The 126,218-nt window shown below is 39.3% G+C and overlaps 2 protein-coding genes across 5 annotated transcripts; both read left to right on the plus strand.

The window, feature by feature from the left end:
- Positions 1–9,934: 9,934 nt before the first annotated feature.
- Positions 9,935–18,186, plus strand: ZNF770 (zinc finger protein 770). Of its 3 annotated transcripts, none has more exons than XM_037056123.1 (3): positions 9,935–10,136; positions 11,607–11,776; positions 13,924–18,186. In XM_037056123.1, exon 3 carries the CDS (start codon positions 13,980–13,982, stop codon positions 16,059–16,061), a length of 2,082 nt encoding a protein of 693 aa, XP_036912018.1. In that variant the 5' UTR covers positions 9,935–10,136; positions 11,607–11,776; positions 13,924–13,979; the 3' UTR covers positions 16,062–18,186. The 3 variants fall into 3 exon arrangements, with proteins under 3 accessions (XP_036912018.1, XP_036912019.1, XP_036912020.1); XM_037056124.1 differs by having other exon boundaries at positions 9,935–10,048; XM_037056125.1 differs by lacking the exon at positions 11,607–11,776.
- A 6,338-nt stretch (positions 18,187–24,524) lies between these two features.
- AQR (aquarius intron-binding spliceosomal factor) lies at positions 24,525–116,555 on the plus strand. 2 transcript variants are annotated; one of them, XM_037056127.1, is made up of 36 exons: positions 24,525–24,795; positions 28,816–28,872; positions 32,343–32,383; positions 39,786–39,821; positions 42,385–42,505; positions 43,520–43,660; positions 45,599–45,667; positions 46,914–47,014; positions 49,635–49,711; positions 53,179–53,243; positions 54,313–54,429; positions 56,740–56,853; positions 58,409–58,512; positions 61,801–61,903; positions 64,426–64,546; positions 67,341–67,482; positions 70,291–70,469; positions 73,856–74,023; positions 75,269–75,438; positions 78,688–78,929; positions 80,556–80,702; positions 81,464–81,533; positions 84,104–84,214; positions 85,718–85,827; positions 90,032–90,167; positions 92,448–92,657; positions 94,360–94,497; positions 97,591–97,662; positions 98,735–98,922; positions 99,544–99,715; positions 101,568–101,738; positions 105,634–105,719; positions 109,767–109,941; positions 111,051–111,164; positions 112,204–112,358; positions 112,401–116,555. In XM_037056127.1, the coding sequence occupies exons 1-36, from the start codon at positions 24,721–24,723 to the stop codon at positions 112,555–112,557; spliced, it is 4,455 nt and encodes a 1,484-aa protein (XP_036912022.1). In that variant the 5' UTR covers positions 24,525–24,720; the 3' UTR covers positions 112,558–116,555. The 2 variants fall into 2 exon arrangements, with proteins under 2 accessions (XP_036912022.1, XP_036912021.1); XM_037056126.1 differs by having other exon boundaries at positions 112,204–116,555.
- The last annotated feature ends 9,663 nt before the right edge of the window (positions 116,556–126,218 follow it).

The raw sequence follows: 126,218 nt of genomic DNA on the forward strand, positions 1-126,218 counted from the left end.
GGCTGGATGTTGCCCCAGGACCACAAAGGGAGCCAGGAGAGATCACAATAATGTGAATACACTGCAATGGTGCTTTTCTACCCTGCTTCAGCCTTCCCAGCACAAAAACAATAGAATACTGTTTCCTTTTTGCCTTCTAAATAGAGTACAAAATTCTTCTTGTGAGGCTGGCTAACCCTGAGCCATGCAGAGAAGACAATTCCAGGATGTATAATTCTGGTTTAGCTAAATTGACACCACACAAATCCTCCATACGCCAACATGGAAGCAATAGATATCATTTCAAAATTCGGATCAGACGAGTTTCCTTCTTAAAGCCTCCAAAATGCTTCCACTTGCATCTAGAATAAAACCCAAACTCTTTCCTGTGCTTTACAAGGCTGCACAGGATCTGATCCCACCATTCTCTGAGCTCATTTCATTTTCTACCACTTCCTCCTCAAGTGCCACCCTTGAGCCACTGGCCTTACACGTGATGTGGTCAGTCCTGTCTGAGGACCTTCGTACTAGTTGCAACATTAGCCTGCAAGTCTCTTCCCATTGTTCTATCTTCACATCACTAGCCCTTACTTTTTCATCAGATTTCAGTTCCTACGTCCTCTCCTCAGAGACTTCCCTGACTACTGCATCCAAAGAAGTCCTCACAGGCCTCAATTCTCTCTCCTATCACCCTGCCCCAAAATCCTTATCTCCACTGGAAGTTACCTTACTTATCTTCTCTCTCTCACACCACCCTCATCTTCAGAATGTACCCTCTCTAAGAGCAAAGACGTGGCCTATCTTGTTTCTCTGCCTGGCATGTGGTGGTACTCAACAAACGTTTTGTCGAAGGAATAAGTAAGAATACATGAACTTACACTGTTTTCCGAAGGCTGCTGTGACAAAGGATCAGGACATGCATCATTTGAAACAGCAGGAATTTATTCCTTCACATTCTAGAGACTAAAAGACCAAACCAAGTGGTCGGCAGGGCCGTGCTCCCTCTGAAGGCTGTAAGGAGGAAATCTCTCCTGCCTGCTTCGCTTTCTAGTGGCCCCAGGCATTCCTTGGCTCCCACCTCAGCCTCAGCGTCTTTGCCTGGTCTTCTCCTTCGTGTGTCTGCATGTCTCTATGTCCTCTTCTTACAAGGATATTAGTCATTGGATTTAGTGTCCACCTTAAATCCAGGATGATTTCATATAAAAATCCTTAATTACATCCGAAAAAAGACAAAACAGAAACAAAAACCCTATCCAAACAAAGTCACATTCACCAGTACTTCGGATTAGAACTGGAACATACGTGTTTCAGGGACACAAGGCAACTCATCATAGTGCTGATGAAAAAATCCCTATTAAGCCTGCTTCTTCTACTACTGAGATGGGATCCCTCGCAGGTTCAAACTTTGGACTGCCCATTCCCCTAGTGAACACCATATACCACAAGAAATATTAATATTTTCTGCTAATACGTGAAGGAAGATTTTTACATTCCCCTGACATATTAGAGAGGTGGCAGTCAGATTGTGGACAGTAATTAATTACAAGTTTGCAGGATCCAGAATTAGGAATTTATGTGATCGAAAAGCTGCAAATACATCCCTTGGGTACCTGAATGCATAGCAATACTTGGTAATGTGGTAAATAAATCAGATATTTGACAGTGTAATAGCTGGAAGGAGAAGTGACCTTTGCATTTCTGTTAAAAACCTAAGAGGCTTTAGCAACAAAGCATTCCACACTGCAGTTGGAAAGCAGTTTGGAAAAAACCCAGCTTGTTAGAGCAAGTTGCTGTAGTTCCTCCTACAATTTAAGGCAAAGCATTATAGGAGAGGCTGAGAATTTCCTGTGAAAACTAGAGTTATTCTCTCCACTCCATGCTGTTAAGGAAATTATTCAAGGGAAAGAAGAGAGAAGACTTTGTTCGGGGTGAGAATTTAAGGCACTGGTCCAGCTGCGTGGAGTGTGTAGAACTCAGCTGCCTGAATTCACATATTTAACTGCCGAACCCCCCTGACTAGAGCTGAGTGGCTTCCTTATTTTGAGTCAGGGAGTACACCAGAAAGTGCCTGGGCCTTCTGGCCGGGTGGCTCATTTGGTTAGAACATTGTCCTGTGAGCCGAAATGTTGTGGGTTCAATCCCCAACTGGAAGGGAGACAACTGATTGATGTTTCTCTCTCACATTGATGTCTTTCTTCCTTCCTCTCTCTCTCTAAAATCAAAAAACATATCCTCAAGTGAGAATGTAAAAAAAAAAAAGCCCTGGGCCTTAAACAGGAACCATGACTACTGAACTGAATCCGTCAGGAAGCCAGGCCCTAAACAAGAGATCAGTAATACCTTGCATGTTCTGCTGGAATCTAGCAGCCACTAGAGACAGAGTAAAAACCCACGGTGCTACCGGAGGGCGGGGCTGAGAAGAAAACGCCTCCGTCTGCTCTGGCTCTTCTGAAGATGGGTACTTTCTTGATAGAATGCTCCTGTGAGGAGAACTCTACCTTGTCTGCCAGAAATTAAGATCCAGAAAGGAAGAGAGATCACAGTATCGCGTTCTCCTGACACCATAGACAAAAAGTTTGATTTCCCCACTCCACCCTCCCTCCTTGGTTGACGGAGATGATTATAGTAGTCAGAAGGCCATTTAGTGAGAGTCCAGAAGTCGGCCCTGTACCTAACACTGAACAAATGTAGTCAGAGCCTTCTGTTGGGAATCCTGCCTACCACCTAGATAACTCTGGGACCCTAGTGCTACCCAGGGTGAACCAATATGTGAGGAGTCAGTGGGTGGGGCAGGATGTTGCTATGTAACTAAACTGAGAAATCCAATAGGCATTCTCCCCAGTGGAGCTTTAGAGAAAATGTCCAGCAACCATTAGGAGACTGGGACTAGAGTATGAGTTGGAGATGGTCCAACTGCCTTAAGTAAAATACAGCTGTACTCCGTTCTACTTTCTGATCCCACCCCCCCACTCCCTACCTCCATCCCCTGTCATCCTGCCTTCCAAAGTTGGGTAGCAAAATATACAAGAGGCTGCAAATATTTTTCTGGAGAAGATTTATGATAGCAAGAAGAGGATTTTATTCATCAAAAATCCTCTTAGAAAGGGAGAACTGTTATTTGTGCTGGGAAATTTCTTTAATAATTGCTTAGGGGTAGGAATTGACACCTGAGGAGGTACCGATTTTAGTGAATTATCTGCTAGAGGTTAAATGGATTGTTTTTATTGGTTGCTCCACAGTAGCAGAAAAAAGAGAAAAGAGGAAATACAAGAGGTGGAATAAAAACAGGAAATGTGACCTCTCTCTTATGCTGATCACTTGGGGGCCAGAAAAGGCTTTAACAAGCATTAAAACTTAGTTTTAAATATTCTGCCTTAAAAATGTTCCAAAAGGCACATGAAAGATGCTGAAAGTGTGGATTTCTTTTGAGTGCAATTACCTTACATGCACCCAGTAGTGGCTTAGCTGCTCCCAGGACCCATGTCCTTTAAGCTGAAGCCTTCTTCCCTAGTGACTCCTAAATCTTCAGAGAAGCATTTTTTTAAAACACACACACACACACACCTTAATGTGAATGGATGTTTTTCTAGAAACTGATGAAGAAGCCAAGTTCTATACTCATTTCTATACTCAACGCGTTATTGCTAAAAGAAGATAGCCTAGAGGTCAAGGACAACAGAAGAGAATAGACACACACTAGGAGCGAACTGAGAGACCTCACAGGTATCGTGAAGACCGTCTCAGGCCATGGAATTGGATTTTCATCCAAATCATTTGAGAAGTAGGCAGCCCCCCACCCCCCAGTTGACAGCGTGGTTGTTCTGATTTTGCCTCCTCCGTGTCATTACCTACATTATGTCTGAGTGAGTTTTCTAAGATGCAAATCTAAACATGACTTACCTGTGACCAAAATTCTTCAACGATTTCCAATTCTTATTGAATTAAAAGAAGAAAGACGAAGGGAAAAAACAAATGTTGGGGATTTAAGGCCTTTTCCAGATTCTTGCAGAGAGCCTGGTGAGCAGTCGGGGTTCCAAATGTGGAGCATGAATGAGAAGAGCTGGCTCTCTCAGCACTATTAGGTGTCAACTCAAAAATCACAGAAATTCTCAGTAAGGTAAGCCCTGGCCATCTACTAAAAAGCCAACAAGCCCTCTCCCCCAGATTTTTATAACCTCCTTCTGTGCTTATTTTTCTCCTCAGTTCTTATCAATACTTAATGTACTATATACGACATATTTTACTTTATTGTCTATCTCCCTCAGTAGGCATATAAATATATAAAATATTAACTATGCATATAAACCCTATGAAGACAGAGATTTTTAACTCTTTAATTTGTCCACTACTCTATCTCCAGTACTTAGAACAGGGATTGGCACATAGCAAGTGCTCAGTAAAGTAAATGTAGAATGGCTGAATAGGTAGATGAATCATTAAAGCCTCAGCTCAGAGACCACATTCACCTGAAGCTCCCCAGGCAGATTTAAGTAGTCCCGACGACCACACCTACCCCATACATGTCTTCTTCTATTATACTGTTCTTCTTTGTCTGCCTGTTGTTTTGTGTGGAAAACTGCATTGGAGTGAGGGGCCTCACTCTTTCCTCTTTATACACTTAGAAGTGAATCCCTTGTGCTTGATACATGACATATCATTACATAAATGAATGATTGATTATATTCCCCTTTTTAAAGATGGTGAAACAGAGGTTCAGAAAGGTTAGTGGCTTTTAAGGGCACACACTGACCAGTTGCAGAGATACGGTACTAACCCAAACATATGCCGTGATATCCCTTGACTTTCCTAACCACCACTCCCATCTCTCCCTTTGGTGTCCTGTCCCACCTCCACATAGTCTACTTATCCAAATTGTACCCTTTACTAGGTTCTTGTTCCAGTCTCACCTAATAAAAACTTCCTGATGATTCTGATTCATGGTAGTTTCTCCCCTTTTCCCAGAAGTCTCCTGGGACAGCTGTCAAGGTAAATGTGGAAGGTTATGAGATTGGCTGTGGCCTTGGAAAATAGCTTACCCATGTCCCATCTGTGTTCTACTCTCCATATTCATGTTCTTAGTGCAAAGTCCTATTTATTTTGCAGGTAATGTACCCCTTGTTACCTTCCTGCCTCAGATAATAGTCTCTCATGATCTGCATTTCTCTCCTAAGAATTTATGTGGCTGGTGATGGATGCAATTGTTTGCATGGTTTGGCTGAGCTGAGCTCCCAGGAGAATCTGTAGAACAGAGCAAGTTTTCAAGGGTCATTTGAACAAACAGAATCCCACTGTGGGAATAGCAGCCACAGCACCTAAAGCTTGACTGCTTTTCTCTCCATTTGTGCTTCTGTTGGAAGTTGGGGCTTCAAACATTCCTAAACATGACTCCTTCAGGGTACCTACATGAGAAGGAACAGCTCATTTTCTATTAGTCATTTCTTCATGTTACAACATCCAAAATAGAGATTTACTTATTATTGGTCCAACATCTTCCTTTTTAACTTTAGAAATAAAAACTTTTATTGTCAGTGATCCTTTAAAAGTGATGCAAAAGTTGCAGTAAAAAAAAATGTGCATGTGGAGGACCCAAGATGATAGAAGAGTAAGTGGAAGCCACACTAGCCTCCTCCTAGGACCAATCTGGAATTACAACCAAGTTGTAGAAAAAATTATCCTGAATACACTAGCTGGAGAGAAGCCTTATAACCAAGGAAGACAGAAGAAACCACTGTATCACAATGAGACTGGTAGGGAATGAGGAGGAGACACAAGAGGGCTGGCTGGGCTCCCACAGGTGGCAGCTGAAGCACTAGAGGGATATTTCAGCAGCAGTGGGGGCTATTTCTAGAAGTGTGAGGTTTCAACCCCAAGCTGGGTTCCCCAGCTTACAGCACCAGAGCCAGGAAAAGAACCCAGATAACAATAAGCTGTGAAAAGCAGCAGGGTTTCTGTTTGCCAGGGACAGATGATTGGAAATGCAGAGAGCCTCCTAAAGGGACAACACATAAAAATTTTGTTTGCAGGCACTTAGCCTGGGGTCCAACAAAGGGAAGGAAGAGTAGAGTAGAGATGCTTTCAGAGAGTCTGGGAGTAGACTCTGTGGGTAGAACCGAAGGAGGAGCCACCAGGATCCCTGTGCTGAGTGATTCCCCATACTGCAGAAGCCATCTTTCTCAGGCAGAGCACTGCCCTCCAAGGGGCATCAGCCTGAGAGAAAGCAGTAGCTCCATCCACAGGAATTACTCTGCCCCACCCTATGAGGCTTAAGTCCAGCTACCGAGTACAGCTTGAGGTTATACCAGTGATTAAACAACTAAGATGGGTCTCTGGGTGCTCAGAGACATCAGCTGCCCTTCCCCTAAGCCCGGTGCTGATAAAGGTGGCCTAGGTGTGCCGCTTGGTTCTTTCTGCACACAAACAACCCCAGCAGAGGGAGCCACATGCTGTGGATCACTGACAGCTCCAAACAGGTTGACCAGGGCCAGTCACAAGCAGCATCTGACAAAGGCCTACACCAGAGTCTTTGCAGATCTACATAATACAGAAGCAAATCCAAGGAAGAAACCAAAGTGGAAAGACAAAGAAACAGATCCCAAAAGACAGAATAAGAGAACTCTCTAGAAAAAGAACTAGATGAAATGGAGGCAAGCAATTTATCAGATAGAGAGTTTAGAGTAATGATTATAAGGATACTGAACAACATGAAAAAAAGACATAGAAATTATAAAGAGGACCAGTAAGAAATGAAGAGTGCAATATATGAAATAAATAATACACTGGAAGGAACTGAGGAACACAGTAGGTTAGATGAAGCAGATCATCAAAGCAGTGATTTGGAAGACAGGTAGAAAAAAACATCCAGACAGATCAGCAAAAAGAAAAAAGAATTTTTAAAAATGAGGAGAGTTTAAAAACTTCAATGCAGTTTTCCACACCATTTTTAAAAATACTGTGGACAACATAAAGCATAACAACCTCCACAACATGGGACTAACAGAAGGAGAAGAGAGTGAGCAAGGGATCCAGAACCTATCTGAAGAAATAATGATGGGAAAAGCCTAATCTGGTGAAGGAAAAAGACACACAAGTCCAGGAAGCTCATAGAGTCCCAAACAAATTGGACCCTAAGAGGCCTAACTGAGATTCATTACAATTCAAATGGCAAGGCTTAAAAGCAAAGAGAGAATCCTAAAAGCCACAAGAGAAAAGCAGGTAGTTACATACAAGGTAGCCAACTAGACTGTCATCTGATTTTTCAATACAAACATTTCAGGCTGGAAGGCAGTGGCATGAAACACTCAAGGTGATGAAAAGCAAGAACCTACAACCAAGACTGCTTTTCTCAGCAAAGCTATCATTTCAAATCAAAGGAAAAACAAGGAGGTCCTCAGTAAAAAAAAAAAAAAAAAAAAACACAACAACAACAAAAAAACTAAAGGAGTTTGTTAACATCAAATTATACTGCAACAATTGTTAAAGGGCTTGCTTTAAGAAGCAAGAAAAGAAAAAGAGGGAAAAGCAGAAAAAAGTCTAAAAATAAAATGGCACTAAATACATATCTATCACTATTCATCTTAAATGTAAATGGCTTAAATGCTCAAACCAAAAGACAGAGGGTAGCTCAAGGGATAAGAAAACAACACCCATATATGTGCTATCTCCAAGAGTCCCATTGCAGAACAAAATATAAACACAGATTAAAAGTTAAGGAGTGGGAAAAAATTTCATGCAAATGGAAAGAAAAAAAGCAGGGGTAGCAGTACTTATATTTGGCAAAATAGACTCTTAAACCAAGGCTATAGTGAGAGACAAAGAAGGACACTATAAAATGATAAGGGGAATAAGGCAACAAGAAGATAGAACCCTAGTACACATTTACACACTCAATGGAGGAGCACCTAAATATGTGAAGCAAACTTGGCAGACATAAAGGGAGAGATCAAGAGAAACACTCACTCATAGTGAGGGATTTTAACATTCCATTGACTTCAGTGGATAGATCTTCCAGACAGAAAATCAATAAGGAGACTGTGGCTTTAAATGACACACTGCATCAAATGGATTTGATATCTTCACCCAGTAGCAGAAGAATATACATATTTTTCAAGTGCACATGGAATATTTTCTAGGGTATACCACATTTTAGGACAGAAAGCAAGTCTCAATAAATTTAAGGCAATTGATATCATATCAAGCATGTCCACTGACCACAATACTATGAAACTAGAAATCAATCACAAGAAGAACACTGAAAAACACACAAAGAAGCTAAATACATGTTATTAAATACAAATACAAAGAAGCTAAATACACACATGGAAGCTAAATAACATGTTATTGAACATTGAATAGGACAACTACAAGATAAAGGACTTAATCAAAAGATACCTTTCCCCGGCTGATGTGGTTCAGTGGATTGAGTGATGGCCTGTAAACCAAAGGCTCACTGATTTGATTCCCAGTGAGGGCATATGCCTGGGTTGCGAGCCATGTCCCCAGTAGGGGGAATGCATGATACAACCACAGATTGATGTTTCTCTTTCTCTCTTTCTCCCTCCTTTCTCCTCTCTCTAAAAATAAATAGATAAACTTTTTTAAAAAAAGATACCTGATGCAAATGAAAATGAGGAAAGATCAATCCAAAATCTGTGGGACACTGGGAAAGCAATCCTAAGAGGGAAATTCATAGCATTACACACTTATCTCATAAAACAAGAAGAAGCTCAAATAAACAATTTAACTTCACACTTAAAGAAACACACACAAAACACAACAAACTAAGCCCAAAGTTAGTAGAAGAAAGGTAGTAATAAAAATCAGAGCAGAAATAAACAAAATAAAGTCTTTAAAAAGATACAAAATATCAATGAACCCAAGAGCTAGGTATTTGAAAAGATAAACAAGATTGACAACTGGTTTTTTTTCAATTTATTTTATTTTATTTTTATGTTGTTCAAACACAGTTGTCCCCATTTTTGCATCACCACTTTCTCTGGCCCCACCCACCCCCACTCCCATCCTCAATCCTACCCCCTTTTGTCTTTGTCCATGGGTCCTTTATACTGTAACATACTACACATAAATCCTTAATTGTGACTACATTAAATGCTGATATAATTTGGGAAGAAGTCGTGAATTAAAAGTGCAGATCTGGTATTAGACGTCCTGTGTTCAAATCCAACCTCCATCATTTATCAGATGTGAAATGTTGAGTAAGTTCCTTAATGTCTGGGTCTCCTCATTTTCCTTAACTTAAAATGGGATCCTATCATTTCATAAAGTTATTGTATTTAATACAAACAGTAATTAATAAATGGTAATAACTATTTGAGGCTTACTACACAGTGGGCATTATGTCGAACATTTTACACTCATCTGTCAGAGCAAGCTGAAGAAACTAAAACGCACAGAGATTTGAACATAGCAGACTACCAAATAGGTATATTGAATGAATAGGGCTCAAAGAAGCCAACGTGGTAGAGCCGGGAGAGGAGCCCCATTATGTCTGACCACAAAGTCCATGTCTCTGACCCCTACGCCATATCTGACAATGTGCTGAGCTCAGTGCTAGCATAGAAAGCTCGTAGTGCGTGGCGTTTTGTTTATCACTGGCTTTCTGCGTTAGAGGGGACGAGGCAAATAGGCTTTGAAGGATGGCTCGCCAGTTTCCAGTCTGGCTTTATGTCCAATGGTCAGGGCTACGGTATTTCTCTAGTCGAGACTTAGGGTTGAATTGGGAAATGCACACTTCTTCACTCCTCAGTTCTCTTCCCCCGCGCAATTGAGGTGCGCGGTAAGTGGCGTTCTGTTTGGGGACACAGCAGTCTCTGAGCATCCTCTTCCCCACGAGACTCACGGGTAGCAGCGAAACGAGAGAGGCCCTAGGGTGCGGGGGAGCGTGTTTCCAGTCGGACCGCGTCCCTGGGCGCTCCCTAGTGCTGCGCCTGCGCGCTCAGCCTGTCGCCGCGCCGGCCTTGCAGACCTGCGCTGCTTCTTTGAACTTGAGCTTGTAGCCTTCGTGACTCCTGGGCCCTGAGATGCGCGGCTGCCGGGTCAGTGCCAGCTGCAGGTCCGTGAGGAGCACGCCAGGAACCCAGGAACCCGTGTGAGGTGGAGCGAGCCCCGGGAAGGGTCGGACCTACCTCGATCCCTCCAAGGTGCTAAGGGACCCAGAACGGGGACGCCACGACCTCAGCTCCTTTTCCTTTCCCACTGTTCCACGTCTTGACTGCGTCTCACGGAGAGTGGGAATCGCTGAGAGGAAGGCCCAGAGAGACTGCTTTTCCTTTTCTGTGACGGGTCGTGTCACATAAGGCATGTTTTTCCTGGCTGCGGCCAAAGCGATTTTCACCCTTGCTTGCCCTTCCTTTCCTGTTGTGGGATTTTGCAGTCTCTGGACTCTGCTACACAACTAGGTGCTTATTGGTTATGGATGATTAGGGCAAGGACTAGAGGTCAGGATCCGTTCTCCAGTGCATTTCCCCCTGAGAGGGAGAGGTGAGGGTTCAAGGCCAAGAGAGTGGGTGGGGGTGTGGGGATAGAGAAACTAGAATGTCGCCAGAGATTATTCCCCAACTGAAAGTTGTCTAAGTTTCTCTCAGGTCTTTCGTTTCTATTTCATTGACTTTTGTGATATCCCTACTAAGTTTTCATGTTGTTAGTTAAGGCTAGAAAACCAACAAGTTTTGAGCCTTGAAGCAACCTTGGAGGTTTTTGAGACCAGTTTTTACAGACTTCTAATGATTGTATCTTGCTGTTGACAGAAGTTTTCGGATCAAACCATTGAGGTTTACTATTTTATTTTTATTTTCAGTTAAGGTAGAAGAATTACACAGTTGGGTTGTTTTGTTTTTAAGAATATATATTGTTGACCAAAAGAATCAGTTGAGACTACAGAGAATCAGTTGAAATGGGATTTGGACCTCTATCAAATTAATATGTGTCCTGTATACCAGCATAGAGGACTACACTTGAAGCATTGGGGATCCCTGAGCTGTCACTTATAAATAGGAGATGAGATCACTGCGTGCCACCAATAGCACTAACAATAAAGAGCTCCCAGTGTTTTCCCACGTGGTTTGGAGACCAGTGACAATAGTATCCATTCTTAGTCCTAGTGGTGGTTATCAACCATAGCCCCTTTGGCACAGGAGCTGTAGTCAATTCCTATTATAATCAGAGATGGTCGTTTGTGTGTGGTTCTAGTGTGGGATATTTTTTTTAAGTATTTCAGAGACACTATTAAAGGGAAGGAGAAATATACAAAAGGAATTGAGTAGTTCAGTCCCAGGCCAAAATCCTTTCTATGATCTTTCAGACCCAACCATGAGATAATCGCAAGTCTTTTCCTGGCTGTCTTGGATAGGGGAGCTGGGGAGCAGGGGAGCTCCCCTACCCCCAACACACCCCAGACTTGTGCCTGGTCAGAGCATTGCAGTTTTCTGGAGGGAGTTGCAGTTAGGGACTCCTCCTGTCCTCCCATTAGCCATGCATATACTATACTACATTCCTGTCTCAGGTACCTCAATTTTGAGGACCTTGACTGAGACATTTCCTGGACGCCTCCACCAAGACCTTATTGGGAAGGGAATGCTGTGACTGATGCACTTTTCTCCCTTTTTAACCAGGATCTTTCCACTCGTAACCCCTCCTTCCTCCCTGGCCTGGATGGCCTGTCCACAAAGAGGCCGAAGCCTTTCGTGGGTGCCTCCTCAGCAGTAAGATGATTTGTGTGCACTACGTCCACCTGACCCTCACCTGGTGTCATTCCGTTTAGCCTTTTTCCTGCACTGTCACAGTAAGTGAACAAAAGCTTGATTATTTTTTTCAGTTTGGCTCATTGTCTTAATTGACCACATCGACACCTGATTGCTTGACAGGAATTAAATAAAGTATCAGGTTCTTGGCATTTCACTGGATTCATGACTTAATTTTAAGCCTCATAATTGTTGCAGTGTTAATGTGTATAGAGATATGGAGGTTCTTCACCTGTAATTTCTCTAACTTGGTGTCATGAAAATGGATATTAACAGCACCAACAGCTGATTGTTCCTGACATGGATATCTGGGTATTTTATAAATTAATATCATGGCTTGCAGTCAGATTATTTTGCATAAATTTCTGTGGTGTATTTCATTTGCCTTCTAATTAGATTTTTGATAAATAGTTTGGGATTATATGGGCCAATTGAACAAAACCAGACACTTGTTTTTCTTAGTACTCCTGTCTCATCCTTAGCCACTTTGAATGAAGTGATTGATTTGTTGTGGGTTCCTCTGTCCAATGTTGTATGAAGAAGTATGTCAGGAACAGCCTTCACAAACATTTTTACCTCTTCCTACGGCAGTCTCACAAAACAGTATTTGTTTTTGCTATATGTCATACAGTCTGATAGTTTATACTCTGTTTTAGTAAACAAAAGCGCTGATCATGCTCCACTAAATTGATTTCATAATCCATTAATGGGTAGTGACATGCAGTTTGAAAAAAAATGATAAAGCCACTAGTAGAAGATATTTGCTCAACAAATACGTTGTGATTTTATTTTTGTCTCTGATTTAGATTGCTGAGGAGAACCACACAGTGGTTGTGTTTGTAATTGTGTTTAAGGTGTCTTCTAGGAGAGGACAGTAAATAGCAAATAGTATATATATTGGAGGTGCGCTAAATCAGTGGACAGAAGAACCCCGAGTTCCTGATAAACTCATCAACTGTGATCTCAACTAGAAGATACAAAATCAGAACGAGAGAGCTAGAACAGTGTTGTTTGTTTTGTTTTCTTTTAAATCTCTGACTCCTTTATTCAAGGAGAATGCAGTAATAGAAGAAGGATAAGGGAAGATGGGTTGGGAGGTGGTTGTGGAAGTCCCTTTCTTATGTGTCCTACATAGGTGTATTGGAGGGAGAAGTTTTATCTTTGTATTAACTTTGCAAACAAAATGATCCTTTTATTATATTGCCTAATAAGTGAACCACACACAACTTCCAAGTTAACCATAGACAGATATATCTAGCCAGTTTGTGGACGCTATTGCTTGTCTTTTAGGAATTGAACAACAAAATGGAAAGGAAAAATAAAAGGAACCATAGATTTAGTTAGTGTGTTTGACTCTTAGTCAGAAACCCTAGAAATAATAATAGGTAGAGAAGGTTAAAGTTTTAAAATTTGATTAGTGTTGAGCTAAATAATACCTTAACATTTATATTGTTTCAGTTTCTCAGTAGGCTCAGAGGCATCAGGAGGCATTTTTCTCCACTTTACAGATGAGGAATATGTTTTTCCTTCTTCTTGCCACCAAGATTATATGGTGGAAAATCTAGGGCTAGAACCCAGATTTTCTGGGACATTTTCTCCCAGTTGTCTATGTTGTCTTTCGGTGCAAAGAAGTAATTGAGAGTAAATAGTGCTATTGATGTGGCTAAGAAATCTAACTTTGATAAATAAAATATTCCATTCTCAAATCATGTTTAGAGTATGCTATAATTGAATGCAAATACATCATATTTTTAGTATTATATTTTAATTCTTATACTGTGTACCTTGCAAGCCCAAACTTTAAAAAAAATGAAAAGCAACTATATATTGATAAATCTACTTAATAGTGAACTAGAAAAATTGGAATTAAAAGGTCTACTTAATGTTAAAAAATTCAGTTGAGTTTCATGTTAATATAGCATCTTAATTAGAAATATAGTTTCAAATTATATAGGTTTTTGAATATTTCTTTTAAAGACTCATTATTTATATGTGTGAAATTATTTTTATGATTCTAAAGTATTCATCTAAAATGGATATTCACTTTTAAGCACAAGAAAAGTCCAGATATCTTTCTTATCATTAACATTTTAGCCAAAGAACAATTTAAATTATTTATTTTCATATAAATAAACAACTTTTAATTTTTAAATTAAATTTTAATTTAATTTTTATTTTTAATTTTTAGACATCTGTGGAAATTAAGAATACTATGGAGTTTATCAGAATATACCACTGAAGAATATGATGGCTGAAAACAATTTAAAAATGCTAAAGATTGACCAGTGTATAGTAGCCAACAGACTACCAAGAAACAGGCCATATATTTGCAACATTTGCTTCAAGCACTTTGAAACTCCATCAAAGTTAGCCAGGCATTACCTCATTCATACTGGTCAGAAGCCGTTTGAATGTGATGTGTGTCATAAAACCTTTAGGCAACTAGTGCATCTGGAGAGACATCAGCTAACTCATAATCTGCCTTTTAAATGCAGTATTTGTCAGCGCCACTTTAAAAACCTGAAGACATTTGTGAAGCACCAGCACCTTCACAATGAAACCTACCAGAATGATGTTAAACAGGTCAGAAGATTGCTGGAGGCCAAGCAAGAAAAACCAGTGTATGGAATGTATCATACTTTTACCGCAGAAGAGAGAAGGGTATTACAACCATGTACTGTGTCCGATCCTATCTATAGCCCTTCAAAGAAAAGAAAGAATATTCATGCATGTACAATCTGCAGCAAGATGTTTCCATCACAATCGAAACTTGATAGGCATGCACTTATTCACACTGGTCAGAGGCCTTTTAAATGTGTCCTGTGCAGTAAATCTTTCCGACAGTCAACTCACTTAAAAATCCACCAACTCACACATTCAGAAGAAAGACCTTTTCAATGTTGTTTCTGTCAAAAAGGATTTAAGATTCAAAGCAAACTTCTAAAGCATAAACAAATCCATACCAGGAATAAGACTTTTCAGGCTCTTTCACTAAAGGTGAGGAGCCCAGAATCATGCCCCTTACCTAATAAATTAAACACAAAGCAGGATGGTTTTGAAAATGGTGACGTAGGTGAATCTGAGGAGAGTAATCAACTTGATGTCCACTCTATTTATATCGTTCCTTTTCAATGTCCAGAGTGTGAAGAGTGTTTTGAATCAGAGCAGATTCTCAATGGACACAAGTGTTTTCCTGCCAGAAGTGGCAAGATTCCAAGCAGTTTCAAAAGAAGCCTCAACTATAAAACCATTGTTAAAAAAATCTTGGCCAAGCTGAAACGTGTTGGGGGTAAGAAATTAGATAATTTTCAATCTGAGAAAAAAGTATTTAAAAACGGTTTCTTGAAAAACTGTGATTTTCTTTCTGGTGAGCAGAGCCCTGAACAAACCCAAAGACAATTTATGGGCTCTCTTGGCAAACATGGAACATACAAAAAAGTTGGCAGTAAAAAGAAGAAGACATTGACTTTGCCGTCTTCTTGGCAAAAACACTTTCAGAGCCAAAATATGGGAAAAAACTTGAAGGGTATTCTTACAACAGAAAACATGTTAACAATGGATAATTCAGTGAATAATAAAGAAATATCTATCAGTGTTTCATCAGGTGAAGAATTCTTTGATAACTGTGAAGTGCTTCAGTGTGGTTTTTCAGTTCCAAATGAAAACATGCCTACTGGACATAAGATGTGCCCTTGTGACAAATGTGAGAAAGTATTTCCGTCCATATCCAAACTACAAAGACACTATTTAATTCATACTGGACAGAGGCCTTTTGGCTGTAATGTTTGTGGGAAATCTTTTAGACAGTCAGCTCACTTAAAAAGACATAAATTAACTCATACTGAAAAGATTCCTTATAGAAGATCTCTCTGCCAAGTAGAGTTTGACAAGTTGAGCAAACTTTTCATTCATCCGGGTGATAATGTTAACTATAGTACTTCCCAACAATGCCAGACTCTGGGTTTTCAAAAATGTGAGGCCCCAGAGTCGGATCAAACATCAGAAGTAAAAGTTAAGGCAGAATCAGAGGATATCATTCTTGGTACCCACTACAGGAACAGGCAGCCCCATCTCTCTGGCGCACTTCTGGAATCAGAGCAGAGCCCTCAGAGCCGCTGCTGTAGTTACCCAGGACACACTGAGAAGAATGATGGCCTTCTTTACCAGTGCAGTGTTTGTTCGAAAAGCTTTAGATCTCCATCTAAACTGGAAAGACACTATCTAATTCATGCAGGGCAGAAGCCATTTGAATGCTCAGTTTGTGGTAAAACATTCAGACAGGCTCCTCACTGGAAGAGACATCAACTTACTCACTTTAAGGAATAACCACAAGAAAAAGTAGTTGTCTTAGATTTGGTTATGTAACTGACAGGCACACTAACACGGTTGCGGTCTCTCTGGTGATCTTGTTCTTAAAGCCTGTATCATTCAAAATGTATTTTTATCAAAAGGCCTGCTCTAGGTTGAATGATTTTATAGGCTGTTGCTTGTCTTGCAACATAGGTAAGATACATAGAAAATTAATACAATGTTTTAGGAACAGCCAAATATTTAGAGGGAAGAACATGACTTGATGCCAGAAAGTAAGCATGAATTCTATTGTAATACGTACATTGGCTGTATTGGAAGTGTTAAAAATCCATGATGCGGTACAAAAAATTAGGCCTTGTTCATTTTTTAAAGGAATTAGTCCTTGAGACATGCCATCTCCTGTTAGAGACAGTCAAAACTAAGAGGCAAAAATTGGTTTTTGGCTGCAGCAAATAGCTCTACAAAATTTCATTTATTTTACAGTTCACATGAAAGCACAATTTTGTTCACTGATGGCTCAAATTCCATTGCATAACTTTTTTCTTGTAAGTTTAAAAAATATAAAGGCAATACAAGTGAAATGGATGAGAATATCGGCATTATTTTCACTGGTCTTTTCCAAGCTATTTATTCTTAGGATTCTGTGGTAGCTGCACCTTCTCATTCACAGGTGATTAGAATCAGGTTTTTGCCCAGCCTGCTGTTGTCTTTCCCAAAATAATTGAAAAGTAGGAGAGAGGCTGGATGCGCCTCCGCGCATTTACATGTTTACTTATCAGGAATATTGTCCAAGTGCCATAATCTTTTGATGATATATATGCAGTCTTATACTTTCAGAGGAATAACTGTAGTTTGTCTTATTTGCTTATTAATGATTGACAGCAGTTGATTTTTAAATTCACTTTAGTAGAACTTTCTTTTAATGTCTAAATTGAGTGGTCTTATGATTTAACTAAATCTATTCTGTTAAGTTTGATCAAAATGCAATAACTAGGTCTAGTTGTAGTTTTTATTCCTCTGTCTTTTGCAAGATTCTGATTCTAAAGAATTTTTTTTGATCCTTAGTAAGTTGTTATTTTAACTAGTAAGGTAATTATTCCTGTATAGGAGTAAGATGCTAATAGAATTGAGGGTGTCATTTTTCTAAATAGTATTGTCATGATTTAGGAAGTATTTCACCTTAAACTATAAAAGGTTTATCACAAAATGCCCTTCATATTTGCCATTTTTATAAAAATCTTTAACATTTCCTAGCAGAAAACCCCACAAAACCATGATCTTTCTAAGGTGAAAAGAATAGGTGGGTATTTACCCTGGCACACTTAAATACAGTGATAAGCCCTGTACTAAGAATGGATAAATGAACAATTTTAAGTCTTGCATCATATTGTATGAACTAACTGTGTGTGGTGGTAGGGAGGGGATCTGCTTCCCTGTTTGACAAGTGAAATTTTGAGAAAGGTTTAATTTGCAGAGATGAAACCACACAGTACAGCTAAAATGCCCAGTGATGTACAAATATGCAGGAGAAGCATATTTTAAGGAAGTTCTTTCAGGTTTTCTTGAGATTCGTAACTCCAGTGCAAGTGAAGTAGTTTATAGAATTTGCTTTAGGCAAAACTTTTCAAAAACACATCTGTTACAGTAACACAAGTAATAACAAGTTCATATTATCTAAGAATAAAGGCTCAAGGGATTTTTTTCCCCTTTTTATGTCTGGAATTATGTATTTTGGGATTTTCCTAAGCTACTAATATAATTTTATTTGAAGTAAATATCTTATATATTTCTTTCCCACCCAAACAGGGAGAGTCCTAAACAGTGTTGTGCTTGTAAGATTATTAGATATTTTTTTTGGCCCATGCCTTTTAAAGCTGTTTCATATTGAAAGTGGGAAACTGTACAAATTTTGTCAAAGATGTACTGTAGTGCTATTTGAAGTACCTGTAACTAAATATGTATTTACCTTTACTATCACTGCAAGCTTCTTGTGGAAACTTCATAGGAGTGAAAGTAAACTGTATACATCCATAATAAGATTAAACTTTAGATATTAAATGATGATTTGCTGCATGCCAGAACTATTATGTGGAATCAGTTGCATTCGTTTTTGGAAAGAAAAATAAACATTATAAATATCTTTAAAGAGAATTAGTAGAATTTTTTCTTTGGGTGATTCCAGGTTGTAGCATAATTGTTTAATGAGGTAATTTGATTGGTTGAGTTAGTGGAATTAATGTTTCTTGTTTTGTACTGCATTAGGTTCTACAATTTTAGGACAAAATGTGTACATATTGAAGAAAAGTAGATGGTAGTTAAGGTTCTTGAAAAATTCAAATTTCACAATGTTTCTAAAATAAAGTTTCAGATTATACATTTTGGACTTTTCCTTTTTTTAAGGGAAGACCACGTAGTGCTGGAGCAGGGCACCGGTTACGGAATGCTTTCCGGAGCCATTCCAACCCGCCTTCCACACTGACTTCCTGAGATGGACATTTAGTCTTTTTTGTTTGTGTTACATTTTTTAAAGATTGTATTAACTTATTTTTAGAGAGCAAGGAAGGGGGGGAGAAAGAGAGGTGGAGGGAGGGAAATATCCATGTGTGAAAGAAACATCGATCATGTCCCAACTGGGCATGTGCCCCAACTGGAGACTGGCCCACAGTGCAGTCAGGTACCCTGGCCAGGACTCGAACCAGCGACCTTTGGCTTTGTGGGACGACACCCAGCCCACTGAGCCACACTGGTCAGGGTTCACATTACATTTCTTTGGTAGCTTCTCACCCACAAAAGGATGTATTGCAATTGCCTGCTGCGTGATCCACCTGTCTGCCATTTATCATCCTTGGCCTTCCTCTCCAGAGTTGTACTAAAGAAATGTAGAAGTAGTTTCTCCAGTGCACAGTAGTCTTGTCATTCTTCTTGCCTCCACCTTCTCTACTTCGTATTAATTTAAATTTGATTTAGACTCACACTTTTCAAAGAAATTCAGTGGAGCCAGATTTTATTGTTTTCCTCCATGACTATGAGAGAATACTAAAGTGTTCAAAACTGACTTGTAGGAAACAGATTTCTTTTCCCGTGTTATGTAAGATAACCAATTAGAATTCCAGGCTTTTTAGGAACAAGTTCCTTTTTAGGAACTCTCAAGTCTGGATATCTTACAAGAATCCTTTGTTAGAAGTAACATCTGCAAGGGTCTGTTTCATGGTGCAGAATACTTGCTTTTTAGAAGCCTCAGGGAAAAGGAACATTTAATTCCTATCTCCCTGGGATTTCTCTGATTGGCACTTCGAAGGGCTTAGAATTTCACAGCTAGCTGCAGGAATTCTGTTAGTATTAAGAGAAAAAATAAAACTGGAACAATGGTACAATTAAGTGGAATATGGAACGTGTAGTGTTTTGCATCGACATTAGCACACTTCCACACACTCTTGGACATTCGAGCTCAAATACCTTCCCCTGGAAGCCTTTCTGATACACTGGGCACTCCATCCTCCGTGTTCCCACTGCCTGTTGCTCATAACGCTGTTGTCGCTGTTGACTGTGGCTTTCAAACTTCAGAGCGCACTGGAATCATGTAGAGGGTTAGCCAAAGACAGATTGCTCGCTGCATGCTCAGAGGTTTCCGTTCCGTGTCAGACCGGGCTTGAGAATTCGCATTTCTACAGGTTAGCTGTTGCTGCTGCATTGAGACTGCACTTTGAAAACCACCGAGCTACACTGTGTGCTCCGGAACGCAAGGGGATGCATCTTTTATGTTTTATATACACAGTTTAAAACGCTTTCTGTACATCTTGTTTGTACATGATGATATCCTCAAATATATACTGAATGTACGGAGGAAAAAACAAATGGAGCCATTCTTACAAACTCTTAACATTCTCCATAAGTCTATAACTTCATGTAGAGGTTTTCATTTACTCTTGGAATGAGTTTGCTTTCTAACATGTTGAGATCAAATCCAACCCAATACGTACTCTCAAACCTTTCCCCTTCCTTACCCTACAATGTCCTTTTACCTTTATGCCTTCCTTCTCCCACCATATATCCTGGAATAATAATTTTCCTCCACTTTCTGAAGCTAGGTTTTCCTTATGTCTTTTGGTACAAGGAATATTTTCAATAGTCCCTTCATTGTTGTTGTTGTTGTTGTTTTGTAAGCTTACATTTTCCCTCTCCATTGGTTCCTTCCCCTCTGCCCAGGAAAGAAACAGTGTATCCTATTCTGTTGTGATGATTTTTGGCTGTAACTCACAGAACAATTGACTCAAACTGCTCTAGCAGCAGGCACCTTTATTAGCTTACAGAACTTGAATTCTAGCGCCCAGGCAAGCTCTGGGTTGTTAAATAATACAGTTGAGTTGACTCTGGTTCCTTTCCTCTGCTCTGCCTTTCACAATGACAAGGACATTTCCCTTATGGTTTTTGCATGCTTTGTTCCCAGTCAGGACCATATACTTCCTCTATGAGGGGTAGGGTAGGACACCTTGCGAAAGAGATCCAGAAACTCTCAGGAGAGTAAAGAACAACTTGCCCAGAAGCCTGCAGTAAACACGGCCTCTCAGCTGCCAGAATTGCTTCACAGGCACATTCCTGAGCCAACCACTGATGGGGGAGATAGAATTACCTGGAGCTGGAGCCAGGCTCAGCTGCCTTTCTTTGGGTACATGATTACCTGAAAGTGATACGGACACCGGTCAAATCTGAGGTCGTATTCGGAAAGAAGGGAAGATTTGATAGTCGATGATTCCCACTGCATCTAGCTTAAAAAGAGAAAGCGGTTGGGACAAACAACCTGTTATTCTGGTAATTGTTTTATTTTGTTCTCTTTTATAGACAAAGTTGTTGAAAATTCACTGTGCACCTACTTGCTCATTGCCTCTTACCTCACGAACTGCTTAGCCCTTTGTCACCTAGAGATTTCCCTCGCCACCTCTTGGGAGCTGCTCTGTGGATGATCGTTGTAGCAGGCATTGCTACTTCCAACCACGGCATCTCGCCTTCACTGTGGATCAGCCGAGGAGTCTGGTTAGGACGAACCTCACTTGCAGCTTCAGCAACAGGTCATTATCATTTAAGACTATCAAAATGTCCATATCTCCCTTTTCATCACGACCATTCAGAAATGGGTAAACGAAGTCTAAGCCAGTCAACATCCAGCGTTACCTTGGCTACAGTAGTTAGCTCAGGAGTGAGCACTGACCTAAGTTGATCAGAGTGAAACCTCATGATTGAGGAGAGAAAAGTGGGTGCAGAGAAGCTTTCTCTAATTTTGACAGATGCTGTCTGGTGAGATGATCAAACAGAGCAGGGTGGGGTAGGAGAGACAGGGGCAGCCGAGCAAAAAGAATCATTGAGAAATGGAGCTGGAAGCCCATCAAAATGCCTGAAGCCTAACCTGTCTCGACCAGGGGTGTCCAACCTTTTGCATCTCTGGGACACACCGGAGGAAGAAGGGTTATCTTGGGCCACACGCTAAATACATTGCGACATATAATCACAAAAAAACCCTCATAATGTTTTAAGTAAATTACGATTTTGTGTTGGTTCGCATTCATAGCCATCCTGGGCTGCATGCAGCCCACAGGCCCCAGGTTAGACACCCCCAATGCCTTGATCTTAAAGCCAAATTTGAATCATATTTTTTTCTTACAACAAAAAATCTCAACTAGTAATGGTCACCAATGGTTTCCTAATTGCCAAATCTGTGGAGTTTTTTAAGTTGTCCTTTTAGCTTTCTTTGAAACATTTCACACTATTGATAATCATGGATTTGAATCTCTTCTTGATTACATGCTTCTTTTGCTTTTTCCCTTCCTTATTAAGAAAACAGATTATAGAAGTCTTGTAAAAATAAAAGAAAAAATCATAAAGGACACATTGTATAGTTTTACAATGTCCAAACCCATCAGTCAAAAACTTGGCTGAGAGAAATGATAGGAAAATAAAGGAGTGGGGCGGGGGGACTATCGAAAATGAGAAAGATATTATGATACTGCATTTTGTCATAGGTATTATAAATTAGGACCTCTTAAACAGATCACCAGAAAGCTGCATATGACCTGAAGCTTATTTGCTTAATATTCTCTTGGCTACAAATTATAAGATAAATTATGAATTTAATAAAAAATTGGTTTTTAAAAAAAGAAAGGAAAACCCTGCTCATCACCACCTGGATCGCTTCCTGCTACCTCAGGCTGTTCCTCCGTAGAGAATAAAATCGCCTCCTTTTAAAACCTGCTCTACCCTCCGTCTCTTCTACTGTGCTTTCCGGCCCCACTATTCTTTCAATTACTTAGAATGAAATTCTTTTTGTTCTATCTTTCCAGTGTTTTTCCACGTTTATTCCTTCCCCTTCCTTTTTATTGCCAGAACCCCAATTTAGGCTTTCTGTGCTTTTGTCTTAGGTTTGCAACGGCCTCCCAACTGGTACTCCCATCCCGGGTTACCTACTCTAACCCATCTATATGCTACTGAAAAGGCATCTTCCAAAAGTAGATCTCAGATCAATGGTTTCCCATTGCCTCCCACAGTAAACGCAGTCCCCTTTTCCCAGCTTCCCAGGCCTTTGACAGGTGAAGCCTTATCGATGATTCCTAACCTAACATCCCCAGAGCGTGGCCTGCTTTCTTTATCTGTGCTGTGACTATTCTAGAAAGAGTGTCCCTGCTGTGTTTCCTCATCGAAATGTTGTCTACTTCAAAACTCATCACAAAAGCTACTCATAAAATCTTATTTTATCTCTCTCATATTATAGATACATCTGTAAATAAAATTTCAATTTTCAAAAATTGAAATATTCAAAATCTGTTGCATCTAAAATAGTGATCATGCAAATTTTCATTTCTAGTTCTATCAGACTTTATGTAATAACATGTAGCAAGAAAGAGGACTCCACAATTAATTTCCACATCGACAGACACTTTTTTTCTTTCACATCTTCTTACTTTCAAATAGGCTATAAATGTTGTAACATTCAAAAGTTAAAAATGCTGTAAATGTAAAGTAAGTCTTTCCTCACTCCTCTCCTCCCCTTCTCCAGTCCCTCCTCCCTAGAGGCAGTGCTGCCAGTTTCTTGCCTGTATTTATCCAGGGAAAGTTTACCAGAGATACACGTTAATTTATGTGTGGATTTGAGAACAGTACAGGTGTGTATTCAAACTCAATAACAAAAATCAAAAAAACAAGAAATCCAATGTAAAAATGGGCAAAAAATCTAAACAGGGGTTTTCCCAAAGAGCACTACGGGTGGCAAATAAGCACATAAATAGATTTTCGATGTCATTAGTTACTAGGAAAATACAAATTAAAGCCACAATGAGATAGAGCACATAACTATTAAGATGGCTATCATGTATCCCAGTCAAGGTATATGCCTGGGTTGCAGGCCAGTTCCCAGCAGGGGACACATGAGAGGCAAACATACATTGATATTTCTCTCCCTCACTCCTTCCCATCCCCTTCAAAGATAAATAAATAAAATCTAAAAAAAATGATGGCTATCATGTAAAAGACTGACATACTAAGTGTTGGTGAGGAAGAGGAGTAACTGGAATTCTCATCTGTTACTGGTGTAAATGTAAAATGATACAACTACTTTGGAAAACTGGCAGTTTCTTTAAAAGTCAACCATATACCTACCATATGCTCCAGTCATTTCACTTTTAGGTATTTACTTAAGAAGAAAGAAAGTATATATTTATATTAAGACATATATACACAAATGCTCATAGCAGCTTTATTTATAATAGTCAAAAACTGGAAACAATCCAAATGTTTATCCACAGATGAACAGTTTAACAAACTGTGGTATGTTTGTTAAATAGGATACTCAGCTATAAAAAGGAATAAACTAATAACACATGCATGCACATGGATGAATCTCAAATCATTATGCTGAGTGAAAAAAGAAGAAAAACGGTACCTACTATATTGTTTCATTTATACAAAAATCTATATAAAGTAACTAATCTATACAACTGCAGACACAGAGCAGATCAGTGATTGCCTGAGAATGGGCGGGTAGGACTTGTGATAGGGATGGATTGGAACAGGGCACGAGAAAAGGTTTAGGGACATTAGATATACTTATTATCATTATTTTGGTGATGTTTTCACGGATGAAAACTGATCAAATTTTATTCTAAATATGTGCAGTTCATTGTATGTCCACTTAAATATCCATGAATCTGTTAAAAATAGTTAAAACTAAGCCCCCCATTCTCCGTCTGTTTCCTTCAGGGTTGCAAGAACCTTTACGTCCCCCAACCCCGCCCCGGGCTGCCCCGGGCCGCGCCGCGCCGCCACCGCTCCTAGAGAAACCCTCACCTAACACACCTACAAGACCCCGCACTGGGACTCCGTCGCGTGGCGGGTGTTTTCTCCCAGTCTCCCGCTAGAGGGAGCCTGCTGAGCAGGCGGACGCCCTGGCCTCTCTAGCCCAGCCCCAACGCTTCGCAGGCTTCCGGCCTTGTTCCCGGCGGCTTCCGGGGGAATGTGCGGCTGCTGTACTCGTTCCTTGCGGGACTCGGAAGGCTGAGAAGATCGGGGCCGAGGGTTCTTGTTTTGTGGGGTTAGGTGGACGCGGCCGCCTCTCTGGGAAAGTGCATCGCATTCTCTGTTGCTCGAAGACGCCCTATCTTCAACCCTGGAGCAGAAGGAGAGTGCTGCCATGGCGGCTCCAGCGCAGCCAAAGAAAATCGTGGCCCCCACGGTGTCCCAGATCAACGCGGAGTTCGTGACCCAGGTGCGATTGGGCGAGTCCGGTGTGTGTGAAGGATGAGGAGGTGCCAGGTGCTGTCATGGGGAGAGGGGCCTTCCTGCCCCGAGGAGTTCACGTTCCAGGGAAGGCAGACCTAAAGAGAAAGCTAGGTTGCGGGCTTGCTGTATTAGAGTCGGTCGTGGGAGAGATGGCTTCACCCCAGTCTACCTTAAACTGGCAAGAATGTTTCGTAGCACAGGTGACGCTGAACTGATGGTTGAGAAAGGAATAGGCTTTTTTTCTGAGCCGTAGGGTAACCTAGATTTTTGAGTAGAGTGATGAGAACTTGCGCCTCTGTGAAGAGAGTAGTCCCGTAGTTTGAGAATCTTTATTTAGAATCTGTTTACCTTGTTGCATTGTGAACCGCGCGGTTGGCTTTGAATAGGGAAACACAATTTTGTAGCCCCGGGCAACATTCGTAATTCTTATTTGTTGCTTTGGGTATTGGATGAGATTGCACAGAGCTCAGTGCTGAACTTTGTTAACCTACCTGCTTGCTAGTCCCTGTCTCCTAGGGTTGGCCTGGGCAGAAGCCTTGGAATCATTTGACTTTTCCTCTTCCTTTAACCCCCGCATAACTACTACATTCTTAATAATCTCTTCCATCCGTCTGCATCGCCACACCTCTCCACTCCAAGCCAGGTTGCCCTTGACTGCTACCTGTACCTAGACATCCTAACTTGCCTTCTTTCCTCTTGCCGTGCTCCAGCCCATTCTTCCTGTTGCTGTCAGAGTGGCTTGACACAAATGTAATTCAGTGCCCATAAGTTAATGACCTGAATCTTCAAGACTGTTGTGTGATCCAGCCTGAGTTTGTCTCCCTGTTTGACTCTGTGCTTTAGCCACACTGAACAGCATGTATTTGAATGTACCTTGCTATCTTTAACTTCTGGCCTTTCACCATCATCACCTGTGCTTGAAATCCTCGTCTGCACCCCCTCCATTACTTTGATTCTCTATCTTTCATCTTCATTACTCTGGAGAGGCTCTTTCTGACAATTTAGATTAGATTAGATCTTCCATTTTCCATATACTTGCATTTTTGTGGTGAAAGTTGTTTAGTTTCCTTTTCTCGTGGAGTTTGTATTTCACAGGGATGAGCCAGACAAACAAACAGAATAGTTTTAGACAGCAGTAAGTGCTGTCAGGAAAATGGAACAAGGTGTTGTGACAGGGACTGGGTGATGTCTAAGAAAAGGCAGCCAGGAAAGTCCTCTCTGAGGTCACATTTGAGCTAAGATCTGAATGGGGGGGGGGGGTGGAAACCAGCCAGTTTTGGGAAGAGCAGAAGAGGAATGGGAAGTGCAAATGGTCTTTCTGTGTGAAGGTCCAGAAAGCCAGGATAGCAAAGAGAAGACATGAGAGGGAGAGTGAGGATGAAGGCACAGAGCAAGTGTGTGGGGGCCAGAGTCACAAATAGTTTTGGAGGCTGAGGTTTGAAGTTTGGATTTTATTCTAAATATAGTAGCTTTTGATTGCAATCTAGTGGCAGTTTTTTTTAGGAAGATAGTAAGGTCACTGTGGCTAATGTGCTGAAACTGGGTGAGGGTAGGAGAACAAAAGTAGTAGTAGGGTTACCCCTTAGTCCAGGTAAGAGGTGGTGGCCTCTGTGGTAAAGACTGAAGCTGACCGACACATTGAAACTGGGGCAGTCAGATTTGATGATGAGTGATTGGAGGGATGGAGGAAGAGACACGCTGAGCATAGTTTGAACAATTGGGTGAATAATTTGGACATGTACTGTTATAGGGAAGACTGGGAAAAGGGAGGGTTTAGTGGGAGTGGCAAGATTTCTGTTTTGTCCGTGTTAAGGACGAGGTGCCTGTAGACATTCAGTTGAAAATGTTGAGGAGGCTGTTGAATAAGTGAGTCTAGAGCACGTTGGGAAGATCTGGGTTTGAATATAAATTTGGAAGGTAACCACCCACGATGGTATTTCAAACTGTAGGCCTGACTGGGATGTCCTCCAGAATGTTGTTTGTAAACATGAGATATTTATTGTATTCTGCTTCGACTGTCAGAGCTGAAGCTTGGGACTGTGTCTTTTATTCCCCTGGTAGTGCAGCACCCAGCACTGTGTTAGGACACCTTGTGCGATACATAAGTATTTTGCTGAAAGAATGAGCGAATTAATGAATAAATGTACCGGGACATTGGATATAGTGGAAGGTAAACATTCTCAGAAATCTTTGGCCGTGATAGAAACAGTAATGCTTAAGGTTTCACAGATAACTGTCTTGGGCTCCCTAAACTGCAGAGGTGAATCAGATATGGCCCTTGCCTTCAGGGAGTACTCAGTGTGTGAATGGAGACTTACAGAACTCATCATAGTTCAGTGTGATACATGCCAGGATAACGATGTGAGGGAAGTGCTTTGAGAACAAAGTTGAAAATGATTATATTTGTCTAAGGAAAGAATTTCCAGAGAGAATTTTCTTATTGAGAAAGTTCCGTTTGAGATGAACTTGGAAACATAAATAGGAAGGTGGGGAAATGGGTTTTCTGGGTAGAGAGGACATCAAGCAGCCCTCTTCCTTCTCCTCCTCCCTCCCTCCTCCCCTCCCCTTCCCCCAGGCACACCTGACCAGAGAAGGTGCTTTTTAAGTATTATTGGATAAAGGAGATGTAGGTGTAAGTCTTAGTTTTAAGATTAGATATCTGAACTTTGACCTGATTTTTTTATGCTACTTTGTTTTTCCTTTTTGTCCTTCGGTCGGATTTGTTTTGAACAATTTGTGCCGTCATTGCGGCCCTGAGTGGAGAGTGGAGAGTGGAGAGTTTCTATCTTGCATGAGAGTAGAGTGTGGAAGAGGGCGGTGTATTCCTGGAGGGAGAGGTGTCTGAAAAGTCACAGGCTGGACCCCAAGAGAAAGGAGAAACTCCGAAAAAAAAGACGTGATAGATGCTTAACAAATGTTTGCTATATCTTTAATGAAGTAGAGGTGTGCAGTAAGCAGTGGGATCAGAAGATAGGATTTGCATATTTATTTGGAGGTCCCTGAATCCCAGGAAATAGATCAGATTCAGTTCTCTTCATGGTCTGATGCCCATAGGGAACAGAATGAGGAAGTGAGGATGCCACAGAATAATTGGGGGTGAAGTATATTTTCTTTTCGGTTGGAGGGTGATTGATAATTTGGGTGAGTATCATATGAGTGGGCCATTACTGTGATGTTCTTGAGACTTCCTCAGGGCCGACGTCCTCACTGCTGGCGAGGCCTTTCATGAGTGCTGACCACGGTACGTGTGCAGCTGTAGTAGCAGAGGAGACATTAGGTGGGCAGGGAGGGTAGCTAAGCAATCAAATGACTAAATAGGAAGAACCAATAGATCGCCGTTAGGTGGGGTAGAAGGGCTCATGGGAAGCCTCATAGAAGAGATGACATTTCAGATTTTATTTCATTCGTCTGTTCATCAGCTGCGGTTTGAGTGCCTCCGATGTAACAGACACTTCAGATTAACCTTTTTTCTACCTACCACCTCTCATTCTCTGTAATGATACACTGAGAGACTACAGTTTTTTAAGGTTTTGTTTAGGTGTGTATGAGTGTGCACTGCTCACTTAAAGATTTATTTTACAAATTAACATTCCCAAAGATTTTGATTCTGGTTTTTGAAACTGATTCAGCTGTTAGCAAATTGTAATCTCGGCAGCTCCCCTAATCTGCCCCTATCTGGCTTTCCTTATCTCTGTGCTAAAGGTATTTGGCCATAGTCTTAAACTTTGCTCCGTTGTTCCCATATGGATGGTTAAAAAGTGTGTTAGGTTTTTAAAAATCACAGTGGCAGGTTGCAGGGCAGGGCATTAGTGGCATCCAGTGGGTCGTGGCAAAGGATGTCAACTGAAGTGCAAGCCCGGAGAGTTCTCTGAGAAGGTAGAGGACTCTGGTCCCCCGCGTCCCCAGTGCCCTGTTAAGAAACAGCTTGGCACTGAGTAATCTCAGTCTTTTAGCTCTGTGGTGGCACGACCCTGTTACTTACTGTTTTCACTCTTTACTTTTGCAGTTAGCGTGTAAATACTGGGCTCCCCATATCAAGAAAAAATCACCTTTTGATATAAAGGTAAGTATTTTTGCTTTGCAACCTTCTTTTTCAATAGGTATGCTCTTTGTATCTTTTTAAGAGGTAATTCAACCAAAGCTTTCAGAATTTTTTTAAAAGTTAAAACTATCATTTTCTAATTATCAAACTGATAAGTATTCATGTTAGAAAATTCGGAAAAAATGGAAGGAAGGTATACATAAAGAAAAATAACTACTCGGATAATCTCTAGTATCCTATTGTTGAATTGCCTTGAAGCTTTTAAAATGTGTGTGGATTTTCCTGTGTAAGATTGTTTTTAATTTATTATTATTATAAAAGACAATGTAATGAAAATCTTGGTAAATATAGAGAAATTTTTCTACGATTGTGACAGTTTATTTAGAATGGAATCTGTTGTTTCCTTTTACATTTAGGTTGATGAACCGTGATAACGATCTTTAGTGACGACTGAAGGGGTGGGGGTTGTTGAACGTAGGGACATATGACCGAGGGTCAGCAGTAGTCAGGAGAGGGATGGGTTTGTGGCCCAGGCGATGCAATTGCAAATGAATGAAAGGAAGAAATTCTTAAATGTAGAATTAAGTCTCATTGAAATAAGTTCCTAAAGAGAGGTCTGTAAATGAAAGGAGCTGAACATACTACATGCCATTTCACAAGCAATCAAGACCTGCTTTAAGCTTTGCTGCTGTAAAGTGAATGGAGCTGTTTAGGGAATCCTTAGTCAGACTTAACCCAAAATTTCTTATATTGAGCTTAAAGGTTTTGTCTATAAATGTATTTTGGTTTGTTAGCAATTCCATTTTATTCATCAGGAGGATATTAATAAACATGACATGCATAATCTTAATTATTAACAGGGTTGTTTTCTCTTGTTATATGCTGTTTGTATACGTGTTATGCTTGTAGATCTTGGGTTTGGGGTTCCTAGGAACATTTTTCATTAATAACAAAAAACATCTTGTATTGAATTGAACCTAATTATATTAAGGTTTTTAGAAATTAAATTTTTCTCCAGATTGTTTTACAGAATAAAGTTAACAATAATTCTAGATGAACCTATATGTGCCTGTTTAGAAGAACTGTACTGTTGGTATTGAAGGAAGATTATGTCCTTCATTTTATTATTTAATTTGAATTTTGATAAAAAGAAATGCTGTAACAAAATATTTCATAAATGGAACAAGACTTGTTTGCCTGTTTTCCTCTAACACTCACATTTATTTAACAAGTATACTTTCAGCAGTTAAAAGACATTACAGTTACCATAAAATAATATTGTATCTTACCATGTTAAAGGACTTCATAATTTTATAGTAGCATTTTGTTTTGTTATTTTTCTATTATCACTAGTACTGTTACTTCTGCTGATACCTACTAAAGGCTCACCATGTACCAGGAGTTATACTAAAATTTTTACATGTGTTGTCTTATTTATAGCAATCCCATGGGATATTTTGTATTATTAAATTCTTTTTCTAAGCCCTGGCTGGTATAGCTCAGTGGATTGAGCACGGGCCTGCGAACCAGACGATTGTGGTTCGATTCCCAGTCAAGGCACATGCCTGGGTTGCAGGCCAGTTCCCAGCAGCGGACTCACGAGAGGCAACCATACATTGATGTTTCTCTCCTCTCCTTCCCTTCCCCTCTAAAGATAAATTAAAATAAAATAAAAGAAAAGAAAAGAAAAATTCTTTTTCTAGATTGGGAGCCAGGCTTCCAACTCCAAAGCCTAAATTCTTAAGTATTGGGTTGGCTAAAAAGTTTATTTGTTTTTTTTCCATTTGGTGGCTCTAGTAGTGCTAGTTGCCTTTAACTTCATTCAAAACAATTTTGTAAGATTACATTGTGACAGCTGTCATATCAGCATGCATTTAAAAAAACATCAAAATCACTGAATTTTTGTATAGCCATTTTAATATTGAAGATGGAAGAAAATAAGTGACATTTTCAGCATATTGTGCTTTACGATTTCAGGAAAGGGAAAAACATAACAAATGCAAAAAAAAACATTTGTGCAGTGTACGGAGAAGGTGCTGTGACTGATTGAACATGTCAAAAGTGGTTTGTGAAATTTCATGTTGGAGATTTCTCACTGGACGATGCTCCACGGTCGGGTAGACCAGTTGAAGTTGATAGCGATCAAATGGAGACATTACTGATAACAATCAACATTATACCACAAGGGAAATAGTTGACATACTCAAAATAAATAAATCAATAAAGTTACTGGTAAAAATGAAAAATGTGTCTTGTTTTACAGAAAAAACTAAATGAACTTTTTGGCCAACTCAGCAATCATACCATCCTGTCCACCCTAACCTAAATAAATGGAAATTCTGAGGCCCTCTCATATATATTTGGAAAACTGTTACAAATTAACATTTGCTTCTATTATATCTTTATACTTTTAATTTATTTTCTTTCTAGCTTTTGAAAGCACATTGTTAGGACTCTTAGATGGAGTGTGATAATATTTAAAGTTTTTAAAAATAACTTTAAAATTAAGTTTTTTTAAAATAACCTGATCTTACGAACTTTTGTTTTCCCTAGAAATAATGCAAATGCCTCGTTTTTAAATTAAGTTCATTGGAGTCACATTCATTAATAAAATTATATAAGTTCCAAGTGTACAGTTCTGTAGTATGTGATCTGTGTACTGCTCTGTGCAGAACACCCAAAGCCTAGTCTCCTCCCATCACCAGGTATTGAACCCCCTTTACCCTCGTTGGCCTCGCCCCATGCCCCTCTCCTTCTGGTAACCATCATACTGTTGTCTATATCTATGAGTTTTTTTGTTTGTTGGCTTCTGTTTTATATCCCACAGGGAAGTGAAATCATGTGGTTCTTGTCCTTATCTATCTGACTTATTTACCGTCGTAACATGATACTCTCAAATTAATCCATATTGTCACCAATGGAAGTATTTTATTTCTTCCTATCACTAAGTAGTTTTTCATTGTGTACCACATTTTTAAAAATTTAGTCATCCATCAAAGGACACCTAGGTTCGAACACATCCTTTTAATGATTGTTTCTAGGACTCTTGTATGTAGATATATTTTCTTATTTATGTTTTTCTGCTATTTTGTTTTCTTTTTTTTTAAGATTTTATTTATTTATCTTTAGAGGGGAAGGGAAGGAGAGAGGGAGAGAAACATCAATGTATGGTTCCCTATCGTGGGTCCCCTGCCAGGAACTGGCCTGCAACCCAGGCATGTGCCCTGACTGGGGATCGAACCGCAATTGTCTGGTTCGCAGGCCCGTGCTCAATCCACTGAGCTACACCAGCCAGGGGTTATTTTGTTTTCTTTATTTCCCATTTAGAGGAATATAATGGGATTGTAGAAAATCTCAAGTATTATTTCAGTGGTAGTAATATTTAATAGCTTTCTAAAACCAAATTATGTGTAATCTCAGTAACTGGAAACTATTTAGGGTCTGGAAAAAGTTTTTTGAGATTGTTAACATTTTTGTATTTTTAATACCAGGTCATTGAAGATATATATGAGAAAGAAATTGTCAAATCAAGGTAGGAATGACTTGAACGTTTATATATAAGGGTTAGATTGTACTAACTTGGATCTTATCACAACTTCTTGACTAAATATGATCATAACTTAGAATTTTGTTTTTTCTTTTCTGGCTTGGTCATCAGGAAAATGGTGACTAGAAAAAATTTAAGCTAGGTGCTGAAGAACCATAATGGTTTATTTTATTTTTGAAGGAATGTGACAGAGTAAATATGGACATTTTAAAATTTCATTTCAGTTAATTTTTAAACCATTTGATTAATCTTTTTTAAAAGTTTAAAAGGTAAAACTAGTACAAAATAATAAGTGCATTTATACATAATGTATAAATAAATAATGAAAAATAAAAATTACTTTGCACAATATAGAGAATGAGGAAAGTTTCAATAAAACTTCTTTCCCATTCTTAGCCTTCATTTTATTTATTCGTGTGCATGTGTGTTTATTCCAGTCCACTGCCACTCCAGATTTTTTTAAATAAGGAAGAGTTTATAGTCTATATACCATTTGGTATCATGCCAAAAACAGAGACCCCCAAAAAACCCCAGTGTATCTTGGGTATATTTCTGTGTCTGCATCTATAGACATGTATGCCCAGTAATTATTTTAGAACTATAACTGACTGAAAATGAAATAGAATGACTTATATTATGAATGTCACAAAACTTATACAATCTCAGATTTGATATTTATTATGTGTTTGAGTCTTATGAGGTAAATTTTGCTCAATATTGTAAAGGTAAAACCGTGGCAATACCGAAATAAGAGACTAGTTGTTTCATTGTAATAATTGTTTGGCAAGCCCGTAGGAGAAGAAGGCAGGCCCAAAGACCATGTTACATAATTCTTTTTTTTCCCCTGAAGAGTAAAGGGAAGCCAATGAAGGTGTAAGCACAATGGTAATATTTTTAGAAAATTTGGAGGGGGAAGAGGCAGGAAGTTATTAGGTGAATATTATAGTAGTTAGGTTTGAGATAGTGATGGCTCGGATGAGTGTGGAAAGTTGGGATGGAGAGGAGTCGCCAGTTTGAGAGAGGAGTGAAGAGATGGTTGGTGGTTGGATGTGGTGGGTGAGGAAAAGGGAGGGATCAGTGGCGACTCCAAAGTTTGGGGCTTAGGTTGCTAGGTGATTATTGGTGCCATTACCAACCTTGTTTATTGTTGTTCGGGTGGGATTGGTTGTAGATCATTAGTTCACTTTTGGAAATGTTGAATTTTTGATGCTAACAAGCCGTGCAGGTTGACATGCATAATAAGCAGCTGAGCATCCAGGCGTAGAGTGCAGGAGAGACGACTGGGTTGAGCTCTCTTTGTATCAACCTCCTTTTCTTTAACTTTTACATTAACTTTATTTTTTTTCCAGTAAAACTGAATTTTTTTATTGTTGTTCACATATAGCTGTCTCCATTTCCCCCTTCCACTCACTGGGGTACCCCCACCCCCCGGCTATTCCCGTCCCCACTTGCCACCCTTGATCCTACCCGTGCTTGGCTCTGTCCATGTGTCCTTTATACGTGTTCCTCGATGACCCCTCCTCTCTCCATCCACCCCGTTGTCCACTCCCCCCTCTCTTACTAGGTACTGTCAGTTTTTTGTTTTAGTGTCTCTAGCTGTATTTTGCTCCCTTGTTTGTCTTGTTGTTTAGGTTCCACTTACAGGTGAGATCATATGGTATTTGTCTTTTACCACCTGGTTTGTTTCACTTAGCATAATGCTTTCCAGATCCATCCACGCTGTCTCAAAGGGTAGGAGCTCCTTCCTTCTTTCTGCTGCATAGAATTCCATTGTGTAAATGTACTATAGTTTTTAATCCATTCATTTACTGATGGGCACATAGGTTGATTCCAACACTTGGCTATTGTAAATTGTGCTGCTGTGAACATTGAGTTTTGTAGGTTCTTCCGAGTTGGTGTCTCAGGATTCTTAGGGTATAATCCCAGCAGTGGAATTGCCACCTCTCCTCCCCAAGCAGATCATGTCTTACTAGTGTTACTTTCATCCGTGGCGGACGGGGGGTACTTGTTGGCAAAGTTGCCCCCACAGTAGTATGGACCTTTTGATGATGTTAAATCTTCCAATCCATGTTAAATCTTCCATGAACATGGTACATGCTTACATTTATTTGTGTCTTCTTTAATTTCTTTCTTCAGTGTTGTGTAGTTTTCTGAGTACAGGTCTTTTACCTCCTTGTTTAGGTTTATTCCTAGGTACTTTTTCTTGTTGCTATAGCAAATGGGATTTTCCCCTGACTTCTGTTTCTGATATTTCATTGTTGATATACAAAAATACCTTTGATTCCTGAATATTGACTTTGTATCCCACTATTTTGCTAAATTCACTTATAGGTTGAGTGGTTTTTTTGGTGGAGTCTGTTGGATTTTCTATTTATGCTATCATATCATCTGCAAACAGTGGCATCCGTTCTCCTTTTTAATTTGGATTCCTTTTATCTCTTTTTCCTGTCTGTTCACTTCCAATGCTTGGGTCTCCTTTTCAATGTTAAGAATACAACAATGAATACGGTAAAGTCTCAAGTTAAGGAGATTATCTTCTAATAGTTGTCTAGATACAAAAAATACATAGATATGTAATATCAACAGGTAGTCAATGCTATGAATTAAAATAAAGTGTGGTTAGAACTTAGTGATAAAGGGTGCCCTTTGGATTGAATGATCAGGCAAAAATCTTCTGAAGCTATGACATTTGAGCAGATACATGAGGTATGTCCAGGAGGTATCCAGCCATGTAATATGACAAATAGAGATATTTGTTGAAAAAGATACAAGATAGAAGAAAACTGTACATGGGACAATGCCATCTCAGTCCCCTTCAAAGTAGGCATTTTGGAAGCTCACATAGTTCTCCCAGTTGCCATTAGCTGCCCCGTTGTATTTTTCTGAATCTCATCAGTGGTCTGAAACCTCTCCCTTATCAAAGGTGATTTTGGTTTTGGGAAAAGCCAGGAATCACAGGGCATCAAATATGGGCTGTAGGGGGACTGAGTCACCTGGATGATTTGATGTTTCTCAAAAAAACTGCATGAGATGTGATGCATGAGCGGGCATGTTATGATGAAGCTGCCAGTCACTCATGGCATCATCCCCAAAAGCCTTCAAGCTTGATGCAAAATTTGATGCAGATTCATTGCTCCACTGGCCCAGTCATTTTGAGTGTAAGGGACACACAATACACATGCTCACTCATCGGTGTCTACTGCCCCCACTGACTACTACAGTGAAGTCGTCATTGTTCACACATTCCAGTCCACTCTCCTTGACTGCCAGGTTACATCGATGTCAGGCAAATCATTCTCGTTATATTAGCAATGGCTACACTTTTTCAGGACAGACCCGATATATAATATATGACTTGTTGGTCTGAGGGTGACTATGGATGAAATTGCCTGAGGAAACTTAACTAAAGATGAGCAGGGAGATAAATGCTAGGATCCTTTTTTCTTGTACATTATGGATTTACCCATCTGAAAGTCGTCTTGAACTTTCAGAACTAGTTCTCTGCCTCTTTTTAAAACAGGCTTTCAATCCAGTGGATAGTAATTGCTTGTGTTTTTTGTTTTATTTGAACTTTTGTTCCTCAAAGATAATTTTTGCATAATGAAAAGCTGCCAGCGATTTTTAAATTATGTAACCTTGGGTGCATTATTTCTAAATTGCTGAAAGTACCCATCATTAGGTGGTCTCACTTAGATTTATCAGGGCACTTTAACAGCTACATTCTCATCTTGTACCATTTTAAATATTTGAATACAAGTGAAATGATTGCATTCTACCCTCAAGTCTCAAAGTTCAAAAAGTTAAACGCACCTTTATAACACAAACCGTATAAACACAAACTGTTTATATCTACAAACTATACTGGATGTTAAAAATTTAAATAATTATTTTTAGACCAGTGCCATGTAGAAGCTCTGTGGCTATGTTGTGTGCTGATACCACCTTTAGTATTGGGGAATGGCTAGATGTTAGATTTATTCATTTGTTTCCATCAAAATAGGCAGCCTATAGCCCTAAGGCACTCTTAATATTATAAATTAGGGTTCTTGTAATACTCATTTTTGGAATATCAGCCCTATGTCCCTAAGAGGCATCTGGGAATTAAATCAGTCAGTTCTTAACATTCTTGTGGTACAAATGATCATTTTTAGGATCTCAGAATTAGATCTTAAAATACCATATTGCCTAATGACCCCTCTAACATATGATATATTATACAATTGATTCAGTTTGCCATCCTTGTCATTATCAAATTTGGCAGGCTTGTCTTAATATATTTTTTTATTTTACAGTATTAAAAATAATTGTTACTCCTTGAGTGCTTTTTATCTGCCAGATTCTGTTCTGAGCACCTTGCACATAGTAGCTTATTTATCCTTACCACAACCCTGTGGTAGTCACTGTTGCCTTCATTTTACTGATGTGAGGGAGGAAACATATAGAGGTACACAGAGGTCAAGTAACTAGCCCAGGATGCTTCCTAGTAGTAAGAGGCAGAGCCAGGTATTAAATTTTTATCCCCGACTCTTATTCGGTGCACTGTTCTTAAGTAGGACAGAGTTCTTTGCCCTTGCGGATGCTGAACCAGCACGCTTTGGCATGATTATTAATCCTGTTTCGAGTTCATCCAAGTGGTTTTTATATGAAAAAATGGGTGACGATTGTTATAGAACAGTTTACTTTTGCCAGTGTTTACATGTATTTTTATTCAAAATGTTTAAAACTTTTTACTGTGAAATGTTACAGAAAAGGGCACAAAAAGGCAGCATATAACTTTCTAAATTATTATAGTTAATAACCACCACCAAAGTTAAAAAAAATTGTCAGCATCCCAGAAACCCTTGCATGCCCCTTCTCTTTACCATTCGAATATGTAAGTGTGCAAATATGAACAGTATAATTCAGTTTTGCATGTTGTTTTTAAAGATTTTATTTATTTATCTTTAGAGGGAAAGGGAAGGAGAGGAGGAGAGAAATATCATGTATGGTTGCCTCTCGTGAGTCCCCTGCTGGGAACTGGCCTGCAACCCAGGCATGTGCCCTGACTGGGAATCGAACTGTGATTGTATGGTTCGCAGGCCCGTGCTCAATCCACTGAGCTACACCAGCCAGGGCAGTGTTGCATGTTTTTGAGCTTCAAATAAGTAGAATCACACGGTATATAATCTTTTGTGGCTGGCTTCTTTTGCTCACAATTACTCTTTTGTAATTGTCTCTTTAACAATAAATCTGGAAGTAGGTAGACCAGAAGTTTATAATGTCAGGGCCCTGCTCAGCCGTTTAGCAGGTTTTGTGGTTGTTTTGTTTGTTTGTTGTTTTGTTTTGCGTTTTTGACTTTCCCTGTGTGGTCGCAAGGGGGCTTCCACAGCTTCAGACCTCGTGTTCACACAACCATATCCCAAGGAAGGAACAGGGGAGAGTGACAGCAGCAGCAGAAGTTCCCTTTGCATGGTCCCCTCCACACCTTCCTTCAAACCTAATGAGCCAGTTAACAGTACAGTTAATGGACCTAATTCATTGTACACAAACTACCCCAATTTAGGAGGGTTTCATGAAATTCATGTTAAACCATTGACACAGAGTGAAGCATAAAGCATGCTCTCAGTAAATACTGGTGACTTAAAAAAAATCCCAAAATTCTTTAAATTACTTACATTTGTCATTGTTACTTCTGACTTTTTGTTCTTATCTTTATGTGTCTTCTGGCATGATGTCTAGTCCTAGACCCATTTTAGTATCTTATATGCTCGCCTTTCGTTAAGCTCTTACCTCCATCTCAGAAAGATTGTTGACAGAAGCGTAAAACTAAACTTAATGAAGACCACCAGATTGCTAGAAGAGAAATTGAGTCTTTTCCATTATTATTATTATTATTATTATTATTATTTGCTTTACCTTGACCTGTCAGGACCGATTTTTCATTTCCGCAGTCACCAGGCACTCTACTTCTTTTGTACTGAGGAGACTGAGTCCGTCCTTGAGTGTTTGACGGTAATGCTGAGTTATGACTAGGGTGCGGTGCGAATCTGTCCATCTCATAAGGCAAGGTTTTCTTCCTTTCATCAGTGAGGACCTATTTGTGGCTGCCCATGTGAGGCTGCAGTTATGTGCAAAGTGGGCACTGAGTGAACTCTGGTGTCCAACATGCAGTTAAAGTGAAATGCCCGCAACTGGCGATCTGGAGTGCGTCTCGGACGCGGTGCCTCCCCTCCGTGGACTGGCTGGGTGGAGGAGCCGGGACCGTGGCAGTGTTGTTATCTCTTTCTGCCTTTTTTTGTACAATAAAAACCTTCATTTCTTTCTCACCGAAATTCTGTGATGTTACTTACTTAGTGAAACTATTTAAGAGATTAGAAATCAGTGGAACAAGATTTTTACAGGATAATGGTCTCTTAGGACATTATAAATTCATAAAGCATTTAAGTTTTAGAGCTAGAGGCGATTAAACAGTGGTACTGTTCTGATCTGGCTACTCTCTTTCTAATGTACAAAACGATAAAACTAAGTAAGTAGATGTTTGGACTTGCATTTATAGATGCCCTGTAACTACAGCGTGGTTTATTAGTATGAAATGAAATGCTTCTATTTAAAAAAAGATAATAAAGAGAGATATAGGGAATTCCCTCCACAATTTTGTAATATTTCAGACTTACTGTAAGACTACACAGCATGTGAAAAGTCTGATTTCCGTGTTTGCAACATGTATACATGTGTCTCTTATGCTTATAGAAAGTCATGACTTAGGCAGAATGTGTCCACTTGAATCTTAAATTAAAATATATTGGTCACTTTTAAGAAATTAAGACAAGCTAGCATTTGGAAGTTTCAATCCAATATTATGAATATTAATGAACATTTATGTTTTTTTTATTTTTAAACATTTTTGGATTTTAGAGAAGGGTGAGACAGAGAGAAAGAGAGAGAGTTCTATTTGTTTTTCCAACAACACATGCATTCACTGATTGATTTTTGTGTGTGTCCTGACCGGGGAACAAACCAGCAGCCTTGGTGTATGAGGACAGTGCTCTGACCAGCTGAGCTACCTGGCCGTGGTGAAATGAACATTTGTGTTTTGATTAAAATCATTTGGCTGTGAATCTTTGTATTATGTCTCAGTATGTTGTGTTGCTGATTTTGTTTCTTACGTAAGTAGGTAAGATTTTGCTTGTTATTGTTCTTAGGCAATTTTTAAAAATAAACTACTCTAAAAACAAAATGCAAATTAGGAAGTATAAAAGCAAAATTACCATTCATCAGTGCACATCTAAATATGATTATTCTGATATGTGAGTCGTTAATAAAACAAGATTTGAAAATACATCTGCATTAATAACTCAAATGTTTATATTTTCTATTTAAATACTTTTGTTTATTTTTATATTTTTAGGTTTGCTATCAGAAAAATAATGCTCTTGGAGTTTAGGTGAGTTAAAGCTCTTTACTTTGATGAAGTTAAAGATGACAACATGATATAACTTTTAGCTAAGTTTTCTGTACATTTCTGTAAATGGTTTAAAAATTCTAAATTTCTTAAGATTCATATTTTTGTGATTTGCCTATTTTGGAGCATGTGTATAAAACCTTTGTTTTCGAAGATGATGCCCCCTTGTCAGTATAACTTGTATTTTGATTTGTTTCTCACTAATTAAGATAGTGTGTGCTGAGCAGTTTCTGAACTTAGTTCCCCTGTGATCAGTGTGAATAAATTGGTGTTCATTCTGTATCCCTTTTTTCCTTCCAAGCTAAGTTGTTATTACCAAGGCAGCCTTGTTCTGATCTAGCTACTTATAAATATTTCAGACTAAAGAGAATGTATAACTTTTAGATCATGAAGGTAGATTAGGTTATATTTCAACCAAGTATGGCCCATAGGCTGGCAATAAAAGCCAGGATTGTTGTTGATGATAGTAATATTACAGTTTATTGAATACTTGTCTTTACTAGGTAGGCACAGTGTTAAATATTTTACATACAGAGCTCTCATAGCAATCCTGCAAGGTCAGTATTATGCTCTCCATTTAGTAGAGAAAGAAACTGAGATCAGAGAGATTAAGTTATCTGTGGAAGATGGTGCAGTTAAGAAATTGGCAAAGCTGGGATGCCACAGTCTGACACCAAAACTTGTTGTTCTGCTTTCTGCAATACCTTGAGGTTTAGTCTGCATCAGAGGTCAGAGCCTCTGTATTAGCCTCTGTTCCTCCCTATACACACACAGTGGCATGAAGTAAGTGTTCTTATCCTTTTTACAGAGAGAAATTAAAGTTTGTAGTTGTGAGTTAACTAGTAAGCTGACTGCTGGCTGTATCCTAAGTACTGTGTTGTTATTGAATACTTGATCTCATTTCAGGTCTAAATAACCCCAGTAAGACCTTCCTTATCTTATAGTGGAGAATACCTAGGCTAGAAATCGGACCCATCTGGCTCTTAATTAATATGCCCTTTCCACCATATTATGCCATCTTTTAAGAAGACAGAAAAAATTGAGAGGATGCTGATATACAATTGGGACAAATTCTATGGTTCCGGCAAATGTCAGACACCAGGAGTGTTGCAGGGACTGAAGGAGAAAGCAACAGAACAGATTGAGGCACCAGTGACAGTGAACAGTTTTCGGTAACTGAGACACTGGGTTGTTACCTTTCAGGAACTTGTGTGTAATTTTTATGTGTGGATGCAGATTTTGAACAGAGCAACTGCAGAGCAGCAAAGAGTGAAGAGCTTGAGATTTGCGGAAGGAAAAAAATCTACTCAAAGGGGAAGAAGGCAAATAGATTGAATGTAAAATTCTCAATTGTAGTAATAGAGAAGATAGTAAGTGAGATGAATAATAAAAAACATAACTGTCAGCCTAGAAAGAATTCTGTAGCTAGCTAAACATTCACGGAGTAAAGATACTCCAGACACATTAACATTAATAGGCTGTTGCTAACAGAAGTTCTAAGGGACATAATTCAGGGGAAAAAAATGAAATGGATCTTCATGCATTTTATTTGTGGAAGAGCATGCTAGTCTGTAACTTGGAGGCTTTTGGCCATTATTTTGAGTAAAATATTACTTATCCAATTTCTTAGGTCCTCGCAAGTTAAGCAAGAGGATTGCTAGAGATAGACTCATGGAAATACCACTGTGAGCAGACCTTTGAAGCATAGAAGTAGTGGAAAAATTATAGCACATAGCAGAATCTGAAACACGCCTGTGTTATGCACTTACCACATGTATGTGCACGTGCATGTATAAGTGATTGAAACATTATGCATGTGAATAAAGCAGGAACAAAAATTCCTGCTTTTTAATTTATTAGTGCTCTATAGTGCATTTCAGTACAATAATTAATGCTTACAACTATCCTGAATAATAAGAAATGACTAAGTTATGTTTTGTAAATTAGAAATATGTGATTTGTTTAAGACATATTTTCACCAAGGTCTTAAAATAAGAATTTTGGCATCCTTAAGGGGAAAATGCCAGTTATCTTAAAAACTGACTCCTGTTGAATACCTTATAAATTAAATATTACAAAGACTCTTTGTTATCTTTATTAGTTTCTGGAAGTCACTTGGTTCTAATAGGAGTTAGTGTAACTTTTCTAGTACATTTATCTTTGAAATTGCCCATCTTACCATTTTGTTTATATTTGATATTAAGAGTTGACATTTATTAGTAGGTATTTTTACTTTTTACTCTCAGAGAGGCTTAGATAAGGGAGTATCTAGTGTTCTGATGGTGATAATCACATGTCAGAAACTTTTGATGTCTTTCTGTTTAAAATATAAGACTCTCATTGTCCAAAACTGAATTTGCTATACATAAGTTTGTAGTAGGTAGCAATGACCTAAATTACAGCTAATTTGTGAAGGATTCTCAAAGTATAATTACACGTATTCAGAATGTTTTTAGAGAGTTACAAATAGTTATGCCTTTTCAAGTGGATAGCATTACAAGTGTTACCAACTAATGAAGTATTCTGTGCCTTTCACTCTTCACAGCCAGTATCTTGAAAATTACCTCTGGATGAATTACTCTCCAGAAGTGTCCAGCAAGGCCTATTTAATGTCGATCTGCTGTATGGTGAATGAGAAGTTCAGAGAAAATGTCCCTGCGTGGGAGGTAACAGATTTAAGTGACTTTGTACTGTGCTCACTTAAGTCATTCATTACAAAATAGCAGAACTTTTTACTGGTAATAAATAATGCTTTTAGAACAGAACTTTACCCAATAACAAAGTAGATGTTGAGATAAGGAATAGATATATGAAAAATAATACTAGGTTTTACTTAGTTTCAATACTTTCTCAAAACTAATGTACTATTAATTAAAAAATTATGAATGTGGAGTTATTTTTCTGGTTTGTGCTTGAAACAAAGAATGACATCGATTACACAGACCTTCACGTCAGACGAAGGGAAGTTTATATTAATTGGTGCCAACAGGTGGTGCTCAGATGAGCTAATACTTTGCAGAGCCTTGTTTCCCACCTGGAAGTGCAGGTGCATGTTTGTAGCTCTGCGTGTGTACAATAGTGTTTCCAAAGTCAAGACACATGTTTGTATTAGGATTTCAGTTGTCTCTGCCTCTGACTTGGGATCTGTTTTCCCCTTTGGAATTTCTGACAGACTGGCATTTTCTTTGTGCGTAGTGTCATGGAGACAGGGTCGGTACGGGTTCAAATGTAGAGTTCCTTAGGCACCACAAAATGGTCAGCTCATCCAGAGTTTCTCCCCTTTCAGTCATTCTTTTTTAAATGAAGAAGAGGCAGGGGCACTTGTCATCTCTTTTGAGGGGATGGTTTCTAAGTGGAAAAGTGGTAGACTCTTTAAGATAAAACCATGGTCACTTGTGTCAAACATTCATTAAGTTACTACACTTTATGGCAGGTTAGAGCCCAGACTAATATTCGGGCCTTGTATCTCATTGAGAGATCTTAGGAATTTTTTGGAGTTGCTTCTAACTATTTTATAATGGGAAAGGAGAGGGAAAGTCTTGATTCAGAGAATGGCCTGATCAGTTTGTATATCATAAAGACCATTTTGATGATCTGAAAGTCTACCAGGGCTTGTTTAAGGGAGAAAAAGAGGTGAGCAAGCCACTTCAAAATGAATGTTTTATTTTTTTCTCTTTCAGACTTTCAAGAAGAAGCCGGACCACTTCCCGTTCTTTTTCAAGTGCATCTTGAAAGCCGCGTTGGCCGAAACTGATGGTGCATTTTCACTGCACGAGCAGACCGTCTTACTGCTTTTTCTTGATCATTGCTTCAATAGTTTGGTAATTCTACTTTATCTTTTGGGAGAACTTTCAGGTTTTCTTGTTCTTTTACGTTGAATGTAGATGAAATTACCTCTGTAGCCAACTCTTCATTTCATAGTAGTGGGGAATGAGGATAATGCAAAGAGCCTAATTTCAGCCACTTCTTAATAAACCATTTTATAAGACCTGTTTGCTTTTTAATAGATCTGGACTTGCTCTCTCCTTTTTTCTGTTAGACTCTAAGAAAAATGATAATGAGAACGGAAATTCTCCAAGGTAGAACAGCGGAGAGTCCTGTTAATAGGAACTCTGAGTAATGAGGTCCGTGCTGTGAGCTGCACACCAGAACAGTCTCGTGCCCTTCGGTCACCCGGCGCACCCGGGCTGGCAGGTCGGCGGGAGAGCCGCGTTGAGTTGACAGAACAGGGGCACCTGGGGATGATCTTTGAAAATCTCTTGGGTTGATGTGATACATCTCTAATCCTTCCTAAGATTATCTTCTAAAAAATTAAATATTCACAATAATTAATATTTTATTTGTGCTTCCCTACTGTGGTTATCTGAGTGTATGTACCTATTTATTTAAAGGAAAGTGCTTCTGAATTGGTAGTTCACTTAGGCCCTGCAGGGGCGTGCGCGAGGTGGTTTCTTACCCTGACAACTGAGTGTGTCCATAGAGGGGGTGGCTGTTCCGTGGACTGCCTCACGTGGACCTGTACACGCATAAAAATAGGGTTATGACGCCCTATCGAATGTCACTATTACACTTTAATATTGACTAAACAAAGCAAATATAAATTTAGATAGATGTGATTCCTTATCAAAAATTGAACAGAAACCAGATTTAATTAGTATTAGTTTGGTGCTAGGTTTAATGAACTTAAAAGCTAGCTTACTGAAATCCCCGCCCCCCCTTTTTTTTTTCAGTTTACTGTCAATGCTCTTTAACTGAGGTAGTTCTTTAAAGCTGTGGACACTGACTTAGCCAAAACTCAACCATCGCTCCTAAGGAATAATACAGGATTATTAGGATCAGCAGGCCTTGCTAGTTAACAACATATTCATCAACCAATCAATACATACTCTTTTTTTATATGTATTTCTGTTTAAAGACACTATGTAACATATACAGTTGATTCATTAATGTTGAACCCATGGCAAACGGTGCTACAGTTTACATCTGAACAAACCTTGGGTAATACACGTTTTCATGGTAAGGCACATCACAGCCTCCTTGAGCCTGGGCGCATTAGCCAACACTTCAGCCCTGTGGTTGCAGGACATTTTAAATAACAAAGCCACCAACAGAAAGCACAAAAATGTGAAAAAGTGGCACTAAACAGACCACAGGTGGCAAACACAAGGCCGGCAGGCCAAACCCAGCCTCTCACCTTGTTTTAACCAGCCTGGCACCTCACTTCTAGCAGGCAGCAGCGCCAAGCTCTTGCTTAACTGTTAAGGAGTTAGGACTTAACTGTTCAATGTTAGGACTGTACATTTACACAGTCCTACAATGACATTCGGCCCTTTGAAGGCAACTGCAAGGCTGATGTGGCTGCCGGTGAAAGTGAGTTTGACACCCCTGCAATGGACCATGACACTCCTTTATAGAAGAGCTGAAACAAGAAGGCGAAAATGTGCGTGTTGGGCAGTTCAGTTTTCACTGCTATGAGTTGTGAATGGCTGTGAAAGTGTGAGGAGTATTGAATTTGGGGTTACAAATACGTTTCTGCAAGGAGATGAATTCCTGAATGCAGAATTTGCAAATAATGAGGATTGATTATATCTTTTAAAATATTGAACTTCTTAATATTATAGTATCATTAATTCGGAAGTATTGGTGGCATATTCCACCCCCACACCCCCGTTCCTCCAGAACTTTAAAAGGCATATGTAAAGACTTAGGTTAAAATGCTGGTGCTATTTATAAACTTGTTTTCTTCGTGTTTTAAACAGGAAGTAGATTTGATACGAAGTCAAGTACAGCAGCTTATCTCCCTCCCAATGTGGATGGGCTTACAGCCTGTAAGTACCTAATTTCAGAAACTTGTATTATAAGTGTAATGTGTGGTGTTAGACTATGTAGCTTTAATATAAAATAGTAGCTAAAAATCCTCTATCCTACTTAAAAGAAATTATCTATTTGCTGTGCATTAATTCAATCATAAATGTAGTTTTTTAGGGTTTCTTTTTTTAAGATTTTATTTATTTATTCTTAGAGAGGGGAAAGGAGGGAGAAAGAGAGGAAGAGAAATGTCAATGTGTGGTTGCCTCTCGCATGCCCCCTAGTGGGGACCTGGCCCACAACCCAGGCATGTGCCCTGGACTGCGAGTCAAACTAGTGAACCTTTGGTTTGCAGGCCGGCACTCAATCCACTGAGTCACATCAGCCAGAGCTAGTTTTTTAGTTTTAAATTTTTTATTTGCAAGTTAATATATATATTTTACCTAATTTTAGTATTGTAAGGTGAAATAAGGTAATATCTATTGAGCTTGTATAGGAGGGCCTTAATTTAGCAAAATATGGTTTATTCTTATGTCTTTGGATGAAACTCAGTGCAGAATTGAATTTTTATTTTCCTGAATTGGAATATACAAAAAGCTATAGGAGAAGGTATGGATCTTATTTAACATTGATGACTTCATTTTTTATCAGGTCCTTATTAGAAATACTTACTGGTATCAAAGTCAGATTAACAGATCTTAGTGAGTACAGTTAAAACTATAATATGTTATTCAGTACTCCATTTCCTGCGTGCAAGTGATTTTGCAGACACTTAGATATGCAAGCTCATTCACAGGTACCAGTTGATGGGAGTGAAAGCAGACATATAATAATTAATAGTAAGTTAAAAACTGTAGGTGCCATAAGAAAGAATATGGGGATGTGGACATTATCTTGTTTACTTGTAATATCTGTTTTATGTTCATTGTTTCAGACTCATTTTTCAAACTTCAGTTATTTTTGCTCATAAGTGTTAATGTTCATATTTTTCACAATGAAATTAATTTTAGAAATAAGAAAGGAATTTAAATGGCTATTGAGCTTAAAATCTTGACTAGAAAGGCAGTTTCTTTTGTCTTAGTGTTCCTGTTACCTAGTTTTAGAATTGAACAGTTTTTAAAAATATAGTTGTTAGTTTCTTAGTTTTCAGGTTTTATCCCATTGCTCTGTATGGCCTTCATAGATTAGGAAACCAATTGTTGATCTCATCTTCATGCTTGTCAGCTGTGAGGTCACTGGTGATTTAATATCTTACTGTTCTTTCAGGCACGATTGGAATTAGAATTAAAAAAGACACCTAAGCTAAGAAAATTCTGGAACTTGATTAAAAAGAATGATGAAAAAATGGATCCAGAAGCAAGAGAACAGTATGTTGCCCAAGCTTTGTTCCCTGTTAGTTTATTATGCTGGGTCTTAGGTGACGCCGACTGGTTTGTTACTGCCTTTACAGAGTGCTGAACCAAGTGCATGGTTCGGAAGTGTGTTTACCGCTTTTTTCTTCTTTCTTTTCTCTCTGGTCCAGAGATAAATATATCAGTGATCTTCTCCCTGCCTGTCATTTATAGTCTGTCTGTCCTGGGTGGTTCACAGTTTTCTCTGCAATCTTCAGGCTATTGTCACTCTAACTTTTCTTTGTTTTTCTTACTCCCTCATTCTTCACAATGACTTGTATACATTTCAACCATAATTCATGCATTCCACAAATATTGAGTGTTTATTATTGTGCCCTATGCTATTGCGGGTATAGGAAGCATAGCAAAGCACATAATGGAAAGAAATTCCTGCTCTTGTGGAACTTACATTTTAGTCGGGAAGGATAACAATACACAGATGGATTATGTAGCGTATTAGATGGTGATACATGCAAAGGAGAAAAACAAATAAAGTGTAAAGATTAAAGAAACAGGTCAGGGTTAGGGGTTATTTTAATAGTGATTATTAGCGATTGGATAAAAGTCTGGTAGCAGGTGTTCATCGAGGGGAGTTCTGTTAGTAGGACCCAGGGGAAGGATCTGCATCCCCGGAGAGGTTTCTTTCTGTCTGTCCAAGGCTCAGTGGTCTGATTGTGCTTTTGCCTCATTTATGTTGCATTCACCAACCGCGAGAACAAATGTTGGAGACTTTCGGGGTTCCAAAGATGTTACTTTATTGGCCAAGTTTAACCTGCGCAGGGGCGAACTCTCCAAAGTGTCCGGAGACACGGTGCCCGCAAGGGCTGCAAATGAGAGTCTCGCCAAACGCTTACAGGCTTAGGGTTTTATCGAGACGCGCAAGCAAGCTGGATACAGAAGCAGATGTGGCGGTTAGCGGTTGGCTCAGGGGCACAATAGGGTTACTGATGATTGGTGAGTTAACTCGTGCACTGGCTCGTGCTCCTTTACCTAATTGGTCAGTTGAGCTCGTGCACAGGGGCAAAATCTCCCTCCCTAGTGACTGTCCAGATGGCTGTCTGCCTGACTAACCTTTGCTCTTAAACCACATCCTGGAACACACCCTGCTCTTCCGGCGTGTCCCGGAGCCTCTTTGCCTTAGTTAGTAAAACACCTTTTGCTTCCTTGCAGCTATGTTCTGGCTAGTTCCCCTTGCCCTCAACAATTTACACCATGACTATTTCAGCAATAATCCTTTTTCTTTCTCCACCTTTAACTGCTTTTCTCCATTCCTTTTGGACCAATTACATGATATCTTTGCATCACCTGAGTAATTTTTTTAAAAACACTTTTTCTATTACCTCAATATGATTTACCCTTAAATCTCTATGTCCCTGACGTTTATGCTTTCCTGTCTTTGTGTAACTCTTCGCTCTGTACTTCTGTTTGGATGCATTGCCATGAATTCAGTTTGGCTTAACCAAATACTGCTCCTTGTTTTTTCCTCACAAACTCACCTTTCTGCCCAGTTCCTTTGAATTCTTCCAGCCACTTGGGCTTGGAACACTGATCTCACTGGCTTTTTGTATCCAGTCAGCCAGTCCTATTGAATTCATCCCTTGTCCCTCATCTTTGTTGTCTATTCACACTGCTGTTGTCTCATTGAAGCTTTTACCAGGGGAGGGACCCCAAAAAACCAGGATTATCTTCTGGAGGGTGGGCCCCTTGTAGTACAGGCTTCCCCTACCAGGTGAGTGTTCTAGGAACCCATCTGTATCAATGCACCAGCTGGTGGTGGTGTGAGAGACTCTGTTTGGCTTCAGTGAAAATTTTTTAAAGACTCTTTCAAACATTTGCAATTTCACGATGGGGGATTTACTAGTGCACCTGTCCTCACCACGCTGAGAGGTTCAGCAGTTTTTGAACAAAAATGGCATGACCTCTTTGCCCCACCCTCTCTATTCACCCAATCTAGCCCTGAGCAACTGGTTTTTTGTTTCCCTGGATGAAAAGTGTCCTTGTAGAGAAAAGGTTTGCAGTTGTGGAAGAAGTGAATCAAAAAACAGCAGAAGCACTAAGAGGCATTGAAATCAATGAGTTCAAAACTGTTTTGAGCAGTGGAAAAAGTCTCCATAGGTGCAGCACATCAGATAGAGAGCACTTCGAAGGTGACTGAAGTTTAAACGTGCAAGAATAAATAACCAGTATTTGATAAGTAAATTCCAGGGTTTTGGGGCCCCCCTTTGTATAGCCAGCCTCATGACTAAACCAGTACAATAAATTCCTATTCAGTGTTTCTTCTTGATTTCCTACAATAATGAGCTTGACTGGCCATCCTCATGGAAAACTCTGTGTGTTTTGTCATATTCTTATTCACAAGTGCTTTCTTGTGAATTCAAAACCCACCAATGGTTAGATTAAATGTTACAGTAGTTTAGTGCAATAATTTACAATGGGTTGTGCCACAAGAATTCTTGAAACATGCAGTAACTGCCTATTTATTTTACATAAGAAGGAGAAATGGAATATTTCAACATTGTAAGAAAGGCTTCTTCAGCCTTTTTTTACTTTATTTATTTTTCAAAATAATTGACCGATGCTATATCTTTGATTTTAGAGCCTATCAAGAAAGAAGATTCCTTTCGCAACTCATCCAGAAGTTTATCTCTGTGCTAAAGTCAGTCCCCCTTTCTGGTAACTATCTTTTACCTGGCTTATTTGTGGAGTTATTTAGATGCACCTATAGGGCTTACTAAGTTTTACTCCAAAAACTGCTCTTAGAATAATTTTAAATTGTAATGACAAAGTGTATGTCCTCCCCTTTTCAAATGTATCACCAGTCTGAATGTTAAATTCACATATATTGAAGACATTGGCAGGGTTATTGAAATATTCATTTATTTAGTAAATGTTTTTTCAGTTTCCTGTAAGACCCAGGTCCTGAACAAAGGAGCTAGGACAGAGTAGTAAACGAGATAGTGAGAAACCCTGTCCACATGGCATTTGCAGTGTGGGGCTGACCAGGGTCACCATCACATGCCGTCTGCAGAGGAAGAGAGTTTTTTTCGGGTATAAGGTACAAGACAAAATGGAAAGGATTTCCCTCCTTTGTGGCCCCCATTCATTGATGAAACTGATACAAGTTTATACTATGTAGAATATACACTTTTTTTATGCTCCATCTTTTTTTTTTAAAGTTTTTATTTATTTATCTTTAGAGGGGAAGGGAAGGAGAGAAATATCAATGTATGGTTGCCTCTCCTGAGTCCCCTGTTGGGAACCAGCCTGCAACCCAGGCATGTGCCCTGACTGGGAATCGAACTGCGATCGTGTGGTTTGCAGGCCCACGCTCAATCCACTGAGCTACACCAGCCAGGGCCTATACGCTTTAAAATATATCATGATCATACTCTATAGAGATATATATGTGTGTCTATACTATAGATTGGGGTGCATGTGTGTGTGTTACATGCTTACATGTCAAGCAGGGCCAGTTACTTTATGCTGCTTTTACAAGATCTTTATATATAAACATCTGTGAATGCAAATAAAATATTGTTTACTTTACTTAAAGGTCTACATGTGCTATGTAAGAGATGTCATTGGTTAATAGTGTTTTATTCCTAACTGAAATATAATCTAAGAACAGCTCTATAGATGTAACATAATTCTATTTTTGCATCAAAGATTGTAGCTTTGTTTAAACTAAAAGTACAATAGAATTACTTATAAATGCTGACCTTCCGAATAATATTTTACAACTGAAAATCATGCCTATAATTCAGTGAGGAAGAGTACTAATGTTATAAATAGAGGCATAATATTACTATCAGCATCAGTATAAAGAAAAAATATAATTTGCTTACAATCAAAGTCCCTTAATTACTAGTTTATTTAAATCTTTCAGTTAAGAGGACTCAGATGTGGTTTTCTTGCAGCAATCAGTAATAGTGAGTGCTTAGAACTACAAATACATGCAATAGTTAGGTCATAAAAATTGATGCTTCTAGCTAGAGAATGTTTACCTGTGATCATTTAGAAAGGTTTGATGGTCAAGTAATGACAACATAGGGCCTGCAGTAATTTTATTTACTAATTGTTGCCGTTGTTATTTCTGTATTGTCAGAAAACAAAAAGTATTTTTTATTGATCTTAAGTTTCTATCAAAATTTATTAACTTGCTGCAGAGGAAGAAACAAGATGTTGAAAACTGTGAGTTCAAGAGGGTATAAAGATGGATGGATTATATAGTTGGGAAACAGAAAACTGATTTTTAAAAGAATAAGAAGTGCAGTTCCATTGTGCAGGGTCATTAAAACGACATGTCCCTACCAGTTGTTATAAAGGAAATCCGTGTAGATGATCTGAGATGCCAGGGTTGCTGTCAGAAGGAAGGAAAACAACACAGTACCTGTTAAGCTGATGATAGGATGTACTGACGTCTGAAATTGGAATAACAAGCTTTCAGCTCTAGACAATACGCCCAGTGGGGCCACCTAATTTAAAAACACGCAGCTTTATGTACCAGAGCACAGAAGTTGAGTGCCAAGCATCATATTCAAACTTTAAATAAGCCATTGCCAATAACTTTCTCAACCTATAAATAAAAATACTGAATTGGTTTGCTCACATTTTAAGTATTAGGCAAAAATATTTTCCTTTGTCAGTAGTAAGAACAAAAGATACAACAGAGGACTGGTTTGAACAGATTTAATTTAAAAGTTGCTCCTTTAAATTCTTAAGTTTCAACAGCTGTATGTCTGGTGTCTGGACTGTATCACAGAAAACCTACATTCCAGCTCTGTCCAGCCATGACTTTGTTCCACATTTTTATCGAGTCATTCCCTCTGGCCCTCGGGTCGTTTCTCGCCTAGGAAATGGAGAGCTGAAAAAGATGTTCTGTCAGGTTTCTTCCAGCTGCGAAGTTCTGTGGTTATGTGATTTTAGGGTCTGGATTATGGACATGGAGAAGTTCCAGTTAACATTTCCATATACTAGTCACAAAAGTATCCACCTTTTTTTCATCATATAAAGCCTTCCCTTTTTTTGTAAGCCAGAAATAAATTCAATGAATGGGTTTATTTAAGTATTTGTAGTGTGCCTTCTACTGGTCTGTCAAATGCTGTGTTAGTTGTAGCTGGGAGTCCTTAGACTAAGGAGCAGTAGGGACCCTGAAATTATCTCCCTTTTGGTCGAAACAGTCTTGGCTAGACGGTTTTAGGTGGTAAAATGGTAGACCATTTCCTGGCATGGGGGGTGGAAGATGAGGGACTTGTACTCTGAAAGGATATCATGTTACTACACTGTGATTATTTAAAAATGAAAATGTAAATTTTTAAAACAGTACATTAATGCTCATGAATAATATAGTGATTTGAAAAATATTTGTTGCTCTGTGTCATTGACATTTTAATGTCAAAAGGAATACATGCACAGTGGGGGAAAAAGTCATAAGAAGTATTCCTTTAGTTAGTTTGGTGTATATCTTTCCCACCCATTTTTTAATGCATTCTAAGGTATCTTTGTATGTACTCGTGTACACACATATGTATGTATTTATGCATATAAAGAAGTTTTAGCTCTGACTGGTGTGGCTCAGGGGATTGAGTGCCACCTTGCAAACCAAAGGGTCACTGGATCAATTCCAAGTCATGGCATATGCCCGGGTTGCAGACCAGGTCCCCAGTTGGGGATGCACGAGAGGCAACCACACATTGATGTTTCTTTCCCTCTCTTTCTCTCTCCCTTCAACTCTCTCTTAAAAGCAAATAAATACAGTATTTTTTAAAAGTTCTAGAAGCTTAGTATGTGAAGACAATATGAAAAGTAGGACAAGAATTAATAAAGAACTGCCTTTCTAGCTTTTATATCTCAAGTTTTTAAAAAATCTAATTATTATAGATTTTTAAAAGTTAACACTAAAATGTTTTCGCAAATCTTTTTATAATATTTCTGATCCAAGCTTTCATTTTCTCACATTTGTAGAGCCAGGTATAAGGCCTGCCTTTCTGTGAAATCTGTGGGAGGTCCTTATTCTGATCATAGTTCAATCTTGAATAAGAAACAAGCGATCTTGTGTAAATAACTGCCACTTGTAGAATATAGTGCCGCACACTAACCTAAGTAAGAAAATTCTAACCTGTGTTCTCTGTTATATCTAGAACCTGTCACTATGGACAAAGCTCATTACTGTGAAAGATTCATTGAACTTATGATTGATCTCGAGGTAAAGAATGTGTAGTTACTTTACTGTTACAAACTCATTTTAAGGAAGCTAAGATTAAGCATATAATTATATGTGGAGTATTTTTTTATCCCCTCAAACTGCCCTTTGCATTTATTTCAAGGTGTCTTAGAGAAGCAAGTCAAAAGCAATGGACTCTTGACGCTTTCTGATGGCTGCTGTTTGTAGGAAAAATGGTTCTTGGTGCAGTTATTAAACACAAGCAGTGGCAGTTGACTTCCTGTCACGTTTCGGTGCTCCTCCACAGAGTTTTAAACAGTGGCCAAAGCCATAGCCATCTCTTTAATAATCTCACTCTTTAAAATTTGCCTACTATCGTTGATGAAGAAAGATATAGCTGCTCTGGTCAATTTTTTAAATTAAGATTCTTTAAAAAAGGATTTCAGACTAGTAGGTAAAAGATTTTGATGCAAAGTTCAGATGCAGAGTTGCTGTAGTTCAGATTGAATTTATTTCCTTCCCTCTTTAATGAAGGAAATTGAAAGAAAATCCTTTCTGTTTGTTCCTTATCGGGGAAGGTAGGGTGGTGTCTTGATGTGAGGGTTAGAGTGTTGGACTGGCAGTCATTTATGAGATCTTCATTCCAGTTCGTGCTCTGCCAGTGACTGATTTATAACCACCGAGGAGCTCAGTAACCTCACCGATGGAATGAGGGTGTCTGACTGCATTAGTGTTTTTTCAAACTGAGTGGCACTTGCTGGCTGCTGTGGGGGATGTGGGAAGTGGACGAGAGGTCTCCACTCAGGGTTCCTCACTCCCTTTTTTCTCAGAGCAGCTCCATTTTTAAACCTACACACAGTACACACTGGGATTTCATACAGGGTTTAGTTTGAAAACTACTGGCTGAGACATCTGAGATTTTTTTCAGTGCTGTATTTTTTGAGAAATAACAACACTGATTTTATTTACAACATGGACCTTGCTTTGTGCACGATGTCTTCAGGAGACTGGAGGGTACTTTGGATGTGATTGACATGTTCGTATCAGTGATTTTCACCTCTAGCTGGAGAAAACCCACAAACTTATCCCAGTGGTGTTTATGTTTTTCTAGGCCCTACTCCCCACAAGGCGCTGGTTTAATACCATCCTGGATGACAGCCACCTTTTGGTTCACTGTTCCCTTTCCAATCTTGTTCACAGGGAAGAGGATGGCCATCTTTTTTCCCAGGTGAGCATTTATGTATCTGAACATGACTTACTGTTCTTATTTCTAGATTGATCTTTTCTTCGCCTTGCAACTGAGAGTACCAGGGCATGCTCCAAAGTAATTTTGCCTTATATTGAATTGAATAATGAAAATTCTCAATTGTTCATTTTTAAGTAAAATCAAGTCTTAATGTACAAAATGAATGCATTTTTGCCCTGAGTGGTGTGGCTCAGTTGGTTGGGCTTCATCCCACAAAGCAAAAAGTCGCCAGTCCGATTCCTAGTCGGCATATGCCCGGATTTTGGGTCAGTCCCCCAGTCAGTAGGTGTAATGCAACCAACCAGTGTTTCTTTCTCACAGTGATGTTTCTCTTTCTCTTTTTTTCTGCATCCCTCCTCCTCTCTCTAAAAATAAAGAAATAAAATCTTAAAATCAACAACAAAATGAATGAATGCATTCTTGTATAGGTGGCCTCTAGTACTGATATATTACAACCTTTTGTTAACCTTATGTGAGTTTATTATGATTTTACTAAATTATGTAAAATTTAGTGACGTAGCCCACATAACCGGCGTGGAATGTGAAAGGTAATGAGCATTCATTCCAAGTGAACTATGGCCTAATTCCATGGCTCTCCTTCCATGAGGTGGTGACAGGCAGTTGACGGCGTGGAGATGTTAATGCTTTGTTTGCTAACTTGGGTAGGAAGTGAGGGCTTTGCATTTCCTGTAATGTCATCGAGAAGAAAAGCCTTCTAACAGAGTCCTAACCCTTGCCTTTAAATAAGATCATAGTTAGAGATACAATTTTTATGTGTTTAGATATTACATGGGTTGGTGAGAAAGTCCATTTAGTTTTTTCTGTAAAATAAAAGATAAATTTTTCATTTTCACCAATAACTTTATTGATCTGGATATTTTCAGTATGTTGGCTACCTCCTGCTATTGGCTTTTAGTAAGTAGGTAGAGGCCAGGGGTGCTGCTAAACACCCTCCAATGCACTAGACAGCCCCACAGCAAAGGGTTATTTGGCCGAATTGTCAATGGTACCAGGAAACGTCACAAACCACTTTTGTACTGCACAAATCTTTTTTTGCATTTCAGTTGCTTTTTTACCTTTTTTGAAGTAAGAAAGCATAATATGCAGAAAATGTCACATATTTTCTTCCAACTTCAGTATTAAAATGGCTGCACAAAAATTCACCAGTTTTGATAAGTTTTTTTAAATGCACGCTGATATGACAGCTGTCACAGTGCAGTCTAACAAAATTGTTTCGAATGAAGTTAAAGACAACTAAGCACTACGAGAGCCATCATATGGAAAAAACTGAACTTTTTGGCCAACCCAGTACGTCTTCTTTTATCTTGTATCTGTGAGCATTCCTTTTTTATCTCATTCTCTTATTAAATCCCAGTGATTTTACTCATATATTAAAATATATTAAAATTCTAATATATGATATGCCATAGAGTAGCATTGAGAGTCATAGAGATTTGGGGGAAGGTCGCCAGTGAACTGTGTTGATGCGACCACGGGGACAGCAGGCCTCCATTAGCAGCAGGAAGGACAGTGACCTAGAGAAAGGGCCTGGTGGCCACAGGGCCTGAGGAGAGGAGTCGACCGTTCAGCTCTCCCCACCTCGCTGATTTCCCCCATTGAAGCAGCACGTAGAGAAGAGTATCTCCAATCCTGAATTTCAAAACTCTTAAGTTGCATAAGGAGAAGACCTCGGGGGTTCCCTCTAGTGATATAATTCTAGAAATTAGCAGTAATATAGATAGATTTTTTCATTAAAATGATTGGCTTCCTTTAATTAGATCCTTAATGTCTCCTTATTTTGGGAATTGGAGTTTAAGTTCTTCTCCGAATAAGTAGACCATGTATATGATATAGAATTAATTTATTCACAAGGCACATGCATACCTGTTCCCACATAAGTACAACTGCATTTGGGTATGTTCTGAAATGTTTGTTGAACTGTTCATATTACAGAGTTTTTCAGAACCTCTGAGAAAGTAAATGTATTTGTTTATTTTTTTAAATATTTTATTTATTTATTTTTGGAGAGAGAGGAAGGGAAGGAGAAAGAGTGGGAGAGAAACATCAATGTGTGGTTGCCTCTCATGTGTCCCCTACCGAGGACCTGGCCTGCAACCCAGGCATGTACCCTGACTGAGAATCGAACCGGCGACCCTTTGCTTCACAGGCCCATGCTCAATCCACTCAGCTACACCAGCCAGGGCGTACTTGTTTATTATTTTAAATAAATAGTGTTCATGCTTTCATGCTTTCATGTTTGCACAATTTATTAATTTAAATATTTCCTTTCAGCTACTGGACATGCTTAAGTTCTATACTGGTTTCGAGATTAATGACCAGACGGGAAATGCACTGACAGAGAATGAGATGACTACAATTCACTATGATAGAATCACTTCCCTGCAGGTAATTGGAATGCTTTATAGCCTTTGCTTCTGCTCCATAAAGTCAGGTCATGAATAGTTAGGATTTGTATAGTACAAATAGAAGAGGTATTAATTTAACACTGTTTTCATCTTGAATTTTGAGTTCATGAAAAAATTGCTTTCTTTCATGGGCTTCATTCTGGGAATCAGTATATGAATATTTGATGCTCGGAAATATTAGTTACTGGGCCAGTTTAGTGCACTTAAACATCAGTTTTATTTTATGAAAGAAGCTATATCAACATATGACAAAGTAGCGTGAACATTTTGTGCATTTTAGAGATAAACACAGGTAATGGACTTTACGGGTACAGCTCAGATGAGAGAAAGTGCCTTTGTGTTTGGGATCTCGTCTTCCTCGTGAGCTCCATTTCCTCAGGTGGCAGAGAGAGGCTTTCCTTGTCTGTGTAAAGTGATTCAGTTCTTCCTGTTCTCTGAAGTCGTTTTTTAAGTAGAGACTCAGTCAGGCTTCAGTTCACCATTATTTTGTAATCGCTTCTAACGTCTCCCAAGGAGTCTCTGCTCTTCCTCCTTTTCCCCACGTGGCATTGGGGCACATGGAGACACCAGGATGGCCTCCTGGTTTGGAAGAGGAGTGACCTTCATGCTGTCCAAGCTCAGATGTCATCTCGCTTTTCTCAGAGTGTTGTTCTTTGTGTCCTGCCTCTGCCCTTGAAGGCACCGTGGCTGGTAGGGCATGTGGTCTGTTCTGCTGGCACAGGCAAGGCATGGTGATTGCTCACCAGGGGCTTGGCTGTCTCCCTAGCGAGGAGGCACCGACTTTGATCTTGACAGTGCTAGAACTCTCCTGCGAGCTGACTGTCATTCATTTCCTAGCTTAGCTCGCCCTTCAGTTTGGGTTGCATAGTCATTTTGCCATTGCCTGTAGTAATCTGTGGCTGGCTCATCTGTAACCCTGGCCCCCTTCTGCATGGTGCTCTGTGGGTACATGGAAACTTTTTAATCTTCTCTCTGCCACAAGGGCACCGAGGAAGACTAGGGACGTTACCTCACATTTTCCTATCAAATCAGCATAATGCCGCTGTTTCTGTTTTCTTGGAGCTTAGTCTGTGTTGGTTGGCGTTGGTACCCTGCGAGGTTCTCTTTTCAGAGTTCAACATAAAGCAGGACACGGCACACTGCGTTTTTGACCCCTCTTTTAAGCTATCTCTTTATTGGGAATTTTCCTTGAAAACTAAAACTTTTAGTTTTGTTAGGCCACTTCTTAATAATAAAATGTTTTCTTTTCTCCCTCGTGTCAGTGAAGCTGACTTTTCTGTATATTCACAGTACACGCTTAGAAATGAAAAACCAAGCACTGACTCTTTGTTTCTCCGTTCCTGCCAGAAGAATTCTAGTTTTTCCCCATTGTATTGAATGCTTCTAGCTCAGTAAGGCAGAGGTCACATATGAGGAGCATGTATAAGAGAAGTCTATTAATATTTTTATAATAGAGTATATAAATTGTAGTTGATTGTATTAACAGGTATACATTAATTATTGATTTTTAAAAAAATTTTGCTTTTCTTTTTTAGAGAGCTGCTTTTGCGCATTTCCCTGAACTCTATGATTTTGCCCTCTCAAACGTGGCAGAAGTAGACACTCGGGAGTCCTTGGTCAAGTATTTTGGACCTCTTAGGTAAAGCAACATGAAAGGAAAACTGAATTTCAACTTTCTTTCTTTGAAGCATTTTTGTACCACTTTAGATAAAGTTCCATGTTACCCCGTTTATTGACAACTGGAACTAGTGCTTCTCTCTAGCATTTGGTGTCTTTGGGTTAGTATGTAATGATCCATCTTCTCTTTTTTTTTGGTAAAATTTATATTTCTTGTAACATGCAGTTTTCCTAGATCTTAAATTTTTTTAGAATTGAACATAAAGCTAGTATCCCATCAGTCATCAAATACATACAGCAGAAATAGAAAATGTTCATGCACTAGCTTCCCCTGTAGCCACAGTTTTGCTTTTTGCAGTGTCAGTCATTTGTGGTTGTCTGTGGCCCAAGAATATTAAATGGAAAATCTCAGCTATGAGCAGCCCATCAGTTTTAGATTGCACACTGTCCCACTCCATCCTGCCCGGGACATGAATCACCACTTTGTCCAGCGTCTCTCTGCTGTGTGCACTTCCTGCCCAGTAGCTCCTTAGTTGCCACCTTGGTAACCAGATTCACTGTTAAGTATTGCAGGGCTTGTGTTTAAGTAATCCTTATTTACTTTACTTATTTTACTGATGGCCCCAAAATACAAGAGTAGTGATACTGGCAATGTAGGTGCCACAGAGAAGCCATGAAGTGCTTCCTTGGTTTAATAAGAAAGAAAGTGTGTGCTAAGGTTGCTAAGATCTACAGTAAGAATGAATATTCAACCTTGAAATTGTGAATCTTGAAACTAAAGAAGGAAAAAGAAATTCATAAGCTAGTATTGCTGTCGCATCACAAACTGCAAAACTTATGGCCACAGTGCATGATAAATGCTTAGTCTTAAGATGGAAAAAGCCTTAAGTTTGTGGGTGGAACAGTGCTCACTTCAGCAGCACACACACTAAATTTGTAGGTGGAAGACACAAACAGAAATGTGTTTGGTTGCTGTGCCAGAAAGCAGTGAGCCTCTACAGAGACTTTAGCAATGAATGACACCAAGACATTTATGCAGATGTTACATACATTCAGGAGTAGGTTTGGACTGAAATATAAAAATTACTGGAGAGGCTGCATTGCTGATGAAGAAGCTGCTGCCACATTTCTGATAGAGGTGAAGTTGATTAAGGACAAAAGGTATGTGTGTAGAGGAAAAAATGTAGTACGTACAGGGTTCAGTACTGTTTGAGGTTTCAGATGCTGGCGGGGGGAGGGTGCAACATGACCCCCATGGCTAAGAAGTGGGGACTGCTGCGTGTAACATTAGAGACGTGTCTTGGGAAGATTTTTGCATGTTTAAAATTTATGAAATTAGTAGTACTCTCTGTCACTTTGCCATCTGCTAATATATTTTTAAAAATAGTAATAATAGCATACATTTATTTACTGTATGGTAGGCACTCTGTTAAGTATGTAAATAACTTAATACTGAAAATATCCACTCAAGAGGAGTAGGCATCCTGTTACACAGAACGTCCCTGAGGCACGGAATAGTTAAGTAATTTGTCTAGGTCACACAGCAAGTAAGTGGCAAATACCTAGTCTGCTTTCTGAACCCTAACATAAAAAAAAATTTTATTGAGATATAATTGACATTCAATGTTATTTAGTTTCAAAGTACAACATAATGATTTGATATTTGTATGTATTTCAGAGTGAACACCAAAACAAGTCTAGTTAACATCTGTCGCCATAGTTAATGGAATTTTTTTTCTTATGATAAAACTTTTAACATCTGTTCTCTTAGCAACTTTCTAATGTGCAGTGCAATGTAGTTGCCCATACCGCCATGCTGCACCGTGCATGCCCATGATCCATTTAACTGGGTTTGTGTCTTTTTTTTTTAAGTCTAATCCCTTTATTTATTTATTTTTTAAAAGATTTTATTTATTTACCTTTAGAGGGGAAGGAGAGAAGGAGAGAAATATCAATGTATGGTTACCTCTCCTGAGTCCCCTGCTGGGAACTGGCCTGCAACCCAGGCATTGGCCCTGACTGGGAATCGAACGCGATCGTGTAGTTCGCAGGCCCGTGCTCAACCCACTGAGCTACACCAGCCAGGGCTAAAGAGTCCACATATAAATGAAATCCTACTTTCCTGATGGAAATTCAGAGTGGTAGTGATACTGGAGAAATTTGACAGTTTCTTGTTTCTTGTAAAGTTAAGCATGCACTTGTAGTGTTCTCACAGACATTCCCAAGAGAAATGAAAACTGACTTTCACAGAAAAAAACCTGTACAGAAATGTATATAGTAGCTTTATTTACAGTTCTCCCAAACTGGAATACACAAATATCCTTTAACTGGAGAACGAATAAACATGCTGTGATATATCCCTATAATGGAATATTACTCAGCAATAAAGAAAACCACTAATATTACTCAACAATGAAAAGATGCAACAGTGTGGGTGAATCTCAAAATATGTTATACTAGTGAAAGTGAGCAGTGTCAGAAGGCTGTGCAGTGACTCGCAACCTTCCGGGAGAAGCACAGTTACCGAGATTGCAACAGACAGGCGGTTACCGGGGACTGGGCCAGAGTGAGGGAGCTGGGCTGGGGCTGGCTGCACTGGGCCGATGTAGCAGAAAGCGGTCAAGCTCATAGCAGCAAATGCGTATTTTCCAAAATTCCAATTTTTCACTTGGAAGCTCAAATGTTCTCTTTGGCAACAAATACTGTTAGTTGTTTTTCATGAAAATACAGGTTTATTTTGTTCAAGTTAAAAAAATGTTTGCCATTTATTCAAGTCTGAATAACCGTCATTTGTCAGTTCTGTCAAGTAAACATTGCATACAGAATGTGTGTTTCCCATTCCGCCACACAAGGTTTTTTGAAGACAGGTGCTCAGGTGTCCAAGTTTAATAACTGCTCCACCAAGGACATTCTTAAGCTGGGTTTTTGAGGGGTTTTAAAAACCGCGTGTGGCCTGAAGAATGCGGTGGCTACTTACAGTGCTGGTTGGTGCCCCTGCCTTGATGATTGCTTTTGCACTGTCACCGTGTATGTACCGACAGTGGGAAAAAATAATGTCTTTGTAGTGATATGAAAGGGCTTGTCCTTGCACACTCACTGCAAGGATCTCAGGGACCATGAGAGATTTTTCAAGGAGATACTTCAAGAACTCTGTATTAGAGCTTTAACTTTCATTGCTGATATTTTCTATTTGCTACCCATGTCATTGGATTATATTAGCTAGGTAAAACTTTTTATACAGTCTATAAAATTACATGTTTCAGAAATGAAGTAAAATAATAAAATACTCTCAATATTCTCTACTCTGCAGTTCAAATACACTCCACCAGGTGGCATCATACCTCTGCTTGTTACCAACTCTTCCTAAAACTGAAGACACAACTTTAGATAAAGAATTTCTTCTAGAATTACTGGTAAATATATGTTAATGTTCTTTGAATTTTGCATGTGGTTTTTCCCACTCATCTGAAACATTCTTAAAAATGTCGATTAGTACAGATTTTTTTTCTGGACTAAATATTGGATAGATTATTTCTTCTTTGCAAATTATATTAATTCATTTGGTTTTATCCAGTTTCTTTCCTCATCTCTTGGATATCTTTTCTAAAGTCTTTTTACTTTTACTTTTTACTTTTCTAAAGTCTTAAAACTGCTTTGTGGCATGAATTTATTCTAAGCAAATATGTATGAGAAGCTTCTATGTCAGGCACTAGAGTCAGGCACTGGGGGGACATAGGTGGCTGACACCATTCCTGCCTTTAAGAGGCCATAGTTACACACTGTTATGTAAATACAGCACCTTGAATATTAAGCCAAACCTTTATCACTAGAAAATTTAGGCATGTTTAGAAATAAAGTTATCACTAACTTAGTAGTTAATTCTAAGGGATTTCTCAGTCATTTGAGAAAATGATGGCTTTCTCAAAGTAATACTTTTTGGGGGTCAAGTTTTATTTTTTTCTTTTAGGTTCATAGCAAAATTGAAGGGAAGGGATGTACCTTATTTTTACCTTCAGTAAAATATTTCATGAAATGGATGAGTGTTGAACCATACTGTTATGAAAATTTAGGATGTTCACAGTATCGCTATTAGAAATAACGATGCGTTCCTTGTACCTGTGTTTATTCCCTGTCCTCTTTGTGTTTATTTACAAGATATAAGATGCAGCCATATTATCCTCCAAAAAGTGTGTGCTCCCACCAACAATATATTAAAGTATGTCACCTTAAGCCTTTACCAACATTGGATGTTATGAGTCATCCCAATTTTTGCCACCCTCAAAAAATAATAACTTGTTTTAATTTTGTGTCTCCTGACTTCTCGTGTGTTTCAGACTTCTTCTCTTCCTATACAGACATGCACTGTGGATGTATGCATACACTTTTTACACCTGTGGAACAATTATGGGCACACTGTTTTGTGACTTGTATTCAATAGTAGGATATAGAATATAATCTCCTACTGTAGAAAGAAAGATGATATACTAGTTTGGGGGGTAGTAATTGGAAACTCTTTGTAGCAAGTGTTTGAAGCTGGGCGACAGGTGTGTTAGTGCCATTTGGAGAGAATTTCTTGGGAAGGGTTTTAAACTAATTCACATGTGAAAAATACTGATACATTTATTTGCATAAAATGTGTATCCTGGGTCACCGTCTTTGCCTTCTTTCTTACAAATCATTTTTTATGATGTCTCACCACAAGTGCTTTCTCAAAATCTCTTGTACTGTTTCCTGACATTGTAAAATCTTCTGTAGTAAGTCAGGTTTTGGAGATTTATAGTAATTCCTTAAAATTTAAATTACTATGTTAAAAAAACACAATTTTTAAAGTTTATAGTGTTCCAGCATTACTTTGCCTTTATCCTTTTACTAAAGGATTTCCTCAGGCTTTGGATCCTTCTAAAATTCCCAATCATGATTAAACAGTTGAAATGTGGCCCTGGCCATTGGGGCTCAGCCGGAGTGTCGTCCTGTAAACCTGAAGGTCACGGGTTTGATTCTCAGTCAGGGCACATACCTACCTGGGTGCATGTTGCGTCTCCAGTTGGTGCTCATATAGGAGGCGACCGATAGATATTTCTCTCTCATGTCGGCGTTTTTTTTCTCCCTCTCTCCTTTCCCTCGCTCTAAAATCATAAGCATGTCCTCAAGCAATGATAAAAATAATAACTAACCTTTTAAAAAGTTGAAATATGAATATTATTTAGATAATATCCACTACTTTTTTCCCTAAAACAATACTATCTCTTTTAAAAGAGAATGTGACATGTTTTTCATATATATCATTATTTTAGCATGTGTTAATTAGGCAACAAACTTATTTCAGTATTTGAGAAAATTACTCTAATATTAACAATGCAAGTTTACATAGAGATTACCGAGTCCAACTCTCTCATGAATTAGACTGACATCAGCTTATTAGTAAACTGTCCCACAGTGTGTAGCAAGTTAGTACAAGAGTGAACACTGTAACCTAGGACTTGGGCTCCTGTTTTCTTCTTACACAAACCAGTGCTAGGGGCTGTGGTTTTTAAGGTCTTGGCACGTGCCAGGTGCTTTGATGCTGTTTTATAGTGTTCCATTTTATTGTCATAAGAAACCTGAGAAGTGATGGGCGTTTTATCTTTTTCACGGAAACAGGAAACTAAGATCAGGGAGGCTGAAGTAATTTGCCTGACTTTTACACAGCTCGTAAGTAGAGGCACTGGACGTTGAACTCACATCTCTCTGATTCCAGAGGCCGTCACGATTGGTACTTCCTTCATCTTTGATTTATGGAGGGAAGAATGGGAAAAGGACGTAATATTTCTTGTTAAGTGCTATAGTAACTGCAAGATGTGAAACATCTCATTCCATACTTTTGGTGAATTTCTCCATAAATTATTTTGATTAAAAAAAGACGCTTCTAACTTTTTGCCTGAACCTGTTCTTTTAGGTATCTCGTCATGAACGTCGAATTTCTCAGATTCAGCAGTTGAACCAGATGCCTTTGTATCCAACGGAGAAGATCATTTGGGATGAAAATATTGTCCCAACAGAGTACTACTCAGGGGAAGGTACGATATTGAATTACAGGGTCCAGGTGTGTCGTGAAACTTAGTTTAGAATTTACACGTAACTGAAAGGACTGCTATGTGCTATATACGTTGGGATAATTTTATGGTACCGTCAGGTTCAACTTAAGAAGCCAGAAACTGTTTTGTATTTTGAATGCTTAGCATTAACAATTCTTATTAAATTTAACCGTGTGTGTGTGTGTGTGTGTGTGTCATCCTGTGGAACATGACCGTAGTGCAATCAGTTGTGTTGTAAGGAGACCTGGTAGTGCAGGAAGTACAGCTGTTCACGGTGTCAGCGGAACAGGCTCTGTTTGGCAGTGCTTTGCGTGTCCGGGCCTTTTATAGAGGCCCCTTTTTGGCTTACGGAGCCAGGTAATGACCACCCTCAAAAGACATTGTCAGCTGTTGATAGTAAACCCTTAGTTTTGACTCAAAGTGGTATAGCTTAGTTTGTTCAGCTCTCTGTTTTCACAGATTGTTTCCAAATGCCTTTGCTCATCCTGTAAGGATGCTACACCTGAGTGTATGCCAAAGTGGGTTTGGACGCATTTTGAAGACCTATCTCAAAAAATTTTGTGTAAATCTTTTGAACAACAGTATTAGAAGAAATGTGGCTATTTTATTTAAAAGTAAAACTGTAACTTCAGAGTCACGTCCTGAGCCTTAACTCCACTAAACGCAGTGCACTGAAACTGTACTGGGTTGCTGAATAGGCAGTCTCCATACTTTTTAATGTACTGACAATGGTTAATACATTATTTCCCCACTTTGCTAATGGTTCCTGCTAAAAGCGTTTATGACCATATATGTGGGGCATCTAACTCTCTGACTGATCGGTCCATAAAAGGCACATAACACTTAGGAGTATTTTGTCTTTTTAATAAAAAGCTCATGTGTCCTTAAACATGTAAATAGTCTTATGTCTAGCTGTTGGTTCTATTCAGTGATGCCGGTCTTGGTTTAAAACATCTTGCTTAGTATAAAGTATTACTTTTCTTTCATTCCCATGGTTAATGAATTTAAGTGAAAAAGAATACTTCTCAGAATTTCAGTCTTTACACTTTTCATAGAAGGAAAGTATTTCAGAACACTATTACTTACCAGATGGTTGAATGTAACACAGCTATTTGCAGACTCGGCTCCATCTTGCGTCGTTCCTCATTGGCCGTGGATGGGACTGTGCTGTGAGGATCCGATGCCGTGAGACAGGCAGAGATCAAGCTGTTACTACGTGATTGTGCAAGCTGCTGAGGCTCCCAAGGAGGGAAACTAAGTGTAAAACTGGGACAGATATGCAAAATACAGTGTACGAATTACAGACAAGGCCTTGGTGAAACTTTGCCTTTTTAAAGCCTTTTAATGATCAAATAAACACAGATAGGGAAAGCCACACAATGTAAATGTGGGGCTTCACTAATTATCATAAGGGAAATACCGTGAAACCCTTGAACTACCTTGTCTGCTGTCCCAGAACCCTCCCGTTGCCCCTATCCAGTCCCCGCTGTCTCCCTCTACTTGAATGGGGCCGTTTATTTCTTGGCTTTTATAGCCATCAGTGTCTTGCATTTTAAAATAGCTTTATCGGAGGATGGGGGGTGGGATGGGACGGGAGTAATAGACAGAAAACTGTACTTGAAAAATAATTAAATAAAAAAATTAAAAAAAAAAATAGCTTTATCACCCAAGTGTGTAGCCCTAGACTCTAAGGTCAGTCTTGCACATTTTACAAATGTCTTTTACTTTACAAGTACCCCTGTATCTCTTCCTTGTTTTTCCATTGAAGACCTGCACTGTCTGATCTGTGTAGTTTCTCATAGTCTGATTTTTCTAAGTGACTATGAGCCTGTCCCTCCACCCGTTTTTTTTGTTTGTTCATTTTTTCCTGCAGATTGGCAGTTGGATGCAGAGGCTCAGTCAGGGTGAGGTTCTCTCTCTCTCTCTGGCAAGAATCTTGGTAGTGGTGCATTTTTTTTCCAGCAGGAGACACATAATGCCTGGTCATCTTTTTGTCGTGTTAGTAGTTGTTGCTGCTTAACAGCTAGATTTGTTAATTCAGTGAGCATTGTGAAATGGTGACATTTTAATTATCTTTTTTTACGAAAGTACGCTATTGAAGGAGATGGTTTCTTTCACCTTTTGACCTTAAAGCAATTGAACTAGATTTTTAACTGAGAGTTTACTAACATAAACAGTGTGAAATTCTTATACATTAATGTTTCTTGCTTTTAGGTGTGTTACTGGTTTGGTAAGTACAATAAGGATGATGAAAAGAATATGATTTTCAAGTGAAATATATTTTGGCTTTTTAAAAAACTTTTTGATATCACTGCTGAATGCTCAGTCACTTACTATCCACAGGAAGCGCTGCCAAGTGAGCACAGTGGAAAGAATGCTCTTCATTGATGCAGACAGAGAAGGGGAGCACAGCACAGTCAGGCCGCACCCTTCAGGTCCAGCCAAAGGCAGAGGTTCGGGAGGGCGCGGTAGTTAGTGGTCCTCGGGGACGGCGCTGCGCAGTGTAGTGTGCTCGTGCGGTTTTCTTGGAAAGTTTGTCTTGGGCTAGTTTTGTGCTAGCATTATTGATTTCGAGATTTTCCAAGTACAAGTTAAATGGTAATGAATTTTTGAGTTTCACTTATGTGTGGAGATAGGAATAAGACCTTATTAAATATACGATATTTTAGACGTCATTAAATTGCATTCTTACCAAATTTGTGATGCCTTTTTTGTATAGAGGACAGATATCGGATTTAAAAAATAATTCAAATATGGATGTTATTTTTTTTTTCAGGTTGTCTTGCTCTTCCCAAGTTGAATTTGCAGTTTTTGACTCTTCATGATTACCTCCTAAGGAACTTTAATCTCTTCCGCTTAGAATCGACGTACGAAATTCGGCAGGACATCGAGGACAGTGTCAGCAGAATGAAGCCATGGTTAGTGAGTTGGCCTCACTCGCAGAGTTGGCCTCACTCGCAGTGAAGAGACGCAGACGGTGACAGACACACTTGTGCCAGAAGGCTCCTAAGTGCATTTAGAAATAGTATACCTGGTGTGAAGATACCCTCCAAAATATGAGATACTATGCCTTTGAGAAATTCTTCAGTGTAAATTAGAATATATCAAAAGTGCTAAAATGCAAAAATACAAAGTCTGGGTATTTGCGGGTGGGACTGGTGATGAGGGAAGGTAGGTCCTTGTTCTTGAGGTGAGGGGAGACAGAGAGGACTGGCCTGGGCACTAGGAGACGAGAAAAGGGGGAAGCGTGTGGGCTGGCCGGCAGGGCGGTTGAAGGCCCTGGAGGAGCTTCTGACAAAGGGGTGTCTGCTGCCCTCACGGCTCTGGGAGGGTCACAGCTCAGCTCGGCCCGTCCGAGGAGCCCAGCAGGCGGCGAGGGGCACTTCCGAACGCTGCACTGGGAAGCCTTACTGGGCCTCCACCCTGAGGTGCCTGGAAGAGCCTAAGTCATCAGTGTTTACTTTTAGGGCCGGTTGAGTTGGTCTTGTTACCTGCTTGATATCTGAGGAATTCATCTGCTGGAACTCAGCTTCCCAGCTGCTAGCTCATTTCTTTAGATAATTCCTTTAGCTGAGGAAAAAACCTTTTATTCTGGTTATCGCAGGCAGTTCTGTGATGGACATGTGAAGGTTAGTTTTGCTTTTTAGTCATGATTGATTTGTGATGAGTACCTTGGTCACGATTTCATTCTGAGTATAAAGTTGACACAGATAAATTGTATGTCACAAGTGAAATAAATCTCCAATAATAAATGTAAAGTGAATTTTTGTTACATTATAGTTATACCACATACACGTGTATATATACACAATTACACTATATTCTATATGAAAAGCTTAACATAATTTGAATGTGAGCCGATGCAGGTACCCCAGGCTTCTGCCCTTACTAATTTTAGAGAGCTGCAGGAACACAGTGATTATGATCTATTTTTCCCTTTCACATTTTATTTCATACCCAGTTCTATTTTTTTATTAATTATTATGTGAGTAGTTATTTTGGGTGAGCCTGTGAAACACAAAATAAAGTATTTTTGACTTAATAATCAGTTGAGTCAGTAGCGGGCTAATACTGTGAGATTCGTGCAGCGGCTGGCTGATCGTCCCGCCCACAGCTTTGCTGAAATTGTTGCCCGTTGTTTGGGCCCTTGGGAGTGCTTGATCTGGAAGCTTCCTTAGAATTCGTTGGTACCTTGCATTTATGCGCTCAGATTCTGGGCCTAATTTTGGCCATTTCGCAAAGTATGGATTTATTAACTAACAGTTCATCAAATAGAATTTAGTTATATTTTACCTAAATGCCAAGAAAAGCAATAACACAGTTTTTATGGTCTATTTATAAGGGGTTTTGTTTTTAACTTACAGTTTCTGCTAAGGGGGAAGAAAATGCCACTTTTTGTAGTTAAGTTGTGATACTAAATTTTTCTAAAATGTTACTCCTTATTGCCCATGACTAAAAACTTAAAAAGGAGGACATCTAAAAAGGGGCCGGGCCTCTTTCTGTTCCATGCCTTCTGAAGGTAGGAAAGGAGCGGAGGCGTTTTTCTGACAGTCTTGGGTTCAGACATGACACGGCCGAGCAGGGTCAGAGGGCACGCGCCCGAGAGGCCGAGTCTGTACTCCCCTTGCCGACTGGTGCTGGCCGGAAGGTGGGGACAGGCATTCACTGCAGTTGGACAGGAGGGGTCTTTTTAGGTATGATGGAAGTATTCTCAAATTGGATTGTGGTGGTAGATGCACAGTTCTATAAATTAATAAAAATTACTGAATTGTACATTTACAATGAATGAATTTTATGACATGTAAACTGTAGTGTAGTACAGTTGTAAAATATGAGGGCAGTGATAAAAAGTTATTACAAAGGCTTTAGACACAAGGTAATGCCTTTTAAAAATTGTCCCAGTGTGAACCAAGTTATTGGATTGCAAAATTTTTATTTTTAATTTGTTTTACATTTTGATGTTACGAAGTCCTGCAGTTTTTTATTATGACACAAAGCCTTTACTTGTAGTTATCCTTGTGAGCATGTCATTTTTGGCAATACTTGCAAATTTTGGAGTATTGCTGCAATTTTCTTATTACAGGTTTCCCAAGTATACTATTTAATGTAAAAATTAAAGCACTACTGAGGTTAATATAAGCGGGAAGAATGGGTGTTTGGGTGTTGGTGGGTCTAGTTATTACAATTGACTTAGTTATTTGTCCCCCAGCCCGTGAGAGCACCTTTCAAATGGTTTACATCTTGTACCCTAAGAAGGCATTTGCATAGATATGATCATTTGCTTGTTTTAATTTTTTAAATTCTGGCTTGTTCTAAAGTGTTTTTGAAACACCTTTTCAAAATACTTGGAGCACATAAGATAAAATTAAACAGCTGAGACTATTTTGATAAAGAAGGGAAAAGGATAGGAATATAAAATAAAACTAAATGTGCTAGACTGTTTCATTCTTTGACAGGTGGCTCGGCTCTGATGTGCAGAGTGACCTTGTTCTCGGGGGTGTACAGGACATTCCCCTGTGTCCCCTTCTTTTCTGGACCATGTTTGCCTCTTTCATTCCACCGTATATACTCCCTATAGATTAAACCTTAGATTTTCTTTTCAAGTGTAGAAATAAAGAGATACTAAAGTTAGGGCTTAACCACTAGCTAAACATGTATTCTTACTCGTTTTACTTATCCTAAAGTTATATTTTGTTTGAGTAATCATCCACTTCTTTGGTTTTCAGGCAGTCTGAGTATGGTGGCGTAGTGTTTGGTGGTTGGGCGCGAATGGCTCAGCCCATTGTGGCTTTCACCGTGGTCGAGGTGGCCAAACCCAACATCGGTGAGAACTGGCCAACCCGAGTTCGCGCTGACGTGACCATCAATCTCAATGTCAGAGATCACATCAAAGATGAATGGGAAGGTAATTCTGCATTTCAGAAAGTGGTTACCTTTTAACTTTGTGGTTTGTCATGTAGACTTTCACTTAGAGAATTAGCAGAGCACTTTTACTAAATGTTACCCTTTTAAACTCTTTAAATTTTATCCTTAAAATTTGATTTGAAGAATGCCAGTTGTCTTTATAACTATCATTAGTAAAAAATACTAATGAAGAATGTAGAAGAATGATTCAGTACCTTAATACTTTAATAAAAGCATCAAATAGCATTAGTATCAAAGTGTTTTGAGAATTGCAGTTAGTAGAGCTGAAAGTGTTTTAAATCTTAAATTTAAGAAGGTAATGTTTATGAGTTTGTGGGATCAACACAAAAAAGGTAAAAGTATTCGTGTTCACTAAAGAAAGGGGGAAAACACAACAGAACAAGGAAAATTGGTATTTTTAAAAGATAAAAGCAACCAAAGTTGAAAATAGGGATGCATAGCATTTATGGAAATACAAATACACAATATAAATTAGACTCAAAAGAAATTATAGGGGGATCTAGCGAAACAACTCAAAAAGAAATAGTAATAGTTTATTTACACCAAAGGGAGGAAATCAGAAAATCAGTGAAGTCCTATGTATTCAGGATAAATAATAATTGCAGAAAATTAGGAGTTATTTTTTTTCTATTTTTTTACTAGGCAAGAGTTGAGAGATGGGAGTTCCACAATTACTGTTACTTCGGGGCAAATATGTTCAGAGTCACTAAGTCATACAGAGTTAAAACATTGCTAGCACCTATGTCAGAAATGGCGCGGACTGAGTTTTGATTGGCACTTGTAACTTTTTCTCCCAGCTGTCTGTGAGAGCTCTTGCTGCCTTGTTGTGAGAAACAGTAGCTGGCGGGTTTTATCTCCTTTCACCTTCTTGGCATGCCAGAAGGACAGGGATAGTCCCTTAGTGGTTCAGTTTTCAGAAGTTACTGCTCTCGATGTAGTTGTTTATAACACGCTCTATATGATATATTTATCACATAATTCCAAAGGAATGCTACAGCAAAGCTGGCCAAATGTTTTAACAAATGGCCACTGTAGTGGGTATAGTTTGTGACAGATTTTGTGACTCCAAATTCCTTCAAAAGAGTCCCAGTCTGATGCGTTACACGTCTAGACTAATGTGTACCTTTATTATGTCTGAATTTTGAGAAAGGCATTAAGTTGCTGGTCTTATATTTGTTAACCTAATGCTTAAGGAGGTAATAAACTGAAATAACTTCTTGGCTACCCATAGATGTAATATTAGAAATAAACTTAAGAATATATAAAAGACCCTTCACAGAAATTTATAGATGACAGATGACCAGTCTGCGTTACCGGGTTAAGGGGGAAAGGCTGTTTCTCTAAACCCCATTCCTCCGTCACTTTGCAGACTTCTGTCAGGACATCAGTCTTTGGGGGAGGGTGAGGGGGGTTCTTTTTACTTTTAAATATAGGCCTCTGGTAGAATGAAAAACAGCATGGGTGAATTTTGATGGGCAGGACAGAGAACAATAGGGTATTGTGGGAGAAGCAGTTCCTACTTGAAGGAATGATGGGGAGAAAAGTGTTTTATGAGAGGCCACAGCTAAAATTCAGACCCAGTATTGATCACAAAGAGAATGACCGAGTAGCAAATTGAGGCAAAAAGTAAGAAGGAGGTTGTGTAAATAGTAGTGAACATTGTTTTGTAAAAACAGTATTACCTTGTAAAAACAGAATAGCTTTTGCCCTGGCCAATACAGCTCAGTTGGAGTGTTGTCCAGTAACTGAAAGGTTGCAGGTTTGATTCCCCCTCAGGGCACATCCCTAGGTTTGGGATTTGATTCCCCATCCCCAGTCCAGGCCTGGGCGTGTATGGTACCCAGTCTGGGCACATACAGGAAGCAACCATTCATGTTTCTCTCTTGCACCCGTGTTTCTCTGTTCTCCTCTCAAAACAATGAAAAATGTCCTGGGGTAAGAATAATACATATATACATAAGAAAAGCTTTGAAGAGTTTAAGCTAGATACTATAAAACATTCTTGTCCCTGCCAAGAAGATGTGAAGTTCAGGCCCTCATCTGCTCCATACCTCATTTAAAATTAAGGAAGCAGAATTAAGGAAATTGAAATGCCAGATTCTGTTCCAAAAGGCACATTCCAAAAGGAATGAATGTAGATGGTTGAAAGGAGAGAGGTAGTGGAGTTCATTGTAATGTAGGTATTTTTAATGTCCCACAGTAAAATGATGCCCTGTAGGAGGAAGCAGGCCCTCATCCCTCGGTGATGCCCACAACTGACATCGGTAGGGACTGAATTACTTCTCAGGGCCACTTCTTTGGCTCTGAGACTTAGAAGTTTTAATGAGTCATGCAGATCAGAAGTCACATGGGTAGTACAAGTTACAGTCGAACATGCTCTCAGTTCTCATGCTCTGCTCCTTTGCGTAGCATTTGTTGAGAAATAAACTCATTATTATGTATCATCAGTTAGGATCTCTAGCACACTCGAACTCCATCCACTCCATGTTGAAGCAAGCCAAAATGGTCCCGACACTGTTAGCCACACACTCACATTGCTGATTTGATTTAGTTGTGTGTCCTGTTACTTATCAAGGTTATAAGCACAGTCTTGTCTAAATTTGCATTTATGTCATACACTGGCTAACAAAATCAAATCAGAAAAGAAATAAAGATTAAGTGATATGACAGCATATGCTTTGTAGTCTAATTTTATGTTCCTTGTCTTCACTGTCTACGGTTAATAGAATAGGGAATCCGGTTGCGTTTACTGTTTGACCAGATAGCTGAGAAGGCATGGACTTTGCAGCAGGTCTCCTATATTTTGACATTCACTTAAAAATTTTTTCGGTATTTGCCAACTGAAACTATATTCAGTCTCCTCAACATGATGTCTGCAAACACTGCTGTTGTGCCTTGATGAATTATTTTTGAGTTGACCTTTTTTAGTGAAACACATTTAGACTGTGTTGTTGGAATGACTGATGGACGCTTTAAACTGATGTTAGAAACCTGCCAAATGTAATATAGATGGATTATATGCCAGCCATATTTTTGGTTACTTATTCAGAATGTTAAAAATAAGGACGAAGATGAGCATTCAATATTGGAGCTGTCAACTTGGAGGACTTATTCAGCAATGTATTCGTGGCATAAAATTTTCAAATTTTAATATAAAGAAACTTTCATTTTAATTATTACTACCAAGCACTGAGTATTAGAGGTTATAGGAAAGCCCATGCATGATTATATTACAATGCAAATGTAATCTGGCCATCTCTGATATTTTAAATGTTTTTTTTATATCTCTATTCCTAAGATAAGAGAATGAAAATTTGCTAGAATGATGAAAAACAATGATAAGTAAATGTCTTTATGTTTTCCCAGGTCTCCGTAAGCATGATGTCTGCTTTTTAATTACTGTGCGTCCCACAAAACCGTATGGTACCAAGTTTGACCGCAGGAGACCTTTTATTGAGCAGGTGGGCCTGGTTTATGTCCGAGGCTGTGAAATCCAGGGCATGCTGGATGACAAAGGACGTGTCATTGAAGACGGTATGGGGATCTGTGTTTTTGAAAGCCTGTGTACCTAATGATAAATTTCTCTGCCTTCTTTTCCTTTTGCCTCTCAAGTGCTATTTTTAGTTGCTTTGTGTACTAAGTTGACACAAAAGATTATATGTAAAATATGTATAGCATACCTACCACTCAGTTTTAGAAATAAATAATATGATTTCTAAATATCTATGTTAGATATTAGAAAGGACAGGATCTTTTGAAATTATCTTTATGTAAAACTTTCTTTTATAATACTTTACAATATTGCTTTTACAAAACTGAAAACCTCTTATAGTTGTTCAATGATATATTTGTCTAATTTTTTTCTTCTTAAGTTTTATTGATTTCATTCATTATGGGAGTGGTTCTCAACTGGGAATAGCACTACTCTGCAACTTGAAATGTTTGGTGGTATTTATGTTGGCAGGTGACTGGGGTAGGAGTAGGGGATGGTTAGTTATTGCTGTTTGCTGGTTGGGAACCAGGGATGCCAAGCGTGTAGACAGAACCGACTTGTAGAAGGAATTGTCCTTCCTGGGATGCCCATGCTGGCGTGACCCCATTTAGAAACATTGCTTTTTAGTGTCGCCGTTCCACACTGGAAGAAGAGTTGTTTGGGGCCACATGTTAAATACATTGTGACCTGCAATCACAAAAGAATCTCATAATGTTTTAAGTAAATTTACAATTTTGAACAATTTTGAAAGCAGTGGGTACTGAGTATTAGGCCACTTTTATCACTAGAGTAGAAGTAAAATAGAAGAAGGGAATGGTGGATATTAGAATAAACCTCCAGAGTTGGAGGCCGAAGACAAAAAGAAGCAGCCTCTGAGCTTTCAGCCGTCAGTGGATGAAGTTCCCTTCCCACCAGTGGTATCAGTGTGGAATGTGGAAGGGCGCGCATGGCCAGCCACGTCCAGTAGCCACGAAGGATGACAGGAGTGCGGTGCTGTGACTTCTGAGGCTGCGATTTTAGTCATACAGAAATAAGTGGGGTTCCTGGCATTGCATCATAAACATCACATGACTACTTTAGGGGGAAATAGTAAGAATTTAGAGAAAGAAAATGTTTTTTGCTTTCTCGAATTTAAAGTGGATGAGTGGAAAGCATTTTAGTCAGTGGGGTGGCTGGAATTAAGTCTGGACAGATTACTCACTATTTCTAGAAAAGGAATACTGCTAACTTACTTTGATATTTGGAAAGGACATACTTTGTTTAACAAACTTTTTCAAAATACTCAGGGCCCGAACCCAGACCCAATCTTAGAGGAGAGTCAAGGACATTTAGAGTGTTTTTGGATCCAAACCAGTACCAACAAGATATGACCAACACTATTCAAAATGGAGCAGAAGACGTGTATGAAACTTTCAATGTAATAATGAGGAGAAAACCAAAGGAAAATAACTTCAAGGTAACTTGGAGGCTATATAACTAAAAATACTGGATAATTTGAAAAACTTTTTGAGAGGTATATGTAGATACTAGGTTTAAATGATTTGTTGGCCCTGGCTGGTGTAGCTCAGTGGATTGAGTGCGGGCCTGCGAACCAGAGGATCTCGGTTTGATTCCCAGTCAGGGCACATGCCTGGGTTGCAGGCCAGTTCCCTGCAGGCCAACTCCCAGCAGGGGACACACGAAAGGCAACCATACATTGATGTTTCTCTCCATCTTCTTCCCCTCTAAAGATAAATAAATAAATAAAATCTTTTAAAAAACAAACAAATAAATAAATGATTTGTTAAAAATAATCACTGCTTTTTTATTCTAAAAAGTTCTTTTAGATTATATACAGAAACTTAAGGAATTTCTTTGCTAAATCTATTTTTTTATGAATTTAGAAACATTATGGATTCATTCATGTATTATATTTTTTAAATTTATTTTTTAACTTTTTAATTGATTTTGAGAGAGGGGTAAAGAAAAAGAGAGAGAGAAACATCGATTTATTGTTCCATCTGTTGAAGCACTCATTGGTTGGTTCTCATATGTGCTCTGACCAGGGATCAGACCCACACTCTTTGTGTGTTAGGATTATGCTCTAACCAACTGAGCTACCCAGTCAGGGTATAATTCATGTGTTATTTTAGGTCCTCCTTCCTTGCTTTCTGTATATTAGATGCTCAGTTTGTGCCCAGTAAGAGGTGAAGAAAACTGCTTATTTGTTTACCATGACTTCTTTTATGAATATAAAATAAGTGTACTTCCAGATCACTAAGGATACTGATGTCGGACTTTAGGGCTTTGAATTACTCCATGATGTAATGTATTTATACTTTACTCATTAGTGGGAAGAGGGAGGTTTGGGGGTTGGAGAATTATACTCTCATAATAACTTTGTGTAGAGAGGAGTTTTTTAGTAAAGGAAGATTTTAAAAACTATTATTTGACTCATAGAGAGCAGGATGGCTATACAGAGCAGGGTTAGAGGGTGGAGGGATCGAGCAAAAAGGAAAAAGGACTCATGGACATCAGGGTGGTGATTGCTGGGGGGAGGACATGTAAGGGGGATACACCATAGTGGGAAAATACAATTAAAAATAAATAAGAATTATTGTTTGAAAGTATATTATAAAACTTGAACATTGAGCACTTCTAGCATTTGGTAACACTAGCTTTTGCACAAGTGCCTTTCTTTCCTTTCTCCACCGAACACTGGGCTTCTTAAAACACTCACTTGATTACCTTTAGTTGTTGTAATTGAAAGAGAAAACCTCACACACAAGGGACTTTATTCCCCATCTCACTCTGTTGTCGAAGACAGAACAGTGCAAATACGGTGATGTTTTCTGTCCTCACACCCCACGTCCAGTTCCTCAGTCAGCCTGGTTAGCTTACCAGCTCCACGGATGCTGGGTCCTTCATCTCTGACATCCCTGCCTCCATTGTTGACTGTATTGTGCTAAGTTGTATGGAGCTAATAAGGATGAGTAAGATACAGCTTATATCTTTAGGGAGCTTAGATTACTAACAAAAGGGAAGTTAGAAATATAGGCAACTGCCATGAAAGCTCAGAAAGTGCTGAAGCCATGAGAAGGATGCCAGTAGGAGCCCTGGAGCTTCAAAGAGACATTCAGGTCCTGATGCAAGAAAAACGCAGAATGATTGAATTGCCTGTGTTTGGGAAAGGGAGACTGCTTTTTTGGTGTCTTTGGTGTTTCGTTACATACCTGGGCAGCATCCTCGTTTATTCTTTCTCTCTTCTCCTGTTTGTGCAGCGTGTCCTAATCTGGATATTTTACCTCCTGCCTGAATAGTTTCAAAATAGTCTCCTGTATTTCTGCCCCTGTTCTCTTCATAGTCTGTCACCAGTCACCTGTTTTTCAATATTTCCACTGATCATTTCACTCTGCTTCTCAAAACATTTCTGTGGCTTTACATCAGTGCTGACATGAAGCTTTCTCACAAATCCTTTACTTGAGCTAAATGGAAATGCCACTTTTCCTCCAAGAAACCTGGGCTAATGTCAAGTCTCCCTTATATCCACCTCTCACTTCAAATTGTGTTCCTATCATACTTTGTAGGATTTTGTTGCTCTTTGCATATCCTACTGCTTTGCATCATTGTTAAGGACTTATTTCATCACCCTACTACAGTCATAATTACCTTGGAGAGTGGGCCCTCATCTTACTCGTCATGTGAACATAGATGGCTATTTGTCTATCCATCTGTCCATTTACACCTCCCATATTTAAACTCTATACCCCTGCTCTCACGGAAATTATATTCTAGTAGAGATTAGACAAATGATAAACCAGTAACCAAGGACATGTATAAGAGAATTTCAAGTAGCAGTAAGCACAAGAAAATAAAGCAAGGCAATGTGGTAAGAGTATAGTTTACATACACAAACCTGTTATTTTGTTACCCTGTTGGATTGCATAGTATTTACAATATAAAAGTGGCTGGTTTGGTTATTTTAGTCTTTGAAATTAACAGCCTAGCCTTCTGGTTTACATGTGTAGCATACAACATTTTGTTGAAATAATTATTAGAAAGCGTAAGAATTTGCCTTGGCTTTTAGTAATTACTTTTGATCATGTGTATATTAACTACTATAATGTTCTTTTACTGTAGTCTGGATTCTTTCATCCTGAATTTTATTTGACACTTTATTGTTATCATTTTTACTTTTTTATTTCTCATTTCTAACAGTGCTAGCTTTAATATTTCTAAATTGTGATATGTTTCACAATTGAGGCATACATTAATGTTCTTTTCATTGTGTGTTCTTCCCATTGAGAAATGGTGAATTATAAAGGGGGAAAAACTCCAGTAGTTTCTAAGAGGAAGCATTTTCTTTAAGGGTTTGTTCTACAGGGTTTTGGGGGTGGGGGACGGTTCCATTGCATGGACCTGATTGGAGTTTTACCCTGCCCAACAGAAGTCAAGTGTCAACTCATTTATAACGTTCTATCTAAATGAACTCTTAATGGATAAACTGTTCTTGCTAAGTTTGGTCTTTTGTTTAACTCAGTGTATGGCATCAGCTGAAAATATAGCTGTTGATTCAGTCTAGCCCAGCACCTGTCAGCAGAAAATAGCTTCTTGCCCTGAAACACTCGGGAATTCTGGGTTGGTGCAGCCAGCTCCGCATTCCACTGAAGTGCACGTGTTTGAGATGTCTTCCTGACACGATCCTTTTCTGTTCTTTTACTGACAGGCTGTGCTGGAGACGATTCGCAACCTGATGAACACTGACTGTGTGGTACCTGCCTGGCTGCACGACATCATTTTAGGTTATGGGGATCCAAGTAGTGCACATTATTCAAAAATGCCCAATCAGATTGCCACCCTGGACTTCAATGATACATTTCTCTCCATTGAACATTTGAAAAACAGCTTTCCTGGTCATGATGTTAAAGTAACTGTGGATGACCCAGCTCTGCAGATACCCCCATTCAGGTAAAGTCAGAACTGGCCGTACGCCTTTCAGGCTTTCCGTAGTCAGTCTGAGTTAGGCCGCTAGGACTGTAGCTGAAGTAGGTTTCGAGCATTGTACCTGGATTTTGTTTGGGCAGTCTTTGCTTTCACCGTGTAATCACTGGGGTACATTTATTTTATTTGACTCTTTTTCAAATTATTTGTGCAGCAGTTATTTTGAGGCCACCGTAAAAGTAGCTTATGTCTTATGAGGGATCAGGAAATGTCTGTCTGAAGAGCAGAGTGTGAATGCAGCATTTAACTGAAGAAATGCGTGTGCACATTCTGTGTCTGGTGTGTTTCCTAGTTAGTACACATAGCCGTGGGATTTTTGAACTTTATTTTGTTTTTAAGAAAAAAAATTATTTTTTAACCTCACTTGCTTCCACAAACTTTTAATGTTTACAATAGAGTTATATTTAATGTTAACGGAGCTTTGGCTTTGACATTTGAGTAGAAATAGAACAAAGAACCTGAGGCACTGACTGCCCTGCCCTGGTTTCATGTGAAGGATCAGGGGCGTCGAAGCACTCGGTGCACCTGGGGCGGGTAGGCAAGCGCTTATTTTTCAGTTGGAAATTAGAACATACAATTTTAATCAACTTTTAAATATAAATATAATAATTCTACACATTAAAATTGTGCATCCTTTTAACGCCTAAACCTAGTCTTCCTCCTTACTTTCCGAATCCCATTAATGGCATTATTTTGAATCATTTTATTCCTGTAACTCATGCTATGCCCTGTAGATTCGGCCTTAAGGGTCCTTTTTTATGTGCCGTTCCGGACGGCAGCCTCTCTGGCCCTCAGCACCTCGGTCTCCCGGGAGCGCTGTCTTTCCTGCCCCCATCTCCTCGTTTGCACCTATCACGTGCTTCATTGCTAGAGTCACTCCACTCCCAGCTGAAAAACACTGACTTTGCCTGTTGCTTATCAAAATAGGGGCTGACTTCTTAGCCTCTACGTTTCTTAACCTTTGGGGCGGGGGGTATTATCTGTCCTCTCAGAATGGGGAGAAAGACTGGGAAAAGTGTACACAGAGAATATTGTAGTTTGATTTGAAGGGTGCATTGACTTCCCCCAGCTACCTATGGGGAGTTGCCTGCTGAGGTATCTTGGACCCTGGGCTAAGAACTTCTGCCTTAAAGGCTTTCTCTCTAGCCTTATTGTCCGTGCTGTGTCCTACACGCCAGCAAAACTGGCTACTGACACTTGACCTCCTGTGTTACTTTGTCTTCCTGGAGTGTCTCCCCCCGCCCACATTTATGTGCTTCAAAACTCATCTTCAATTCCACCTCTCCTGTGAGTCCTTTTCTCATTAAATAAAGGACAGTGTGCAAAGCATTTGACAGCACTTGTGACAAAAGTGTACTCGTCATGTAAATGCTTTTATTTTCCCTGAATCGGATGACTTTCTAATCTGAACACCCTTAATACACATTTCAGTGCTTTTAAATCTGCTTTTTTCAAAATTTATGTGTAGTCAGTTCCTTATGTTACAAATGTGTATTACTGATCTGATTATTCTTTCTACAATGTCACACACGAGATAGGTGCTCAATAAATTATTGTTAATTGTAAAACTGAACAAAAGTTTTGGTGTCGTAGGATAACTTTTCCAGTAAGAAGTGGAAAGGGGAAGAAAAGGAAAGATGTGGATGGGGAAGATGAAGACACTGAAGAGGCGAAGACCTTGCTAGTTGAACCTCATGTTATCCCTAATCGAGGTCCTTACCCTTACAACCAGCCAAAGCGGTAATTTTACTCTCTGTTCTAATTGTGATAGTGAAAAATGGTTTCCCATTTGAGCTGGATATGTAATATGTTTTAATTTTCTTATTCTTTAAAAATCTCAGGCAACTTCTGTGCTGTACCCACTTTCCTTCTAGTCTGTCCATTGGCTGAATAGTTCAGACGTTTTTGGCCATTCTGTGGTCATATTACGAAAGAAACATGTTCAGGTACTATAAGAAATAAATATTAGAAGACTGTCTCAACTTGAGCACAGGCTTCTTACATCATAACTGTATGTTTCAGATTACAGCTACTAGTTTGCATGCATCATAACTGGGGCATGACATTTGGTGGTAGATTGTGAACTAGAACTTTGATGGTCCAAATGAGGTCTGGAATAGGCTGAGTGTATTGAAAAGTATCTGTAGTCTTTCCACAAGTTTCATTCCATTTTAATTGATCTGTGGACCGGCAGGTATGAAGAGAGTCATTCAAAAGAGATTGGTTCAATAAACAAGATATGAAAATCTAGAAATCTGCTATACAGCATTGTCCTTAAAAATACTGTACTGTACATTTACATTGTGATGGCAGGGTAGGTTTCATGTCACGTATTTTTACCACACTCACACACAGGGCCAGGGTGAGGCGGGAGAAGAGATTGGGAGGAGAGGGACAGAGGCAGAGCAGATACTTAAAACTCTGGTCATCGCTACCTCAATTTTTACTAAATGTCATTCATCTGTATTTTCAGCCAACTTTTAATCTATTCTCATTTGCAGTAATACAATTCAGTTCACTCATACACAGATAGAGGCCATCCGTGCCGGGATGCAGCCTGGGCTGACTATGGTAAGAGCATTATTATTATATGTGTTTTTACATGGATTCAGACCAGAAGTTAGCACAGATCTTTATAGTGTGTTCTGTCTGAAGCACAAAAGCCCGACTTCATTTAAGTATTTCTGAGTACTGGTGGTGTCCTGTGCATATGGAGATCTTGCTGTTCATTTCAGTACTCATAAATAAAGCTTTATTAGAACATAGCTATGGCCTTTGCACATTCCCTGTGGCTGCTTTTGTGCTACATCAGCAGAGTTTAAATCCACAAAACCTGAAATGTTTCCTTGCCAGCCCTTTACAGAAATGTCTGCTGACAGTTGACTTAGACACCTGTTTAATTTCCAAGTTTTTGGAGGTTTTCCTGTTACCTCTCAGTTACTGATTTCTGGTCTAAGTTCATTTTGGTCTAAGTTCATTCTTTATATGATTTCAATTTTTTTTTAATTTGTTAAGTTTGTTTTATGGCCCACAATATCTGTCTTGGTGAATATTCCATGTGAAAAGAATGTGTATCCTGTTGTTTTGGGTTGGAGAAGTAGCTTCTCTGTCGGTTGGATTCATGCAGTTGGTAGCATTGCCAGCACTTCTCTGTCCCTGCTGGTACTCCACCTAGTGCTTCTGTTGACTGAGGGAGGGGCCTTGAAGTCTCCACCTGTAGCTATGTTTTGTCATTTCTCCTTTAAGTTCTGTCAGTGTCTGCTTTGTGGTATGCATGTACACATTCAGGGTTGTAATGTCGTCTCGGTGAACTGACGCTTTTATCATTATGTAATTTTTCTCTTCGTCACTGGCAGTTTTCCTCGCTCTGAGCAGGGGTATCCAACCTGTGGCCCAGGGTGGCTATGAATACAGCCCAACACAAAATTGTCTATTTACTTAAAACATTATGAGTTTTTTTTGTTTTTGTTAATGTTTATATTTTTAATGTGTGGCCCAAGACAACTCTTCTTCTTCCATTGTGGTCCAGAGATGCCAAAAGGTTAGACACCCCTGCAAGTTTACCTTGGTATTACTGTGTTTGCAGTGTATAATGCACTCCTGTGTAATGCACACCCATGTTTTAGTGCCCATGTATAATGCACGTTATACATGGGAATTAGTACTGTCCATGTATAATACGCATCCTTATTTTTCTCCCAAAATTTTAGGCAAAAAAGTGCACATTATGCATGACAAAAAGATAGTAATACAGCCTTCGTAGCTTTCTTTTGAATAGTGTTTACATGGTATCTTTTCCCATCGTTGCACTTCTGACCTACCTGTAACGTTTGAAGTGGGTTTTTTGTAGACAATATGTAATTTGGGCATGTTGTTTTACACATTCTGGCCATCTCTATCTTTTCATTGTTATGTTTAGACCCTGTGTAATGGGCTTACCAGATGTGTTTGGATTTAGATCCATTATTTTATTATTTATGTTTGTTCCTTTTGTTGTGTGGTCCTGTTTTTCCTTTTCTGCCTTCTTATGAGTTATTTGTTAGTTTTTAGTTCCATTTTTAATTGATCTATTTTGTTTCTTTTATTTTATATCATGATTTTTCTTAGTGGCTACTCTAGAGAATTCGAGTATACCTACTTACCTTTTCACAGTCTGCCCAGAATCAGTATTTTGTTTCTTAAGTTCAAGGGAGGATCCTGGCCTTCATATAAATCCCTTTACCTTCCTCTTTTACGTTGTAATGTAATCTGTATTACATATAAATACATTAAAACCGTCATCAGCAATGTTACAGTTTTTGTTTGCAAACGTCAAACATTTTAAAGAACTCTAGAGGAGAAGAATCATCCTTTATTATGCTTACCATTAATCCTTTATATCGTTTCCTCTGGTATCATTTCCTCTCTGGCTGAAGAGTTTATTTTACCACGCTTAAGAGCAGGCCTGCTAGCAATGAATTCTCTGTGGTTTCTTCATGTGAGAATGTCTCTAGTTCACCTTCATTCTTTAAAGATACTTTCATTGGATACATAAGTTTGCTTTGGCAGATTTTTCCATTCAGCATTTTAAAAATGGTATGCCACATCTTCTGGGCTTCGTGGTTTCTGACAAGAAATACACAGTTTTTTAAAATCCTTTTGCTATGTACTGCATCATTTTTCTCTGGTGCTATTAATAATTTTTCTTTGTCTTCTGGTTTCAAACATTAAATTACAGTGTATCTGGGCATAGATTTCTTTGGGATTATTCTGTTTGGGGTTTGCTGAGGTTGATTCTGTAGTTTTATGTCTTTTTTGCCAGATTTGGGAAATTTTCAGCCATTATTTCTTCACATACTTTTTCTATACTGTATAGTTTTTCCTCTTTTTCTAGGACTTCAGTGACATGAATGTTAGACCTTTTAATATTCTAGATTCACGAGACTCTGTTTATGATTTGTTTTAATCCCCTTTTCCTGCTTGTTATTTAGGTTAGGTGGTTTCTATTGATCTGTTCTGAAATTCAAGGACTCCATCTTGTCTGTTATAGTATTGAACTCATCTGGTGAATTTTTAAACATTTTGTCTTTTCAGTTTTAGAGTTCCCATTTTCTACCAATGTGATAATTCAGTAGTCTGCTATGTGCCCATCTCCTTTTTAGGTTGTGGGCCCTCCTGGTACAGGAAAAACAGATGTGGCGGTTCAAATTATATCCAACATATACCACAACTTTCCGGAGCAGAGGACTCTCATTGTTACTCATTCCAATCAGGTGAGAGAGAGAGAGTGCGTGTACACATCTGTTTACACGTAAACGTGTACACCGGACCTGGGAAGAGGTAGAGAAGGTGTGGAGTCACGGCGGAGATTCCTGTTTGTGTGGTAACCTGGTCACAGGTGCATAGCAGAGGCTGAAGAGTGTAGTGAGTATTGTTGAGTTACTCTTAGATTATTACTAGTCATGACCAGGCTGTATTGAGGAAAATATAAAAACAATGTTCCCTGTCCAATTGGAGGTGTGTGGAGGGGGGGCAACTGCAGAAAATCTAAGAAGAATATTTAGATACATAGTCAAATATTTGGATTAGATTAAATTAAATTGTCTTTCCCTCCCATCTTATGTGCTAAGCTAGAGCTTTTACTGTAAGGTCAAAAGCACTAGTAGCATTTGTTCTGCAAGTAGAACGAATATTCCTGGGAGACTTAAGTCTAAACTGTAATACTACAGGATTGAATTTTACATCTTTTTGAAGTATACAGATGAATATCGATATTACATGGGAGGACTATTTCAGGTTGCAGGTTTACTACATAAGGCTTTATAAACAGCTAAAATAATAAAAACAAACTCCTTCCTTGTAAGTAATGGCTGAAAAATTATCTTTATAACTACTTGTGTGATGCAGTGGTTGTTCTGACGCTGTCACTATATATGACCTGGATATTGATGAGCTTGGATGTCCCACACTCGATGGGCAGTGCCCAACTAACTGTAAATGCACAAAGAGGTTTGAGTGCGGGCTGACTTTTAAATGACATCTTTATTAGTGTACCTTCTCATACTATGAAACTTTTCCTTTTCTGAAAAACCTGGTAATTAGAGCTGCTTCAATAATAAATACTAGGATACCTTCTCATACTATGAAACTTTTCCTTTTCTGAAAAACCTGGTAATTAGAGCTGCTTCAATAATAAATACTAGGATTTGAGGGAACCGTAAATAAGGACATTTCATAGGTAGAAAGGAGTGACTTCTGAATGTCCTTCCTCAGCAGAGTTTGCAGTGAATGAGTGCTCTGCTTATGGTTGCATTTCGATCTTGAGACTTGCAGCCTAAGGTTTTCACTCTTGGTCCTCTCGTGCCACCCACACTCACCACCCGAGTGTAAACCGCACACACTTCAGTTCTCTACAACCCAGGGAAATCTCATGGAGCGAAACGGAACTTGGTGTGGTTATTGATTACTTTAGTAATTGTTAGTACTTGGAGGAAATAGAAACTTTCTCTTTCCATAAATTAGAAGCAGAAATTTAGTTGTTAGATGTTTTGTATCGTTTCCGGTTACTCATCTCGTCAAGCATACATAGGCAGAACTATCAGAATTCATGAAAAACACTACCTTGTTCAAATTCCAAATCAACTAATATGTTTCCTTTGTGTTTTGATTTGATTCATGTCTGACCGAGCAGTTCTTACTCTCTTCAGTTTTTCTGAATGTTAGTTCTTGTTACTTTTGAAGGAGTGCTAGGTGGTCCTTCTTCTCTTGTCCTCCAGGCCCTGAACCAGCTGTTTGAGAAGATCATGGCGTTAGACATTGACGAGCGCCACCTGCTGCGCCTCGGCCACGGAGAGGAAGAGCTGGAGACGGAGAAAGATTTCAGCAGGTGAGCAAGTGGGATGGGTTTTGAAATGGTGGGCAGAGGAAGTTTTAGCCTTCTTTCCTTGACTAAAGAAATGCCAGGAGAAGAGAATAATGAATAATCGAACTTCATTCTGAAAGATTTTAGGGTAACCTACATAAACCATATGTTGCCCCAGAGGTCTAGACGTGATCTCCCTCGTCTCTGACTCTGTCAGTTTGTGCCATTTTTCTCCTCACACATCCAGGTATTTCAGTGAAGAGAGTTACTTTGTTCTTCCTTTTAAAGTTGCAGATTGCCATGTGCTCTCTATTTAGTGAGGCAATTTCTAATGTTACCAAATCCAAATCGTAGAAATGATTCCTTTTCATGTTTCATCCAGACATCAATGTACATATATTTTAGGCACTAATTAGGAAGTTGATTCATTTAGTGAAATGCAGTTGAAGATTAATATCAATGTAAGCTTTGGGATTGTATTATTTCAGGTACTTATGGCCAGTTTAGCTGGACTTTATGTTTAATATTGCATATTGTAAAGTGATTAAAATTTCGCCACTCGGATTTCTTCTGCTATTAGTATTTTGTTTTTTTCAGAGTTGCTTTATGATAGCTCATTTCATTTATATATAAATTCATTTTTAAAGCATAGTTTTAGACAGAAGGCATTATTAACAGCTGCACATTTTTACTATAGCCTTTGGCACTAAATTGATCATAGACTTCAAAAGAGCCAAAATAAAAGTGTTAAATTATTACATTGCATCTACTTTGTGTTCTTGTATTACAGAGCTCACCAAACATTTGTTAGCATCTAAAAAGTCGAGGGGCAAAGAATAGCACACATTAAGTTATTTGGGGCTCTAGGTTTTTAATTTTGTATCAGCCAGCGATACTTCTGAATTTTTTCCCATGGGTAATTTCCTCACATTAGCCCTAACTGATAAGAGGGTCTGAGTCTAAAACCTAATAATCCAGAATTCGGTGAACATACAGGTGCTGATGAGATTCTAAATACTGCCATTATAATTGTATTACAGTGGAATTTATAGTTTTTAAAGAATAGTATAATAGAGCAGAGGTAGGATTTTTAAAATGATTCTTGGTACTACTAAATTGCAAGGGAAAAAGGTCTTTTGCTTTCTGATGCACAGACCAAGGCCCAGGTCTTGTTATGTATGTGCTTGATTCTTGGGCGTATTCTTTCATTTTTCTCCCTTTGTCGTAATTTTTAAGTGACTATTTTGTCACAGTGAAAGTAGTATCATTTTTCATTAAGAAAAAATTCTAAATCAAAAGACATGAGAGAAGCAATGATCATCCATAATTTCACTTATCCAAAACCAATGCTGATGGTCTTTTTTTTTTCATTAATCAGCTATAATCTTACTATTATTTATAATTTTGTACATTGCTTTTTTAAATTAATAGATTTACAGCATAATTGAATAGATGTCACATAGATTTCCATTGTATATTACATTTTATTTATTTTTTTTAAATATATTTTATTGATTATACCATTACAGTTGTTCTATTCCCCCCCTTCAATCCCCTCCACCCACACCCTCCCTCCCCCACCATTCTCCCCCCCTTAGTATATAACCACGTGTCTCAAGTTCTTTGGATTCTATATTTCCCCCACTATTCTCGCCCTCCCCCCTATCTATTTTCTGCCTACCATCTATGCTATTTTCTGTGCCTTCTCCCTTCTTCTCCCCCTCCCACCCCCCTGTTTCTAACCCTCCATGTGTTCTTCATTTCTAAGGTTCCACTCCTGATCTAGCTGTCCTCTTGGTTTGCTTTTGTTTTAGGTGTGGTTGTTAATAACTGTGTGTTTGCTGTCCTTTCACTGTTCATCTTTTTCATCTTCTTTTTCTTATATAAGTCCCTTTAGCATTTCATATAATAAGGGCTTGGTGATGATGAACTCCTTGAACTTGACCTTATCTGAGAAGCACTTTATCTGTCCTTCCATTCTAAATGAAAGTTTTGCTGGATAAAGCAATCTTGGCTGTAGGTCTTTGGATTTCATGACTTGGAATACTTCTTTCCAGCCCCTTCTTGCCTGTAAGGTCTCTTTTGAGAAATCCGCTGACAGTCTGATGGGTACTCCTTTGTAGGTGACTGTCCCCTTATCCCTTGCTGCTTCTAGGATTCTCTCCTTCATTTTGGTCTTGGCTAATGTAATTATGATGTGCCTTGGTGTGTTCCTTCTTGGGTCCAACTTCTTTGGCACTCTCTGAGCTTCCTGGATTTCCTGGAAGTCTATTTCCTTTGCCAGACTGGGGAAGTTCTCCTTTATTATTTGTTCAAATACGTTTTCCACTCGTGGCTGTTTCTTTCCCCCTTCTGGTACCCCTATAATCCGGATGTTGGAACGTTTAAAGATGTCCTGGAGGTTCCTAAGCCTCTCCTCATTTTTTTGAATTCTCATTTCTTCATTCCTTTCTGGTGGGATGTTTTGTTCTTCCTTCTGGTCCATTCCATTGATTTGAGTCCCAGTTTCCTTTCCATCACTATTGGTTTCCTGTGCATCTCCCTTCATTTCAATTAGTTTAGCCTTCATATGTTCCTCTAATTTGTGACTATAATCAACCAGTTCTGTGAGCATCCTGATAAATAGTGTCTTGAATTGTGCTTCTGAGAGGCTGGCAATTTCTCGGTCGCTTAGAGTTATTGGCTCTGGGACTTTGAGTTCTTCTTGCGCCATCTTTTGGGCTGTTCGTGCCTGTTCCATAGCCGGATCAGAGCCCTAAAATGTTCACTAGAACAGGGCAACTAAGTCGCTGGGTTGTGACGTTGTAGGTGGGGGCGGGGTCAAAGAGGGACTATGGCGTCCTGTCCGCCGCCTGCCGCCACGGCCCTCACCGGTGCGGTGCCGCAGTTGCTGCCGTCACCGGGCCCACTCGTTTCGTCCCACTGCACGCGAGTGTGCCACCGCCGTCAGCCCTCGCCCCCTGGGGCCTGCGTGGTCTGTCTCACTGTGCGCGAATATGCGCCCGCTGTCTGCCCCGCACCCCAACTGGTTCTCGTCTGCCTGCGCGCCTGGGTCGGGGGCCCTGTCCTGCCCGACCCTGCTCGCTGCTGGCTCCGCCCCTCTTACCGTCCCCGTTGAACGGTTAGATGTAGTCAGACTTCCGTATAATTCAATTTTCTGTCCTTTGGTTGTGTGTGTGTTTCTCCAAACCTTTGTTGTTGTGGGAGAAGGCACAGTGTTTCCACCTATGCCTCCATCTTGGCGGAAGTCGTATATTACATTTTAAATTTAACATTATATCACAAGATTTTGGCATTTTATTGCAGCTTCTTTATAAGCATTCCCAATTTGTTTCTTATTACCAGAATATTTACCACAGGGCAAGTTTTAAACTATAGATAAGCTAGATGAGCATACAGAAAAAAACTTACTTGCCATAATGTTTATATTCTTCTAAGTTGGAAAATTCTTAAAAACATAGACCATGTCTGAACTCTTTTTTTTTTTCTTGTTCATTGCCCGCTGCCCCAAAGGTGAATGTCTGAACCCTGGAGCAGCCAGAAACATGACTTCTTTGTTTACAGTTTTCATCTGTTTTACTGTTAAAGGGTTGTAGTGGGCACTTCGTTACAGTGGAAAGAGTATGTATAGGCTTTGGGATCCAGTTCTGCTTCCACCACTTTTTTTTCTTAACTGTAGATCTCTGGGCCAGGTACTGTCCAAATTTTGGTTTTCTTACTTGTTCAGTAGATGTTTATTAGCCTACAGGTTCAGGTGCCAAGCCGTGTAGTAGGATGATAGACTAGAAAATACATTACTGTTTAAAAGCCTTTAGAACTAATCTACAGTATAAAACAGTGCTGGTCCAAGCATTCAGTCTGTAAACTGTAGGTTCTTGGTCTGTAATGAGATGAACTGGTACCAGAATGCTCTGTACTGTTTGCTTCTGTGTGAATATATTGTTAGGGGAAAATTGATAGCTAAATGAAATGGTGTATTTAGTGATGTAGTTGATTTTTTCCCTCGCAGACCACTGACACATTTGCAGATTTGCACTGATTCATAGGGTGCACTTTAAGTAGCTTTGGTGTAAAATGACCCAAAAACTTACAGTTAAATATAAACTATATTTTCTGTAATTTGGCCATTTATAGTTTCTAATATGATTTTTCTTGAATATTTTGCTAACAGTTTTCCTGAAAGCTCCTTCATTACGTATTTTCCTTTTTCCTTAATTGTAATTTCTAGGTACGGAAGAGTTAATTATGTCCTTGCTCGAAGAATTGAACTTTTGGAGGAAGTCAAACGATTGCAGAAGAGTCTCGGGGTTCCAGGAGATGCTTCATATACTTGTGAAACTGCAGGTTATTTCTTTTTATATCAGGTAAGAAGCTAAGGGGTTTTAAATCATACTTCACTTACATGGTCTTTAGTTAGAAACCAAGATGGGTTTTTTGAGATATTTCTTGAAAGCTTAATTTTTTTCCCATGAGTAGTTTAAGATATGTGCTATTACCAAAGCAGTATTTGTGAGTGTTAAATGTTTGTGTTTCTTGTGATCTTCAACTTTCTTTGCTAACTTTGCCTGATGACTCATTCAATGAAAGGCTAGTATTGGTACTTTTTAAATTTTTCTTTTTGCTATTGAAAAATTTCTAATCTTTTTTTTATTACTGTAAATTACTAAATATCCTAGCTACCTAGTGGTAACAAAGTGCAGTTTTGTAACTTAATTTTACTCTGCATATTAATCAATTAATAAAGAAAAATATAATCTCCTTTAAAATTTTAAGCAATAAATTGTGTTTTAGAATTAATTTCATTGTAGGAGTTTAAGTTTAAATTCTTTTGACTTCTATTTAGAGATGTCCTCTTTTGCTGTTGTGAAGCTAGTTCTTTGGGTATGAAACCGATGAGAAATAAAGACAAATAAAATGAATACAAATAAACTTTAATAGTCAAGTTGGTTTACTCATAATTTTGAATGGACCAAGTCTTAATCAAATAATGAAGATTTTTGTATAACTTTGTTCTCCTTGTACTAATTTTAGCTATAAATCATACCTTTGAAATTTTAAAACAGAAATGGGTTTGTGCTCATTAAAAGTGAGTACCCAAACCAATTGATTTCATTTAAAATGAGCATATTTCATGGTTTGTTACAAAACAGGGAAGATACACATCATCCTGCAAAGTAGTTTGCATTAAACCCAGACTGAATAATAAAGATCATGCTTACATATTTGGCACAAAATAAAAATCACTAGGCTATCAATAAAAATACCACATTTTGCCGTATATAATGTATAATGTGCACCCACATTTTTGGCCCAAACTTTCAGGAAAAAAGTCTCATTTTAATTTTTTAATTTAAATGTCTATATTTAGACACTTGATTTTTTTGGAATATAAAGGAATTTTTGCATTTATTTTTGGACATATTATAATATAAGAAATTTTATGTAACAATCACAAAACACAAGAGCAGATACAAGATATTTCAGGTACTACCCATGTATAATACACATCCTTATTTTTCCCTCAAAGATCTGGGCAAAATGTGCATTATACACAGAAAATATGAATACTTTCATCTTTTTATTTTTTTAAAGATTTACTTATTTGTTTGTTTGTTTGTTTGTTTTTTAGTGAGGGAGAAAGAGGAGAGAAACATCAATGTGTGGTTGCCTTTTTTTCGTCCCCTACTGGGGATCTGGCCCACAACCTAGGCATGTGCCCTGACCGGGAATTGAACTGGTGACCTTTTGATTCACAGGCTGGCACTCAACCACTGAGCTACATCAGCCAAGGCAAAATATGACTACTTTTAAAAGTAAAAGAAATAATCTATAAAATATGGAGACCTAAGTAATACATTTGGGGACTATGAACTTGAGGCTTCACGGTATAGATCAACAATTTTCAATACATAGGATCACATTGGGAAAAGTTTAAAAGGAAATTCTCAATGTTTGTCCCCAGAAGGTCTCTTGGCAGTAGATTCTGCCTAAGGACCACACTTTGCGAAACACTGAAGCTTTAACAGAAAAGACTTGGGAGAATTACAAAAGTTAAGGTTAATTAAGTAGGAGCTTCATGGTAGTCATGGATAACATTATACCAGGATGTAATTGAACTCTATCACAGAACTCATAAAATTAGCTTTCAGATGTGTACTGAACTTAACCAGAAGTTCTTTAAGTTCTTTATAAATGTACTGAAAAGAATTAGAAAAATTATAAAAGTCTGAGAGAAGGGTTAAGTGCCAAATTGACTAAAAAACTGCTAAAGCTGAACTGACCGTATATGGAGAAAAACTGAGATAATGAAAACGTAGGGAATATCTTCATTTGGGTTAAGCCTTAATAATAAACTGCCTGGCATGAATGGAGAATCTGAAATGTCTGAGATAAAGTCCCACAAGATGGCCCCGACTGAGGTTTTTTCCCCTTTCTGCATTTTTTATTAAAAAGACTTTTTCTATAATGTTAAAGGTTACTTTTATAAAAGCAGGGCAATCCCATTACTGACTTTGATAAGAAATACTTCTTTTGGGTCAAAGATCACTTTTCTTTTCCCTAGCAGATCTTATTTTTACTAATTTTTTTTATTTTACCATTTAAAACAATTAGCTGGCAAATTTAACCTCAAGTTCATTTTCTAGGTAATGTCTCGTTGGGAGGAATATATCAGCAAAGTGAAAAATAAAAGTAACTCATCGCCAGATGTTACTGAAGTCTCCACTTTCTTCCCTTTTCATGAATACTTTGCAAATGCCCCACAACCCATTTTTAAAGGTCGATCTTATGAAGAAGACATGGAAATTGCTGAAGGATGTTTCAGACATATTAAGAAAATTTTTACTCAGCTCGAGGTAAGGTTTCTTAAGTAAATTTTTTCTTTAAAGATTTTAAGTTTAGTTTTCTTTTTTTAAGTGAAGTAAATGAAATATTCAGATCTAACGAACCAGATTGTTACTTTTAAGTGAGCTGATTGCAAATATTTATAGTTCTAGTTCAAAAAAATTAGATATGAATTGAATGCACATTATTCTGGCTTTTCTGGTGTGAAAGTTTTAATATTTAAGAAAAGAATGCCTTCATCAGCAGATTCAACAGTGGTTCTCTGGACTGGAATTTGAGACGGCCACGTGGCCACTCTGAGTCCTTCGTGCCACTTTTTCAGTGAGGTCGCTGGTTAGCCAGGATGGTTGATGCTGATCACTGAGGTGAAGCAAGAATGACCGCTGTGCAAAGGGGACAGAGGAGAATATGTTGGGACCCAGGGGCACCCCCTGGAGTGCTTCCTGGTGTTCTCATTCCTGGTGGGAAATGTCACTGGAGGACGACTATAGCAGTCCTGTAAAGGCAGCACGTTCAGACCCAGGCTCCTCAGTAAGAGGGTTTGGGATTATTCCAGGTGAAAGGGCAGAGACTTTGCCTCTTTTGTCTTTGTACCTTTAAATACATTTATATCCCTACTTCCTAGAATAGTATCAGGCACATAGTACATATTCAGTAGATATTAATATGTGATAAGGGTAGGTGGGTAGATGGCAAATAAAGAATAATAAATGCATAGTGTGATAATAAAAATTTAAGACCTGCAGAACAATATTATACTATGTTTATAATTACATAAACAAAAAGTAAAATGATAAGAACATAATTATTATAGTAGCTATCTGGGGAGGGGGTGTCTCACCTGTACCTATAATGTTTTAATTATTTACAAACCAAAATAAGAATGTTGTTTAAAAAGTCTATGTTAAGTATGATGCAATGTTTAGATTTGACAAAAGTCTGCTTGTTTACGCCTCGCATCCATCTGTTGTCCATCCCCATGCTCTGCTCCATGGGGGATCCTCTGCCATGGTCAGGGGCTGATCCTTGCAGATTTGATTTCCCTGCTTCCCATATCAGCAGTCTTTTACTGGGTTTAGCCAATGAGAATTGTAGAAGAAATAAAAGAAGAAGAAAAGTCAGGATATTTCTCCACCGCTTCTGTTTGCCATGGGCTCCATCTCTTGTGTGGCTCCAGTCTCTGCTGGCCCGGGCACCTGCGGTTCCTTGTCCCTGGGCTCTGACCGCACTGCCTTCTCCCTTTGTCCTTCTTAGCCTAGGAAAGTCGTAACCTCCTGCTGTGGTTACTCTGCCTTACTCTGCCATTCCCTCAGTGGCTTTTCTGCTCCTCGGTCCCCTGTGTAATCAGTCCCCTGCGTTAAATTCCCTTTGTTATGAATACCTGAATTGGTTTCTGTTTTTCTGGAGGGACCCGGAGTAATATAGGTACAGTGGTGATTAGTATTTTATTCAGCATTCTTGTTGATCTTGCACATGTTTTACCTTGTACAAAAAAACAGTCCAAATTGTACCTTGAATATCAATTGTTACTTGGATTCACTTAGTACCTAATTAATAATGAAAAGAATTATGGTTCTTGAGGCCTAGTCTATGATATATTTACATTAACTTACCAGGAATTAAGTTTGATTAACTGGATTGTGTGCATGTATGCATAAACTATGTTTATTTTCCTAAAGTAGTTCCTCACTGCCCCCCTCCCCACTCTTTCAGGAATTCAGGGCCTCTGAACTGCTTCGAAGTGGACTGGACAGATCTAAATACCTTTTGGTGAAAGAAGCCAAAATCATTGCCATGACCTGTACTCATGCTGCCTTAAAACGACATGATTTAGTCAAGTTAGGTTTCAAGGTAAAGATTTCTATTTTAGTTCCTCAGTGTATCATTTGTTCAGCTGTTTGTTTTTTTTTTAAATGTAAGCCGTTTCCCTTGGAGATTGGCTTACCTCTTATTGTAGTTTACATTTATAATTACTTAAAAATGTCTCTAAAACTGATAACTTCTGTCTTTATGTGATTGGTGAACTCTAAATGTAATTTTTCTATGTAATATGTCCACTAAATAACATTATAACCATATGATTATCTAACCAAATTCTAATACTTGTAAAGGTAGATTAATATATTTTCCCTATATGAAAAAAATCTCTGAACAAAACTAAAAGCTTTAAAAATAACACCTGGCGTCCTGGTCAGGTGGTTCAGTTGGTTGGAGCATCAGGCCGCACACCGAAATCTGCAGGTTCGATCTCCAGTCGGGGCACATGCAGGAGGCAAATGTTTCTCTCTCACATCAGTGTTTCTCTCTCTCCTTCCCTTTCTTTCTCTCTAAAACCAATAAACACATCCTGCGGTGAGTTTAAATAAATAAATATCATTTGGCAGTGTTTTTTATCTATATGCTTGCATCGTTCACATTTCAAGCACACATTCAGTCCCAGTTATTTGTTCATTCAATAAATAAAAGCCTTCCATATGAGGATATGGAATACTCTTATTTAGACTATAAAGATGAGATATTAAATGACTTAATTACATGATAAAGACAGAGAGTTAAAGAGTGTAATATAGCCTGTGACTCAGTGGAAGTGGAATGTAATAATTGAGCAGTAAGTGTGAATTTTAGGCTCTGATTTTGCTAATGATACTGACCTAAACTCTAATTTTAATGCAAGTCATTTAACTTTTCTGCAACTGGTGTATCTGTACTTGTTTAAAATAGGGTTAATGTACTATGTTGGATGAAGAGTTGGAAAAGCGTTTGTTGTTGATGAAAGTAACCGACAGTTTTTTTACTGTTACACACTCATGGAAAGATAGGCGCTAAATAAATCCGAGCTGACAGGTTGTTCCCAAATGCAGGGCTCCTCAGCTCTGAGGTAGGACAGGCACGATGCTCTAACGATGCTCTAACGATGCTCTATTAAAGGGTGGTGTGAACTTCCCTCTCGCAAATTACTAGTGAGAATTTTTCACCTAAATATTTTATTTTGGGAGCTGACATAAGATATGCTTTCAATTCGATATGAAATCATATTAGTTCAGTAACAAGGGGAAATGATGCATGTTAAAATTAGCATCTTATACTTTCATACAGCCTTTCGGGTTCGTATTCGAAAAAATACTACTTGTAGCTTGTCACAGTTTTATTAATCATTTTCCTCACATTGTTGTACACATCTAAAGATAGTGTGAGTGCTGATAGTATCTCTTAGATTTTTAATGTTTTTAATTTTAAAGTTTTATTTTTATACAACTTATACATGTATCTGATTTAAGAGTTTAACAACCTTGATCTGCTTAAAATTTTAAAAGGCAGTCCCTACTCCCTGATCCTCCCCAATTATTTCATCTTTCAACTCTTTGTATATCCTTCAATATTTTAATCTATATTAGTAGAGAATATTAAATTTCCATTTTAGTTCTTGTCTTTTGACTCTGTGCTGTACGCAAGGAGACATGCATGCACGTTCGTGGGCTTTCTCCTTCTTAGTATTTCCAGTATGGTGTGGCGTGGTTTTACTTTGTGACTAAAATCTGCTTTTTTAAAAGCTATATATACATACACACACACACACACACACACACACACACACACGGGTATTTATAAGTTAAATTGCATTTTCAGAGTTTTCCAGAAAGCGAGCTCTTTAAGCTGTCTTCTTTGAGCTTCCCCCATTCTCTTGCTTGGTGTATCTATTATCCTGAGAGTCCAGGCAGGGACTTCTGTAAAAGTGCGTATTTTTGGACTCCTCCTCTGAGCTCACACCAGGATGACATAACTGTCCCCCTACCTGTCACTTCCTCAGAAAACAAAATAAGAAGAGAAAACCTTAAAAATAGGAAACAAATGAATTCTAATATGTATTTATGAGATTCTCAAAGAAGGTATTTTACCAGTAAAATAAGGAGTAAGATACACTATGTAGCCATCAGACATAGAGGGGAAAGATAAGACATGTTGAGAAGTGACGAAGAAGAGAATTAGGCAGATAAAAGAGAAATAATCATCAAAGAAAGAATGAGATCTCATGTTGGAGAGAGAGCTTGTTTATTATTTTACAGCTGCGCAGTGCCCAACATTGCTATAAACTGGGCTGGTGAGAGGATGCAGGCATCAACAGGTAAATATACAGAACTGCAAATTGTGATGTGCTGTGAGACAAAGAAAAAGAATATTTGGAAACCCATTTTAGATTGGGAGATCAAAGAAGGCTTAATACAGTGGGGTTCAACCTGATATTTTGAGAATGAGAAAGAGCCAGGCAAGCACAGAGAGAATAGCATGTGCAGAGGGCCAGAGGTGGGAAATGGTTTTGCTGTTTATGAGAAAATGAAATTGGTCAACGTGGCTGAAGCTTAATAAGGAGAAGGCAGATAAAGGAGAGGAGGTCGGGGGCCAGGTTGACTAGAGATAGGCCCTAAGTTAATATATCTGTTGCAGGCCACTTTAAGGGCTTTTTTGTCCTAGGACGATTGGAAGCCAATGACGGCTTGACACCAGGGAGGGGAAGTGATTAGATGGCTGCTGCATCAGTGATTTAGGGGGTGCAAGACAGGAAGGGGGGGCTGGTAAAAGGTGACTTGCAGTAGTCAGAGTAGTGGCTTAAATCAGAGCAATAGCGGTGGTAGAAATGGAGGAAACAAACAGATTCAAGAGGGAGGTTTTGAAGCTAAAGTGATAATTGAGCAGTAAGTGTGAATTTTCAGCCCCTGCCTCTTGCGCACCCCCTTCTGGGGGCCTGGCCCGCAACCCAGGCACGTGCCCTGACTGGGGATGGAACTGGCACCCCTTGGTTTGCAGGCAGGGACTCAGCCCACTGAGCCACCCCAGGCAGGGCTTCTTTTTCGTTTGTTTGTGTATGCACGGTGGTCGTGGTTAGGACAGCAGTTGTTTGGCTTTCACGCTGTCTTTGATCAACTTTCCCGTTTCTCCTTTTTTCAGTATGACAACATTTTAATGGAGGAGGCTGCTCAGATTCTGGAGATCGAAACTTTTATACCTCTTCTTCTACAGGTAAGATACTGAGGTCTGACACAATGTAAAATCTGAAGAATTCCCAGGGGCAGCATTGGAAAGCTAGATCATTTGAGGGTGCTGATTGCCATAAGTATGTATTTTCCCTAACATCATTATGTTTGATATTCTATTTTAAGCTTGTAAACTTCCTTTAATCTATTCACTGGCTATTTAGTAGTTTGTGTTGTTTCTGGGAGTACTATTTAAAAATTCACAGTTCATTTCTAAGTTTTGAAAAGAGTAATTTTAATCAAGAAAATTGCATTTTTATGCAGTTTGGATGGAAGATAAGCTATATTTTCATCTCTTTTAGAGTTGTTTTTAGAATTATTTTTGATGCTTACTGGGTACATTGTTTTTCTTTATTTTATGCCTAAATTTTTTTGAGCTACATGATGATGTTTAAGTAAGTTTCTTATTATACAATAATAGTCTTTACTTTGGAAGCATTAAAAACAAAATGTGGAATTCCCAATTTAAGAATAAAGAGTGCTCTAACTTACAGATACACTGGATTCCAAAAGTAGTTTTACGAGCCAAGTTATTTGGGACTTGAAGTGTATTTTGTCAGCATACGTTTCAAGGAATAAGAAGACACATAGAGTAGGAAATTGAAATAGTGTAAGAAATTTTAAAAGGTGTCATTTTTATTGCTGTTGGGGCTTTAGAACTGGCTCTCTGCAAGGCTGTGACATGGGGTGTTGACTTGGACATCTTTTTGCTTCCCTGCATGTGCGTCTGCTTCCCTCTATGCTCCCCTTGCCAAACTCTGACCTGAGCCTCCCAGACCTCTTTGGATTACCCCACCTGTTGAAATGGGGCAATTCCATGCTTGCCCCCGCAGTCCCCCTTCCTCACACACTGACAGCCAAGAGCAGTGGTGCCCGTACTGGGTTCACAGGTCATTCTGTAATTTGCCAGGTTCCTCTCTCGAGCTGGTGAATATGAAGAATTAGTGAGCTAATGAAGCCGTTTTGTGACTAGCAAGAATCTTGTGCAATAAATTGGAGACTAATAGGGTGGTATATCAGTTAGAATATTTTCCCGGTTTCTCGCTTGTCTTTTCTAGAATCCTCAGGATGGTTTCAGCCGACTGAAACGATGGATTATGATTGGGGATCATCACCAGTTACCTCCAGTCATTAAGAACATGGCCTTTCAAAAGTATTCAAACATGGAGCAGTCTCTCTTCACTCGCTTTGTCCGAATCGGTGTTCCTACTGTGGACCTCGATGCCCAAGGGAGAGCCAGAGCAAGGTAAGCGGGCGGGAGAGGAGAGGGGATTACTCCAATGCAGGGACATCGATTCTGTAATCCAAGTATGTCGTAATGTATTCCATATAAACTCAGCATTCCCATTGTCCAGGAACTGGCCATCTGAATATGTGAAAGCACCTTTATTGCCTTTGGCGTGGGGTGTGAATTAACCAAATTACTTTTTTCACCCGCCCTTCTTTTTATGCCCCCAGGAGATACAGAGTTAGTACCATTTTGAAATACAAAGCAAAAAGCAAAAAGCAAACAAGAAGAGAACACCCAATTCTTACTTCATGAAGTGTACAGGGCCTATCTCATAGTTACCTCAGATTTTCCTCAATTTATAGAAGTTTCCCTGCTTTTTAAATTTCAGTGGAGATAGCGTTTACCTTAGAGAACGCAATGGAGCTGACATTTCTGTAATGTCATCTACGTTCTGATTTGGTTAGTTGCAGTAGGGAGGCAGAGGTTGAACATGCATTACTGCTAGGAAGATAAGCACAGACTGGGTGCCTTGAAAATTAAGAGGAACAGCACAGTCCCTTAGAAATGCTCTTATGTATGTTAAAGGGGATTTCACCTTGCTGACAATTCCTGTTGGGGGGGCTTGTTTTTGGAAAGTTTGTGCAACCTCTACAACTGGCGATACAAGAAACTAGGCAACTTACCCCACGTGCAGCTCTTGCCGGAGTTTAGTACGGCAAATGCTGGCTTGCTGTACGACTTCCAGCTCATCAACGTCGAAGACTTCCAGGGAGTAGGAGAATCAGAGCCTAATCCTTACTTTTATCAGGTAAGAAAAGAACATGAAACTTGTAAGTTTACTTTGCAAATATTGGGCTGAATTACTACCTAGATCAGTTACACAGAACCATTTGACTAGTCTTTGAATGAAGGATATTAGATCCCGTCCATACAGATAACACAAAAAAATTAATTTTAGATGGAGTGATGATACATACTCAAAAGAACCTATAAGCAAATGTTCTAGAAAGCAAATGTTCTAAAATATTGATGAATGTATGATGTTCAGGTGAGAAAGGTCTTATTAACTAAGCTTGTTACCAAAAGCAAAAATCATAAAGAAACATACAAGTTTGAGAAAAATTTATTTTCAGTATTTAACAAATAATAGGTTGAGGTCTGAATGTGTATAGAACTCTTATAAATCACTCTTTTAAAAAAAATCAGCACCCCAACAGAAAAATGCAATAAGGACAAGAATATGCAATTTGTACACACAGGAATGTATAGATTTATAGCAAGCATAAATCATTGAAACGTATTTCCAGCTCCATAGGAGTAGATTTGGGGAATTTTTATACTCATGCAAAACTAGTAGGAAAGTAATTGGGTAGACAGATTGTCAGTGTGTATTAAAAGCACAATGTTCTCACTTCTAGGAATTCATCCTTTAAAAAATTAAATGAATTTTTCCAAAGACTGGTATGCTGAAATGCTTATTTTAGCTTTTTCTTTTACTACAAATTATTTTGGAAATGGGAGATGACCTGAATAATCATATTACTACCTGTGCCATATAATGAAATACTGAATCACCACTAAGAATGATGACATTATCTATAACTTGGTTTACTAACGGGAGAAATGTTTATGCTGTGTTAAATGAAAAAAATCAAATTCAAGTGTATCTATAGTGACCCATTTTATTTTTAAAAAGAAGCAGAAAAGCACGTATAGAAAATATATGCTGATAATCTACACAAAAATATATGCCAGCATATACACCAAAAAATTTCTTTTACCTGTGTTAGAGTTGATGCTTAGATAAATGTAGTTTACTGTTGATAAGAAAATCAATGAGATTTACAGTCATGTGACTTCTTTTCCCTCCTGTCTTCCAAAAAACTAGAAGATTTAAGAGATATCTCAGGCTGTCTAAGTGTCACCAGAATATAAATGATTTTTCTGAAGGTCTTCCTGTAATTTTCCTGTTTCCTTAACATGAAATCCAGCTTTTTGTCTTTCCTTTTAGATTGTCATGTTATGCTTATATTCTCATTTTACTTTCTTCCCTCATCTCATACTTCCAGTTTAGTCTCTACTGAACTGGACTAAATAGGCTTGTGTATGCTTCCTGGCTTTCAAGTTCAGTCAAGCCTTGGTTTTAAACTCCTTCTCACTGATCTATAACCAGTCCCCTCAGGTCACAGTAAGCCAGGCTGACCAGTTTGGAGCCACGTCCTCTTCCTGCCTAAAGTGCTCTCTGGTAGAGGACTTTATATTGCCTTCTAGGCAGTCGCCTCGCCCATTTATGTCAGTTTCTCTCCGTAACCATAGTCCCAGTACACACCATAGCAGGACCTTTCTGATCTGTACTGTGACCGTCGTGGTCCCAGAAATGTTAGTCTTTAGGTTGGTAACTTTTATTTTATGATATTGCATATATTACAATTTATGGCAAATGTCAAGCAGTAATATTTACATTATTCTATGTTTATTATCAGTGTCATTCTAGGATAAGATTATTCATCGGCTTTATATAAGATGTTCACTTGTCCAAATTACTTAACTCTTCACCTCTTCAAGAGTGATAAATGAACAGATGTGCTAGGGAGCCATTTTTTCTATAAAATGGAAACAACAGGACACAAATGCTCAGCCCGGTTATGTCTGCATTGCAGAATCTTGGGGAGGCGGAGTACGTGGTGGCTCTCTTCATGTACATGTGCTTACTTGGCTACCCTGCCGACAAGATTAGTATCCTAACAACCTACAACGGGCAAAAGCATCTCATTCGTGACATTATCAATAGGCGATGTGGGAGCAATCCATTGATTGGAAGACCAAATAAGGTAATTTTATGAATCTAATACAGATGTTCTCTTATTCTTGATTTTGGTAAGACGGAAAGATTTATATTTATTATGAGTTATTTATATTGTTCCACTTTGTCTTTTTGTTATCTCCTTTTAAAATGTGAGAAAATGCAGTAATAGGGACTGTAAGTAATTCTCTGGCAATCCTATCTCACATAGTTTTTGGTTTGCTTTGAACTTTTGTCTCGGCTACCACACTGAAGGTTTTTATGAGCCGTAATCAGAACTAAATGTGTCTAAAATCTTTTGTTGGCAAAATGATGGGTAAAATATGACATTATTCAGGTACCGTTGGAGTAGAAGTAGGAGTTGTATCACTTTCTGTTTTGTTTGCAAGGGTATGGTCTGCACCGCCTCTTAACTATGTGTGTGTAGGGGGGTGTTTTTTCTTGAAGATAAAGGACAATTGTAAACTGAATCCAGATAAAGGATTTTTTATAAAGGTTTTTTAAAAATTATGTGTAATATAGGCACAGTTATTTAAGATTAATAAATTTTTATTTAAGGAATTTCATGTTTTGATTCCACAAAATCACATGTAACTTGTATCATACTATATTGGACAGTGCTGATCTAGGCAATGAACATAAGTAAGGTTAATAAAATGTTCCCAGTAGACTGGATGCTGGCAATGTAGCCAAGAAAACTTAGTGGGAAAAAATGTTTTGTGGTCATGTCCATAGCAAATAAAAAACTGCTAGACCTAGGATTTTTTTATCTTTTTATTTTTTATGTGATTTGATGGAATAATATCACGTAAAAATGGATATGCTGGATTTTATCAATAAAAGGTGGAAGATTTGAAAGAATAACAAAACATATATTAATAATGATGGAATTGGGACTTTGGTAGTGAACATGGCTGTATAAAAACTCTCTTACCTTTTCTTGGAAATAACCCAAAAGTAAGAGGGAAGTGGGAGGAAGAAAGGACAAACCCCGTTTTTAGTGAGATGACACAGTCATATGCGTAAAATCATGAAGGAATTATGGGAAGAAGAGAATTTGGTGGACTAGTTTCTCCAGGCTGGCAAAGTGCACTTCCTGCAGACGAGTGGCTCCGAAGGGTGAGGGCCACATCCCTGCATCAGTAATGGGTGCGGACTGGGGCGAGCAGAAGCCTTCTGGGTCTCAGGTGGATTCAGAGAAGCCTGCAGGTGAGCTACATTTGCAATAGCTTTATTTTCAAATAGCTGTATTTTCTTTTTATATATATATTTTATTTATTTCTTTTTAGAGAGGGGGGAAGGGAAAGAGAAAGAGTGGGAGAGAAACATCAATGTGTGGTTGCCTCTCATGTGTCCCCTACTGGGGACCTGGCCTGCAACCCAGGCATGTGCCCTGACTGGGAATCAAACCGGCAACCCTTTGCTTCACAGGCCTGCGCTCAGTCCACTGAGCTACACCAGCCAGAGCCAAATAGCTGTATTTTCAAATAGACCGTCTCTGTAGTTGCAGAGTAAAAGAGAACCTCCTGTTGTGAAACCATCCAGCCTGTAGAAATCAGCCCTGCTCACCCCAACCTAATATCTTAATCAGTGATGAAATAGTGGCAAAAAAGAAACTAGCACAGCTTGATTATATAGGGGAAAGCAGATAAAGAGCTTCAGAACATACTAATTGACAAGATACATGTTCCAGAAAACATGTTGGCATGGAACATGAAAATTTTGAATACATATTAGCTTTGAATTTTAAGGTACTTAATGAAATATCTATCTCTGTAAGGGAGCTACAAAGAAGAGAAATTGAAGAGGGCAGGAAGAGTCAAAATGTGAACTAGAAGAAAATAAAACGAAGTCATAGAAATGAAGACAAAACCGAGAGCACTGCAGTGAGGAACAGGCACTGTAAAACACTCCCTAAGGGATATAGAGAGTGAAAATGAGGAGCTAGTAACTTTTGAAAGGTAGAAAGTTTAGGAAAGGAAGGTTTTCAATATCGGAGTTCTTTTATTTGTAAGTAACAGAAAAACTTAAATAATAAAGAAAGTTTCTCCGTCCCGTAGCAAGATGAAAGTAGCACGGCCCCAGGGCACGGGGGGCGGTTACCGTGAGCCAGGGCTGTTCTCCAAGTCCAGGGTTCATCTCCTCCGCCACTCTCGGTTTGTGAGCCCAGGTCTCAGACAAGCTCTCTCCATGGGGTCGGGATGACAGCAAAACTTCCTAGTATAACTGCTGCAGGCCAGAGCAAAGGACTTGTGTCCGGAATATAAGGACCTCTATCCATGTAAAAGTCATTGTTAAATGATGAAAACTCAATACTAAATTGGCAAATGTATTGAACAGACATTTCACACAGGAAAACATACAAATGGTCAATAAGTCTGTGAAACTGCTTACCATTGTTTGTTGTCAGGGAAATGCAAGGTGAAGCTATAATGATGTACCACTACACTCCCAAGAGAAAAACTAAAATTAGAAAGATCGACCATAGTAAGTGTTGACAAGGGTGTGGAGCAACTGGAATTCTGGAACTGGAACCTGGCTGGTGAATGTGTAAAGTGATACCACAACTTTGGGAAACACTCTGACAGTTTCGTATGAAGTTACACACGCCCTTTCCATACAGCTCAGCAGTTTCACTTTTAGATTTTATCCACCAGCAGTGAAAACATGACACAAAAATACTTACACAAGTTTTCTCATTGCAGTTGCATCCAAAATAGCCCCAAACTAGAGACAACCCAAATGCCATAAACAAGTGAATGGGTAAACAAATGGTGGTATATGCATTCAGTGGAATACTAATCAGCAGTTTTAAAAAGTATGCATTTTAAAAAATATTTTATTTATTTATCTTTAGAGGGGAAGGGAAGGAGAGAGGGAGAGAAATATCAATGTATGGTTGCCTCTCATGCGTCCCCCACTGGGAACTGGCCTGCAACCCAGGCATGTGCCCTGACTGGGAATTGAACCGTGATTGTGTGGTTCGCAGGCCCATGCTCAATCCACTGAGCTACACCAGCCAGGGCAAAAAGTATGAATTTTTAATGTACACAAACATGGATGAATCTCAGGAACATTACACTGAGTGAAAGAAGTTAGACAAAGGGTACATAATTTATTATTCCGTTTTTGTGGAATTCTAGAATTAGGGGGGAAAATTCTGTAGTGACAGAAAGCAGCAGATCAGTGGCTGAGAGGGGTTGGGGGCATGCAGATTTGATGACAAAGGGCCTGAGGTCTTGGAAACTTTGGTCATGGTGGTGGTTGTAGGAGGGTGTGTGTTGTCAGAATTTACCCAGCTGTGCACTGAGCGTGAGTGTATTTTACTGTATGTAAATTATACCTCTGTGAACCTGGGTTAAAAATAAGGGTTCACTTCCTAACAGTAGGGCCACAATTGCAGTCTGTGCAGGATAAACATTTAAACTTTTTGTTGAATTAATGCAAAGGAGATATGTGCCTGAGTACCGATATTATACCAAAATCTCCCTGAATCTTCTTATTCACGCATGCGTTTTCAAACTGAGCAAAAGTACTGTGAAGACTACTTGTGTGTTTTTAGTCCAAGGAAGGCTATGGATGAGAACTGAAATGTGTTAAATAACTGAGCAAACTAAGTTCTGCAGCTGAGCGTCAAACCAGGAGACTAGGTGATAAGCTAAACACAGTCCCTGCTTTGTGAAGTTGAGTAGTCTAGTAGGGGAAGACCATTAATTCCACACACAGTTACTCGGCCATCAGCACAGGTGTGCCGCAGTGTGAATAACGCAGGGACGTGGCCTAATCGGGTGACCGTGGCTCCAGATTTCAGTTTGTGTTCATTGGCTGGTCCTTTGAATTCCAAGAATATGGTCATGTTTGTTTAGGGATTGTTAGAGTCTCATTGTTCAACACATACCATATTCACCCTTTTTTCTTCCTAGGTGACAACTGTTGACAGATTTCAAGGTCAACAGAATGATTATATTCTTCTTTCTCTAGTACGAACCAGGGCAGTGGGCCATCTGAGGTACGTAAGGAAAGACTGTCATAATTTACAGAACTTTACTATCTGCTTCAATTTTAAACTTCCTTGGCAAAGTAGTTTTACTTTTTTCTGTTAAGTTTAAAGTATAATTAATTGTTAGGGCAGCTTTTGATACTGTATGTTGAATATAACAATATCAGATTCAAGCCATCACGTTGCTTCTGAGTTTTTTTGAATCTTAAATGTTTTAGTAGTTTAAACTTTTTTAGTCTTCAGTAAAACTCAGAAATAGCACTTTATCATAAAATCTTAATATATATTCTATATCTGTTGGAAACTTACTATCAGAAATTAAAGGAAATGAAGTGGTTCAGAAGTCTCTCTGGGGTGGGTTTTTCACTGCACAGGATTTCTGATGTTTCTCCAGTCTCTCAGCTTCAGTGTTACAGGATGAAGGGACCATTTGTTCTCCCGGGATTAAGAATTGTCAAAACAAACAGTAATCTATTTTTGTCATTTGTTGTGAAGTATTTATGTGCTAGAGATTTATAGGAATAATATCTCTTCTTATTACAAAGCAGCCATTTAGTTTTATATAAACCATCTCTCATGACTTAATAGCAAAACTATATGGAGAGTTCATTTTATTATTTTATTCAGTAGATATAAAAAGAAAGTTCTCCAAGCTCTCATAATGTTATCATTAAGGTGAGATGTGTTTGGAGCTTAGCCCAGTTATCAGGTTCCATGAGACTGATAACTTTTATGTAAGAGTAAGCAAAGATGGGATGTTTTAAGAGACTGTTTTAAGATAATGACATTCTACAACAGTTTGTTTTTGCTTATTTTTTTAAATGTCAAGCATGTATTTGGAGACTAACCTTTCTAAAAAGTGGTTCCTTTCTCAGTGAAATTTATAGCTAGGTACTGTCTGAATGGGGCATTACTAGGATTTACATAATTAAAATCTCTCAAAAACTCACAGTACGAGTACATGAAGACTGCTTTTCTCTCCTCCCCACCTTTTTTCTTACCCTGTAGGGCTTTGTCTTTTCCAGATTCCCCTGAGTTTAGTTCTGTGCTTTTCTTGGCCTGAGTTTTCTGGAAACTTATTTAAAAAGATGGCAAAATGCTTATTATGAATGAAGGGTTAAAAAAGAACCTGATTTCATATTGCCATACACATCAAGATTTTCTGGGCAAAAATACTGTTATCCATGTAATCAGTCTTTGTATTCACCAAAGTTTGCTCTTGAGTATCTAGCTTCTTCTTGGCGTGGTGGGGGCGGTGCAGGTGATGGTTCAGGTGTTGCTGAAGATGTAGGGGATATGTCAGTTTAACCATTATTTACGTGTCCAGCTACCCAAATTGCTTAGGTACCTTAGCTAGAACTTTATCAAACTTTTTGTAGAATATTTTGTTTTATAGAGATCATCTTTCATGTCTTTCCTTTTGTAATATTTTGTTTCTAAAGTTTGAAGAGACCAAGGAAACCTACTTTCTTTCACCCCTCTCTTAAATCATAGCTTTATTGAGATACAGCTGATGCACTCTACAGTGCACGTACTGTGAGTGTCTGAGTCGGTGGTCGACCATATACCCATAGCATTGTGCAGCCGTCTTCGCAGCCTTCGAAGCCTCCAACACGTCTTCGTGTTGGAGCATTTCTACCAGCCCAGCGAGAAACCTGCCCTCGCCGCAGTCACCCCCGCCTTCTCTCCTCAAGGCCTTGGCACCACTCTTCCCCTTCCTGTCTTTGTAGATTTGCCTGTTCTAGGCACTCTTATAAATGGGATCACTTGGCATAATAATGGGGTTAGGGTCCTTTCATGTTGTACCATGTATGAATACTTCATTCCTTTTTATTGCCAAATAATGTTCCATTGTGTGGATTTATCACATTGTATTTTGCATTTATCAGTCGTTGGATATTTGGGTTGTTTTTTTTAACTTTGTGGTCATTATGAATGATGCTGCTGTGAACATTCATGTACAAGTTTTTATGTGGACATGTTTTTCATTCTCTTGGGCCTCGTTACCTATGTCATGGGTAACTCTTTTAGTTTTCCAGTGCCTGTCATATTTCTTTTGCTTATGTCTTTTTCATCCAGGGTGATTGTACAGGAGCCAGGCTATTCAGCTTTAGTTCCAGAGACCTGACTTAGGATTCCGAGCACTCTTTAGAAGCCAGAGTAGTGAGACATTTCTACTCCCTTTTCTAGTATTCAATGTTCTTGCCCCCACCTGATTTGAGTAGCCCAAGTACCAACAGAAGTGCCTGGGACTTGTTCCGTGCGAAGCAGTGACGCTGCAGCTTTTTTGTGTCGTGTCCCGGCCAGGGGTTCTATCAGAATGCTGGCTCGTTTAACAGTGCTGTTTCTGTCCAGCCATGTTCTCGGGCCTGTGAAAGGAGGCGGTCATTCTCACTGCCCTGGGTTCAAGATACAGTTCCAAGGAACCCTGTCTACTCATTTCTATTTTTGCCTGGTAGATTGTCATGTTCACGGTGTTTGGTCGTTCATTTAACACTTTGAAATTGATCTATTATTTGGTAGTGCTATATGGGTTCGTGCCATATAGTAGTAATTGTAATGTTTACGGTCTCTGCCTTCATGAAGCTTAGAGTCCACATAGGGAGACACTAAGCATATCCCTGGAAGATACCTGCACTTGAATCTGCAGAAAACTTTAGTCCAACTGCCCTCATGTGCAGTGGGGTCAGTTCAGTATCGCTGCAAGAGCACTGTGTCTGTGCTGTGCCCGGGGCTGCAGAGCCTTCTCCGCAGGAAGGGGAGAACTGAACATTTCCACGGTGTTACCATGGAAGTGTTACCTGCCTCTGCCGCTACCATCCTTTTCTCCCTGACAGCATTGTTTTACCTATACTTTCCTTTATAGTGTTGTGTGAGAAGTCCAAATGCCAGGTATTTCTGGTATTGTACACCTAGTTACCAGTGTTGGAACCACCTCCCTGTAACGTGACCCCTTGGGGGGGTCTAAGGACGTGTGGGGAAAATAAAAAACCGTTGGGTTTGCAGTGACCCAGAAGATAGTATTTCTTCCTGATTCCCGTGTGTCACAACTGTAGAAATTCCTCAAAACATTACTGCAAAGGGATATGTTTTCTTCTGCCTAAATGAACCTCTCGTAGTTTTGTGGGGGTCGGGGTAGGTGTCCCTGGTTATTATATGATCTTCATAATGTTTGATCTCTGTAGCACTCTAATACTTTCATTCACTAAAGTTGTCTTTTTTTGTAGAATACTCACAAATTCAAATAGCCTCCTAAAGCATCTCAAGAAAACAAACTTTTTTGTATTTGGAACCAAAGTGTGTTTTTCTTACTAAAAACCCATAGGAATAGTCACATAAAGTTAGACTTATTAAAATAGCCCTCCTTTTACAAATTTACTTGATTCAAATAAAGTTTTAAAAACATATTCCCCTTAAAAGATAAAGAAAACTGATGTAGTTTATTAGTCACATGTATAGTTCTGTCATTCAATGTAGCCATTTTTATTACTGGTTAGGTGAACATTGAATACTTACTGTAGTCCAGGTATTGAGCCTAGGTACTAGAGTAAATACATGAATAAGGCATGGAATTATGTTATGCTTGTATCATATCATCATACTATGTGTTTATATTGTAATTCTTACAAAAAATATAGAACAATGTGGTGAGAATTATCTGGGAAGTAAAATTTGACTTGGGAAAGTCTGATAATTTGGTAGGTAAAGAGGAAGGGTGGTTCAGACTGATTGAATAGTGGTGACTGACAGCTGAACCATGACACAGATATGGTTACTGAGATCTTTTGAATCATGCATTGGTTATTTTTGATTCCCAACCACACCCTTCCCCCAAAAAATAACCACTGTAGAGATTAGTAATAAAGCATTAACTTTGTACTCAGTTCACTAGTCCCGTAACATTGTTTAACTTAATGTCTGCTCTGTTAAGTTTTGAAAAAAATTAACTTTTATTGACACAGCCTAATAAGAGTATTTCATGAAGTATATAAGAAAAAGCTGCATAAATAACTTTATTAATCTTGATATGTGAATTAACTTTGTTTTTTCCCAAAGGGATGTTCGTCGCTTAGTGGTGGCCATGTCTAGAGCCAGACTTGGACTTTACATCTTTGCCAGAGTATCCCTTTTCCAAAACTGTTTTGAACTAACTCCAGCTTTCAGCCAGCTCACGGCCCGCCCACTTCATTTGCATATAATTCCAACAGAACCTTTCCCAACCACTAGAAAGGTAAGACTTTTTTATTCATCGCATAGAGCTGCATTCTCCTATAGATGACCCCATTAGCTAGAGACATCATCAAAAAGTTCACCAATCACTGGTTTAGAGTGCTGCTTGCATTAAGGAACTAACTTAGATTTTCTATATAAAAATAATATATGCCAGCATTTATTGAGTACTCACAATGTAGCAAGCAATTAGTTCTTTACAGACATGACCTCATTCCATCTCAGAAACAGCCCTGTTCAATGGGTTTTCTTACTAACCTAACTTACATATGCAAAAATGGAGAATTAGAGAAAGTAATAAATGGTGGGACTTTATAAACATTTTATAATTAAGTGTAAATAGCAAAGTTGTTTATCTTTATTTAGTACAGTTTAGGAAGAAGAGCAAATTTTGCATTTTCTTCATTTGCTTTACCCACAATGATAGAGCACTGTTTCTCAGATTGCTGTCAGAAACCGCCCCGTCAGACTCACCTCATTCTGTCTCAGACTTACTCAGTCTGAACCTCTGGGGCCTGGAGCCCACGCCTCCGTGATTGAACCTCCACCTCCACCAAGTTCACACTTTAGACTACTCTTTGCCAGTGTTTTCGACTATGTAGTTTATTAGGAAAAATTCCTTTTGAATCTTCACCTTCATGACCAACAGTCTAGATATTATCTTCTTACTATAAATGTCAGCTTCTTATTTTTTAGAAAAAAATAAATAAGAAGGATTGTTTTAATATTTTCTTTCTGAATAATCTTGAGAATTGCCTTTGGAGCATATGTAGTATTAGCGACTGTTATTTTAGACTGTATTATTTTTCTATTTCAATTGATTGCATATCTCTCTTTCTTCTACATTAGTTAGCAGACCCAAGCTCATACTTACTTACCAGCCTGAAATTGTATTCAAAGCTAATGACTCTTAGCTCCCTCGCAGTCTCTATATTTTCTAAATTTAAATTGAATCACTCTTTTTAATACTTTATTGGAATCTCACATGTCTTTTCTGTCCTCTAAACCCTAGTAGTGTTTATACATAAAGTGGAGACATGGGCTTTTAATGGAATGTTATTTTTTAGTGTTTTTCCCTTTATATTTAACTTTCTTTTTGCCTTCCTCTAGAACGGGGAGAGACCATCTCATGAAGTACAGATAATAAAGAATATGCCCCAGATGGCAAACTTTGTCTACAACATGTACATGCATTTGATACAGACCACACATCATTATCATCAGGTGAGTTTTCTCAGAACCAACTTTGTTTTTCTTGAAGAATCTTTTGTTTCAGAATAAACCTTCTTTTTAAATGTAAGTATAGTTGGTGTACAATATTATATTAGTTATACTAATTTCAGGTGCACAGGGTAGTGATTTGGCATTTTTACACCTTTACACACCCCGCCTTTCCGCGGTGTGTCGGTGCCGTTCCCCCTCACGTCAGAGTAGATCTTTTGATACTTGGCTCCTTGCAGAAAACTAACCAAATCAAAGTGGGCTGTCATTACTCATACAACATCCATACTTTCAAAACATTTTTATGTAGATATGATTTGGCATAAAATAAATTCTACATATTTAAAGTATATAATTTGATATGTTCTGATGTATAGAGATATACAGATACAAGACGAGTAGGTAGGTAGGTAGGTAAATACACAGACCGACCTGTGAAACCATCTTTGCAATCAAGATAATGGACACATTACCCCAAAAGTTTTCTCATGCTCCTTGGAAATTTCTCTCATTTTTCACTGGTCCCTCTCCCACCTTCTCCAGGCTCTGGGCTCAGCACCTAGAAATCTGGAGCTGCCCTGTGCTCAAGGGGACAGAAGCCTGGTACCCTCCTGCCCCCTCCCCGCCGGGGCTTTGTCCCGCAGCCTGGTTCCTCCCCGCCCTCTCAGGGCTCCTTCACTGAAGTTGGCTGTTCTTGAGTGGGTGTCCCAGTCAGTCCTAATCAGCCACTGTTTTTCCAGGTGTGACAGCAAATTCCTTTGCTAAAAAATCGAATAGGTTTTTTTATTATTTTCCTCTCTAAAGACATGCCATATATTTTTATCATTATCTGTGATACCTGTGTTGGCATATTCTTGGAGTCAGCAAAACCTAGGCCTTTGTCATCAGAGCTATTTCATCTGTGATACAAAATGGCCAGCCGTGTTGTTGAGAAGACTAGAGTGAACAGTATTTATTAGAAGATATGTGAGAGCCTAACTTCATAGGCCAATGTTTTTTTCACTTAAATTAGTTCACATTGATATTTTCTTTTTTTTATTAGACTTTATTACAGCTACCACCTGCTATGGTAGAAGAAGGTGAGGAAGTTCAAAGTCAGGAGACAGAATTGGAAACGGAAGAAGAGGGCATGCCCACACAAGCCGACATACCCAGTCTAACAGATGCTGGCTCTGGTCAAGAAACAATCTCCTCTCCGCCTGAGACCATCCCCAGTCAGCCTGACACCACCCCCAGTCAGCCCGACACCACCCCCGATCAGATAGGAGCTGGTTCCAGTCCTGACGTCACCTGCGCTGTACCCAAGGCCCCTGCTATTGGGACGGGACCCGAGGCTGTGCCAGCCGAGGCTAACAGCTGTCCAGATGTCACACCTGCCCCAGAGGAGACCAGATAGCCAATCGCTAGCCTTTTTGAGGGAGATAATTTCATTCACAAAGTCAAAGTGAAGTTACTTTTTGTATTTTATATTTGCTTTTGCCATTTTGAAATTAATAATATTCATTCCTTATTTTTGTTCGTTGATCAGTGCTCTTCTTGGATATATTTGTAAAAAGTGTATGCATGAACAACATGAATTTTATTTGTTTCATCAGAAGGTAAAATAATCATTCCTTTGATATTCTCATTAATTGAGTATCTGTCATCATACCTACATTAAAATAATTTTTATAGACTATGTAAGGCATACACTACATTTTTAGTGAACTTCAGTGAGGAAACAGAATGTACTGGAAATAATAAGTGCCCCTAAACAAGTGTTGAAATTGAGGAGGAAACAGTTTCTTCTCATATACCAGATGCCCAGTTGTCTTGTTTTTCTTTAACCTTTCTTTCTTGATATAAAGGCATCAATGGCCATAGAATATAGGTTTTTCAAATCCATCAAAGAGGTTGCATGTATTTCCTCCCCCCAAATTTCATAACTTGTCAGAATCACCTAGGGTGTCTCTTTCTCCTTGGGGTCACTCCAGAGCTAATGAATCAGCATCTCAGGGTCGGGGCCCAGGAATCTGCACTTCAGCAGGAGCTTCCTTAGCACGTTTGAGCGGCAGGCACAGTGGCATCAGGAAGGCTGGTGAGTCTGAGCCAGGATTTGTCATTCAGCTCAGCAAGCAGAAGCTGGCAAATCCATCTGAGCAGGAAGATCCAGAGTCGAGGCAGTGAGAGGCAGTGAACTTTGCTCCTCTGTGCAGAGTGGGATTCTGCAGTGCATGCAGAGGTTCTGAGTTTCCTGTCCTATTTAGTTCTCTTGGTAGATAACCAGCCACGAGGAGATACTAGGATCTTGATACTCAAGTACGTTTTGCAAATCAGCAGCATCATTGTCCACTGAAGCTTGTTAGAAATGCAGGCATTTGGGCTGTACCCCAGATCTATTGAATTTCAATCTGCATTTCTTCAAAGTCCCCAGGTGATTCATAAGCACTCTAGTTTGAGAAGCACTGTGCTGAGATGACTGTGCTCTCCTCACATGAATGGTAGTAGAATGATGACCTCTTGGTGGTATAATTAACTGAGCGTGACTGATGTTTTCTGACAAAGACCTCTGCTTGTAAGGCCCTGCGTGTGGTGGTCAGAGAAAGAGGTGAATTTGTACATACGGGGAGGGAGGAATTGCGCTCTAGTTCCCTGTCCCCCATTGTGACGTCTGCTAGAGTGGCTAAGAGAAGCATTTCCCCCAAAGAATCTCCTCTAGCACATGTACCTATGGGCTTCACTAGGTCCCAAGAACCTTTGATGAAATACAAAAGAACTGCACACTGTTCTGAAATGCTTCTGATCCTGACGTTTTAAAGGAATGATCGATTTATTAGGAAATTAAACCCAGAAAGCCAAGTCAATGATACAATATTTTTGAGTGACTAGTGTTGACTCAACCCGACCAGGCTGTGGTGGACATGATTCACTCACCTTACAGTGAGTCTCGCTGCATCAGAACCCAAGAGTAAATGTTGGGTAAGGAAGGGAAATCAAAGTGATGGGATATGAGGGGACTGAAATGCCAAGGAAACCGTACTCGGAAAGCGAGGTCTGCTTGTTGTCCCCGTAAGGAGTGGGCCGGATAGTCTGTTACGTAACTTCTCTGTTTGTAAGAATCTGAAGGCAGATGTTGTGGGCATCTACTTGAGCTCGCACTCACAGGATTATTTCCAGCTGTGAAAATGGGGCATCAGACTAAGCAGAAGGGGAAGAAGCTTTACTGTGTTAGTCCTTCCTAGAAAAGGTGGTTCTTCCTCTCTGTCCTTTCAAGGGCATGAATCATGATACCCGCAACCAAAATAAGCAAACTTTGATGCTGCTGTCTCATTAAGTACACCGTTTTCTGGGTCACATACCTTTTTCTTTGCTGCTTGATTTCCTATCAGACTCAAAAATTTTTTAATTAGAAGATGGGTTAGTCCTTTACCTTTTTCAAAGAAATTTTAAAAAGAATTAGGTGGTAGTCATTGAATTATTTTAAATTATTTAATCACTGGAAAGGCCAATGAGTTGCAGTTAATTATAGGGTTTTTTTAAGGAACTTAGGAGTTCCTTAACAACTCATTTTAAATAATAAGGAAACTGAATCAGGCTGAGCCAGGATGGCAAGTGTGGGAGAGTAGGAGAGAACCCAAGTCTACAGTTCTAGGGTACTATTTTATTTCTTTTTTTCAGTCCCAAGCACACAGGAGTGATTGTTCCATAAATTCGAGAGTTTTCTATTTCATTTAGGGATAGAACAGATACAAATACTCTAGCCGTGTGACCATTTCACATTAGTGTTCCTATTGCTCTCCCTCCTGCTATTCATATCCGAATATGCAGTGATGTGGAATCTATTTTTAAAAACAAGCCAAAAAGACTCATGCAAAGAGAAAGAGTGTGAAATGAAGCAATTCAAGTATTTAGACTTTTTTCACCAAAATGCTGAGTTAAGAAAGTCTATTACCAGCAGTGGAAAATAAATAGCTCCATTGATTTGGGTGAATGAATGAGAAGAGCTAAACATCCGGTCTCTGATAGAAGTTGGTGCGATGATAAAAGTTGAGACGCTTTGCTAGATCCTGGGAGGAATGGGCTGTTTATACTACCATAGGAAATAAAGTTGTTTATAGTCAGGAGACAGCAAATTGTAAAGTTGACCTTGGACTCACTCAGACCTGGCTCAAATTTTAACCTGATTGACTCATCAGCATTTGGACTGGTTTTATAACCTAAGATAAGCCCTAGTTTTATTTATGTACAAAATAAGGAAAAGATTAGTTTGTTTGTTCATGAGGTAATTTGTGTGAAAATATCTGGCCAGTAGGTGCTCGGTAAATACTAGTTGCTCTCTCTCCACTTGTCCCCAAATCTTGAAGCAGCGTAGGATTTTGCCAACCCATCCTCTGATGTGGGTGCTAGCTGTGCCCCTATCCGGAGAGCATGGAGGATGATGAAGAAGGGGGCAGGTGGTGGCAATTGACCTTTCAGGATCAAGAGTCAGGTCTGCCAATTGGGAACCTCTGAATCCGTCCGTTATGACAGTGAGGACAGTCTCTGCCACGGGGAAAATCCAGGCACTAAGAACTGTCGCACTTCTGCTGAGGGCTAAGTTCTCTCAGTTCTGGGTCCTGTACTCCCCTGCCCCTAAATCATCTATTATTGTAGTTACTCAGTCTGGGGCCTTGAATGCGCTTTTCCGTTTATCCTAAAGCCACTCAAATGGTATTTTTAGAGATTTTTTCAATTAAAATTTAAAAAGATTTTCAAAAAAATGCTGACCCTTTTGCACAAGCCAGAAGAGCAATTAAAGACAAGCAGTGCCTTGCTTCCTGAGAAAAATGCCTGGCAGTTAGCCTTTGTATAATCATGAGGCAATCATGTTCATAGATGTTTAAGAATAATACCACTGGAGCTGTACTGAGCCAAGGATGGAGGTGAACACCAGACCATATTTCCTTCGTCCATTGGTGCTCTTCAGTGCCTAGGAAAGGGCTTGGATGCATGGGATCCAGAAGCTTTGGGTGCTGTCGTTCTTCCTCAGAACAGACCAGAGCTCCATCCCCGGGAGCGTGAGCCAGAGCCTAGCGTGGTGGCTGCTGACCCACGCTGGCCAGCTTTGCTGGGTCAGCTCTCTCCCTTTTGGCTTCTACTTACTCCATGGCCGCTTAAACTTTTGCACTTAGATACAAACATGCAGATCCCATTATTTCTTGATATATTTCATAGAAAACACTAGTCTTGAAGCATACTCTTCAAAACCTTCTCCATGGTCAAGTAAGTGTGGGAAACAAGTGATTAGTCCCCTTCTGTTAAATCACTAGGTATCATTAGCTAATTAAAAGTCCTCGGAATTTCTGCTAGACAAAAATCATGTTTAACTATTTAACTGAGCATTTTCTCAAACTGACTTGCCCATAGAACTTTTTTTAAAAAAATGAAGACGCCTTAGGGAACTAGCTCCACAGAACACAGGTTGGAAACCACTGTTTTTTACAGGAGCAGCTGAACTTCGATTGCTTCTTAGAAAATAACAACCGGCCACCCTGAAATATGCCACTTTAGCATAAAGATTGTTTTGAGCTGAAGCCAACTGGGAAGAGTAGGTGCAGGAAGAACTCCGTCCTGCTTCTGCCCAATAGCGGCAGGGGACAATTGTCCCTCTGTGCGGTGGCTCCTCCCCTTCCGTCCTCACCCTGGAAACAGACGGTACTAAGATGAGACTAAACAGACCTTGACTGAAATAGCCCTGACTTTCTATTAGTCTCCCCGTGTATTTACTTTTCCACAGTTTGCCTCCCTAGAAGCCTAACCCCCTTTTCTTACCTGTTTGCTTCCCCATTTACCGCCCAGTGTTAATATGTTGTGTCAGCTTCCAAGCCCGGCTGCTGCTGTTGAGTTATTGTGTCTTTCTGTGTGGCTCCCGTGGAAGGAAAGGTTAAAATATCCGTTGAAGTTGCTTTTATAAACTTGACCACTTTGGGATTTTTTTCTTCTGGTTTTTAGTTTAGTGGTTTACAAATATATATATATATATATATATATATATATATATATATATATATATATATATGCTTTTTCTCCTGTTAATCAGCCTTTTGTCAGTTTTATTCCCAGACCTCAGCCAAAGAACTTAAGGTAGAAAGTTTTTCTTCCCCTACCAAAAAAAAAGACTCCAATACATTTTTTGCTATAGATGACCAGAGGCTGCAGTAACACGGCTGCAGAGGAAACTAGAGGTGAAGTTACCTGTGCAGAACTTCACATCGCAGTATAATTTGGCCAGTGTCACGTGGTATTAATAGAAACAGCCTGAAAGTGCAAGTGAATAACCATTTGATCAACAAACTGACATCTCTTCACATGAGATCCAACGCAGCAGTCACTGGGCATTCTCCTGTACTTTTTCTGAGACGTCAGCATTTCACACTAGGCTTTTCTCATTTTTTTACCATGCAGTGGGAAAACGGTTTATAGTTCCAGTGGATCTTATGTTCTTAGTTCTTTAAACATTTGTTTTTTTAGAAAGTTTAAATGTTCCTTTAAGAAAGTGTATGTTTCAAAAAGGGAAAGGAATGGCCAAAAGCCATGGGCCAGAAATAATAGAAGAAAATTAAGACAAGTCTAAAGAAAGAAGACATTTCCCTTCCCGAGAACGTTTAACACAGAGGGCCCCAAAGGTGCCACGCATCAGACGTGTTGAACTCTCTTGGTTGCTCTCCAGAGATGGCGTCTCCACGACCCCCACCTTCCCGTCGTTGGCGTACACTGCACACTCACCGACATGCCTCTTCTGCAGTAAATCTGAGTGCAAACATCTTACTGGTAGCTGCTTCTCCTTGGGAGATGTGCAGCGTAATATAGAAATAGCTCTTTTGAGAAATTGATTTTATTGACATTTTTCAAGAGTTCCGGACAGGAAGTGGTCCTATAAAATACTCTCTTTTTCTTCTTTAGCTCATTAGGTTCACTTGGAGGTGGGAAGTCCTTCTGGGTTTTTTGTTCAGTTGTTTACAAATCAATGTGCTTCTTGTGTCGCTGTATTTTCATTGTCCCTTTGCTTTCAGCAGTGCCTTCAGGTGCTGGTTCCTTCGATTCCCAGGCTGCCCCAAGAACAGTAGTGAAACAGGAGTAGACCTGCTTTATTTGTGTTTTATGTTGCTGGTTGACCACTTTTCACAGGAGTGGAGTGAGTTAAATACAAGGAAAAGTTGGAGGATGTCTTTGAAACTGTGTCATTCTGGTACATTCATAGATGACTGAGCACTACTGTGTGACAGAAAACAGTGTTGGAAATGCCCGTTAATTCACAGGTGAGAGCACCGAGGCTTTGGGTGATCTGCCTTGGATGCCGCAGTCGGCTGAACCAGGACCAGACCCGCCGCCTGCCTTTCGGGCAAATCCCTTACCATGCTGCTCTTTAAACTTACTTGAGACGAGTCAAAGTAGAAAAAGCAACACCTGACTCTACACATAAGCCGGGAAAGAATTCCTCCCAAGGTTAGAATAGAACATCAGAGAAGAGACTGCCTTGCCAGAATCAGAATAGGATATAAGAGGTCTATGGACCGCTTATGCTTCAATGTTTACAATGTTTACACTCCTGTGTGAAAGTCAACCTAATGCTTATTTTGGCTTGGAAAAGGGGAAACGTAGTGGAAGGGGACTCCAGTAAGTAGTCGATGTCTCCAAAAATGCTAGTTAATTATCTTAAAGTCAGAGCAGGTTATATAGTTTTTAGGCAGTGTAATATATAATAAGGGGAAGATAAGACTTACTAAGACTTTCACTTTACCATTATACATCCACTGGTTCAGCCCCCCAATTTCGCTCTACTTACCACAAAGCCAGCATTAGCACATTTGGGAGCTAAAATGAGTGTCCAAGTGAGTTGAAGTTCTCAGGAGTATAAGTCTAATTTAAAAAAAAAAAAACCTCAGGCCCTGGCTGGTGTAGCTCAGTGGATTGAGCGTGGGCCTGCGAACCAGAGGATCGTGGTTCGATTCCCAGTCAGGGCACATGCCTGGGTTGTAGTCCAGTCCCCTGCAGGCCAACTCCCAGAAGGGGACACACAAAAGGCAACCATACATTGATGTTTCCCTCTCTCCTTCCCCTCTAAAGATAAATAAATAAATAAAATCTAAAACAACAACAACAACAAAAAACCTCAAACTAATCGAGTGTGGTAAGACTTTTAGAGGCTACCAATGCTCCTATTGATCTAGTTGGGTGCATTAAATAAAAGGTCAGGCTCATCTGAGCAAGTAACGAATGTGTCTCCGCAGAAATGCAGTCCTAGCTGTGATAAAAGGAGTCAGCGTCAGGTGGCACTGACACTTAAGTAGGTGAGGCCATTGTCTTAAATTGCTATGATGCTGTTAACATTGGGCAGGGGAGGTGAAATTATTGGTTCTTGCCTGAAGTTAACAATTACAGGGATCGCCTGCGGTGCCCTGACTAGTTGGCAGTGTAGAATGCAGGTCAAGTGAGTGCGAAGTTCTCTTACGTGGGGCTCTCAGAACAGATTTAAAGTATCAGCTCTGAGGAGTTTCTAAATTAGCAGGACTTTGCATGAAGCAAGAGGTGTTACATCTCAGTAGGCATGTTGGTATCTTCAGGGATATATTTCATAATATATTGTATGAAATGTTTACATTTATTTTTAGGACAAGACAGCACTAGAAAAAATTATTTTTTGTGTGAAATATATACTCTTGGTTCCCATGCAGACCATGTGTGACCACTTTTTTTGGTGAGTTAATTTTTCAGTAAAGTATTTTAAACACACAGAAAAGTATACGTGTCAGAGGTGAACAACTCAATATATTTTCATGGAGTGAATACAACCATGTGAGCATCATGGTTGTATGATGCCCAAATCAAGAAAAGAACATTGCTAGCTCTCCAGGAATTCTCTGTTGGGCCCCCACAGGTCATTCCCTGCCCCAAAAAGCACCCTGTTTTTTTCCAGATCAGTTCCTTGTTTTCGAGCTTTATGTAAATGGAATCATACAGAATGTACGTGTGTTTTGTCTCCTCAGATAGATTTCTCTGTACAATGTGGGGCAGGGGTCAAGGGTAACCGAGCATTCTTTGTTAGAAGACGATTTTTCCCCTCACTGCCCTGTGGTGTCATCTGTGTCAAATCGAGTGACTGCGTTTGTGTGGGGTGTATTTCTGAAGTTGTTTCATTGGTGTGTTTCTCTGTTCTTGTGCCAACATTTCACTGTTTTAATTGTTACAGCTTTATTCTAAATCTTATATTTGGTTGTATAGATCTTATAGCTGTATTGTTCATCAAGATATTAGCCATTCTTAGTCCTTGTACAAATTTTAGAATCATCTTGTCAATTCTACAAAATTAATGTGATGGGATTTTTATTTGAAATGTATTGACTCTATAGATCAATTTGATGAAAATTGGCATCTTTACAATCTAAGAATATCTCTTTTTCATTTACTTAATTTTTTTAAATTTCATTAATGTGTAGTTTTCTATATAAAATCTTGGTCATCTGTTGTTAAATATATTCCTAGGCATTTGATCTTGTTATGCTATCATAAGTGGTACTTCTTAATACATTTTGTAATAATTTGTTACTGGTATAGAGAATGCAGTCGATTTTTGTTGGTTGACACGGTATGTAGCAATGTTGGTGGAATCATTTACAGTTTGTAGATTCTTGTGGATTTTCTACATACATAATTCTGTCATCTGTGAATATGCTAGTTTTATTCCTTCCTCTTTAATCTTTGTGCGTTTACCTCCTTTTTAGTCTGTATGTCTTTTATTTCCCTTTCCTGCTCCATTGACCCGTTGAGAACCTCCAGCACAGTGTTGAGTAGAGGCGGTCACACCCAGCATTTTTTCCCAGGCTTAAGAGCAAAGCCTTCAGTGTCACCATTCAGTCCAGTGTTTGTTCCAGGTTTCTGTGACACGCTATCAGAAAGCCATTTGACTTTTTTTTTAAATATTTTATTTATTTATCTTTTTAGAGGGGAAGGGAAGGAGAGAGGAAAGAAACATCAATGTATGGTTGCTTCTCGTGCATCCCCTGCAGGGAACTGGCTCCTGCTGGAAAGTGGCCTACAACCCAAGCATGTGCCCTGACTAGGAATCGAACCAAGATCGTCTGGTTCGCAGGCCCGCGCTCAATCCACTGAGCTACACCAGCCAGGGCCCGCCATTTGACTTTTAAGCAAAGTCGGAACAGGTTAAGTAACAATGGCTTTGAAAAGTGTAGTATTTACCAAGACTTGCCCTTTAAATTACTATTGTACATCAATTGGTCCAACGTCCCAATTTACCATAATTTATCACAAACTAGGATTGTTTTCCTCGTTTGCCAAGGGCTCAGAGTCAATGAGAGACACTAAAGGTGGACTTTTGGACAGATTTTGGAGATGTTCACTAGTACCTAGTGTATGCCAGGTTCTGCGATTTGTTTACGTGCTTTCTCTCACCTAATCTTCTCAATAACCCTGAGACTCAGGTACTACCTTAAAATCCCCATTGTGCAGAGGAGAAGACTTCTCTAAGCCTAACTGGTCTAAAGTTAACAGAATTTGTAAGTGAGAACCGGTATTTGAACTTTGACTCCAAAGTTCATCATTTTCTAAGCTGCTTCAGAAGGTAACCATTTTGTTATATTTATTGACAAAGGCCTGGCTCAGAGATAGATCATTTCGTCTATGACGACACTGGAAAAGTTGCTTTATGATCCGGAGATCAACATAGGTCATAAATCTGCTTTTCTCCCTGTTACATGGAAACAATAAACTCCTTAGTCGCTATTTTGCTCATAACAGCCATAGAGTGAGTTTGCTTCAGGCACCTCCTCCTCGGCTTAGTCACCATGGCTATGAAACTAATTACATCATCCTTATTTAAACGTGTTTTAGTTACTTACAAATCAGTGCCAGAGAAATCTCCATGGGCATGCATTCCTCATTTCTGCTGTAGTGCACTTAATTTAGTATTCCATAGGGGTACGTGCTCGTGATCATGTCATTATTTATTACAAGAGTCAGCATTTCGCTATGTATGACAAGAATCAGAAGGGAAACAAACACACTGTTTCATCTTAGCAGGATCCGGAGTTGCGCTGTTGCCGTCCGTCAGCGCTGCTTCTGTAGTTCCGAGGAGGCACGCTGGCCGCTGTTTAACAGACCGCTCCCCAGAGAGGGGCTGGGTGTGCAGCGCCCCGCCAAGTTCCCCACGAGTTATGGAGAAAGGCCGTTTGTACTTGGAAATTGCAAATCAGCCAGGCAATCACCACGCAGAAATAGCCCCCATGAAAATAAAGCGGTGCTATATTTGAAGCCTTAATCATGTATATTTATAGACCCAACTTTAGTTCCATTTGGAAATGTTCACATTATACAGTAACATCGTGATTACCAACGTGCTCAGGAGGTGAGGGGATGGGAGGTGCGATCCACTTAACGTTTTATGAGGAACAGCAACTCCGTCACAGAAGAATTGCCCTGTCCACCCTTTGCTAAAATGCCTTTTAAAAATTGGCTTCAGTCACCTTATGAGATCAGGCCACCTGTGGGATGAGGTTGTGGGACCCAGTATGGAAGTGGGTTCTCCCCAGATTTGCACATAAAAACCCAGCATTCGAGATTCAGTCTATGGCTGAGGAGGACCTTTTGCCACATTAAAATGAAAAGCACTTGATTCAGCTAACAAACTGCACGTATTAATATTTTGGGACTCAGTATTAATAAGTCTATCTGGACACTTCCTAAGAGAAGACTTCAAAAGATGGTGGATCCTTGAGGGTACCTGGAGTTTCATCCACCTGTTTCCCAATACTGCCTTTCTTCAGCAAACACTGTCACCCATCTGTGACGACTCAGCGTTTTGTGGATGACTCAGATTCACAAACGCAGAATGACTCACCTCCTTCACCCTCGGGCCTGTCTGTCAGACATTTCGACATTCGATGTCTCCTCTTCTAGTCACTCAGGCTGGTGAGGCCCCACTGAGCAAGCCCTGGGCTGAGTGGAGGGAAGGAGACGTTTGAATAACTAGAGAAAGAGTACCCCAGGCAGAGGCAAGAGCAGTGTGAGGGCGCCAACCCAGGACCTGGCCAGGGCGTTCCAGGTGAATGAAGGGAGGCCAGAAAGGAATGTGTTGGCATTTTCCACAGTTCAAATTAGAAAGACTCAGATTTGGCTTTGACATCTTTTTCTGCCTCTATATTTTAGTTCACTTCTTCCCCTAATGCTCTGAAATATTTCTCTCCAGTGTGAGCCCCTTCTCCATTCTTGTTGACTACGGCAAGAGGTCAGTTCCTTCCAGAGTCTCCTGGCCTTCCCTCCCCCCGTCCGTCCTCCATTTACTGTAAGATCAGCCTTTCACACCCGTATCTGGGCACGTAGTTCCCCCTCTGACACCCTCGATGGCTCCCCATTACCCCTGCCAGCACTGTCCCACGGAACTTTCTGCAAAGAGGGAAGTGTCCCCTAATCCACGCTGCCCTCTGTCCACAGGTGCACTGGACATGTGGTTAGTCAGACTGGGAAACTGAATTTTTAATTTTATTTAATTTTAGGTAATTTAAATAGTCATATGTAGCTAGTGGCTTCAGTATTAAGAGTACAGCATTTCTATGGTTTTTTATCTTTTGAGGAAGTCATATTGCCCTTTGGGAATCTAATGAAAGCTTGAATTTTCTTCAGCAATTCAGTCACAATACTTTTCCTAGATAGAATTCATTTTCCCATTGATTAATTTTTATTTCTCAACTACAGTTGACATTCAATATCATTTTAATGAGTTCTCGGTGTACAGGATAGTGGTTAGAGATTAATACAACTTACAAAGTGATATTCTTTTTTTTAAACTTTTTTTAAAATTTTATTTATTTATCTTTAGAGGGGAAGGGAAGGAGAGAGGGAGAGAAACATCAATGTATGGTTGCCTCTGCCAGGGACACACAATACATTGTGTGTCCCCTGCCAGGAACTGGCCAGCAACCCAGGCATGTGCCCTGACTGGGAATCGAACCACGATCCTCTGGTTCGCAGGCCAGTGCTCAATCCACTGAGCTACACCAGCCAGGGCTACAAAGTGATATTCTTGACATGTCTAGAACCCTGCCTGGCCCCACGCATGGTTATTACATTTTTTCCGTATTTCCAATGCCGTACTTTGTATCCTCAGGACTATTTTGCAACCATCCATTTGTACTTCTTAATCTCTTCACCATTTTCACCCAGCCCCTAACCCCCATCCCATCTGGCCACCATCAGCTTGTTCTCTGTTGTCTGTGATCTAGAATCCTANTTTAATTTTAGGTAATTTAAATAGTCATATGTAGCTAGTGGCTTCAGTATTGAGAGTACAGCATTTCCATGGGTTTTTTTTTTAATTTATCTTAGAGGGGAAGGGAACGAGAGAGAGAGAGAGAAATATCAATGTATGGTTGCCTCTCGTGTGTCCCCCTCCAGGAACCGGGAACTGGCCTGCAACCTAGGCATGTGCCCTGACTGGGAATCGAACCTCGATCGTGTGGTTCGCAGGCCCATGCTCAATCCACTGAGCTACACCAGCCAGGGCCTTCCATGGTTTTTTATCTTTTGAGGAAGTCATATTGCCCTTTGGGAATCTAATGAAAGCTTGATTTTTCTTCAGCAATTCAGTCACAATACTTTTCCTAGTTAGAATTCATTTTCCCATTGATTAATTTTTATTTCTCAACTACAGTTGACATTTGATATCATTTTAATGAGTTCTAGGTGTACAGGATAGTGGTTAGAGATTAATACAATTTACAAAGTGATATTCTTGATGTGTCTAGAACCCTACCTGGCCCCATGCATGGTTATTACATTTTTTCCGTATTTCCAATGCCATACTTTATATCCTCAGGACTATTTTGCAACCATCCATTTGTACTTCTTAATCTCTTCACCATTTTCACCCAGCCCCTAACCCCCATCCCATCTGGCCACCATCAGCTTGTTCTCTGTTGTCTGTGATCTAGAATCCTAATAGTTCATGATCCCATGGAGCCCATCCATGGATCCCTGGTTAAGATCCCTGGCCTAGAGGGTGAAGCCCAAGCCCATTTCCGGGGCTGGAAACAGATGAGGTTGACCTTGTAGAACGAGGAGTTTGCCAGGTCAACAGGAAAGAAAGCGTTTTAGCAAGAGGCCATCTGAGCAAAGCCAAGAAAGCCCACTGTATTTGGGGAACTGTAACAGACCAGCCAAGTCTGAGAACATATGTGGATAATGTCCTCAGTCTCAAGCTAGATTGGAAGGATGGGTTGTCCTGAGCTTCTGGAAGCAGACTACTTGGAGGGGGTCAGTGATGATCAGGAAAGGAAGCCAGGGGTTGGTCCCAGAGGGACCGTATGAAGTGTCAGGCAGCACAGTGTGGGAGGCGAGGAGAGCGGGAACCAGTGGGAAGTGCAGTGCCAGGTGGCACAGGGCAGCATGGTCCACAGGGCAGGGCCCGGGTGAAGTGAGGTGCTGCTGCCGGTGCCAGGGCCCACCAGCCCACCTACAGGGACAGCAGCCCCAACCCCTGTGCCCTGGTTCAGCATCACACCCTGCCGATCTGTCACAGTCCCCCAAATACAGTGGGCTTTCTTATCTTTGCTCAGATGGCCTCTTGCTAAAACGCTTTATTTCCTGCTGACCTGGCAATCTCCTCATTCTACAAGGTCACCCTCGACTCCTCTGTGATGCTCCCTCACCTCTCTGGCTCACTCCTCAGCCACGCTCTCTTACCACTGCCTCTCCCAGCCTCCATCCACCCAGTGTGGGCTAGTGGTTTTAGAATAAGGAGAACCTAGATTAAAAGTTGCTAAAGTAGCTTAGCCACTTACTAATGGGTGACCCTGAGCTACACTGCATTAGTTTCCTCATCTGCAAAACTCGGGTAAATAATAACTTCCTGGAAGAGCTGTTACAAGGATTACATGTGCTGACATGTGGGAACAGACTAATGTGATGCCGACACAGCGTGGAGCTCAAAACATAGTAGCTGTCATCCACGTCGTTCTCCTCTCTCTGAATGGTGGGGTTTCCACATATGCCACCATTACTTGCTTATAAATATTCTTCTCTCCCACA

The sequence above is a fragment of the Sturnira hondurensis genome, unplaced genomic scaffold (genome assembly GCF_014824575.4).
Source record: "Sturnira hondurensis isolate 20B ecotype Veracruz unplaced genomic scaffold, ASM1482457v3 Scaffold0008782, whole genome shotgun sequence".
Taxonomy (NCBI): domain Eukaryota; kingdom Metazoa; phylum Chordata; class Mammalia; order Chiroptera; family Phyllostomidae; genus Sturnira; species Sturnira hondurensis.

What these genes read in the sequence shown, in the direction of transcription:
- AQR (XM_037056126.1), top strand. Translation starts at nt 24,721, where the DNA reads ATGGCGGCTCCAGCGCAGCCAAAGAAAATCGTGGCCCCCACGGTGTCC. An exon ending in GTCAGCAGAATGAAGCCATG is followed by an intron (nt 67,483 to 70,290) that starts GTTAGTGAGTTG and finishes TTTGGTTTTCAG; the next exon opens with GCAGTCTGAGTATGGTGGCG. An exon ending in CTAATCCTTACTTTTATCAG is followed by an intron (nt 99,716 to 101,567) that starts GTAAGAAAAGAA and finishes TCTGCATTGCAG; the next exon opens with AATCTTGGGGAGGCGGAGTA.
- ZNF770 (XM_037056123.1), top strand. Translation starts at nt 13,980, where the DNA reads ATGATGGCTGAAAACAATTTAAAAATGCTAAAGATTGACCAGTGTATA.